The sequence below is a fragment of the Hippopotamus amphibius genome, chromosome 5 (assembly GCF_030028045.1).
Source record: "Hippopotamus amphibius kiboko isolate mHipAmp2 chromosome 5, mHipAmp2.hap2, whole genome shotgun sequence".
Taxonomy (NCBI): domain Eukaryota; kingdom Metazoa; phylum Chordata; class Mammalia; order Artiodactyla; family Hippopotamidae; genus Hippopotamus; species Hippopotamus amphibius.
Genome location: NC_080190.1, coordinates 105128798 through 105250693, shown reverse-complemented (window position 1 = coordinate 105250693; position 121896 = coordinate 105128798). Strand labels below are relative to the sequence as shown.

The window sequence follows — 121896 nt, the reverse complement described above, 5'->3', positions numbered from 1 at the left end:
TAAGTTCTAGATGTAATTGCTAGGTTGAAGGGTATGAATATGTTGAATAGTTCTGTTGTATGCAGTCAAATCAGCTGCAGAAATGTTATTTTTTTAAGATCTTTATTGGAATATAATTTCTTTACATTCTTGTACCAGCTTTTGAGGTACACCAAAGTGAATCAGCTGTATTTATACATATATCCCCATATCCCCTCCCTCACACCCTGCCTGTCCTGGCCCTTCAAAGCATCAACCATCATCGAGTTGATCTCCCTTTGTTATACAGCAACTTCCCACTAGCTATCTATTTTACACTTGGTAGTGTATATATGTCTATGCTACTCTCTCACTTCGTCCCAGCTTCCCCTTCGCCCCCTGCCCCCCCCAACCCTGTGTCCTCCAGTCCATTCTCTTCATCTGCATCCTTATTCTTGCCCTGTCACTGGGTTCATCAGTACCTTTTTTTAGATTCCGTATTTATGAGTTAGCATACAGTATTTGTTTTTCTCTTTCTGGCTTACTTCACTCTGTATGACAAACTCTAGGTCTATCCACCTCATTACATATAGTCCATTTCATTCCTTTTTTTTTCCAAGTTATAGAATAATTATTATTTGATTAATTTTTTTAACATACAATAAACTGCATATATTTAGAGCATACAATTTGGTATCCCAGTCTCCCAATTCATTCGATTTCATTCCTTTTTATGGCTGAGTAATATTCCATTGTATATATGTGCCACATCTTCTTTATCCATTCATCTGTTGATGGGCATTTAGGTTGCTTCCATGTCCTGACTATTGTAAATAGTGCTGCAATGAACATTATGGTACATGTTTCTTTTTGGATTTTGGTTTTCTCTGGGTATATGCCCAGGAATGGGATTACTGGGTCACATGGTAGTTCTATTTTTAGTTTTTTAAGGAACCTCCAAACTGTTTTCCATAGTGGCTGTACCAACTTACATTCCCACCAACAGTGCAAGAGGATACCCTTTTCTCCACACCCTCTCCAACATTTATTGTTTCTAGATTTTTTGATGATGGCCATTCTGACCGGTGTGAAGTGATACCTCATTGTGGCTTTGACTTGCATTTCTCTGATGATTAGTGATGTTGAGCATCTTTTCATGTGTTTGTTGGCCATCTGTATGACTTCTTTGGAGAAATGTCTATTTAGGTCTTCCGCCCATTTGTGGATTGGGTTATTTGCTTTTTTGGGATTAAGCGGCATGAGCTGCTTGTATATTTTGGAGATTAATCCTTTGTCCATTGCTTCGTTGGCAAGTATTTTCTCCCATTCTGAGGGTTGTCTTCTTGTCTTGTTTATGGTTTCTTTCACTGTGCAAAAGCTTTTAAGTTTCATTAGGTCCCATGTGTTTATTCTTGATTTTATTTCCATTATTCCAGGAGGTGGGTCCAAAAGGATCTTGCTTTGATGCAACAGCATGATAGAAAGATAATACACCATGATCAAGTGGGGTTTATCCCTGGAATGCAAGGATTCTTTAATATATGCAAATCAAACCATGTGCTACATCATATCAACAAATTGAAGGATAAAAACCATATGATAATCTCAATAGATGCAGAAAAAGCCTTTGACAAAATTCAACATCCATTTATAATAACTCTCCAGAAAATGGGCATAGAAGGAAATTACCTCAGCATAAAAGAAATACTATTCTTAAACCAATTCCCTCTTGCACTCAGCAATACACAGACTTCATTTCTTTTATTTCTCCAACTCTAGTAAAAATACCATTAAAAATACACAGACACACATATATATATAGCAACCATATTTGATTAGTGAGGTCAAGCTTTTTTTCATTTTATTGTATATTTGAATTCCTTCTTTTTCTTTACCTTTGCTTTAAATATGAAATATTAAAATTAGCCCCTAACAAGACAAAACTGTGATATTGTTCTATTATTGTATCTCCTCTGAAGGAATAAGAAAAACATGATCTTCTCTGATAACAAAGTAATTATGGAATGAAAAACAAATTAACTGGATGAGACACCTGGGCCCATCAGGTATATTTCCATGATGCTGTCACCATAGTACACATGGAGTCATGCATTTCTGGTCTTCATCTTAGTACTGCTAACATATGAGTCCTTGATAGGTTTTAGACCCATGTACGATGGGCAAGGGGTATGAAGAACAATTAATCCTAATTAACATGACGAGTTCTACAAGGCAGACCACTCCCCTGAATTTTCGGTGATTGTATGCAAATGCCTGCTGGAGAGCTCCACTTGGATAGCCTATAGTATTTCAAACCCAGCATGTCCCAAACTGAATCTACCTCCACCTCCCCAAACTGCCCCCTCCCTGCATCACTCTCTTCCTCATCTGGTAGTGCAACAATCCACAGAGAATCAATTTCCAGGGCTTAAATTTTCCTTTCAAATAACTCTATTTTCTCACTATTTTCCTAATTTAGATCTTTATAATCTTAATTATTCAATAAATATTTTTGAGCACCTACTATGTGCCATATCTTTCCAAGCTTGGTAGTGGTGGGTGCAGGCAAGGATTAGAGGAAAATAGACAATGCTTTGCCTTTGCGGGGAAGCTTTGGGGAGGGGGACAAGTGAAACAGACAATAAGAAAGTAAGAAATCTGAAACTGAAGTGACTGTTTTGAGGACTATTTTAGGTTGCCTAAAGAGGTAACATTTAACTTAAATTCTGGAGAAGAGCCAGACAGTTAGGATTCTGGATGCAGCATTCTAGGCAGAGGATATGGAAACGTTAGGTGGTAGAAGACCTTAACAGTCTCAAGGAACAGAAAGGTGGCCGTGTGGGCCGGCATTAGGGAGAGGAGCTGGCAGAGTAAAACCATGTTTGGAGGCCACATAAAGGAGTTTGAATGTTATAATACTAAGCATGATAGGAAATCGTTGAAAGTTTTTAAGTAGAGGAAAAAAACATGATGTGATTTACATCTTTCAAAAAGAACACTATGGCTATTATGGCAGACTGGGTTATAGTGCGGCAAAGGTGGAAGCAGGAAGATCAGTTGATAGACTCTCACAGCAATTCACTTGAGATATTTTTGTGGTTTGGACCAGGGTGATAGCAGTGGCAATGAAGAGAATTGGATAGATTCAAGGTATAAGGTAAGACATCGCCTCGCCACCCCCAAACTTGGATTACATACTTAAATTACTCACTGAAGTGTTCCATCTTCTTTATAGAATGTGCTCACTGACACCCATGGTATGCTGGGCGCTCATGGCTGGTTGGCTCCTTCTTAGAACACCTGCGCACTCCTGTTCCCTCCTATCAGGGCTGTGTGATTACCAAGCATTAGTTTTGTTTCCAAAATTGTATCAGCTGTACTTAAATTAACTTTAAATTAATTCATTAATAGTATAGAAAACAATGAAATATGAGATCAAATGATCAAATCTAGGAAAAACTAGGTCAGATGATACTTGGTAAAAGTATAGGCAAGATAGTACAGGATTGAAAAAAATAACAGTAAAAAAAATGCGCTTCCTGTCACAGATTCCTTCATACATGTCTCATGCCTTTATTCTACAGAAACCAAAGCTAAGATTCAGAAAATGCATTAGGGGTATGGCTTAGCGAGAGAGAGAACCAGAAACTCTTACTAGTGACACTATACCAAAGAAAAGCCTTGAACCTCTATTAGAACATTGGTAAATAAATATACACTGATGTGCATTAAGTTAAAATAATATATTTAAGATGTGTATCACAGTATGTGTCTCTGATCAGTCACATCAGGTAAGTGGACTCCTGCATTTTTTAGCCATAATTAATGCATGAATGAGGGAAAAAGAATTAGGGATAATAATGTGTGTCATTTGCATAGGCTGGAGCTGACTCTACTTCTGGGTGTGCCCTTCCATTCCACTTTAAGAAGCAGCTACAGCACTAGACTTCTACTGCTTGCCAGTCTTTGCCCCACTTTCCGGTCCTCTTACTCCCATAATTCATCACCAATCTATTACCACATTTACCTCAATGCCACACAATGTACAGATTCATAAAAAAATCATATCACTCTGTGCTCCTTGAAGGGATCATGTGTCTCTCAATAAATTTTATAACCCAAAGCAAACACACAGTAGATGCTCAGTGTTTGTTGAATGAATAAATGAAAGAATAGGCTATTTTTTTTTTAAGGCTATCTACTTTCATCTTTTGATTACAGTTAGCTGGGTTGCAAACATTGCACTAGGATATTTGAAATCTGTACCTAGTCTTCCCTGTATTTAAAGCACTACCTTTCATCTATTGAGTATACATTGGCTGTATTTTTTTTTATTGTTTTGTGTGGAGATAGTAACACTGTTCTACTTTTCTGTCAATGATAAATACAAGAACGTGGCAAGTAGGGTCTGCTCTAACTTGAGGCAACGGTTAAAACCATAATTTGAGTTTATCAATACTATGTTCTGCCCGAGAACCTACCAATAGCTTACCACTAGACAGCATTTCTAAATTTAAATTCATGTTCACTGATGTTACTTAAAGGCTTCTATTAAAGTGATTTATATAATTATTGGTATCACTTAATGGTGCAATAATTGTTTTAGTACAGGCTATGACAAGTTCTTACCTAATATAGTCTAAAATATCATTAAAATCTGAGACTTTACCAGAACAAAAATACATGTTCTAATTGAAGAACTTAAATACGGAAGAAAACTGGAGTTAAGAGAAAGTAAGAGAGAAAAATAGTCATATTTACTACACAAAAAGGTAACAAAGTTTTTTCTTTTTTTCTTTACTCATAAGGTTCTATACAGTAGCTACAGCTGAACCATAATTTGGCTTAGAGCTCTCCAGAAAACAAAACAAAAAAGAGAAAGTAATACAGTCTTTAAGATAAAAACAAATCAATTGTTTAGGAGAAGCACAGGTTTTACTGGAACTGAGACCTAAGAGAATTTCCCCCCATGAGTTCTCATTGTGTAAAGGATCCATAATGTGATAGCAAATACAACAGCTTTAAAAACACATGTAATGAAAAGACCAGTTTTGATGATTGTTTTTGCTAATAGAAGCCAACAGCACAGAAGCAAAGTGCAATGGAGTAAAGCTAATTCTATGAAGAATCAAAATGTGGATCAAATATGTAGCTTTTTGAAAATCTCCCAGAAGATAAAATTTAGATTCCTTTCTTTCTCTAGTTGGGAATACAAACTTATTTTAACATCACCTAAAACTTCCTCTATTCCTGTAAGTAATACCAATCCATTTCAAAACTAGACTAATTATTCTTAGACCTAAGGCCACTGTTCCCTTCTAATCTCAGAGACAGTTGAAGCAGACTACATGATTTATCTGAGGACCACGGTTTTCTAAATACATGTGCTTTAAATGGCTAATCTTAGTAGATAGAACACATTCTAAAACGCTGAATTTCATGGTTGAACTTCTTATACACGGACTTAATCTTCAAAAGTTTAAGGTAAAAGATTATCCAGAAAATGTTTCCTGTTTCAGTTATGTTCAAACTTTTTATTAATATTGGTTACATTTGAAGTGCACTGCACCTACTTACAAAGACTTAAAATGATCAATAATATAAAGTGTAAACTTAAAAAGAAAATCACAGATTCATTCCACATCTGTGAAGTGCAGCAGTTAACTATAATTAAATTTACAATAATCTTAAGGGATAGGAAGAAGAACACAGAAACTGGAGGGGGAAAAATGGTATTCAAGACCTGAACAACACAGCTACTGTTGTACTGAAAAAATAATTTATTAAATGAATATAATACCGGGAATAAAATGCATTATAAAAGTAAAAAAAAGGAAGTTCTAAATATAAACAATAGTGGTTTCCCTAATTAACAAAGAGTTTTTCTTCACCCAAAGTTTTAAATACAGTCTTCTGAAAGGCCAGATTTTGAAAGTGTATGATTCAGCTTAAAACAGACATGTATGCAGCACTAGAATATATGGAATTTATCATCTTGTTTTATTAGACTAAAAATGATACTGATTAATTTAAATGATTGTTCTTTTGAAATCTTTTTAAAGCCTAGAAGAATATTCTGAAATGAACAAGTAGACCATTTTATTATACTCCTTCTGTCTCCCAGGATAGCACACACATTTCTAATACAGTTTGTGGAAAATATTCTGAGATAGAGTATACTGTCCATTTTGATCAAGACTTTAAAAAATTTTTGGTACTTTGGTAAAAAGCATTCTCCTTTTTGATCAAAGGTTAACAACAGCCATTGTATCTATTAATCTATGTCAGTAGAATTTTAAACAACCACATTTTAATATGTACATCAAGAGCTTTTAGATAGTGAAGGAAAAAAATGGAGACTGTTATCCTATTTCTCCAATAAGTTTCCTTCAGTTTTTAGAAAGCACACACAGTTCAATATACCAACTGGGATTTCAAAATGCCAGCATGATTACAATGCTTATTAACAGCAATATGCAAAACAACAGAAAAATAAAATAAATGAGTAACTTCGCACTATAAAAATGAAACAAGGCACTTTGAACAACTATATGCAAAGCTGAAATAAACATTTTTCTCATAAAGCAGACTCAAAGACTCTAGGAGACTTATGTAAAAAGTGAAATAGTGAAGGCACTACATATTTTTTTTTCCTAACTCCACTTTCTAAAGAAATTCACCAATTAAACTTGGCACAAAAGAGTTTAATTATAATAAAGTGCATCACCTGGCTAAATATATTAAGAAGAAAATCAGCATCAATACATTATAGCAACATATTCACATATACAGAAATAAAAATGCAATGCCAGGAGTTGACATAGGAACTTTGCAGGATATATGGCTTTTTCTCTTTTATGTTTTTGTATAACCGCCCATCTGCTTAGAATCTATTTTTTCAAGAGTATGCCTTGATTAGCGAAAAGAGGTAGTGTTCTGAAAAAGGCAAACCCACTGATTCTATAGGTAGAGATATAAGATAAAGTTTATGTGGAAAATAAACAAGTATAACATATAATACACTGGCACATTTATTATAGTATTTTGATATTAATGACTGCTTTTAAAATCAAGGCTATTTTATCACTTTAGCTATGTTATCACAGCTCTTTCAAAGAGTTTTCCTTTGGTACTAGAAAGTTCTCTTCTTTTAAATAGTAACATTCCAAATAAGCAACTTTTATTTACAGATGATAAACATATCAATATTTAAAACTCATTTCACCATTAATGAAAATATATCATGTCTGAGACACATGGAAGTATATATCCAACAGATAGCAACATGCAATTTATGACCACTTAACTAATATAACTGGTGATTTGAACACACACACAAACACACACACACAGTGTGCACACCCATGTCAGTCTGGAGCAATATACTGGCAAAACACCAAAATAATTTATGCACAGTATTTAAGGATGTAGGCCTTGATGACAGAACTCTAACTAGATTTTTTTTAGTGTATTAAATACCAAGTTTGGCTAAAAGACAAAGCAACAGTGAATATATTTCCTACACCAATAACTTAAACTTTTATTTATGTAAACTTTATACATGTGCAATCTTGCTGTTTTCTGTAAATGCTTCAGTCTTTGTTTTTCTTTTTAAATATTTGCTACTCTATTCTAAGTCTGCAGGAACGTAAAAATGGAAGGAACCGCTTGAGATGCATTAGTCGTCTTCTGCATTATATGCCACTTCTGCTACTTCTATGTCTGATATGGAATTTTCAGGTTCACTAAAACTTGAGCATTGCTTATTATCAGCTCTGCAAAAAAAGAGAAACACAATGAAGAGACTGGATGCACGCTATTTCACTTCACTATTACCTTAAAATTTGTTTATGTCATTAAAGAATATTTAAATATTTAATGGAAACATATCTAATGAAAAAGAATATTTAAATATTCAAACAGAAATTTAATATTTCTATGTGCATTCAAATATACGATCTTTTCATCATTCCTATTAGGCAGACAGGTTGCTACAATAGTGCTACTATAGTGTCCCACTTTTTGCATGGAAAAGACTGACATTGAGAGGGATTAAAGTAATTTGTCAAGGTTACAAAATTAATGAATTAACTGCGTCATAGCCCAGTTAATTCAGACATATCTTCAAAATAAGTACTGAAATTTATAGCCTGGATGCCAAAGATTCACTTTTAGGGTCAGCCTAGAATATCTATAGTCTTCCTCTGTTCGCTCAACAAACTCATGATACAGTAACACTGAGTTCATAAAAACATACTCCATAGAGTGTTATGACTATTTCCCTCCAATTATTCAGGGTATAATAAGCCAAACATTATATACCCAGATTCTTCATCCAAGACATCTTGGTCAACCTCAAGTGCAGAAGACTCCACCTTTAAGATCTGTCCACCTTGTGTTCCTGATACAAGCAGCGATTCTTCAGGTTCTAATGTCCTAAAGGTAAAATACAGCAATAAGTTATTTTCTATGAATAAAATAGGTATATATTTATTGTTGTGAATGCATGTAGCTTTAGTAGCTTTCAGCTGCTCTAAGTATAGTCATATACCTAATAAACTGCTGATTGGGTATCAACAGTGAAATCAGTACTTATGACTAATTTAAAATGATTTTAACATCAATTCGACATATGCTGACAGGAAGGCAAACTAGAACTTTCATATGTGAAAAGTGGGCATAAATGCCTAGAAATAAAGATACCATTCAAATTGGTTAAAATAAAGAATGTTTGTCTTGGTGCACAGCTGGAGCTTTATTTTCCTTCCAATTTTCAGCCTTCTAAATAAATAATCAAACAACAGACAATTTTCTCACTCTACAAGGATGTACACCATATGTCTAAGACTTTTGGAGTCAGAAATTTCCTAAATTGTATTAACTAATGTACAAAGGCCATTTAGTCCAGATTACTGAGCTGCATTAGTCAGAGTGAAATTGCAAGCATCACCACACACCTGATTCTGTTCTCTAGAGTGTCTATAAGAAGCTGCTTCTCACTGAGCAGTTTCTTCAGTGATTCCAACTCTTTTTGTTTTTCAAGTAGTTCTTTTTGAAAACGGTAGTTTGTTTCTTCTAAAGTTTCACAGAAAGCCTTAAAAACAAACAGCAAATAAAAAACACATGCAGAAAGAGAATAACATAAATTACTTATGCAATACCTTTCTCAGGAGCATAACCAAAGAGTCAAAGAACATAGATAATCAAAATAACATGTATACAACCCAGATGACTTGTTCTCCATCCTCATCTTTTTAGGTCTCTGCTATCTTTGTCCCCTTCTGCTGGGGAACTTATAAATAAATACAAGTTCCTTTTCTTGGGAATTATTTAGTAGTAAGCCAGGATGCCCGAAGTGAATATGTGATAATTCTCCAGTGTATAACTGGGAAAAAATTACTAATAACCACTGTTTTAGTTTCTGTTCTTCTTAGTCTGTTTTTGCCCAGTCCTAGATGATTATATCAGTGTTGCTGATCAATTCTTTTAATTGTTCCTAGTTACCTATCATTCCCTGTCTCCTGTGTGACTACTTTAAACCTTCACCCCTGGCAAATCCCCTACAACATGTTACTACTGGTGATCCCAAGTCCAGGAGATGATCTTTATTCCTAAACCAGAAAAACCAAGTTACTCTTCCAGAATCCTAACTACATTGGCATCCCATTACTGTCCTCAAGAATATGTGTCTCTTCAAGTTAAGGCCTATCTCCTTTGGAAGCTTGCCTTATCCCATACATTCTCTCTTAAATTTTCAACCTTTCCCTCTCTTTTGACCCTTAAGTTTATTTAATCAACTTGACTGAAGTTGATTACACAAACCCTAAAAATTTCCCCACATAAAAACAAAGTCATGTCTACCACTCTCTTGATATGAGTCTTTCTCTCTAGCTACTAACTCATCTCGTTCTTCTCAAAATAAAAAAAAAATTCCATGGGAAAAAGTTTTTATCATTCAAATTTAGCATCCCTATTCATGACTAAAATCATTAAGAGTTTTACTCTCTTTTCTCTACTAATTATGCCCAGGCAAATGCTAACAATAACTTCTAATCATCAAATCCAAAGTACTGATTTTATCAACTTCATAACATGTCACTACTGACTTAAAAAGTAAAAAAAAAAAAAAAAAAAAGAAAAAGAAAAAGGAATCCTTTTCTATTGGCCTCTGTGAAACTTCCTGGTTCCCCTAACTTTACAGTTACTTCTTAGATTTCTACTTGTTCTTTGCATGTGGGCATTTATCAGAGTTTTGTCCTTGATTATACATTCTCTTGCTCTGTGTGTCATCCTTGGGCAATTACTGTTATCACTTCAACTATAACCTATACTATTTGCTATCGACTTCCAATTTGTTTTGTTTTTTTTCTTTTTTGTTAATCTCCAGCCCAGACTTTTCCTGAGTACATAGATATCATTCATATGCCTACTGGTCCCCTTCAATTGGATGTACCAATGGTAGGTTAAATGCCCTCCCAAGGGAATATCTGTTCTACCACTTAATCATCAAAGCCACTAGGCAAGCATCTCAGATCACTGCATTTTGCTACTTTCTATAACCCAGGTAACCCAGTCTCTTCCATTTTCCCCTTCTCCTCCTCTCCCACTGCTTCATCAACATCTCTAGTGTTTTTGTCATTTACTCTCTATACTCATTTCTACTGTGCAGTATTGGCATAAGGATAGGTAATGAGAGCAATGAAAGAGAAGAGTCCAAAAGCAAACTCTTCCTTTCACGTTCACTTGACTTTTGATAAAGGTGCCAATACAATCCAACACAGGGTACTGACACATTTAAATACCTATAGAAACTTAAGATCCTTACTTCACACCTTATACAAAATTAGCTCAGTATGGATGTGAGAATTAAAACTATAAAACTTCTAGAAAAAAAAATAGGAGAAAATCCTTGTGGCCCTGTCTTAGGCCAAGAGTTCTTATGATACAATACCAAAAGCATAAGCCAAAACAGAAAAGTGATAAAGTGAACTTCATTATTATTAAAAACATTATCAGCACTTCAAAAGATACCATTAAGAAAAGACACATACAGACTATGAGAAAATATCTGCAAATCATATATTTGATAAAGGACTTGTATCCAAAATAAAGAATTCTTACAACTCAATAAGACAAACAACCCAACTAAAAAAATAAGCAAAAGAAAATAGACAATTCATCAAAGAAAACATACAAATGGTAAAAAAGCACATGAAGAAGCGATTAACATAAAAATCATTATGGAAATACAAATTAAAACTATAATGAAATACCATATTTCACACCTACAAGAATGGCCATAATCCAAAAGACAGAGACTATCAAATATTTGTGAGGACATGGAGAAACTGGAACTCTCATACACTGGTGTGAATGTAAAATGGTGCAGCTACCTGAGGAAACTCTTTGTAAGTCTCTTAAAAAAGTTAAATATAATTTGCCATATAACCAAATATTCTACTCTTAGGTATCAACCCAAGAGAAATGAGTGTCCACAAAAAGCCTTCTATAAAATTGTTCACAGCAGCATTATTCCAGCATAAAACTGGAAACAATCCAAATATCCCTCAGGTAGTGACTGGATAAACAAAAAGTGGCATATGTATACAATGGAAAATCATTCAATAATAAAAGTAATGAAGACTATAACATAGATGACAGACTACAGCATGGATGATGCTCAAAACCATTATGTTAAGTGAACAAAACTAGATGCAAAGATTACATATACTGTATACTATCGCACATTGCATATATATATTGCACATACAATATGCATATTGTACACAGATTATATATATATAGGCACACATATATACTTATATGCACATACACACACACACACACACACACTGTGATTCTATTTATATGAAATATCCGGAAAAGACATATTTGCGGAGACTGAGAGCAGATCAGTAGTTGTCTGGGGCTGGGAGTGTGGAACGACTGCAAAATGGCTTGTAGAATTTTTCTGAGGTGATGGAAATTTCCAAAACTGTATTATGGTAATGGAGGCACAACTCTACAAATTTACTAAAAGTTATTAAATTGCATATTTGCAATGACATACAAATAGCAAATTTTATGGGTGAAAATTTTACTTCAATAAAGCTGTTTTAAAAAAAGCTATGGCATTCCCCTAATACAAAGAACTGACTCAGTTTAATTGAAAACATTACAAACCTACCAATTAAATCTGTTCCATTTAAACACCATTAAACATTTGGAAGAAAAACTTGCATAAAATCCTAGCTAATCTATTATTACCAAATCTGTTTGTAAATCTAGCCAATTGCTTCAAGAAATAGGCCACTTTAACACGTCAATTAGCGTAATTTGAGTAGCAACAAGCTTGAGCTGAATTGATAAGATAACTTCTACTTCTGAAGACTGCTTTTTTTAAATTTGATTTTAACTGTAGGTTCTTTGATACTTGGAAGAAAATTCAGCATACAAATGTTAATTTTAAATGTAAAATAAATTTCCAAACAATCTTTTTTTCCTGAAACGGTAAAATAAAGAGAATAAATGGAGAATTTAATTTTAGAGCTTCATTGACTATAAGACATGTACGAATTTTTATTTTTTCACTGAATTAGGTTCATGTATTTCAATGAAAGAAAGCTTTGACTCAAACATTAAAAGCTTTCTGTGCAAAACTACCATGGTCTGAAATTATAATTTTGCTATTTGCTCTTCCATTCAAGAAACAATGTAGTTATTGTACGGTATTATTTGTTCCTCTTTTCATGTGATATATAATACAGCACTTACCCTGCTTTCTTCTAGGCTATCAAACGGACCTGGTGGATCATCCAGACAAAGAAATTCTCTCACTGCAAGGCTTTCAAAGGAAAAAAAAAATTATCTGGGGTACAAATAAGTTTACAGAAGACAGCACAAAACAAAAGTTACTCTGAAGCTATAGTGTTTTAAACAAGTTGGTTCTGCTGATAAACGAAAAAAAGCAAGATGGCTTACGTGTTTTCATACAAGTAACAAAATACAGATATAAAATCTGTAGAAGATACAAAGATTTTAGGTTATTTCTAAGATCTTATGACTATAAATAGAGACTGTGAAATTATGCTACATAAATATTATGACATAAAACATAAATCAGAATAATGGTAAACAAAACCAACCTAAATGGTGAACAGACATAATATTACTTTAAAAGAAATATTAATTTGAACTAATCTAAAAAAAGTCATTATTTTGTTATGAAGAAATACAATTTCTAATTTATACTTGTTTCTTCTTCAGGAGATGATTCTAAAGAAACTGAAAAGTATTTTCTATGGAACAAGTTAAATTTCTTACAGTCAGGTTTAATAAAACATTAGTATAGTAACTAATTTACTTAAATATTTTCCCTAGAGAGTTCAAGAGAAGGAATTCTGATCAGCCCATTTCTGAATTACCATAAAATTCAAAATAATGAAATAATATGATATTGTTATATTTATACTTTTCAATTATCAGAAACAAGGTAAGAAGGTAGAAAACTGAACTTCCTTGTTACAAAATATTCCTCTTTCTGAAAAGTAATTTTGGATTGAGAGACAGCTCTACGTGTCTGTTAAAACAAAAATGTGGAGACAAAGGATGATGATGAAGGGGATGCTGATAAAGAGATAAATGGGATTTTTAGTAAAATCTCTCCAAAGGAAAAAACTGCATTAATATAGAGAAGTGCTGTTAAGAAAGTAATCCAGAAGATCCCAAAGAAAGAAAAAAGAGGAGCCAATTTCTGGAGTATAAAATCTTGGTAATATAGATAATAAAAAACATACACTCAAGGAAACAGAAAAAACTCGAGTATTCATAATCACAAAATAACAGAGATGGATGGGATCTTAAATGTGATCTAGTTGAATTATCCATAGGATGTTGTTTATATTATCCCTTTTACATGTTCACCCAAGAAAATATCTAAACATCTCTAGAAATAGGAACTACTCTGTCTCTTAACATAAACCATCTTATGTTTGAATAACACGGAAAATAAGAAAATTACTTCTTCACTGAGCTCGAACTTTTCTCCCTGAAGCTTCTATGCACGAATCTTAGTTCTGCTTTCTGGGGCCCTTCAAGGTAAATTTAAGCCCTCTTTCACATGACCACCCTAAAAATATATTAAAAATGTTATATTTACTCTAACTTTGTACCTCCAAGAAGCAACAGTAATACACTAACATTTTCTTTTTCATGTAACAAAATTTACTGAGTACTTAAAGCCTATATGGTCTTCTGCATTCATGGAGCCAACATTTTTTTCCAGTTTTACTGAAATACAATTGACAATTAAAAATTGTATATATTTAAGGTATATAACTTGACTTGATACACGTATACATTGTGAAATATGAAGTACAATCAAACTAATTAACATACCCATCACCTCACATGGTTACCATTTCTAACATTTTCAAAATACAATACACACACAGGGCTTTTACATATCCTACTTTACTCAGTTTCCACAACAATCATGTGGGGTGAGGACAGGCATTATATCTCCATTTTACAAATGATAATAAAGTTCAGGGAGGTAAAAGGACCCACCCAAGGTCATTAGTGCAAATGGTAGAGCTAGACCTTAAATCTGTCTCCTAAGTGTAAATATATGTCTTTTTCTACCTTTTTTTTTTTTTGGCACACGGGCTTAGTTGCTCCGCGGCATGTGGGATCTTCCTGGAGCTGGGATTGAACCCGTGACCTTTGCATTGGCAGGCGGATTCTTAACCACTGCGCCACCTAGGAAGCCCTTTTTCTACCTTTAAATTCTTTTCTCTTATGTTTTGGTTCATTGGATTCTTTCCCCTTGCTGATCATTTCTTTGTGACCACATTTAATTTCTCTGTATCTTTCTTTAATCAAAGTCTCTAGAATACTGCAGCTGGTCTAATAGTATAGAGAGGAGCAGGACCACCATATGTTCTTTGATTTAGATACTGTACTTTCTATCCACCCACTATTTATATTGGAAAACCAACTATTAGGCAGAAATGAGCCACAAGAAATAAACTGATCTTTGGACTGACAGGTTTGGATGAAACCGAGAGAACAGCCCTTAGACTGAAAAGGAAAGTGCTAAGAAGTTTATGAGTCTTTTTTTAAATACTTTCAGTGTATGACTACTTAATGTGTGACAGTATTTCTTATAGGTTTATACTCTGATTTCCTCATTCTTTAGTAACATTTTTATGTTCACAATTACTCTAATTATTAGAATGCTGTTGCTAGGAAAGAAAAAGTAGGTAAAGGAATATGTGTATTTCTTTTTATACCTTTGGTTTGTAGCAGAAATTTAGCCCAAGATCCACAGTGATGTCGACAATGTGCCCAGCTGTAGGAAACATTTTTTGGAGTAGTTATTCCATTTCATTATCCTTCCCTAAAAACCTTTACGATTTATGGTTCACTAGAGTTCTACTCAAATGAAATCCAATGGATGCTCTAAATTTTTTTTCACTGTAGTTCCAAGGTTATATTCTATGCCCTACATTGTTTAATCTGCAGCATAAGAATGAAATTTAAAACTGGCACTACAACTGTGATTTACAAAACACTTTGTTCAGGGGTTCAACACATTTCTTCTGTTTCAATAGGACTCGGTCGATGGAGGAAGAAAGTCAATACTCTCAAGCTCTTTTCCCATCCAAGGAAAGGGAAACACAAGAATGTCTGGCAGATGGTAGTGTTTGAGGAAACAATTTCTTTCTCAAAAATTCTGATATCTTTTTCCCCTCCTAAAAAAGGAAGCCCTTCCCTTCTTGAGAATCACTGACTAAAGAACTTTATTTAGATTTGATAAATATTTGACTGTCTATATGTACCATGGCTCTGCTCAGTGATTTCTTGTATGTTTTCAGTGTATGATTTATAAATAAATCAAGTAAATTCAAATAAAGTATAAGTACCAAAGAGCCTGTATTATTAAACGGTCTATGGATTAAATAGAAGTCAATTTAAAAAAACAAGTTTTACTCTTTATTTATTTATGTGTTCAATGATAGGTTCACTACAACCTCTCTTTTGTATTCAGTCTTTAATACCTTTGTTTCCATTCGACCATGAGTATAAGAAAAACATCAGAATAGGAGAGGAACCTATCTAAGGAAAATCCAACAATTTGGAACTGAAAGGTAAGAAAAGACTATCTTTCTGTTCTCTTTATTACCTAGAGTAACTTTTTAGTGTGGTTGGGAAATCTCTATTTTAAAACTGTCATCGTTGTTGACTTAATTTGTCTGAATATAAGGAAACCAGAGATGGTATCCTTCAGCATTGCTTTTATCAGAACAAATTCGCCCTATAACTTAAACTCTTCCTTTGAGTCTCGTGAAAAAGTTTCCTTTGAAAGAGTTTTACTGTAAGAATTTTAAACTTAAAAAACTATTTCATCCAGTGAATCTTCACCTTCTGTTTCACAATATATCTTCCTTTTTTTCTTTCATGGGTATGCATTTGTTTACATTCCACAATTTTTTTAAAAGACCAGTAATTTCATAGCTAAATGTGCTCTTTATTGCAAAATTCATATTAAAATTTATATTAAAAAAAAGCTAAAACTAATGCCTACAATTCATTAAAAGGTCAAGAAAGAACTAAATAAAAAAAGAACTAAAAACACTAGATACTAACTCTGTCAAACTGAATTAAGCATGAACAGTCATTGCATGAAAATATTAATGGAGGGATTTCAGATAGAAATGTTTTATCAGTTACTATTTCTCTTCAGTAAAAAGAAAATAAAAATTTGACATTAAATACAGCCCTGAGCATAGGGACTGAAGGGCTTACGTTTACCTCCCTGTGGTGGATGTGCAGGCCTGGCTCTAGGGCCTCGTTTATTCCTTATAATACAAAATACTTCAAAAACAAATGTTTTATGTCAAACCAAGTTTCAAACCCATCTACGCCTCCTCTAACAAGAGGGAACAAAGCCAAGGTCTTGGTGTTAGCATAAAGCACCTGCGTACATTCAAGTTTTAATTGCCCTTCTCACTTGACACTTCAGCAATAGTACATCCTCATGTCTACTTCGTAGTTTCACGCTTGCTACTAACATCCTGGCCCATCCTTCCCACCTTCCCCTGGCTAACTCAGACTTCCTCATGACTCGCTCATCTATTATCTCCTCACAGAATCTTCTGATTAAATCCCCTTCCTCTACACTCTACTAGGTTCAGTATTCCTACGTGCATTACCACACCACCTTGAAGAGATCCCTTTCATAGAACTTATTACACTGTATTATTAGTATTGTCTATTTACCAAGCAGTGTGCTTCACCAAAAAGTAGATGACAAGTTTCAGGACTGTACCGAATCTGAATCAATTAGCACAGCACAGAATAAGTATTCAAAAAATGTAAGAGCTATGCAATTAGAAAAAAAAATTAATGAAACTATTAAGAGCATCAGAAGAAATTTCCATCCCCTGTTGTATATTAATAATATAGCACAACTCTCAAATTTGAGATGTATTTTAGTTTTCAACAGATATGCCTACTTTCACAAGAAAGTAAGCTTAGGACAGCAACAGGTAAGACCAAGGTTAAAAGAGTTAAAAGAAGGTTAGAAGCTGGCTGTTAAAAGAAGGGTAGAAGCCGGCTGTTTCTGATGGTATGACTTCAAGATTTATAAAGAAGCACAACAAAAATAACAGTATATGAGAAGTTTAGAGCTGAAAGGGGATTTTTAGAGAACATCTGGTCCCATTACTTCATTTTCTAATTGGAGACACTGATTAAAATCAGTTAAGTAACTGCTTAAAATTATTTCACTACTAAGCCCAGAAAACTGAATTTTGCATAAGGTCTTTGAGGCTCAATTTAACTAGGTAAGAGTTTACATGTATCTGAATACCAAAATATTTAGATTTATTGCATTAAAAAAAAAACTGTCCATAATTGAATGTCTACCAGACTAGTATTTTGTGGTAAAAATCATCCAACCAACTTTAGCAATAATGTGTTCATTCTCATGAGCTGGCATTATATAAGTTATTGCATATATAACTGAATTCTTTCATTTTATAAGAATACTAAGACGTAACCCAACCTCTCTTGACAGTATCTTCATATATGAAAAGAACTTAGACACATTAATAAAATTTTCTGTGAGAAGATGTGAAAATGTATAAAAAATACTTTCTTTACATGTTCTTGCTAAAAAATTATAGCTCTATTGAATTTTACAACTGGAAGAGACCTAAGAAATCATCTAATTCAATATATCCCATGTAATAATTCCCTCTTTAATACCACTGATAGTTGTCTAGCTTTATCTCTTCAAATACTTAAGGTAAACTCACTTTCTCAAAAGGCAGAACATTTTTATACCAGACAGCTTGAAACGACATGGAACTCTTTTTTATCCGAGCTGATGGGGGCTTTCTCTAACTTCTCACTTATTCCCAGTTCTACATGTTAGTCTTGCTGTTCAAAATGAGGTCCTAGGCCAGCAGCGTCAGCAACACCTCGAAACCTGTTAGAAATGCAGAATCTCCACTCCAGACCTTGCTAACACAGGACCTGCATTTGAACAAGATGCATACTACAGCTGGAGAAGCACCGCTTTAAAGCTAAATATCATTTGATTAATTCTTTTCCCCACCACAATCTTTCCAATATGTGAAGATGGTTATCATGTCCTCCCAAGTACTTTTTCTTTTCAAACGGTAAATTCTCATTTATTTCAGCTGTTTCCTCATGTAAATGTTTGGATACTATATACTATATACATATATATATATATTTTTTTAAATCATAAACTGCTGTGAATCCAGATCCACCTGAACTTATTTTCTTTTAACAGATGTAGAATTTAAAACACTGAATTTTGGCACTGAACTACTTATAGATGAATGGTAATATAAGGAAAAATTATATTAAATTTGACCCTTGTATTTTAAACAATTAAGAAATATTTGGTAAATCAGGACTTATGTGTAGTAATTCTGAAAAGAGAATAGTAAAATATTTGCTGTGCTGATTAAATGATGTAATTATTTCAAAGTAGCACAAGTCAGAATAAAACAATAAATAGCTACATTTTAAATGTTATAGATTCTGCAACATGAGACCTTCCCCCTCCATCCATCTTTACACAGCCTTCACCTTGACAAGCTGAGTTACGTGCTATCTCATGTACAGGACTGTGCCTACTTGCTTCTGCATTTTGATATAATATTCCCTCTCACCTAGAAAATACTTTACTTCCTCTTTGTTGGTCCAAATAGCATTAATTCTTTAAAATCCAGCTCAAATATCACCCTCTAGGAATCCTCCTCTAATTCTTCCAGTCAAAAGTTCTCTCTCTTCCTCTTCTGAAAGAGTTCAAACTCTATTCATTAGTTTTTTTGGGTGTGTCTTCTTCCTATTCAGTTTTCTTGACTAAAGGATTAGCATCTAATGTACCTTTGTGTAGCTGTAATACCTTATACATATTAAGACCTAAATGAACATTTATGAAGCAAACAAAAACCAATAATAAATCCTTTATCATAAAAATGCTAACATTTTTATCTGTTTTCTTACTTTGTATTCTCTAAATGCATCTGAAAACAATATTCTCTTAAAACATTTAAACCAACAATTCTTAACATCCCTTCAGTTCTTATTTTCTTTCACTTCTGATTTATTATAGCTAGAGAAGCTGTAATATTAAGAGCTGCCACTTGCATGTTGGCGAGCTCTTAGACAACATGAAGGTTAAGAAATAACTGTGAAGTGCTGAGGAATCAAAAAGGAAAGTGAAAGAACTGTATAAAGAATTAATATCAGATAATTACTTGGCTATATAAAGAGTAATTTTCTATACTGCCATTCAAACTGTATCAGGATGCTAACAGGCGTAGCAACAGGTAATGTAAACTAATTGGTATTTTAAGTGGTGATTCATAAGTATGCAGTTTCACGTTTTTATAAAGAAGTATTGGGATTTTGTCTTTATCCTTTCCTCCCTTCAGAGAAATTCATAATTGGCTGTTTGGCAACCTCAGACTTTCTGGGTATTTTCTAATTATTTGTCTTCCTACCCAGAATCTTAATCTATTGTTCAAGGTTCTCAGGCCCCACTCCCTACCCCACTATTGCTTGATTCATTGCAAACAGGACTGATCTTCCCCTTCTCTGAATTCCTTTTACTTTTATAATCTGTATCATGCCAAGTAGGACTTCATAAACTCCCTTATTTTGTTCAAATGGAAGTCTAATTTCTTTAAATGAATTAAGATCAGTAAGTATATCCTCAGCTTCTTTTATACTCTTCTTAGTATGACAAAGGGCAAATGCTTAAGACACAGATGAATAACCCTCACCTCTGCCAAGTCATGTTTTAAACAGTAATTTATTAAGAAACTGCTTAAATTGTGAAATAAAAAATGCTATTCACCACTCACAAAAAACATAGTATCCTAGAATAAACAAGTTATGCAAATCTTGTTTAGAGTTCTATTTAAATTATCTTACTGTATTCCTTAAATGTTTGAGATATATGACAAAAATAAGTAGGCAAGTAAATGTGAGGCACGCTAGAGGTTTTCATGCAAGACTTCTTAGAATCCTTAATATTCTAGGAATGTCAAATGAAACCTTTCCCCAACTTATTTGACCAAGAAATCTTTCTTTCTCTGAAACACCCATCTATGACTTGAACAAGATCACTATCACTGTTCTAAGGACTGCAGTTTTAGAAGAAAAAGGATCTTGAATTTTACCATACAGAGATGTATTATTAATAATTTAAAAAAAAGATACATCTCAACTAAGATATACTTTTAATGTCTCAACTAAGTTATACTTTTAATGTTTAAAAAAATCAAGAAATCACAAGATGAGTTTATCAACGTGGTTCTTACTATTTAATATTTCATTAAATAAAGAGTATAGTCATTTATAGACTAAATTTGATTTTAATTTACCATATTTTCAATACAGAGACATAAAGGTTTACTGAATAAGGAATAAGAGAAAGGGGATATTATGTGTTGACTTCTTAGCTTGTAGAAGTCTTCTTTTATGGTATGGTGCAAAATATATTTTCTTCAAAGGCTTTCTCTTTGATTTTAGTTTGTTGGTTTTTATTCCTGCTTTGTGTATCTGAATTAACACTAACCTTTTTTTTTTTTTTCTTTGGAGAGATGTAAAAAAATATAGAAAAGTAGGGAGCATCCGTCTTCCTACCACCTAGACTAGAACACACAATGGCTAAGTTGTGTCATGTTTGTTTCAGTCTCTGTTTCTTATGAAGAGTACAACAGCAAGTATCAACAGTTCTGCCATTCATTCAACAAGTACTTGCTGAGCACGGAATCTGTGTTGCACTGTGCTAAGCGCTGCACACTGAACGGTGGGTAAAACAGCCACATGGCCTACTATCATGTATGTACCTTACAGCCTGGTGGGAGAACACAATTACATAATCACAGAAAAAGTTACAAACTGAAATGCTGTGAAAGTACCAACCAGCCTTTCTCAGCAGGGATTCCATGAGAGGATTAAATCCTAGTGACAATGATATGAGTGACTATTTTCTCAATTCTCTTAGAACTAGTATATAGCTAGTATCATCCTAGAAGTACTAGAGAGAAGTTAATTCATTACATACAATTGGTGTCTTAAGGCATTAGGAGTTGACTTTCAGAACCAGTTGAGAAGAATCTATGAGAAAGACCTGACCTCGTTTTTGGTGGTGGTGGTAGGTGAGGGGTTGGTCAGGATAGCCAGTTACCTAAAAGTCTGTGTTGAACCCTGAAGGAGTTATCTAGGCCGGGGCTGGGGGGGCAAGGGTAGTAATGTGAAATGTTGCCTTTCCGAGGAACAGCATATTTGAAGGTCCAAAGAGATCAAGGAGCAGGTGACTTGGAAAAATTACAAGACCAGTATGGCTGATGTACAGAGAATGGGGGCAGGGAGGAATAACAAAACATGAAGTTGGAAAGACATGCAGGTGGTCAGGGACCAGAAAGGATGATTTAAGCTGCATTACAAAAGATCGCTGGGACTCCAGTAGGTACAGAAATGAGTGGATAAGGAAGATGAGCGGTGGGAAAGGAGTAATTAAAGTGAGAGAGAACTGCTTAGATTAGGGTGGTGATGGCAGGAATGAACAAAAGTAGACAGATTCGACTAGTATTTAAAGTATAAAGGCAGGGATGTGTCCAGATGACTTGTGGGTTTTGGGTAGAGGATGATGCTGAACCTTGGGGAAAAGTTAGAGAGTAAGCTTTGAAGTCTGTTCTTGGTTTGTGGTCATGTGGAGGTGTCTGAAGGAGATGTCAAGGAGGTAACTGCAGATGTGAATCTGGAAATGAGACAAACGGTTTGGCTTGTAGTTCCTTTATTAGAGGAAAGTGAGGGGGGATGGGCAGAGATCTTAAGCAGTCATTGAGCTTAGACAGTGCACATTAAGAAGTAAAGTAGTATGTGTGCAATATAAGGTGATATACATAAAAGAAAGACTAAGAAAAAAGGGTGAAAAAAGTGAGGGCAGTTTTCTTATGTTTTCCATTCTTATGTGAAAAATTGCTAAAGACAGTTACAGACATAGCTATCTATACAGTATGCTACTGCTGCATTGTAAAGTGCTCTCTAATTTTTTTCAAAATGGTTCTAATTTATCTGATAATATAAGTTCCAAAATTAGATACCCAGATGATATTAAATCATATAGCAATTTTCTTGTAAATATATTCAGATACAAAAAACCCATACAGATCATTTTTTTTCCTTTTTTAATGATTTCTGGTATTTTCACTTTACCCTCTGTACTTCACAATTTTTATATTTTTGCATTACTTTGGAAAAATATAAATATTATCGTCAAAATTATATAGTGTCATATTAACCAAAAATCTACCAATATGTGAGCCACTCTGTTTAAATTATTACTAAAATACTAAAATCAAGTTTACAGCTGGGTGGCTTGAATATATGACACATTGAATTTTCAATGTTGCTGACTTTTTGGAAGTGTTAATATAAGTCAAATGCCAAATAAAGTCCTTACTGAAACAAGGTAAGAAAAGCACAGTTAGTGCTTTATTAGAGAGGATAAGTAATTATACTCCTACTTTTGTGCTTGAATAAATATGGTCCTTGATTTATTCTTTAGCTTAAACCAGTTATCGGAATGCATTTATAACCTCTATTCAATCTGTTACATACCAGTTAGCAATGTCCTTGTGAGCTACTAAATTTTGAAGAAATGCTTGTAATCCTAATTGTCTATCTTCTAAAAAGTCGGCATTGTAATTATCCTTAAACCAGCGTTTTGGTGGAAGTGCTAATCGAAAGCCTGGAAACATCTCTTTTAACTGAAAAAGAAGAAAGAAGACAATGTTCAACTCAATTATATGAATTCTAAAAATCTATCCTGTTGACTATGTGAAACTATTCATGAAACACGCTTACAATAAAATAATTAAATTCAGCTGTTTTTTATGGCTTGATTTTTTCTTGATTTCTACTAGTTGTGTATGCAGAGGAGTTACAGTTGCTCCCTGTCCCTGCTAACACTTGGCACTGTTTGTCTTTTTAATGTTAGCCATTCCAGTGGGCGTGCAGTAGTATTTCACTGTGGTCTTAATTTGCGTTTCTCTGTTGACAAATGGTGTTAAATATCTTCTCATGTGCTTGGATCTGCATATCTTCTTTGGTGAATTATCTATTCAAATCTTCTGAACCCTTTACTTCAAAAAAACTGGGTTAATTGTATTTTGGTTAAGTTTTCAGAATTCTTTATATGCTCTAGATACAAGGCCTCTGTCAGGTATGTATGTGACAAATATATTCTCCCAGACTGTGGCTTGACTTTTCATGTTAACAGTCTTAACAGAGCACATTTAAATTTTAATGTTACCTAATTCATCCATTTTTTTCTTTATGGTTTATGCTGTTTTAGATACTATCTAAGAAATCTGTGCTCACTCCCAGGTTGCAAAAATTTTCTTCCATGTTTTTTCCTAGATGTTTATAGTTTCAGCTTTTACATTTAGGCTTATAATCAATTTTGCAAATCTGGCTTAAATTTTACTTTCTTAGGGAAGACTTTTCCACCTTCTAAGCTAGGATAGATTTCCCTTTGTACACTCTGATCAAGTGACTATAACTGGATAACAAGTTACTTCAAAACTCAGTGGTATAAAATAACCATTTATTAGGCCACAGACTCTGTGGGCTGGTAATTCATACAGGGGATGGTGAGGATGGGTTATTTTTGTTTCACGATGAATTAGAACCTCAGCTGGAAACGAAGTTGGGAGCCGGAAGCATCTGAAGTTCATTCCCACATATTTATACTGGATCATGCTGCTTGTTGACTGAGACATTAGCTGGAGCTGTCAGTTACAAGCCTAACATGGCCCCTGCATGTATCTTGGACTTTCTCACAGTAGAGAGGCTGGGTTTCAAAGGGGAACATCCCAAGAGAGAAAGCCAGGATGTATGCTTCTTATGATCTAGTCTCACCATCACACAGCATCAGTTCCACTGTCCTCTATTTGTTAGATTAGCCACAAGCTCACCCACTTTCAAGGGAGAGAGGAAACAGATTCTACTTCTTGATAGTCAGTGGCAAGATTCTGGAAGAGCATATGGGACTCAGAATATTGCTGCAGACATTTTTAGAAAAGGCAATCTGCCACACATTCTCAAATCATTAAATTATTTTTTAATGACATTTATCATGATGTAAATTAAGTAACATTTATGTAATTTTGGACTGTCCTACCAGATCAGTCATTCTAAACCTTGGCTGCACACTAGAATTACCCAAGGAACTTTGAGTAAGAACTCATAATGTAGAGATGTTGTGAGGGCTCCATTGTAGAACAACTCCCTCTTTTCTGAGGATAACTAATGAGGATCTTATATTAATGACTGTGTCCTACCTCTGACATATTTGGATTTAATTAGTTGGGATATGGCCTGGGCACTGTAATTTTAAAAAGTTTTCCAGGGAAGTCCAAAGTACAGCTAAGACTGAGAATCACTTTACATTGCAATGACTCTGTCTTATTCATAGTTGTACCCCTGATGTCTAGCATAATGCCTGCTCCATTAAAAGCAGTCAACAGTATGTTCAATAAATCTGAATGAAATGAAACCATGTACATTCACATTTCTATACTTAAATATAAGACAAAATATCACAATGTAAGAAAAAAACTAGCAAAAGAGAAAAAGTCACAGGGCAAAATGTTAAATAAAAATATAAAACATAACATTCTGTCTATATTTCTATACTGAAAACCCTGATTTGATTTCAAGATGTAAATAGATAATTTAGACCTTGGAGTCTGGTTGTTTACTGTGTTTGCAATGAAAGGAATAACAGCCATAAGGAGGAAATAAAAATAGTCTTTTTATTAATTTCAACCTTTAAAATTTAAATGTCACATATGTCCACATGCGTGGTTAGATTTTTTTCCCCTTAAAAAAAAATCCTCAGAAGAGTGAGGTGTTCCACAATTGAGCTCTCACAAAGTGTTTATGAGTGCTAAATGACTCAAAGTGTAGAAAAATTTATACCAAGTTTATACTTACAGAGACATCAAATTGCTCATGAACTGGCAGCACAAGGCAGGAGATTGGAAAACACTTCTCTGGAGAGTCAGATCGACCCAACAGGAATGACCTTAAGATCCTGACATCAGAAGTTCTCTAATACAGCCCACCTTCCCCATTACACAGTGAATCTTAAAGTCCACATAAGCCTCACCCAAGTAGTAAGAGATTTCAATCAGCTTTTAGTATCCAGCTTTTAATCACGACCAGACAACCAAGAATTACTACACACCATTACTTAACATGGAAGACAAACAGAAAAAAGTAACTCAGTGAACACAGGCAACACAAGGAGAAAACAACAGAAAAGAATAAAAATACAAACAGTTACTAATACACTCAATGGATTAAGATATTACATTCAAGAAATAATAAGATGACCAAAAAAGGGGACATTCAGAGAATAAAAAGATGGTCCTAGGAAGAAATAAAGAAATCTTCAAAACAGCAATAAAGAAAAAAGTAGTAAAAAAGGAGAGGAAAAGATCTAGAAACAGCCAAAAGGTCTGTTTTACAAGAGAGGTTACAGAAAGAGAGAACTGAGAACCTAGAAGGGAGGAATTCATTAATAAAACAACTCAAAAACATTTCTCTGAACTGAAACACACGGGTTGCCCACAGAGTATCCAAGACAATAGAAGAAAAGAACCTGACAAAAAGTTGGTGTGAAATTTCAGATTAATTACACAAAGAAGATTCAACAGACCTCTAAAGAAGAAAAAAAACAGGTGACATATAAATGGTCAGGAGTAAAAATAGCTTTAGATTTCACAAGGGTAATACTCAACCCTAAAAGCAAGATGAAAATAGCTTAATGTCTTCAAAATTCCAAAAAAAAAAAATTTCCAACCTAGAATTCTATACCTAGTCCACATTTCAACCAAGTGTGAAAACTGAATGACAATATTTTTAGACATGTGGGGTCTGAAAGACATCACTTCCCATATAATCTTTCTCAAGAAGCCACTAGGGCAGGGGTCCCCAACCCCCAGTACATGTCCACAGCCTGTTACAAACCGGGCCGCACAGCAGGATGTGAGTGGCCGGTCAGCAAGTGAAGCTACCTTGCTGCTCCCCATCGCTCCCCACTGCTTGCGTTACTGCCTGAATCATCCCCCCAACCCTGGTCCGTGAAAAAATTGTCTTCCAGAAACCAGTCCCTGGTGCTAAAAAAGTTGGGGACCACTGTGCTAGGGTATTACTTCTATTAAAAGGAAAGAGTAATTCAAGAAAGAAGACATGAGATAAAGGAAATAAAATGCAACAAAGGGACAAAGTGAAAAAATCCCCAGAAAGACAGTAAAAGGCAATCTTAGGACGCTACTTATGCACTGCCTGATGTCAATCAGTTCAGGACAGTGTGACCCAAGAGACAGACATGTTGAGGATTACCACTGGATTTCTTTTTAATGAAAGGATCGAATGCTTGGTTGAGCTTAGCCCAGAGTTTCATATGAGTTTGGCTTGCTGCGACCATGAGCTGACAATGGTTCTGCTCCCTTCCTATACTCTGCTGTGTGGAACCAACTGAGAATAACCATTTCACCTCACAGAAATACTCAGCTTTCACCTACTCTGCAACCTGGAAGTATAAAACAGTGAGCTTTTAAGTAGAATATAGAGAAACCCTACTCTCATTGCCATATTTCTGCAAACTATTCATCACCAGTCTGCCCTACAACCCTGCTGGATGCCTCAACTCTGAAAGCTCTATATGTTCCAGATCTCGCTCATAACTTTGCCCTGTGACTTTCTCAGAAAAGGCTCTTAAAAACTCCTGGAGAAACTAAAGCCAGATTATAACCCAGGAAATTAGAGGAAGAAAAAAAAAGACCAGCATTCTATAGAAAATTTTTTCTTTCTAAACAGTGTTATTTTAACTATGTTAAATAATTTTCATATTGTCAATTGGCTAGTTTTTCCCTCCTACTATAGATAAATGGAAAACGTAAACCTTTCAAAGTTAGAATCAGGTCTATGTAGTTTCTATACAGTACCAAGTGCCTAGCACAGTGCTTAACTCAAACTACTCATTTCACAAACACTTCATGATTGGTTTTATAAAATGAAAGATCCTAAGATTTTATTTATTTTTAACAATTATAAAATAATAACTCCCATTTAAACTGTGTGGCTGCTGGTGTTCTGACACACATTTTTGAGTCTTGCCAGTAAAATCAGGTGATGGGTGGAGCTCTTTCTGGTACCTAGAAGACTGACATAGACACTTACTAATTTTAAGTGCCCAACTTAGAGTATCAAGGAGATATTTACTAGATTTAAATTAAACTTCTACTAATCTTTCTTCAAAAGCTTAAGAGCTATCTAAATCTTAGCTTGCCTAAGATAAGAAATATTTTGGCAATAAAGATGAATCTAGAGAGATAAAGGGAAGTAAACACTAAATAACAGTTGAGTCCTGAAAAGAAAAATAAGAAATCATAAAGGATGAAATAGCGCAAAGTTGAAATTGTTGGAAATTAGTCTGTATGAACAAAAATTATAACAATTTCATAAAGAAAGCTAAGAATTCTACTTCAGTATGTGGTAACTTCATGATTACTTTGGTCTTCTTGTTTGTTTAATCATTAAAGAAAATAAACAGAAGTAAAGAATTATAGGTTTTAAATCATCAACATTATAAGAACTCAGAAACAGAAAATAAAATTTATATATAATGGTAGAAATGTTAGAAATAATACTTTTAAGTATTTTGACATGTTACAAAAAGTCATCTTAACAATACCTTAATTAAGGATAAAACAGTTTAGCATTTTGTATTTTACCTTTCCATTCAAACTGAGATTTGCAGAGTGGTAGAAACTTTTTGGCATCCAGGCAGTGGCAAAGTCACATAAATGGAGTTTCCCATCACCAAACATTTTAAGAATATACCAACTTGAGAAGTTCAAAGTGTCCAGAAAGAAGGTGGGAGGAACGTTGGCAGATGGGAAAGATACGACCAGTAAAGTTTCCTCTTCTAAACATATGTCAAAATAAGGGAATAATTTGTGGTCCAAGGTTAGCTTACTCGGCCTCTCAGAAGTATCATAAACCACTTGCTTCTTTGGGAAAAATGCTCTCTTAGTTTCTTTCTTTTTGTTTTTAATAAGTTTACTTATTTATTGGCTGAGTTGGGTCTTCGTTGTTGTACACGGGGTTTCTCTAGTTGTGACGAGTGGGGGGCCACTCTTCATACAGTGTGCAGGCTTCTCATTGCAGTGGCTTCTATTGTTGTGGAGCGTGGTGCATAGGCTTAATTGCTCTACGGGCATATGGGATCTTCCTGGCAGGGCTCAAACCCGTGTCCCCTGCATTGGCAGGAGGATTCTTAACTACTGCACCACCAGGGAACTCCCTCTCTTGCTTTCTTAAGTACCAATTACTCCCACCTGCCCCAGTGATTTCCCTCCAACTCTATGAACACCTCAGCTGCTGTTTTTCTATTGAATTCTTACTGCAATTTACTCAATTAATTCCCTAGTGTTGGAAATTTAGGTTGGTTCTAATTTTTAACTATTAAAAACAAAACAAAACATGAACAATGAAAACAACGATACACAAAGCATCATGGTAAGTATCCTTAGGGCTAAATCTTGTCCATACCCATAATCTGTTATACAGGATAAATCCCAGAAATGTGATTATTGTGTCAAAATTATGCACAGCTTTAGGGTGTCCTCTAGGAAGACTCATGTTTCCAACAATGGATAATACCATTTAAAGCCTGTCAACTTGACAGGTGAAAAATAGTTTCTTAATTCTCTTTTCTTGGAGTGCTTGTGATAGTAAATGATTTCCAAATTTATTGGTCATTTATATTTCCTCTGTATTACCCCATTCATATCATTTGCTGAATTTTCTATTTTTTGGGTTTTTTTTTGGTTACTTATTTTTAGGGGTACTTAAAGTACTGAGGTTTATTGTTATCCTCTATCTGTTTCACACATGCAGTGGGCAGAATTCTAGATGGCCCCATGACCTTTGCCCCTGGTGCTGCCTCCGTGTTTTGTTATTACACTGCAAAAGAGATTCTGTAGATGCAATTAGGGTTACTAACCAGTTGCTCTTAAGATAGGAAAATTATCTAGGTGAGCCTAATCTTATCACATGAGCTCTACAAAGGTAAAGCTTTCTTCCTGGCTGGTGACAGAAGAGAAAGTCAGAGAAAGTCAAAGTACAAGAAGGACTTGACCAGCTCTTCCTGACTTTGAAGATGGAAGGACCATGTACAAGGGCTTAAGAGTGGTCTTTACAAGCCAAGAACAACTTCTGGCCGACAACCAGCACGGAAACAGCGACTTTGGTCTCACAACCACAAGAAACCAAACTCTGCCAACAACCTGAATAACTGGAAGCTGATTCTTTCCCAAAGCCTCCAGATAAGAGGCCAGTCAACCCAACAGCTTGGTTTTGACCTTGTGTGATCCTAAGCAGCAAGCCCAGCTAAGCACTCCAAATCTCTAGATAATGAACAGGTGTGTTTTCAGCCAGAGTTTGTGATAATTTGTTACACAGCAATAGAAAACTAACACAATGTGCTAAATTTTTCTTTCTTGTTCATTCTTTTGTAGTCAAATGACTTAGAGGGTCTTATTATACATATACATCTTTTCAAATTCACAAGATTATATAAACAATCACTTATATTTCTGTTGCCAATTTTAAGGTTTTCACATTTTTAACTTGTTTCCAATAAAAGGAAGTTATGTGTAGAGATGGCACTTCAAACTATTAAAGTTAAATGAAACAGTTAATTTTGTTAGGAAATAGCAAAGACTTGACTTCACTCAAGTAATTAACAAGGGAGAAAAACACAAATATGACAGCAGAACTCCAGGAACAGATAGTAACTCAAAACTGAAAAGTCAGTTTTAGATTTATTAAAGTACTTACTTTATCATTAAGCCTAGAGAAGTCAGTGTATCTTCTAAAAACTACCCAGCTTTCTTCTGGGTTCTTCTTTACTAGTATTTTATACACCTATGCAAAGAGAGAGCAAGAAACAGAGAGGGAGTTTTTAAAATATATTTATGTAAAAATATGTAAAAATTCAAGCCAAATAACTTAAAAACTTTTGACAACCCACGTCATAACAAATATTATGTAAAAAATATCAGAAATTACTTAGACCATCAAATGTTCAAATAATCAAATGTAGATACCAAAAGCAAGATTTTTTTTCTTAAGAAACAGGACTGACAGATTTGAGGCAAAATGCTTTTTTGGTGCACACTAATAGTAAATAAACTCACCAGCCTCAAAAATATATTTTATGCTAATACATTCCAAAATTAATAAAAGAATCAATCATGCTTGAAAAAACTATGAAAAATAGCCACTCTTGTCTTATACAGGCAATTTAATTTTTAAACTCAGTAACTGCCAAGCAAAGTTTTCAAATAAATTAGATGATGTTTTAATTTTCAAGGCTGAAATACAAGGTAAAAAATACCCATTAGATAAAAGTTTAATTTTATATAATTAGGTACAATTATCTAGGCTACGTGAATAGAAAAACTTGCTTCAAGCAAGCCAATATTTTAAAAAGCATATAAGAAAAAGCTAGATTCTATTTTTCCTAAGTATAATTTTGGAAGTACTATTTATGATGGAATCTCAGAGAAACATCTGGTAGTTTCTGGTACAGTGTTTTGAACTAAGCTATATACATGACACATAAAAAGTACTCAATAACTATCTATTGAATAAGTGAAACTTAAAAAAGAGTAAGTTTTTTTTTAAAGTCTGCTGTGCAGTAACTTTCAACTGCAGTTCTAGAGCTGCACTCTAACTACAAGTGGCTATAGAACACTCAAAATATGACCACTCCAAACCTCCAAAATATACAAGCAGCTCATGCAGCTTAATACCAAAAAAGCAAATAACCCAATCCACAAATGGGCGGAAGACCTAAATAGACATTTTTCCAAAGAAGACATGCAGATGGCTAACAAACACATGAAAAGATACTCAACATCACTAATCATTAGAGAAATGCAAGTCAAAGCCACAATGAGGTATCATCTCACACCGGTCAGAACGGCCATCATCAAAAAATCTAAAAACAATAAATGCTGGAGAGGGTATGGAGAAAACAGAACCCTCCTGCACTGTTGGTGGGAATGTAAATTGGTACAGCCACTACGCAAAACAGCATGGAGTTTCCTTAGAAAACTAAAAATAGAACTACCATATGACCCAGTAATCCCACTCCAGGGCATATACCCTGAGAAAACCATAACCCAAAAAGAAACATGTACCACAATGTTCATTGCAGCACTATTTACAATAGTCAGGACACGGAAGCAACCTAAATGCCCATTAACAGATGAATGGATAAAGAAGATGTGGTCCATATATGCAATGGAATATTACACAGCCATAAAAAGGAATGAAATTGAGTTATTTGTAGTGAGGTGGATGGACATAGAGGCTGTCATACAGAGCAAAGTAAGCCAGAAAAACAAATACCGTATGCTAACTCATATATATGGAATCTAAAAAAATGGTACTGATGAACCCAGTGACAGGGCAAGAATAAAGATGCAGATGTAGAGAACAGACTTGAGAACATAGGGTGGGGGGCAAAGGGGAAGCCGGGATGAAGTGAAAGAGTAGCAATTGACATATATACACTACCAAATGTAAAATACATAGTGGGAAGCTGCTGCATAACACAGGGAGATCAAGTTGATGATGGGTGATGACTTAGAGGGCTGAGATAGGGAGGGTGGAAAGGAGTCACGGGAGGGAGGGGATATGGAGATATATGTATAAATATAGCTGATTCACTTTGTTGTACAGCAAAAACTGGCACAAGAGTGTAAAGCAATTATATTCCAATAAAGAGCTAAAAAAAATGTGACTAGTCCAAACTGACATGTGCTGTGAGTATAATACCAGATTTCAAAGACTTGGTATGAAAAAAGATGTAAAAATACCGCATTAAAATTATTACATATGGGTTACATGTTGAAATTATATTTTAAATAATATTAGGTAAAACAAAAGACATCACTAAATATAATTTCAACAGTTTCTTTTCACTTTTTTTTAAACCATGGCTACTAGGAAATTTTAAACTACAAATATGACTCATATTATAATCCTACCGGATGATCTAGAGACAATTCACTATTTAGGGCCTTCTGATCATCCTTACCATTTGATTTTCCTCCCTTACAGACTTCTTTTTCAGCCTTGAAGGGAGAGAGTCAGCAAGGGTTAGGAGGAATCCTTTAGTTTTGAAGTAAGACATAAGTAATTTATCTTTGTAACATATAAAGGTGAGGAAGAAAATTATTTGGATACCTGTAAAGTCTCCAGAGAGTCCTGATGTAAAATAGTCACGAAGGGGATACAAAGAAAACATTCTTTTTAGGAATCACTAATTCAAACAAAAGGGATAAACTGACTTCAAAACTTTTGACTGTGAATAACTGATGCATGATAAAAGTCAACTTCATATGATAATTAGGTTTATTTATACATGATATGTATTAACTTTATTTTCCTGTTTTAAAAAATGAGGCCTTTTCTAACTAAGCTATTCTTCACAGTGGTCCCTAAACACTCCTGTTTCTCCAGGAAAAAAAAAGAACAGATTTTTGTTTTATCTTTTCTAGAAAGCTCTCCTACTTTTCCACTTGTTTAAGTAGTGCTTTCAATGAAAACCTTAAGGACAGTACTGACCATTGCCTTCTCTATGTTCTAATAGCAGTTATTGTCTCTACTCTTTATTTGAAACAGTATATACTACTTCGTACTGTCTATCTTTTTACCTACTCCCTGTTTTAAGTAAACAACAACAAATGTAGATGCATACACTAAATCATAAGATACATACAGAAAAGCGCAAAATACACTAAATCATAAGATACATACAGAAAAGCGCAAAAATCTTAAGTATACAACAATGAATTTTCGCAGAGTAAACACACTGTAACTAGTTACCAAGAGCAAGAAACAAAACATGACCAAAGAAGCCCACCTCATGACTCTTTCCTGATCCTACTCATCACCCCTCCTAGTCACTTTCTGTTTTTAAACACTTTTCAAAGGCTTGACACTCTCTATATAAGATCTTGCCAGTCTGTCCTAATACTTCAGTTAAGAGATCAATTCAAAGAAATATAACAAGGTAAAATTATTTTACCAACCTAAGACTCCCAAGCTTGTAACTCCCGCTTAGACCTCTCCCCTAAACTCAACACTGAATATATACACATACAGAGAGAGAGAGATATAAAATGCATATACATGCAAATACACACACCTGACATCTCCATTTTGATGTCTGACAAACATCTCAAACTTAGCATTCCAAAAACAAATCCTGATCTCCCCCTCAAAATCTGCCCTCTAATTAAATGGCAACTCTATTCTTCACATTGTTTAGATCAATAGCTTTGGGATCACCTTTGATTTTTCCATCTCCCACTTCCTAAGGGTCTACCTTCACAATATATCCAGAATCTGATCACTTCTTAGGACCTCTTCCACTGCCTGGTCCATGACACCATCACGTCTCCCATGGATTACTGCAAGAACCTAACTGCCTCCTGCCTCCATTCTTCCCCTACAAAGTCTAATCTCAATTCAGCAGCCAGAATAAGCCTTTAAAAAAACTGTCTGATCATGAAACTTTTCCTTTTAAAATCTTTTCAAGATTCCCATCTCATGCAGGGTAAAATCTAAAGGTCTTTTAAAGGCTCATGTGCTCTACTTGATCGGTGTGTTACACTCCCTTGCCTTTACCTGTTACCTCAGTTCCTACATCTCTCCCCGCTGCTTACTCTACTGTCAGCCACAAGGGTCTTGGCAGTTACACGACCTGTCTGGGAAGCTTCCCCCCAGATATTCTCATTGTTCATTCTCTCTTAGTGCTGACATCTTTTCTGTGAGGCCATGACTGATAAAGCTATTTAAATTGTAACTCCAATTTCAAGAAACTCTCTTAAACTGCCCCTCAAAAAAAGCAAAACTCTCTACTTCCTTCCTCTCTTTTATTCCTCTCTATAGCACTTATCACCATGTGACATACTAACATTAAAAAAAAAAATTTACTATCTCTCATTCATTCAGTCAAGCTGCTGCACCAATATTACCTGGAAGAGGGCCTGGCACATAATAGGTACTCCAAAAATGTTAAATTAATAAATAAATATGACAGATTTCATACTTGTCACTTATCTCTTCCTCTGTATTATCTTGACAGACACCACTGCCTTAAATTTGCCTACAAACTTTTCACATGCGTCACCTCTATGAATGCTCATTCCTTCATATGGAAGGTAGGTCAGTGTAAGGAAATGAGCCACCAATTTATTATAATTTCCAAAAATCACTCGCAAGAAGTCAGGTCCATGCAGATTTCCCATCATATCATCAGTCTTACAATATTTTAACTCTAAAGACTGCCTCTTCATAAATTATTTCAATATTTTTTTCTTAGAGGTCCTTCCATACTATCATAAATTTATAGCATGAAATGAAGTACATATGAAATTATTATTTCAAGAAAATCCAAGAGAAAGAACTTATAGTTTGAAAGAACAAGCTTATAAATGCATTTAGCAAGGTCACTGAATACATAAATATAACATATGACACCAAAATATATAAACCAGCAACAAACAAATAGAAAACATTAAAAGATATCAAGAACATCAAACAACATCCATACCCAGGAATAAATCTTACCAAAAGATGTAAGACCTCTGCCCTGAAAACTACAAAATATTATTAAAAGAAGTTAAAGACTTGCGTAAGTGGGTTAGGTTCATAGATTTAAAGTCTCAGTACTGTAAATATGTCAGTTTTCCCTAGATAGATTCAATACAATCTCAATGCAAAGGGCCAAGACAATCCTGAAGAGGAACAGCAAAGCTAGAGTACTTGAGCTACCGGATGTCAAGACTATCACCAGGCTTTAGTAATTAAGACAGTATGGAATTGGTAAAGGAGGGAAAAAAAGGGACATAAAATCAGACCCATACATTTCTGGTCCCCTGATTTATAACACAGGCAACAGAGTAAACACGGAGGAGAAAGAATTGTCTTTTCAATAAAAACCAGACTTTAGGGAGAAAAAAAATGTGTCTTGACCCTTACCTCACACCACGGACAAAAATCAATTTCAGATGGTTTACAGATCTAACTGTGAAAGGTCCGACAATAAAGCTTTTAGAAGAAAACATAGGACAACATATTTGTAACCTAGGAGGAGGCAGATTTAAAAAGTGCTAACTGTAAAAGAAAAATCTAATATACTGGACTATATTAAAACTTAGAACTCTGGATTAGCAAATGCACCATTAATGAAGGCAAACCACAGGGTGAGAGATGAGAGTCACAATACATATTCTGAAAAAGGACTCACACCCCAAACCCATAGAAAACTACAAATCAAAGTGGAAAAGACTTCCCAAAAGGAAAATGAACAAAGGTCTTGAATAGACACTTCAGAAGAGAATATCCAAATGGACAAAAAAAAAAAAAATCTTAAATGCAAATTAAAACCACAATGTGGTATCATTCTACATACTAGAATAAGTAAAAGGAAAATGATAGAAAAATATCACATGCTCGGAAGGTGGGGAGTAACTGGAACTCTCACACACTGCTTAAAGGAGTGTAACTTAGTACAACCACTCCAGTACACTGTTTATCAGTATCTTCTAAAGCTGGGCAGATGATCCAGCAATTTTACTCCTAGGCAGCTATCAAACAGAAATGAGTAGATGTGTTTACTGAGTGACGAGTACTAAAAGGTTCACAGCAGCAGTATTTGTAAGAGCCCCAAACTGGAAATTACCTAAAAGTTCCTTAATAGTCGAATGGATAAACTGTACTATATTCACATAAAGGAACAGCATCAGTAATAAAAATGAGCTGCCTACAATTACATACAAAAATCAAGGATGAATCTTACAAACATAATGCTCAAGAGACCAAACCCAAGAGCTCATACTCTGTAATTCCACGTACATAAGGTATAGAAATAGGCAAAATTAACCTAGGCTATCAGGAGTGTGGGTATTAACTGACAGAGAGCATGGCAGGGTGGGGGGGCTTTTAGGATGTTGTCTGATTTGTGACAATTCATTCAAGTGAAACAAAAGTTCGCTACAGCATGACAACTTAAGGGGTATAAGCCATTTGAATTTTATGTTGAAGAAATGACAAGTATAGGCTAATATAATTTAACACAAGTTTGGAACACGGGTTAATCAACCTTTCATCTTCTATTGACGTACAGCAGCAATCAATACTCACAGTAAATTTAGCTCGCTCTTCCATCACCTCATAACCCAGGATAACAGGTGTAGAGGGTCTATCTTCCAAATTCACTGTTTCAGGATTCTCTTCTTCACCTTCTCTTGGTCTAGTAGAATACTCAATGGAAGAATCTGTACCTGTAAATTTAGTTCTAATGAGGGGACTGCTACAGACAGATGAAGTGCTTTCCATTGAATCAGGTACACTTGTGTGTTTAAAATTACCCATACTTGAGTCTTCTAACTGGCCTTTGGAAGAGTTTGAGCTTGTTGAGATACTCCCAAAAGAAGACCTTCTTTGGTTTCTGTTGGTTGCAAAACTGGAAGCAGAGTTCCCTATGGGCATAGGAACTGGGACATAAGGTGTTGCCATCTTCTTTTGGTTTTTGCAACAAACCCGCACACTTCTGAGTTCAAACAATTAGAGAATGAGTAATGTGCAATCCATTATTTTCTTCTTAGAAATTCATGACCTGAAAATGAAAAGAACATATTGAAAGATTAGTCTTTAATCGGGAACATTATCCAAAAGAAAACAAAATGCTCATATCCATTTCTTTTGTTTGTGACACTGTATTAAATACTTCATTCGAAATGAAAACATGCCCCAAACCTCATCCTTTAATCCGAAAATATCATCTCTAAGAACTCCCGTTTGTAAGGTAAGGAGAGCAGAACTATTCCACACTCTTTTTCTTGACCCTCATATTACTTCTTATCCCTTTTTTCCCCACTTTATTTCTTCGTGATGGATTTCTATAATGTTCACTATAACTTGATCGCATCTATTGATGTAAAAGAGCTGGAAAGGAGGCAAAGTGATAAAGACTATCCTGAAACTATTCTCTGCTTATGATCCCGACACTGCTACACACAGTACAGGGAAGGAAGGGTAAAGAGAAGGAAAGAAAGGGAGAAAAATTATTCATATTTCCTTCTGATTTAATTAGTGACACTAACCAGTTACCCAGAGTAATCACAGTGAACCAGAAGCTTAGAACCTTGTAAGATAAATAATAACAGTTCTTAAAGCAAACCCAGAATCAAATGGATTTGAAAAAAAAACTTGGTCAATTTAATAAAATAAACCCCAGTGAACATTAAACTTACATCCAACAAGATTAAATGATTAAAAGTTTAAATATTCTTCACGGTTTCCAGATCATCACTAAATTCTGCTACACCATAAACTGCAGGTACTAAATCTTCAAAAACTCATACTCGGCAAGCTCTGTTGTCAAAAGGACAAGTTTACCTTGTCTCAGAATAATTTCACAATGAACCAAAGAGAAAAGGTTTACCACTCCGTTGTTAACTAACAAACTGAGAAATGGCAGTAACTACAGACCAGGGAAATGGCACATAACAAGGGGTCTGCCTATCTAACTACATCTACGCAACGCTACTGGTGAAAAAGGTAGGAAACAAGCTGCTCAGACTTTGAAAGATGCTGAAATAAAATTCTCAGCCCAGCACGTGGCTCTGGGCCACCTTCCCCATGATCAAAGATTCAGGAAACTTGAGCTGCTGATTCACTGCTCCTCGGTTCTGCCTGATGGCCTCCCCCCCAAAAAGAAGTAAATTAAAGTCTGCAATCTCAACCTCCTCACCCCCTGTAGGGTCGCCCCGCCTTTAGCCACTCGAATACCCAGGGGATCGGGGGAGGACTCAGACCAATACAGCCACTGACCTTGCAGAAACGTGAGCGCGACTCAAACAAAACAAAACAACGCACTGGGCTCATTAAGAGTGAGTCCACTTCTGCCCTGGCATCAACATGCTCTGAGGACGCAGATCTCAGCCCCATTCTGGAAGACCAAGGGCAGGTGAAGTGGCCCGAGCCCGAGCCACACGGTGGGCGAGAAAAGTCGGTGGCGAGAGGAAAGTGCAGAAGCCCGGGCTCAGCTCGACCCCAGGGGTGTCTGCCCGGGGTCTGATCAGCCCAAGGGTCTTCGGCTCGGAGGACGGCAGGACTCGCCGCTCCCGGAGCTCCCCGGGGCCCCACGCTCCCGCCTCTGCCGCCCGGTGCGCAGCCAGCGGCTCCCAGACGCCCGGCGGACTTGGCGGCGGCCTGGAGCTGGCCGGGAGCTCCCGCCGCGGCCCCCCACCCGCCCACCGCGGCGGCGCAGGTGTCACCGCGCGAGCGCCCAGAACAGCGCCCACCGCGCGGCCCCTACCTCAGCCCGCTCCGCGATCCAGCTCCGGCGCGCTCCCCCGGGGCGGTTGAACCCGACCTTCCTGAACCGCAGCTTCGCGGCTCCACCCACCGCCCCGAGAGGCCTCACGTGACCGCCCCCACCCTTCCCGAAAACAGCAGCTCCCCGGCTCTGCCTGCCGCTGCCCCGGCCGCGGGGCCCAGGATCCCCTCGAGGTGGAGGGCGGGGCGGGGCGGGGCCGCCGCTCCAGGAAGTGACGTCACGCCAAGGGAGCCCGCCCCCCCAGCGGCGCAGGCAGGAGTTTTGGGGCTAGGACTCTTTTCCACCTAGGTTGTGACCTAGTTTTGTGGTAAGACTTTTACCTTCTTTTTCCTAGCTTTATTTTTATAAGTTAACTTTTGAGAAATGGAGGATACGATACCGCGTTGGCCCAACAGGTGATGAGAAGACTACAATTCCCCGGAGGAACTACGGCCAACGTTGGCCCGGGCTTCTGCCCTGCCTCATGGGACTTGTAGTCATCACAAGCTTGGGCTGGTTCTGCTAGGTTACAGGTTCTTTTCCAGCATTAGCAGCGCTTTAAATGACTACAGTTGATTCTAAGAGTGGGAAGATAGAATGCTCCACCACAGCTTTTTCGTCCTGCATAGTTCAGAACTCCTCATTGGCAGAGAACTGAAATTCTTCAGTGTGGTGGTGGTGGCGGTGGTTTGTTTGCTTTTTTTAACTGTCTCGGGAGCAATTTTATCTCAAATAATATAGTATTAGGCTTGTTAGACGTGCACATCTAAAGACTTGAAGATTTCAGGAAAGTCGTTCTTTGATAGTCAAATAATAAAATTCAGACCAGTCTGAAGGTCTGTTTATCATTAGAATTGAGAAATTTGTTATAAAAATCATTCCATGGTTTCTAAGGCTTTGGACTATTCCCAAGACTCAAGACTTGGAAAACTTGATAATTGTAATTTCAAAATGAACACAGGAAGATAATTTGCCTTGTGTCATAATAATGGTTTTGGGTTGATAATATTGCTCTTCCAGTGTGAATGAGACATAAAGAGAATTCTATAGAAACAGTAGACTAAAACATGAGATAGTTTTCGGGATATACTTGACAGTCTTGGCCGGGAGGTGGCAGTTGTATCTATGAGTTCTGTAAGTTAATAAAGGTATAGAAAGAAAAGTAAAAGGAGCTTTGGAATATTTCCCTCACTTGAGGTCAGAACTTAAGGTGGTAGCAAAAGATACTTTTGATGTGGGAAATCTGATAATCTAATATCAAGGAAGCCAAGGACTATTAATCTTTTAAGAAGTAAAGGTAGTCATATCAACAAATTGAAGGAGAAAAACCACATGATCATCTCAATAGATGCGGAAAAAGCTTTTGACAAAATTCAACATCCATTTATGATAAAAACTCTCCAGAAAATGGGCATAGAAGCAAATTACCTCAACATAATAAAAGCCATATATGACAAACCAAAAGCCAGCATCTTTCTAAATGGTGAAAAACTGAAAGAATTCCCTCTAAGAACAGGAACAAGACAAGGGTGCCCACTCTCACCATTATCATTCAACATAGTATTGGAAGTTTTACTCACAGCAATCAGAGAAGAAAATGAAATAAAAGGAATCCCAGTTGGAAAAGAAGAAGTAAAATTGTCACTCTTTGCAGATGACATGATATTATACATAGAAAACCCTAAAGACTCTACCAGAAAACGGCTAGCACTAATTGATGAATTTAGTAAAGTAGCAGGATACAAAATAAAATGTGCAGAAATCTCTTGCATTCCTATACACTAGCAATGAAAGAGCAGAAAGAGAAATTAAGGAAACTCTCCCATTTACCTTGCAACAAAAAGAATAAAATACCTAGGAATAAACCTGCCTAAGGAGGCAAAAGACCTGTATGCAGAAAACTATAAGACACTGATGAAAGAAGTCAAAGATGATACAAATAGATGGAGGGATATACCATGTTCTTGGATTGGAAGAATTAACATTGTGAAAATGACTATCCTACCCAAAACAATTTACAGATTCAATGCAATCCCTATCAAATTACCAATGGCATTTTTCACAGAACTAGAGCAAGAAATCTTACGATTTGTATGGAAACGCAAAAGACCCCGAATAGCCAAAGCAATCTTGAGAAGGAGAGATGAAGTTGGTGGAATTAGGCTTCCTGACTTCAATCTATACTACAAGGCCACAGTGATCAAGACAGTATGGTACTGGTACACAAATAGAAAGGAAAATCAATGGAACAGAATAGAGAACTCAGAGGTAAACCCACGCACATATGGGCATCTTATCTTTGACAAAGGAGGCAAGAATACACGATGGAAAAAAGACTGCCTCTTCAATAAATGGTGCTTGGAAAATTGGACAGCAACATGTAAAAGAATGAAATTAGAACACTTCCTAACACCATACACAAAAATAAACTCCAAATGGATTAAAGACCTAAATGTAAGATCAGCCACTATAAAACTCCTTGAGGAAAACATAGGCAGAATACTCTATGCCATACATCAAAGCAAGATCCTTTTTGACCCACCTTCTAGAATAATGGAAATAAAATCAAGAATAAACAAATGGGACCTAATGAAACTTAAAAGCATTTGCACAGCAAAAGAAACCATAAACAAGAAGACAGCCCTCAGAATGGGAGAAAATACTTGCCAATGAAGTAACAGACAAAGGATTAATCTCCAAAATGTACAAGCAGCCCATGCAGCTTAATACCAAAAAAGCAAATAATCCAATCCACAAATGGGCAGAAGACCTAAATAGACATTTCTCCAAAGAAGACATACAAATTGCCAACAAACACATGAAAACATGCTGAACATCACTAATCGTTAGAGAAATGCTAGTCAAAGCCATGATGAGGTATCACCTCACACCAGTCAGAATGGCCATCATCAAAACATCTAGAAACAATAAATGTTGGAGAGGGTGTGGAGGAAAGGGAACTCTCCTGCACTGTTGGTGAGAATGTAAGTTGGTACAGCCACTATGGAAAACAGTGTGGAGGTTCCTTAAAAAACTAAAAATAGAACTACCATATGACCTAGTAATCCCACTCCAGGGCATATACCCAGAGAAGACCATAATCCAAAAAGAAACATGTACCACAATGTTCATTGCAGCACTATTTATAATAGCCAGGACATGGAAGCAACCTAAACGCCCATCAGCAAATGAATGGATAATGAAGATGTGGCATATATATACAATGGAATATTACTGAGCCATAAAAAGGAATGAAATGGAGCCATATGTAATGAGGTGGATAGACCTAGAGTCTGTCATACAGAGTGAAGTAAGCCAGAAAGGGAAAAACAAATACTGTGTGCTAACTCATATATATGGACTCTAGAAAAAAAAAAAAAAAGGTACTGATGAGCCCAGTGACAGGTCAAGAATAAGGATGCAGATGCAGAGAATTGACTGGAGGACAAGGGATTGGGGGGGCGTGCACGAAGGGGAAGCTGGGATGAAGTGAGAAAGTAGCATAGAGATATATACACTACCACCTGTAAAATAGATAGCTAGTGGGAAGTTGCTGTATAGCAAAGGGAGAGCAACTTGATAATGGGTGATGCATTAGAGGGCCAGGACAGGGATAGTGGGAGGGAGCCGCGGGAGGGAGGGGATATGGAGATATATGTATAAATACAGCTGATTCACTTTGGTCTACCTCAAAAGCTGGTAAAAGAATGTAAAGCAATTATTTTCCAATAAAGAGTTTGAAAAAAAAAAAAAAAAGAAGTAAAGGTATACAGATATCCCAGTGAGGAGGAGAAAAAAGATCTAGAAAAGATCATTGGAATTGTCCAGGAAGAACTTCCTTCACAAATTATTGAAAGGAGCATATAGGATATACATACTATATGTATCCTTTATCTTCCAGAATATCTGATATAGATGAACGTCTAGGTTTTACTTTTAGAAAATGAGCTGAACGTTTCTTAAAAATATTTTAAAGAAATGTAATTGACATTATATTAGTTTCAAGTGTACAACATGATTCAATATTTGTATATGATCACCACCATTACAAGTCTAGTTAACATCTGTCACCATACAGTTACAACTTTTTTCTCATGTGATGAAGGCTTTTAAGACTTACTCTCTTAGCAACTTTAAATATGTGATATAGTTTTATTAACTATAGTTACCATGCTGTACGTTACATCCCCATGGCTTATTTATTTTATAACTGGCAGTTTATACCTTGTGACCGCCTTCACTCATTTCACCTACACCTCCCACCTCTGGCAACCCCAATCTGTTCTCTGTATTGATGAGCTTGGTGTTTTGTTATGTTTTTAATTCTACATATAAGTGAGATTGCATGTTATTTTTTTTTTTCTGTCTGAGTTATTTCACTTAGCATAATGCCTTCAAGGTCAATCCATATTGTCCCAAATGGGAAATTTTCATTTTTTATGGCTGCATAGTATTCCTGTGTGTGTGTGTGTGTGTGTGTGTGTGTGTGTGTGTATGTATCACATCTTTATCCATTCATCCATAGATGGACACTTAGATTGTTCCCATATATTAGCTGTTGTAAATAGTGCTGCAGTGAACTTGGGGGTGCCTGTATCTTTCTGAATTAGTATTTTTTTTTCCTTTGGATAAATACCCAGAAATGGAATTGCTGGATAATATGATAGTTCTATTTTTAATTTTTTAAGAAACCTCCATACTGTTTTCCATAGTGGTTGCACCAACTTACATTTCCACCACCAGTGCACAAGTGTTCCCTTTTCTCCACATCCTTACCAGCACTTGTTATTTCTTGTCTTTTTGATAATAGTCATCCTATTATCTCATTGTGGTTTTGATTTGCATTTCCCTGGTGATTAGTGATATTGAACATCTTTTCATGTGCCTGTTGGCCATCTGTATGTCTCCTTTGGAAAAATGTCCATTTAGATCCTCTATCCATTCTTAATTGGGTTGTTTGCTTTTTTGCTATTGAGTTGTATGAGTTCTTCATATATTTTGGATATTAACCCCTTATCAGATATATTATTTGCAAATATTTTCTCCCATTCACTTTCTTGATGGTTTCTTTTGCTGTGTAGAAGCTTTTTAGGTTGATGTAGTTCTCACTAGTTTATTTTTGCTTTTATTACCTTTGCTTTTGGAGTCAGATCTAAAAAATCATCGCCAAGAGTAACGTCAAGGAGCTTACTGCCCATGTGTTCTTCTGGGAGTTTTATGGTTTCAGGTCTTACAGTCAAGTCTTTAATCCATTTTGAGTTAATTTTGTGTATGGTATAGTAGTTTAGTTTCATTCTTTTGAATATGGCTATACAGTTGTCTCAACACCATTTATTGAAGAGACTGTCTTTTCCCCATTGTTTAATATATTCTTGGCCCCTTTTTTGTAAATTAATTGACCACATATGCATGGGTTTATTTCTGGGCTCTGGAACCTCCTTGATAATCAAGAAACATTATCCTGTGGTTGTCAGAGTAAAAGATATATTATCACAGACAACATTTAATGGCTAGTCTCTCTGTATGGAATATTTTATTGATAGTTAAGCTTGGATGCTTCTATACCATGCACACAATCAAATTGAATTGCATACATTTTAATTTGTAAAGTAACAGAAGACCATTTTTCTGTCCTTTCATTATTTTAATTTTATATAGAAGATATATACCTAGCAGGATGTATTGAGCCTACTCAAGGCTTTATTTTATACAATGATATATAGATACTGGTACTTGGGGGTAGAGGGTTTAAGGGGTGGAGAAGAGGAAAGGTAGAAAAAAACACAACAGAAAAAAAAGTTTGTGCAATAGGCAGGCATCTCTTGAGGTAGCTTCCTAGATCCTAACATTTCCCCCTTCTCTGCAGCTCGTCCCTTTTCTACAAGGCTGGGGCCCTCGTGGCCATGTTCATAATATGTTACTCTTATAACAAAAATTTTCTGTCATAGTTGATTGTGTGCGAAGAGGATATTTGACCCAAGTTGTGTCCAAATGATTCTCTCTTCTAGGAATTGTTTGGGGGGGTGGTGGGGGTGGTGTGGATACAGGCTGGAAGTCACGGGAGCTAAAGTCAGACTAAGGGACATCTGTAGTGCGAAGGTCCATGAAGTCCCACGGCTGAGATCCCTGAAGTTGACCTGGTTCTTCCCCATTCTCTATTGTTCCCTTGGATTTCATGAGTACCTTAGTGTTCTTCCAATAGGTTTGCTTTTTACTTAAATCTAGTCAGAGTTGGTTATTTTGCTTATAACCAAGAGTACAGCTAATACAGCAAGTTGGAGTGAGGCAAACTGAATGTACAACTAAGTAAAAGCTGCTAAAATGCAAATGATTTCTTCTCAATGATTTTTAATAACTAGAATAACATAAAATGACTTTTTCAATTATTACTTTGATATATTGATGGATTCCCTAATTTATGTATGTTGTTCTCCATAGGCAGTGCTCCCGTAATCTTAATATTCAGGATCTGTACTCAACCCGCCCTCTGTTTTCTCCCTGCCATGAAATTGTAAGAATTCAGAAAAAGAACCACAAGTGATCTGTTCTTAGAGTAACAAGAAGTGACCAAAGTTGTAACAGGGCAACATGATAGCCAACTTTATTACAATGAATTTGTGACCTACACAATTTCCCAAATCCAGGGTAGGAATTACATTGCTTTTATAATGGCACAAAGAGTCTTCAATACTGCTACTATCGATTAGTGATTTTCCATTCATCATATTACATAAGGAAGATTTTGAAAGCATGTGTGGACATCCTACTGGAAATATAACAAAGAGACCAAATTCCTTCACAAAATCACAGTTACAGTCTTGGACCTGAAAGGGACCATACTGATCCTGAAGGTGAGCCTTCATTTTAGAGCTAAGGCTCCTGAGGAAACAGAAGCTCAAAGATTGGCCTGTGATCTGTCCCAGAGCCAGTGAACTCTTGACTCCCGAACTGGTAAACTTCTCACCATGCATAGTAGGAAGCCCTTTCATGAGCACTTTTGCACTCGTTGCGTCCTAAATGTCTTTCACCCCTCTAAGAGTGTCTTGCCCCTGGCACGTTCTCAGTTAACATTTGATACCTGGGAAGTCTTCATGGATTTTATTCATGAGGAAGGCCTACATTGGGCCTTTAAGGGTTGCTAGGAATTGGATAAGTAAAGGAGGGAGGCAGGGCACACCAGGCAAAGTCAAAAACTTGAGCAAGGACATAACAGTGTGGGACACTGATGAGACCAGCTAATTGGATTGAAGGGTCTTTGGATGTAGCTGGAAATAGAGATGTGAGCTCCTACTCATCCCTCAAGTCCATCTCAAATATAATCTCATAAGTAGAACCTTCCTGATTTCCTCAGATGCAATTAAGTGCTGCCTCTATGAGCCCACTGTATTTGGTACACGAATGGAGACAAATCATCACATTATTTTTGAGTACTTATTTATGTGTGCCTCGTAAGTGCAAGGATTATATGTTGGACATCCATGTGCTGACAGCACCTTATATAATACCTAAATAAGGCAGGTACTTCGTGTATAGTCTCCAAAATAACTATTTTTTTTAATACTTGGCCTATCTTACTTATTCACATTTCCTATAATATCCCTCTAGACTTTTGTATTTTCAGTTCCTAGTTTGGAGAATAAAATCCAATTTTTTTGAGTAGGCCCATGATCCCCTTCATATAATGACCTTTATCTCCTTTATGGTCTATTTCCTCCAGATTAATTAATGAGTTAATTAATAAACCAGCTATTTATTGAGTACCTATCACATGCAATAAACCTCAAAGCCCAGCTCTATCAATTATTTCCCATTCTAAGTTTTTCATTTTTTTTCTCTTGCTAGTATTTCTTGTAGCTTTTGCCTGGAATTTTACTTCTCTCGTTCCATTTCTGAGGCTCAGCTCTAGGTGACCTGCTCTCCAAAGGCTTGTCTGAATCCCTCTTTACCATATTCTCACAGTCCTCTCTACAAGCTTCTGCTGTGGACCCCGCTGGATGTGGTTATCCCTATATGACTGCCTTCCTGACTATATGACATGTGCAACTTAAGGCAGAGGTCAGGTCTTTTTTTTCTCCACTGGCTCACAGAACCTCTAGCATATGTTGGGGCTAGATTGAATAAATGATTGAAAATGGGTGACTATAGTTTTCTTATTGGATCAATTTGGTGGTTTAAGAGAAACAAACACACAAACATTCTCAGTGGAGTTTGGTTTCAAAGAAACGTTAAAAGGAAACTTGCTCTATGAAACAAACTGAAACAACTCTGCTTAAAAAGAAAAGATTCCTTCATTTGCTCAGAGTAATTTGTAAATCAGTGGCCTGGAGAGATGATTTCTAAGGTCCACTTCAGATCTAATGCTTTATGAGTTTGTGTATATCATTTGAAACCTTAAGGAGATAACCAAACAAGTATCACAGCCTGGTTAAGAATTAAAAAGGCATTACACAGAGCAAAAATAAAATGAAAACCAAAAAAAGCTAAACTACTGAAATTAAACAGACCAATGAATCAGGTTTTATTGTACATTTAAATCTTTGTCTTAATTAAATTTGAGATATGCTGCAACTCCTGGAATAAGCATAGAGAAGGAGTTCTGGTTTCTGAGGTCCCAGTGCCAGGTTTCAACATCCCAGAGTGCAAGAGATCCTTCCAAAAAGAAAAGAAAAGTTTTTAGGGGCAAAGTATAGCCTTGGAAGAAGTAGCAAGTCTCTGATGCATCAATACCAGGATTCCTTCTCATCTCCTGGGTGGGGTATCACGACCCTTAAATCATCTGGGTTACCTGTGGTCTTTTGTTTGGATTATTTCCAACTTTTTTCATCTGTAGTATGTGACAATAATAGTCCTTCCTCATAGGGTTGTTGTCAAAAATAAAAAATGATCTTGTTTGGTAGGTGCTTAGTATAATGCCTGGCAAAATGAACAATAGCTATTATCATCTTGAGTCAGCTTGGTAGCTCAACTACTTTAAGAAGATAGACAATATTAATAGTAATGTATGTAGATATTTGCTGAATGAATGAGTGAATGGTAGTCACCTATGAGTGGAGAACTGCACTATTGATTTTACATATGTTAACTTATTTAACCCTCAAAATAATCCCATGAGTCAGGTACTATTATTATAATTGATCTTTTACAAATTGAATTTCTGAAAGGCCAAATAGCTTGTCCTTTATATTTGAAAATTTATTCTCTGAGAAGTTATCTTGTTTGGAAAGGTTAGGACTCGAGTCCAGTTCTGTCTGTCTCTGAAGCGCCTGCTCAGATTTCTCCCCCACCATACTTTCTGTCATTGAAGTGGGTAGAGCCTAGACCCTCAGAGGGCCATACTCGGCAAGACACAGATTGAAAACAAAATCTTTGGACTGAATTCCAGGAACTCCTGGGTTCCTCACTTCATTTAACACTGTGGTAGCTGGCCCAAATGACTTCATTTCTTTTATCTTTCTCTTTGACTCTTACCTAGCTCTAGTATAATTCATGCATCCTAGGTTTGGCTCCAAAAATAATTTGTCTTGATAAACTGATGTTTTCCTGTGCCTCTCTGGTCCTCAGATGCTTTATTGTTATTCCGATTTGCTCTTTGATGTTGGTTCTGAGGTCTCACTTCTCTCATCTTCCTTGTTGAAAGACTGGATGGACCAGGAGGACTGGGAAGGAATTAACCCGGTGAAGTGTGTGTCTGGATGGGAAGCGAGGGATATAGCTGGGAAGAGGAGTATCCTAGGCAGAAAGTATAGAGGATTTTATATAGAGTTGGCTTAATAATGAGAGACAAAATTGTTTAAATTGAAATAAAGACTTACAGACACACAGTTTTAATTTTTATGTGGTATCAAATAACCTCAACTCTGCGAAGAGCCAGATCTTCCTCTTCATTTAACAAATATTTGTTGCCTGTCTGCCATCTGTTCCATTTACTGTTCTAAGCCTCCAGGAATTTATCAGCAACAACACATGCAAAGCCACTCTTCTCATGGAGTTCACATTTGGTAAATGTTTACATGGGGACAGACAATAAACGTAACAAGAAATAAATTTTAAGAATGTATCTAGATTTCTATGCTTCAAAGACAATAAAATAGAGTAATATGATCAGAGTGGCTGGAGCAGGGGGACGTTCAGCAATTATCCATTGGGGCATCAAATCAGACCTCTCTGAGAAGGTGTCTTAATTGCTGAGATTTGAATGTCTAGAAGAAAACAGCTTTGCAGATACAGCGGGGCAGAGCATTCTAGGAAAGCTGCTTCACATGTTCTGTAAGAGGAAAAAGGAAATCAGTTAGCAGAAGCACTCTCTTTTCCTTTTCCTAAGAACCCTGATTCCAGGAAGCAAGATGCCAGATGTTTTTTCCAATCGCATATGTGATCCATATGTCTCTGACATATTGGATTTTAACATTAATACCCAAATCTTGCTAGTTTCAAGCTCCCACTTCATTTTAAGGAATTCTAGTCTCTTGTAAATTTTTCTTTTTCTACATACCCTTAAACTCCCCAAGAGATATCGTATGCGCTCCAGGGAGTCTGTTTTGCTCATTGCTCCCTGTCACCATTGCTGGATGAGCTGCTGTCACTGCTTTTGTCACTAGTGGAGTCATGATTGCACTGACAGTGCCACAGTAGCCTTTCCACTAACAGAGGTGAGACATTCAGTGTCACTTGAGTCAAACTCTTACACCACGGAAGCAAGCTGGAGATCTTCCAGTAATGCTACCTGCCCCTGCTGAACTGGACACCCACAGGACAGTAGTCTGTTGCCAATTGAAATGGAGAACTTTCTTTCATTTTTGCTTGAATACTGAAGTGTTACAGAGTTTGGCAAGCAAGCCCTTTGAGTTTTGTTCACTTAGTTCTCTTTTCCCCAGGGAGCACCATACCACATGGGTGGCTGAGTTGGCAGAAGCTCCTGTAATAGTTTTGCAGCGGACTTTATTGGATGCCAACTCTCTGAGTGTTTTTCTGTGTCTAGGGAATTCCTACCCTCTGAATCTTGATGAGAAGTCAGAGCCCACTTCCCACTATAAAATTCTAAATTGCTGTGTATTTGCTTTCTCAGCCTCCGTTGCAGCTAGGGTACAGAACATGCCCTTGGCGTTACCAATCAGATGAATCCTTTCCCATGCCTGCTGTGTTGGTCATCTGACTTACAGGGTCTAATGCTCTGTGGCAGCAGTATCCTCAGAAGACTTGTTTTATGGTTTGGTTTTAGGCTTCATTCCTAACTGCATTGTCCCCAAGCTTTCCAGAGGTTTTGGGAGCTAGTCAATATCTTTAAAAATTTTCTTTTTTCTTAAATTGGACACAGCCACTTTTGGGCTGTTTGCTACATAGGCAAGTAAAGAGAAGGGTCAAGAGAAAGGCCAAGAAAAGGGAAGAATTTAATTTCTGTTCTTGGGGGGAAATATTCTCTTCATCTCTGTAATTGGCTATGAACAAGGAAGCACAGAGTCCTGACTGCCATTGGCCCTCATCTTGCAACTGCAAGGGAACCACTTTGGGATGGAGCCGGTATGAGGATGGCAGAGTGAAGCGGGGTAAGCATCTTAATGACATCATGGTGCCTTTGATTTTACTGTGCCTAGAGTCTGCTCTGCTTCTGGTCTTGAAATTATCTGAGATGATAAATTTCCTAATTGATAAGCAAGCTTAATTTGGTATTTTCTGTTGTGACTGCCTTTACTACAGTAAATATAAATATTTATTTGTATTTGTATTTATTTTTACGGAGTAAATGCAAAATGAAAATGTAAAATTCTCAGTAAAATTCTCTTTACTGAGAATGCAAAATGTTGCAGGCGTTTTTCATTCATTCAACAAATACTCACTGAGCACCAACATATATTAACTCCTTTAATTGTTATAACCACCCTAATGTTACGATAATGTACTCTTATGTATGCAGTTAAGCATGTATACATGCACATAAGCATGTATATAAATATAGTTTTAGGTATGCGTGTAGATATAGATATACATAAAGACATGTAACTAGCTGATACATGAGATTAATCACCTATGGCAGCTAAGTCCCAAAGATGAGGGTTTAAGTTGCTGAGTACTCCATGTTCTAAGGATGCAGTACACAGGTAGGTGGAGCCAGCAAACTTCTCCAAAATTCTTTTTTTTAAAAATTAATTAATTAATTAATTGGCTGCGTTGGGTCTTCATCACTGCACACGGGCTTTCTCTAGTTGCGGCAAGCAGGGGCTGCTCTTATTGTGGTGCACGGGCTCCTTATTTTGGTGGCTTCTGTATTTGCGGAGCACAGGCTCCAGGCACACTGGGCTTCAGTAGTTGTGGCACACAGGCTCAATAGTTGTGGTGCATGGGCTTAGTTGCTCCACAGCATGTGGGATCTTCCTGGAGCAGGGATCGAACCTGTGTCCCCTGCATTGGAAGGCGGATTCTTAACCACTGTGCCACCTAGGAAGTCCCTCCAAAATTCTAATTGAAGCCTGCTAGTTCAGAGAATTATTGAGATGTGCCACCAACATCACCCAGGTAATGTTTGAGAAGTCCCAAGGAGAGAGGATGAGGTGCTCTGGAGAATTGAGTGTTTGTGAGTACAGTGTTTCTTTCCCATCACAACAGCTAACAGTTTAACCAACAGTTTTTCATCCTCACTATCAGGATGGCCAGTTCCTCAGCCTGGGATGTGCCCTGGACCATGCTGCTCTCATTCAGCTCATTTCATGTTTTAATACCAGGTTCTAAGTTGGTTAGTATGACTTGAGGGTATAAGTAATAAAAAATATGGCTCACACTTGCTGAAACATTAATAATCAAATATATTGACACAATTACCTGAAAATCCAGAAGTAGGATGGATTTTAAGTTGGGTGATCTGATAATAACGGTTCTGTTCTGTCTTCAATGACATTAGGCTAAAAAGCCTCACGATGTAGGATGCCTGCCACCAGTAAAGGAGTATATATGTTTCCTAGTTAATTCCTGTGGGAATTAACTTCCATCTGAATATTCCAAGCAAATTCCTGAGATTTATCCTATTTGGACTGTTTATGTCAGACGCCCAACAATGCAGCAGTGACTGTGGCCAGGAGAATAGAACATGTTTGTTGGCTTAAAGCAACCAAGGTCTACCCCTGAAGTAGGTGACTTTGAATCAGCTTTATGCAAAGTACATGGGTTGCATGGGGGAGGGTGTGTATGTCTGAATAGCAATCTGGATGCTGTTAGGAGGGGAGGATGGAACATGGATGCTGAAAAACAATCATCAGTATTGTTCTCTATGAGGGGAGTTATAATGAGAGGTGATCAATGACAGGGATATATATAGATCCTAAATAAAGAGGCAGAAGAACTTGGATGGTGTCCCAATTAACTGGTAAAGATGTACAGCTTCAGAGAAAGATTGGAATGGTTTTCAAGAATTCTTTCTCAATAAAGATCAGCTTACACTACCACTGGGATCCGTATTGATTTACGGAAAGTCAGGTTAGGTGTTGTCTAGTACAGAGTGAGGTTCTGTATGTCCCCCTTTAGCAATCCACAAGGAGAAGCACCCACTAAATTGTGGCTGCTGAATAATGAGAAATGTTTGCCTGTCGGCAACAGTCCAGCTGGAAAAATGGTCAGGCTGGCCCCCATCCCCAGTTTTTCCTTTTCTAGAGTGAAGAGAACAGAAGAGGAAGGAGCATTCCCGCTTAGTCCCAAAAGCTGGGATTTCTACTTGAATGTCCCATCAGTACTTTAAAGTCATTATTTCTTCATTGCTTCCCTCCTCTCTACCTTGATGTTCTCCTCCCCTCTCTACTTTGGTTAGTAACAATATTCCTTACCTACTAGATCACCTGAAGCAGAAAACTTAAGAATTGTCCCAGATTTTCATTTCTTCATTTCTTATGCCCGTTCAGAAGCAGTCCCAATCTTATTTTAAAGTATGTTTCAAAACTGTTTTCTCTTCATTTATCACTACAGATACCTTCCTTTGGTCATCCATATATATTGCTGTGGACCGATACAGTTGACTCCACATTGGTATCCTTGACATGAGAGTTCATTCTCCACTTTTGCTACTAGAGTGAGAATTCTGAAACATAGATTTACATGCATCGTAGTTCACCTGTTTAAAATCTTTTATTATTACTCATCACTTATGAGATAAAATGCAAAACTCTTTAGCCTGGCAGCTGGCACCGAGGACTTTATGATCTGGCCCCTGCCTACCACTCTAATCTCTTCATTCCTGATGTTCTTTTTCTCTCTTTTTAGTCCCTATGTTGGGTAAAACACTTGTTATAAGTGTGAAATGCCTCCTCTCCTTGGTCCATGTTGTTTCTTCTGTCTATTTTGGAAGATTCCATTCATAAAGCTCACATTTTAAATCCTTCATGTGTTTTTTCATGATTCCCAAGCTTAGTTGGCATATCTTCCTCTGTGCACCTGTTTGTCCTTCATGTAAATTTCGGTCTTTATCACACTGTATTGAAGTTGTTTTCATATTTGTCTCCCCCTTCATTCAGTCAGCCCACATTTCCTGAGTGCCTTGTGTGCATGAAGCATAATTCCAAATGCTGGCCATTTAAAAATAAACACTTTATACTTACCGACTTCAGTTAGCAGTAAAGTAGAGATAGGCACTTAAATAAATAAACGTGAACATGTTCTAGATGGTAGGATGGATCTCTCAACGGGGTACCTGATCAGCATAAAGAAGAGAGAGGCAGTTTTACTTGGGTTTGGGGATTGTCTCAGGTTAGGTGGTAGTCACTCTACATGTGTTATCCCATTTATTCTTTTCACCAACCAATATTTATTGAGCACTTATGCTTGCCATACTCCGAACCAAGAGATACAGTGGTAATGAAGTCAGAATTAGTTATTGCTCTCATGGTGTTTACAGTATAGTTCGAAGGCGACAGACCAAACAGACGATTACAATGCAGAGCAACAAGCATCATAACTGGGTAAAGTAGACAGTGTTCATACAAAGAAAGTGGGCCAACCCAGGCTTCCGGGTGGGTAATCAGCAATGACTTCCTGGAGGAAATGACATCTAAGTTCAGACCCAAAGGATTATTAAAAGTTAGGCAGGTGAAAGGAATGGGGATTGGAAGTGGGGGGATGGGAGCATTCCAGGCAGGATAGTATTTCCTAAGGTCTGGTGGTGAAAAACAGCATGGTAGAGTCAAGTGTATTAGGGACAAAACATTATGCGTATATAAATATGTACAATTTTCCATGCACCCCAGACCTTAAAGAAGAGGATTCAATCTTGCTTTTTGGGTCTTTCTCATAAGATAGCAACCAAGAGGGTAGCTGAGACTGCCTTTCCCAGGAAGTTCCATGTGTGCTTCCTTTCTGAGGACATGGGAAGAGTCTAAGCATCTGACTGCTGGGTTCTCTGGCTGTCCTAGACCACCCTAGGATGGGTTACCTTAGCTATTGGGCTTGGTGGAAGATTGGGGACTAGGAGCGGTACACAATGGGGGTGGGATAGAATGGAGGGTGGAGCTACCTGACTATAAGAGAGCCATGTGAGGAAAAGATTTTTGCTAGCCACTCAGAATGGAAAACCTTCAGGGGAAGGACAGGTGCATAAAGGTAATGCTTAGGTAGCTTTCTGTGCAATTCTGCATGAAACTCCTCTGTCACCTCTTTAAGAACTTCATAGTTAAGATATACCCTGTCCTTCAGGCTTTCAGATATAAGGCTCATGTTTCTGTGGCTGGAACACTACATAGAGACTGGACTGGGAATTCTTTGGATTTTAGAAGGAAATGCAAGAAGAGAAGTAGAGGAAGTTCACAGAGCAAATATCTCAAAGCATAGAATTGGGGAAGGCTCAAGATAAGGCTTAAGAGGTGGGAGACCTGGTCACAGAGGACCTTGAAAGCAAGATTGAGGAGCATGGACATTTCCTCTTGGGAATGGTCAATGGGAAGACAAAGAAGAGAACCCAGGATCAGATTTGCATTTCAGACAGATTACTCTGTCTCTGGTGTCCAGGAGAAATAGGCAAGTCTCAAGGCAGGGACATGATTTGCTCGGGTATATAGCAATACTTGAGGGCAAGTATTATTACTTTGATTTTTCCAGATGCAGAAGCAGAGCTCAGAGAGGTGTTTGGCAGTAAACAGAAGCATTGGGACTCTGGGTTATCTGGCTCCAAAGTCCAAAAGTTTTCTTAGTAGATCATATTGTCCCTACGTACTCGACTGTACCATTCTTTGAAGGAAGAAGCTGGGTCTTCTTATTTAAGGGTTCAGTGCCTGTCCTGGTTATCTATTAATGAGTGACTAAACATGGAAAAACTTAGTGGTTTAAAGCAATTACATTTATTTTGCTCATGCCTCTGCAATGGGAGCATGGCTTGGAAGAGACAACTTAGCTCTGCTCCACTCAGTAACACCTGGGGTGGCTTGCAGGCTGGGACTGGAATACCCTGTGGGCTCATTCATCGTCTGCCAGCCGATGCTCACTGTTGCCTGGAAACTTAGTTGGGGCTATTGGCTAGAACACCTCCACCTGGACTTACTTTGTGTCCTGTTCCTGATTTCCTCACAGCATGGCATCTGGATTCCAAGGGTGAGCATCCCAAGACAGGGTGGACCATGCTGAGGTTGTATTGCTTTTTTAAACTAGCCTTGGAAGTCACTACCTTCTGCTTGTTAGGAATGCATCACTAAGGGTAGCTCATACCTAAAGAAGAGAACATTAGACTTTTGATGGGAGAAGTGTCAAGGAAGTTGCTGATGTGACTTAAATCAACTACAGTGCCTAATAATCATCACTAACACTTAAACATAGCAAGCACTGCTATACTTTTTCCTTATATTAAGTATTTGATCCTCATGACAATCTTGTATTATTGGACCCATTTCACACGTGAGTAAATATAGGTACATTCAGTTGAGTATTTCACCTAAGAGGACACAGATAGTAAGGGGTGGGGGAACTGCTATTGGAATGTAGACAACTTGGCTCCAGGGTCTGGTTTCTTAACCACTCTGTTATGTTGTCTGTTGCAGAGTCTGGAATATAGTCAGGACCGATATACATTTGCTGAATGAATGAATGTTTTATATTTTGGGCTTCCCTCATATGCTAGTAAATTATTTCATATCTGACATTTTATATCCTGTATCTGACATTGAATGGGAGATATTCTTTTGCACAAGAGAAAATGGTTAAATGATACATTCCAACAGCATCTCTCTCTCTCTCTTTCACACACACACACACACACACACACACACACACACACACACACAAATCATTGAAAGAGCATGTAGCTGTATGTATGACATTTTCTCCTTTCTCAAACTGGCTTTATCTCCATACTATTCACTTAAAAAGAACATATAAGAGATAATATATTCTCTATGGAAATTGTTTTTTTCAGTGCTACTTGCATGATACAGTTAATTTAGAATCTAGGAAGAGCCACCTTGTGGTAAAATTGAGCATTTCACAGTTATACATGTTAAAGAAAAAAGTGTAAGCAGCTTTAAAAGGAATCTACTGGACAGCAAAACAAAAGGTATTGATATTATATGCAAGTCACTTAATATGGTTTGTGATATATAGTTTGCTTTTAACATTAGCAAATATTTATTGAGAATTCTAAAAGCCTAGATTAGAGTAATTCATTACTGTATTGCATATAACACTAATGGATTTATATTTAAGATGCTCATTTCAGTTGTTTCCTAGTATGCTTAGTTTCAGCACTGATTTAGACCTTAAAAAGGAAACTTAAAAAGTATATTTAATTAAATTTTTCTTAATATTTAATTATAATACAGCTTAAATTTCATTATGTATTTCAATGTATTTATGTAACATTAGTTGTAATCATGTATCAATAATTAAGAATACTAATTTTCCTTTTTGGTTCAATTATTATTTTGACACCTTTGCAGTTTTTCATAAATTTCTTTCTTACGTTCCAGCAATTCATTGAATTCTCCTTCTTTCAATTGATTCTCACATGTTCATGTCTTCCATAAAACCTTCCCCCTTTAGTTGAATGTGGTAGTAAAGAGTTTGCAACTCTCAGTGAATATTCATAATGTGTAATGAAGTATGAATTGCCGCACCATTGAAGAGCTTCCTCTCTTTTTCTCCTTCTCTACTGGCACTTTGAATATTTGCTGTAAGCTAAGAGGTTAATTCAGCATCTTACTATCTGCCCTTCCATTCTCCTGCCACTTCTCATTTCTTTTATTCCTGTTCCCCAGATTTCATCTGACAATCTGGTCCTGTCTGGTAGTGATGGAGTCAAGGTAGGTGGTGATGGTCTAGTATTGCCATGGAAATGTATCAGGGAGATCTGCAATCTAAAATATCGTTGTCTAGAGGGAAGAGGAGTAGGTGAGTTGGACTGAAAAAAGAGTGGGAAAAGGAAAACATTGGGACATGCTGCTTCTCCTTAGTAATAAAACCCTCTCTGGCTCCTGCTCCCTTTCTTATTTCCAAGTATATTTATCCCTCTCAAACCTCCAAGGATGTATGGCTTTTGTTTGGGCTCTTTTTGCTTATGTCTGTTGACGTTTCTGGGTTGCCAGTTCCTCAACTTCAAATCTGCAATATATAAGGTTAAAAGAAAACACAGGTGACTCACTACCCTGTGGTTCCTTGGGTCTCCATGTCCCTCAGTGGCTTGCCTTCTCTCCTCTGTCCAGAAGTCGCCTTTTGTTTGTTTTATATACAGTTTCCTGGGTTTTCAGTTGTACTTAGTGGGAGAAATAGGGGAAAGAAGATCTAATTTTCCTTCTTGAAGCAGAAGTTTCAAATTACTTTTTTTGTTTTCAAATTTCCTTTTTATAAATTACTTTTGTTACTATGTGGAGAACAGATTCAGAAGGGAAGGAATAGGTTCCAGTTCAAGATGGCAGTTTAGGAAGACCCTGAATTCACCTCCTCCCATGGACACATTGAATCTACACCTACTTATTAGAGCAGTTCCTCCTGAAGAAGAACTAAGGGCTGATTGAACAGCTTCTGCATGATAAATGATAGAAGGACAACATACAGACAGGTAGGAGAGATGGAGACATAGTACCAGTGGGAATCCCACCCCTGTTGTGGTGACCTCCAGTAGGGAGGGGTATCAGTGAGGGGTCTGCATTCAGACTTGCCTGTCCTGGGGTATGGGGAAAGAAGAGTGGATTAAAGGGCACCTAGACTATACATGAAGGAAATCTATTTACTAACCCTAGAGCATCTTCCATATAGGAGGGAACCTGCTGGAATTCTCTTGGGGCCCAGAGGCACTGGAGAGCACCATTTTTTTGTGTTTCCATGCAATTTGATGGCATAGACAGGAACATGGTTCAGGTGCTCTAGCTGGCCCACCGGGGCCATTCCAGTGTGTCCCAGGCCCCTGGCCCAAACCAGCTCCAGCTATCCCCCAAAGATGACCCTGGCATGGCATGCTCTGAGGCTTCCCCTTAGTGTGTGCCCACTCCAGCCATCCTGCTAAGGTGGCCCTAATGTGGTACTCTCTGGGACACCCTGGTCTGCACCTACTCCAGCTCCAGCCAGCCTGCCAAAGCCACCCAACACATGCAGTCTACGTAGGGGACTCTCCTACACATAGCCACACCCTCAAGACTGGGAGTGGTGACTGTTTTGCTTAATTCATAGAAACAAACAGAGAAAAAAATGAGGAGACAGACTATATGTTCCAAATGGAAGAACAAGATAAACCCTAGAAAGAAATCCTAATGAAATGGAGATAAATAATTTACCTGTTAAAGAATTCAAAGTAATAGTCATAAACATGCTCCCTGAACTTTGGAGGAGAATGGAGAAGCATAGTAAGAACTTCAACATAGATTTAGAAAATAAAAGAACCAATCAGAGCTGAAAAATATAATAATTGAAACAAAAAATACACCACAAGGAATCAACAGCATATTAGAGGATAAGGAAAGAATAGGTCAGTGATCTGGAAGATAGAATAGTGAAAGGCACCCAATGAAAACAGCAAAAACAGAAAAGAACTTTAAAAAATGAGAACAGTTTAAATGCCCTCAGAGATATCAAGCGTACTAACATTTGCATTATAGGGGTCCCAAAAATAGAAGAGAGGAAAAGGGGCAGAAAAGTTATTTGGTGAAATAATGGCTGATAACTTTCCTAACCTGGGGAAGGAAACAGATACCCAGGTTGAGGAAGCACAGAAAGTCCCAAATAAGATAAACCCAAAGAAATTCACACCAAGACTTGCCATAATTAAAATGGCATAAGTTAAAGATAAAGTGAAAAATTTTAAAGCAGCAAAAGGAAAACTAGTCACATACAAGAGAATCCCCATAAGGCTATCAGTTAATTTTTTAGCAGAAACCTTGCATGCTAGAAGGGAGTGTCATGATGTAATTAAAGTGCTAAGAGGAAAAAAAAGAAAAACACAACCGAGAGTATTCTACCTGTCAAAGTTACCATTCAGAATTGAAGGAGAGAGAAAGAATTTCCCAGACAAGCAAAAACTTTAGGAGTTAATCACCACTAAACTGGCCTTACAAGAAAATTTAAAGGGTATTCTTTAAGCAGGAAAGAAAAGGCCATAACTAGGAAAAAGAAAATATGTGAAAGAAAAAGAACTCACTGGTAAAGGCAAATATATAGTGAAGGCAGTGGTTCAGTCACTTGAAAAGCTAGTATGAAAGTTAATAGACAAAAGTTATAAAATCAACTATAACTACAATAGATACATAAAAGATACAGAATAAAATGATATAAAGTATAATGTAAAAAATGTGGGAAAGGGAACTAAAAATGTAGTGCTTTTAGAATGCATTTGAACTTAAGCAACTATCAGCTTAAAGTAAACTATATAGGTTGATATATGAGCTTCATGGTAACTGCAAACCAAAATCTGCAATAGTACCCACATGAGAAATAGAAAGGAACCCAAACATAACATTAAAGAAAATTATTCAGTCACAAGGGAAAAGATCAGGAAAAAGAAGAGTGGAACAGATAAGAACTGCAAAAAAACCCAGAAAACAAATAACAAAATGGCAATAAGTACATACCTGTCAATAATCACTTTAAATGTAAATGGACTAAACTCTCCAGTCAAAAGATATAGAGTGGCTGAATGGATATGCTACCTACAATAGACTCACTTCAGATCTAGAGGCACACAAAGACTGAAAGTGAAGGGATGGAAAAAGATATTCTGTGCAAATGGAAATGAAAAGAAAGCTGGGATAGCAATGTTCATATCAGACAAAATAGACTTGAAAACGAAGACTGTAATGAAAATCAAAGAAGAGCATTACATAATGATAATGGGCTCAATCCAAGAAGAGGATATAACATTTGTAAATATTTATGCACCCAGCCTGGAAGCATGTAAATATAAAAAGTGAATAAATATATAAAGTGAACAGATGTAAAGGGAGAAATTGACAGTAATACAATAGTAGTAGGGGACTTTAATACCCCACTTATATCAGTGGATAGATCATCCAGACAGAAAATCAATCAGGAAACGTTGGCCTTAAACAACACATTAGATCAGAGTCCACTTTATATATATCTATAGGACATTCCATTCAAAACCTTCAGAATACTATCAAGTGTACATGGAACAATCTCCAGAATAGATCATGTTTGGCCTCAAAACAAGTCTCAATAATTTTTTTGAATTGTAGTATAATTGGTATTATATTAGTTTCAGGTGTACAGTATACTGAGTCAATATTTTTATAGATTATACTCCATTTAAAGTTATTACAAAACAATGAGTATATTTCCCTATGCTATACATTATATCCTTGTTGCTTATCTATTTTATACATAGTAGTTTCTGTCTCTTAATCCCATACCACTATCTTGCCACTCCCCCTTCCATGTCCCAACTTTGTTCTCTGTCTATATATCTGTGTCTGTTTCTGTATAATGTAAAACAAATATACATTCGTTTTATTTTTTAGGTTATGCATATAATTGATAACAGAGTATTTGTCTTTTTCTTTCTAACTTATTTAACTAAGCATAATACTCTCTAGGTCCATCCACATTTTTGCAAATGGCAGAATTTCATTCTTTTTTATGGCTAAGACTCCATTGAGCGTGTGTGCATGTGTGTGTATCACATCATCTTTATCCATTCATCTGTTGATTGACACTTAGGTTGCTTCCATATCTTGGCTATTGTAAAGAAATAATGCTGCTGTGAACATTGGGGTTCATGAATCTTTTCAAATTACAGTTTTCATTTTCTTTGGATGTATGTGCAGCAGTGGAATTGCTGGATCTTATGTAGTTCTGTTTTTACTTTTTTGTGGAACCACATTACTATTTTCAATAGTGGCTGCACCAATTTACATTCCCATAAGTAGTGTACAAGTATTCCCTTTTCTCCACATCCTTGTCAACACTTGTTATTTGTAGACTTTTTGATGATAGCCATTCTGACAGGAGTGAGGTGATATCTCATTAATAGCTTTTGAACAGCACAGGAAACCACTGACAAAATGAGAAGACTACCTACTGAATGGGAGAAAATATTTGCAAATGACATGACTGAAAAGGAGTTAATAGACAATATATGTAAATAGGTTATACAACTCAATAATAATAAAAAAAACAATTAAAAAATGAGAAGACCTGAATAGACAGCTTTCCAAAGAAGACATGCAAATGGCCAATAAACACATAAAAAGATGTTCATTATCACTAATCATCGAAACCATAGTAAGCTATTACCTCACATATATATATATTATGCACACACAATGGAATATTATTCAGCCACAAAAAGAATGAAATATTGCCTTTCCAACAACATGGGTGAACCTAGAGGGTATTATGCTAAGTGAAATAAGCCAGAGAGATAAAGACGACTACCATATGATTTCACTTATGTGTGGACTCTCAAAAACAAAACAAATGAATAAATACAAGAAAACAGAAACAGATTCGTAGATGCAGAGACCAAACAGGTGATTGCTGGCAGGGAGGGGTGTAGGGTGATGTGCCGCATAGCTGAAGAGGATTAAGAAGTACAAACTTCTAGTTTTAAATAAGCCATGGGGAAGTAATATACAACACAGGGAATGTATTCATTAATATTGCAATAACTTTGTGAGGTGACAGATGGTAATGAGACTTACTGTGCTGATAGTTTGTAATACATGCAAATATTGAATCACTATGTTATACACCTGAAACTAATATAATATTTTTAGTTAATTATGCATCAATAAAAAAGAGAAAAGATACAAAACTAAGTGGAAGGGAAGGAAGTAGTGAAGCAGCAGAAGTTGGGAGAGCAGTTAAAAGTTGTTTGAATCAGTTAAGAGATGATGTTGATCTGCATGATGTAGCAGTAGTGGAATTGGAGCAAAGTATATGTTTCTGCTTATATAATAATACATTCTTGTTAGCTATTTGTATATTTCATTTTTTTTAATCCAGCATGTATTAATTGAGCAGGTACTGCGTGCTAGTGCCTGATTTAGGCTTTTGGTGTAGACTGGTAAGCAATATGAGTATTATCCCTGACTTTTGTGGACCTTATTGTCTAATTTGGAAAGATAAATTAAACAAGTAAATAAATAAGCAAAAATTTACTAAATAAGTAAAGAAAAAAAACTAACTTTTAATTACAACTTGTGACAGTGCTGTGAATGAAGTCAACAGTGCTATAATAGAACATAACAGAAGACTTACTTAATGGTGTAATCAGAGAAGGTCTCTGAGAAGATGGTAATTGATGTGAGACATGAACAATGAGAGGAAACCAGGTTTCCTGGTTTCCAGATTTTCCAGGAAAATCTGAGATTTAGGAGGAAGAGAATGGAGGAGAATTGGATGAGGGTGTAGAAAGCAGTTTGATTATGAGATAAAGGGTGACTTGGAGTTTTGGACTTTTGGTGAAGTAGGAATGTATAGCAAAATGGAGTTGGTCTTGATAGGCTCTGCCAAGGGGAGGATGATAGGGGATGATGTATACATTTAGCACTTGGGCTGTGAATACTGAATACTTTACTAAGCAGTGAGGAGTTTTCAGTGCAGCTGCTTTGTAGCTATGTAGTTGATAGGGCTGTTGCTCATTCAAGTCCACTTAGAGGGATTTGATCTTGATGGGCAACATGACTCCCTCAGGCAGCTGTTGTGGAACTTGTGCAAAGCTTGTCTGATTCTCTTTATTTCCACTAAGTATGTTTTTACCAGGATCCCACTTTCATTGCCTTGTTTAGCAAGTATTTATTATGTTCATAATCACAGCAATACGTGCACTGTAATATTTGTACCCATATGGCAATACCATGATCATTTAGCTTTGTTTAGTAACTGAAGAGAAGACAAAACAGATATACTTGAAATATTTTATTGGTTCATATGTGTGCCAGTGATGAAGATGATGATAAGAAAAGATAATGTAAAGAATATCAACATAAATTGAAGATGTGTTAATATACAACTTATTTGTTTTAAATTTTGACCACTTTAACTAAAACAAATTTTTAGTGTAAACAGAATATTAAAGATTTTTGGGGAGAAGAAAGAACCCCTCAAAAAACAAATAGAACTTTTACGTGTTCCAACTTTAGACTGTAAATCTTTAAGTGTAGAGACCATGTAGGATGTATCATTGGAGTACTAGTACCTATATAGCACCTGGCATGTGCAAGGTGCTAAGTAAAGGTCTATACAATGAATGAACTGAAAAATGAAATGTTTAAGCTGTTGCTCCAAATATCAACCAGCATAATTTCTGATCACACAAGTGCTCATTTCAAATAGTGGATTTGTGTGTGTGTGTGTGTGTGTGTGATATTACACAAGTACCTACTACCCTAAGTGACAACAGAAAATAATTAGACAGTAGGTTCATCACCAAGGAGTTTTTGTCTGCTTTGTCTGTTCTTGGCTATTCCATCCACTCCATCTCTGTTAATTCCTACCTTCAGAGTTAAAATTTCCTGCAAGGGATTAGGGATGTACAAATTGCCTGCTAGAAGCCACCTAGCTCCTCTAAACAAAAGGAATATCTGTCAGGGTGTAGTTTCAGAATGGGGATTGACTTTTCTACCAGGGAGGTGAAGAGAGGAGGTGAAATAATGTGGCATGTAGCAGAGAGGACAGTCTTGGAAAGGGATTAACACGGTTACGGTAATTTCCATTTATTATCTGCAGTGTGCCTGGTACTTTATTAAATGCTTTATATTGGCTCTATTAACCCTCAAAACAACCCTCTAAATACTGTTCTTATCCTGTTTTTCCAGATGAGGAAATTGAGTGTTCCAGTTACTCTATCTTTGTTACAAATTACATCATAATAACCATTTATTATGCTCATGGATTTGTGGACCAGGAATTCAGATAAGGATGGCTTGTCTCTCTACTCCACAGTGTCTGAGGCCTCAGCTGGGAGACTTGAAGATGGGGTCTGTGATCATCTGAAGGCCCATCCACTCACAGGTTGAGTGGTCGATGCTGATGGATGCTGAGGAACAGCATGTGATATTTTCATGTGGACTAGTTTGCACTTCCTAAGAGCATGGTGGATGGATTTCAAAGGTGAGTATTTAGAGTGGCGGGGGGGAGAGGGGAAGAGAGAGAGAGAGAATGAGAGAGAGATCATTTTTATGAGTAGCCTTGGAAGTCATGGTAGCAGTAACTTCTGTCACATTTTCTTCATTGGGTGACTATGTGACTATGAGGAATGCCCAATTTCAAGAGGAGGAGACTGACTTTTCCTCTTGATGGAGAAGCGATAAGGTTCTGAAGAGAAACGTTGATGTGGTCACTTTTAGAAAATACAGTTTACCACTCAGAGAGGTTAAATAGCTCCCCCAAACAGCTAGTAAGTGGAGCAGCCCCAGCAGGTCTGGGTTTCTTATCTCTGACTTTGTGTGCTTGCCTGTTGGTCACATTGCACAGTAGAGTGTTGTAGGATCAATATAATTGTGAAAGAACTACTGCGAATAAATAAGCAAAGAAAGTCACATGAACAACTTGAATTCAGAGTTTTGACTGTTACGAAAGAATCCCAGGCTTCATGATTTGCAGATCATTGAGACAAGAGTTTGTACCTTTTTTGGTATCTTTTTGATGTCACCTATTCACATTTTACCTTAAAGTATGTTCTTTGTGCATATATCTTATAACGCACAACCTCTTCCAACACATATACTCTGGTTGCTCATTTTATTCAGTGTAGGATCTTTGTCTAATTTTTTTAAATTAATTAATTAATTAATTAATTTATTTTATTGGCCGTGTTGGGTCTTTTTTGCTGTGCGCGGACTTTCTTTAGTTGCAGTTGGTGGGGGCTACTCTTCATCGTGGTGCGTGGGCTCCTCATTGCCGTGGCTTCTCTTCTTGCGGAGCACAGGTTCTAGATACGTGGGCTTCAGTAGTTGCAGCACATGGGCTCAATAGTTGTGTCTCACGGACTCTAAAGCGCAGGCTCAATAGTTGTGGCACACGGGCTTAGTTGCTCCGCAGCATGTGGGATCTTCCTGGAGCAGGGATTGAACCCATGTCCCCTGCATTGGCAGGTGGATTCTTAACCATGCACCACCTAGAAAGCCCGGAACTTTGTCTAATTTGATTCATCTTTCTAATATTACAAGAAGCAGGCTCACAGTAAACCCTTAATAAATGCTAGTTAAATGAATAAATATGAGTTTATTCTAGCATAAAATGGCAGAATAGTATAACTTGGTTTTTGTTGAACTGCTCTGGAATACTTTGATTATAGGTATTGTGAGGACCAGATTAGGTAATTTGAGTGAAAGTGTTTTAAAGTGGTAAATGTCAAATATGTTTTATGGTGAATATGGTAATTGTGGATTCCGTCCTGGAGCTCCAATAGATCTGTGAGGGAGACATTTTAATTCTTGGTGTTTGACATCTAGCGTGGGTTGTTTTCTAGGAATAAAGGTAAATCATGGCCACAAGATCATTGGATGGTAGGAAGGTCTCCTTCTCAATATGGTTTTCTTTCTTTCTATCTCTCAATGTATCTATCTATAATTTAACATAACTCATAAATAAGATCATGTTACTTGTAATATTCTATTTTGCTCTCACTGTTAAAAATATATCTTAGAGATCTTTTTATGTAAGTACGTGTAAATTTACCATAGTCTTATAGTGCTATGTACAATTTTGTGGTGTGGGCACACTATATTATATTGAAATAATTTCCTATTTCTGGGCATTAGGTTGATCGTACTTTTTTTGTTGTTGTTGAAATTATAGATAATGTTGCAATGGCATACTTATGCATAGCAAGAATTTCTAAAGAATGAATTCCTGAAAGTGAATTACTGGATAAAAAGACACGCTTTTTATGTTTAAAATTTTGATAGCTACTAGAAATTACTCTGTTAAATAGCTATGTGGATATACTTCTACCAATATTTTCCTGCATCCTTTCAATGCTAACTTTGTTGTGCTTTATCTAGGGAAATTGTAGTATAGTACATTAAAGAATCTTCCTGTCAATAAAGGAAGGATTTTGAATTGATGTCTATTTGAAATTCTTACTCTGCCACTAACTAGTTGTATGATCTTGGGTAAAGCACTCCTTTATTTCAGCATCAGTTTCTTCATCCATACAACACAGGCAATGGTAACAACCTTCCTGAATTGTTGAAAAGAATTAATAGGATAACTACATATGTAAAGTGCTTGGTGAAATTCTTGGAGCTAAGAATTATGGTTAAATTATTTTTCCTTTCCTTCATCAAATTTTTATTTAAATACAAGGATGAGTCAAAAATTATCCTCACTCTGGCTATATTAAAACTTCTATAAATTCTACAGACAGAGTGTGGATAATTTTTGACTCACCCTCGTATATTACCTGAAAATGTAAGCCCCATTTTGGCCCTTATATATCTTATTACAAAGTCCTGCTTGATTACTAAATTTTCAGGAAAATAGCATTTTTTTTCCTGAATTTATAGCTTAAACACACACACACACACACACACACACACACACACACACACACAAAGAATGCATTTTGATTTTCCTGACTTTAAAAATCACACACCTGGGATTGTAGTTTTTTTTAAACCTTCCTCTTAATTACTCTCTTTGACCATATAGCAATCATTGTTTCCTGAAAACATTTGTGTCTTACAAAGTATATTTTAACAGTGCTATATCATACTAATCTTGGAGAAAAGCTATAGTTTTCCTATATATTGTTTTCACTGCAGATGTACTACCTTAGGGAAATATTTTAAAAGCTGGAGTTTCTACCCGTTAATGTAAAATGTTCCCAAGAAAAAGATAAAGGACAAAATTAAAAATTCTCATTTATACTGTAACCCTTGATTGTGTTTCCAGAAGTTGCCTGGTCTGAATGAAATTATTTGGTTTATAATGAGTTTTAGAAGAAATGAAGAGAATGCAGGTATTAGAAAATGAAATATGTCTCTTAATTGAAAAGAGACTGTGATTGTTTCTTTCCAATCTAAATCGAATTATTGTGACAATGGTTTCAAGCAATTGGAAAGAGGAATTATTCTCTGGAAATAATGACTTCATTATATAACCTATAAAATATAAGTTTAAAAAAAACCTTAGTTGTCTTTCTGCTGAAATAAATGATTTAAAAATGAAAATATTTTTATTCTTGTTCCTCTGCAGAATTCCTTTTTTGCAAAATAATACATAAGCATTAGAAGACAGGTGTCTGGTTCTGTACTGGAATTTTCATTTGCGCCACGAGGAGATATAAACTACCTAAGCAAAGGAAGTGAAACTATATATATTAGTGTAGATAAAATATTTATGGTCTTAATTGATTTGCTTTCATTGAAGTCTCAAGCAGTTAATTTTTAAATTTACTACTTAAGATGAATATAATTTAAATTTTTAGGAATATAATTTGCATTTTTATATTATATACACAAACACATACAATCCCAGTACATGCAGAAACACTACATTGGTTGCAGTAGGGTGCCCCAAATGTTGATGCTTATAAAAGAAGCATGATGAATTCATTTTCCTCACATGTTGAGAGAAAGAATACTTTTAACTATTTTTTTTACCTTTTAGGGAAAATGATCTCCCCAAACTCCAATACTCACTAGATTTTTAATAATGTGAAATACTACCCAATTTTCAATATCAAGAACAAATACTAATTGTCCAAATCCAGATGTTAGAAATAGTTACTAAAGCCTTCAGTCATTTTCCTTTTCCCATTTACTGGTACATGGACCATGCAAATCGTTATTCAGACATAGCCCTTTAACTCTTGGAGTCTCGATTGGGTTCCCACATTTTGGAAACTGGGAAATTTGGTAAAACAATGTAATAATACTTCTCTGACTGTTTGCATGTCTATTTATTTATCTAGTTAATATCTATCTACTCTACCAATCTATCTGTCCATCTCTCACCAGCTTACCTATGGTACATATACTATGTGTATTACTCTGTCTTCTACTAAACATGTACTATCTTCTTCTGTATATATACTGTCAGTTACATTGCTTTTCTTTTCCATTTTTTTGTATACATTCAATAGATTAACTTTTAGAAAATAGGTGTTTGGGAACAAATACTCATAGAATCAGACTTGGAGTGTTGTAATTGTTTGAAAATTCCTTCTTATTTTTAACTGAAACTTCTGTCCATTGGGCTCACTTTTACTTATGAGCACATGCCCAATCCTTCCTGAAACACTGATCTCATTTCATAGTCCTACTGGTCCTTTCTCGTTTCATCTTTAACTTAATCCTCTCCTACAGTGTTTCACACGCAGCTTTGGGGCTTTGTCTTAGACACATACCTCTAAACAAGAAATATTTATATGTTCAGATATCTGTATGTACCCCGCTTCCTGGTAACTTTATTTTTCTGTGTTCTGATTGTTAATCTTATTCTCCACAAATCTCAGTTACAGACATTTTTCAAAAATGTCACCTATGTTCATACCAGTGTTCACAGTAAGGGTAACAAACATAATAAATCTGAGATTATAAACTAGTGTGATTAAAACAGCCTCATAAGTCTAATTCTTATTCCTTCTGTATGCTGCTCTCAAAGATAAATCTTCTGAAAATAAGACTTTCTCAAATTAATATCTCAAAACTCTTCACTAATTCTATATTGTGTAGAGAATGCAGTACGAATGCTGTATAGAGGCACCGCAGGCCCTTTGAATGCATCTTGCCAACTTTATCTATAACTATTCACTCATCAGAAACTTTAGCAAAATAAATCTGCTCATTATTCTCTGGTAGGCAGTGTATTTAGAGAGGCCAGGTTGTCTGTGTTTAATTCCTGCTCTGCTACCTTCTCACTGTATAACTTGGATAAATTAATTAAGCTCTCTGTGCCTCACTAAAAAAGAACTAATAATAGTATCTACTTCCTAGGGTTATTATGAGAAGTAAAATGTTCTTATATAAAAATCACAGAAAACCATATGTGACACATGGAAAGAATTCAATATATGTCAGCAAAAAAATGGCAGATTAGAGTTTATTTTCACATACCATTTCTTTTTCCTATAAAATCATTACTTTTTTCTCTATTTATTTAAGCCGTCCTTCAAGACACATTTCAGATCTAATCTCCATTCTTTTTTTTTTTTTAGAATAGAGGACGACGTTCATTTTCTAAATATGTCTCTGTTGTACTTTAATTTTTTTAACTTTTTTAAGCTCTTTATTGGAATATAATTGCTTCACACTCTTGTACCAGCTTTTGAGGTACACCAAAGTGAATCAGCTGTATTTATACATATATCCCCATATCCCCTCCCTCCCGTGAGTCCCTCCCACCTTCCCTGTCCTTGGCCCTCTAAGGCATCACCCATCATCTAGTTGATCTCCCTTTGTTATACAGCAACTTCCCGCTAGCTATCTGTTTTACAGTTGGTTATGTATATATGTCTATGCTACTCTCTCACTTCGTCCCAGCTTCCCCTTCGCACCCCGCACCCCCCCACCCAACCCCGTGTCCTCCAGTCCATTCTCTGCATCTGCATCCTTATTCTTGACCTGTCACTGGGTTCATCAGTACCATTTTTTTAGATTCCGTATATGTGAGTTAGCATACAATATTTGTTTTTCTCTTTCTGGCTTCCTTCGCTCTGTATGACAGTCTCTAGGTCTATCCACCTCATTACATATAGCTCCATTTCATTCCTTTTTATGGCTGAGTAATATTCCATTGTATATATATGCCACATCTTCTTTATTCATTCATCTGTTGATGGGCATTTTCGTTGCTTCCATGTTCTGGCTATTGTAAATAGTGCTACAATGAACATTGTGGTACATGTTTCTTTTTGGATTATGGTTTTCTCAGGGTATATGCCCTGGAGTGGGATTACTGGGTCACATGGTAGTTCTAGTTTTAGTTTTTTAAGGAACCTCCATACTGTTTTCCATAGTGGCTGTACCAACTTACATTCCCACGAAGATTGCAGGAGAGTTCCCTTTTCTGCACCCCCTCTCCAACATTTATTGTTTCTAGATTTTTTGATGATGGCCATTCTGACCGGTGTGAGGTGATACCTCATTGTGGCTTTGACTTGCATTTCTCTGATGATTAGTGATGTTGAGCATCTCTTCATGTGTTTGTTAGCCACCTGCATGTCTTCTTTGGAGAAATATCTATTTAGGTCTTCCACCCATTTGTGGATTGGGTTATTTGCTTTTTTGGTATTAAGCTGCATGAGCTGCTTGTATATTTTGGAGATTAATCCTTTGTCCATTGCTTCGTTGGCAAGTATTTTCTCCCACTCTGAGGGTTGCCTTTTAGTCTTGTTTATGATTTCTTTCGCTGTGCAAAAGCTTTTAAGTGTCATTAGGTCCTATTGGTTTATTCTTGATTTTATTTCCATTATTCCAGGAGGTGGATCTAAAAGGATCTTGCTTTGATGTATGTCATAGAGTGTTCTGCCTGTGTTTTCCTCTAGGAGTGTTATAGTGTCTGGCCTTACATTTAATCTCCATTCTTCAGTGATGTCTACCCTTCTGAAGTTGCATGTTTCTTTTCTTTGCCATTGATGCTGTGCTTAGTTAGACGAACCATATCTTTTATTATTCAAGCTGGGACCCTTTCAGTAGTGAAAATGAGTACCATTGATAATCACCCTGGGACAACAGGCATAAATTGGGACTGACCTGGGCAAAGAGCCACATGGTAACTTTATGAATAGTGCAGTCTTAAGTTATCAAATCTGTTATTATCAAATCAAATCAAACTTTATTTATATGCACATTGTTACAGCAAATCTCCCACCAATTTATGTGTCTCAGCTATTTCTGGCCATTCCCAGAGTACTGCTTCTCACCTGTTCAGACACGAACCTCTCTGTTTCTTCTGTTCAGTCTTCTTCATTTGGTCCTCATGTTTCTTCTGCCTTCCTGACCACTGATCCTCACTAGGTAGGCATTCCACCTGGTGCTCCTACATTGCCCACCCCACTGATTCCTGACATTCCCCCTCCCAGCCCTCATACTCACAGCCTTCTCCAGGCTCTGGAGAGGAGGAACTGCTCCCACTTGTATCATCCCTTCCCACAATACATGCATGAGGCCTTTCTTAATGATCCACAACACAACTGAGACCATGATAATTTTTTTAAAAATTTATTTATTTATTGGCCGCTTTGGGTCTTTGATGCTGTGTACGGGCTTTCTCTAGTTGTGGCGAGTTGGGGCTGCTCTTCATTGTGGTGCAGGTTTCTCATTGTGGCAGCTTCTCTTGTTGCAGAGCATGGGTTCTAGGCATGCAGGCTTCAGTAGTTGTGACACAAGGGCTCAATAGTTGTGGTGCATGTGCTCAATTGCTTCGCTGCATGTGGGGTCTTCCTGGACCAGGGATCGAACCTGTGTCCCCTGCATTGGCAGGCGGATTCTTACACACTGTGCCACAAGGGAAGTCCCGACCATGATAATTCTTGATTAGGCTTTACTGATGCATCATGGATAAAAGAAAGGAGTAGAGAGGTTTAAGTTAGAGAATTCATAACAATCACTGCTTAAACCTATGTTCACGTTTATGGTTACTTATAGGCTCATTCTTTGCCTTGCTTTTAGCCTGTCTCCTCTGACCAGGGACAGCTCAAACCTCACCATTACAACCACTCCAGAATTCTCAGTCATCTTCATGCATCAGATGCCCCTGCCCAGAAAGAGACAAGTATCCTTTATACCCAAGTTCCCTGCCATCCTATATTCCAAGTTCGCTTTTCCATCCCAGCTCTCTGGTTTAACCTCTTTTTGAATGATTGACAACTGGAAAACTCCTCCTTTCTGAGGAAACTACCCCAGTACTCAAGGATGTGGTCTGTTTCTATTCTCTTGTGAAAATAATACTAATAGCCTGATATTTAGCTTTATGCACTATTACCTGTTGTATAATATCTGCTACTTTATTACGTTATTTGCCTTTTCATAAATATGTTTTGCATCCTCAACTTGATTGTTTGTTCCTTGAGAGCAGGTATTTCCTTTGCCTAGCCAAGTTCCTGACACAGAGATGGTATTCAATGGAAGTTTGTGGTTGATGAGTGTGGGGTGACACAGTAATACGAAACACTCCTAATTTATGTAATACCCATTCCTCCTTCAAATATTGTTTTCTCCTCATAAGACATAGTTTGTGTGTAAAGCAACTTCCATGAATCTGTGGGTTCTCTTGGCAGAGCCAGGTTTCTTCCTGGTCTACTCAAAGCATTTTCCTTCTGGTCTGCGCTGCTTATGTTGTGGCATACTTTCCCTTCTGGCATAAGTTAGTCTTTTATTCTTGGTATCAAGCACAGGCCGGCCCAAACCTTGGTGAAAGAAAGGTTTGTTTAGGACGTGTAATCCACAAGAGTTATGTGTCACAAAATCACCAGTTCTAACACTGGGCTCATGGGGATTTGTGTTCGGAAATTTCCCCACCAGCTTTATCTTTTTCTGAACTGATTTGTCAATAGAACTTCAGAGGCCTGCTCTGACAGTTCTTCAGTTTGTTTAACACAGAAATATTCCTCTCAAGTGTAAATTTTCCTCTTTTCAACTCTAATAGTTTTCACATAATAATATATCTTTGTCAACCAACACTTTCTGTGTGTGCTCCACTGGATATGAAACATGACACTAAACAAGGAAGGTCTTACTCTTTTAACAGTGCAATGTTTTTCTCTATCATTCGAGCTGACCTGGTGTCAGCAGCTATTTCACCAGACACCATCATCAGTACCCACAGTTAACCACAGAGGTGTATACTCAGATTTTGACCTTTGTTCTACACACTGAGGGCAAAGAAGAAGAAACAAAACTGATAGTTTATCTGAATAGAAAATGATGGAAGAGTCAGGAAAGGTTAGCACTAAATGAAAAATTCTACCATTTGCTATAATTCAGATTTAAGAATAACATACTCATTTTAGCTAATTAAATTGAAATCTTCCAAACAATGGCAGATATATTATTTTTATTATTTTATTGATTGTTACATAATGTAATGCTTTGCATCTTTGCTAGGCATTATAGTTTCTACCTGGCTTGTGAAACAAATAATGAAATCACTTAGTCTTTGGTGGTAGGTTAATGATGTTAATTATCTTATACTCTATGCAGTGTGCAGTAAACTCAAGGAAATTATATTGGCAAATATGGAATTTGGTCTGAGAAGCTTTTAACTTCATATTTGTTGGGGATCACTGAGAGGGACGAATAAATACTACCTTTCTTCCCCAAGGAGCAAGGCTGATGGAAGTCCAAATATTATCTCTATTCCACATAAAGCTAATATTTCAGAATGCGGCCTGTTTGTATACAATTGTGTTTCTTAACACTGAATTCTGGTATTAGACCAATTTTCTCACCAGGTCAAAACTGTCTGGATTAAGGCAGCCCTCTGCGCATACACTGCAAACCAAAGGGCCGGAATCTGTGGCTGGAGCTGAACAGACTGCCCACTCACAGTGGCCAGGGCCTTCCTAAAAGAATGCATAGCCGAGGGGAAAGGGTTTTCATACCCACTTTCTCCAGACTCACCAGTCATGTAAAGTCATTTAGGGGATTGCAAATGAGGGGATGGAGAGAGGCCAGGAGTGTTTTACTAATGAGGTTCCGTCTACATCAAAGGAAATATTGGGATGGCCAATAAGTGTCTCTCACCACTAAAATTTCCTAGGTTTTTGTACCTTAATCAATTGGATTTAACTATTAAGTCTTTGGCCAACCAAAGTTACGACCATGCCACTGGGAAAGGGGAGTAGGGGTGTCTCAAGATGACCCTTCGGCTGAGGGTGCTCTGCAAATACTAGTCATTGTTCCATTGAGTACTTACTAGGACCACTAGTAGGCAGTAGAGATTTTACACCCAAAAGGCTCTAAGATAGCTCATAACAGTAACCAATTAAATTAACTCCTCAGAGGCCACTCTGCATTCAAGGCTGAAGTTAACTTATATGTTATTTCACCTCCCACATGTATACAACCACATATCCAGAAAGGCTTATCAGAGGTTCTTCAAAGAAAGCAAATGACATGTCATAAAACACACTCCTCTTATTATCAAATTCCCAGGGAGAAAGGAAACTTGTAAATTCCCCTTCCAAGCTGTATCCATTAATTTCTAGTGGGAAGCAGATGGCATGCTCAAACTGGGCAATAGTGAAGAGTTTGATAAAAGAACTGTTTACACCAGTGCAGACGGGGTGTAGGGAAACCAAGAAGGATGCACAATATAGAGGGAGTACTTGACCCAACCCTGGCCCTGAAGGGGCCCGAGGAGGGAGAGAGCCTCAGATTCTGGAGAAAGTAATTGTATGGATAGGGCTGCCTTAAATAGAGGGAGGAAAGTAACTCGTGGTGACCTGGGAAGGAACAAAGGGAATAAACACCCTGACCTAATTTTCCTCTTATCCTACTGGTGCTTTCCAATGGTTGAGCTCAGTGGGGAGTCAGAGGGCCAGGTGCCTGCACAGCCTCTGGGGCACGCAGTGTACAGAGTGATCTAGTGGAGCAAGCAGAAAAGAACCAGCTCATAAATTCAAGTTTAAGAAAAAGCGTGAAGGAAATAAAGTCCAAAATCAAATTCTGTCGCCCCTGTGTAGTAAAATGCCAAGGAAATTTAAGTGTGAAATCCATTCCCTTTAACTTAATATTCTGCTCAGTCTCAGCTAGAGTCATTTCTCAGTGCTTGGCAGCATTGGGTTTCTTTTAAAAGCTGCAGGCTGGGCTGTCTCCTTCTGCAGTGGGTGTAGATCCTTCAGGGCCCCAGAAGTTGTATTCGCTTAATGCCAGATGTTTGTCTGGTGAGCTACGCTTTTAAAGAGACCAAATGATAACTAGGCATATCAGACGGTATCAGCTCTAGGCACACACAGAGCAAATTTTGAAATGAACCAATCCCCCAGCCCCTAGAACAGTTATACAAGACAAAATAATATTTCCAGAATCCAGAACCCAGGATCTAGTCTACCCAAATATTATTTGTTGAAGACCACAGTATTGACTCAAAGATATCGAAGTGATTACAGAGAAAATATTCCTTTTTTCCATTTTTGTTAATGTATTTATTTTAAACTTTATTCTTTGGAAAATCTCTGAACATCAAAATATCTAAATTTTGAAGCCTTCCCAGGAGACAAAACTGGATCTAATGTTGGGAGCATGAAAAAGAAAGATTTTGACTTAAGAAAAAAAAGCTAGAGATATTTATCAGTTAGAAAATAAGAGATGACCTAAGAAGAATTCCACATTGGTAGATGTTCCAAATGATAATTCTAAGATTTCTTCCAATAAGAACATTTTCTGATGTTATGATTCTTTCCTGCTTTCTTTGATCACTATTTTCTCTGAACTCCTGCAGATTTTATCTACCCTAAACATAAATTAGCCATATATTTCTTAACTGCCTATCAGAGAAAATATTCTTGATCTAGCTTTGCTGTAATGCTAATCTATGCCAGTTGGTCCAGAATTCATAAACTCAAATAGGAGAAATTAGTAAAAGCTTAATTTTTCCTTCATGCATCCTGGGCAAATATCCACCTCTATGTGCCATGTCTTCTTCCAGACCTTGCATTTGAGACCTGGGTGCTTTTTTTCAAAGTTTAGAAAGTTTTAATGGTAGAAGCTTCAGACAGAAAGTCTTATTTGAGGAGCCCCTCTTTTCCATTCCATAGTCAAAGCCTCTATTTTTGCATTTCTTCTTTGTACTGTTTATCTGTGCCTGACATTGAAAATCTAAACCTAGAAACTTACTGTGTAGTGTAGCACAGGCAAAACTCAAAATAGCATGAGCTAAATCCTTTCAGCATAATAGAAGCAAATGTTCTGTCTCCTGTCCAATTTTAGGGCCTCTGTATAAAAAGACTGCTTCCTGTAGTTGAATTTTGTCTCAGCCACCCCTGCCTAGGAAGCAACACCTGTGTGGTCCAAAAGTCCTGCTGTAGGATCCCGCCTCCTGAGCCTGCTGAGTCAGCTGTAGATCAATCCTTAGATGAAGCCCACAACCCCGCATTCCTTATGGCTGTTATCCTGGTGCATGTTAGTCCTGGTGCGTGTAGCACTGCCCCCCAAAAAAGAGCCTCTGTTAGCTGTGATCACCAGCAAGTGAAAAAAATAGCATGGGGCTTAAGACTTACAGTCTTTCAGCCCAGAGCAGGGAAAAACAAAAAACAATGATTGCATAATTGTAAATTTAAAGATAGTCTGATAATGTTTCTACACATGGTCAAAGTAAAAAAAAAACTGAAGCCATGGATCATAGCTACCCCAGAAACTTCAGTCACTCCTGGTGTATGTTAGCCCCCAAATATTAATTCTCCTTTCTGTTACAAAGACCCTGGCTCCATGTACCGGATATTTCCTCCCTTCAATATAAACACAGGCCTCCTTACCCAACATAAGGTAAATCTTATGTCCTGACCTGGAACCATAAAGAGTATAATCTTTTGTGGGGAGTTTGGTTCCCAAGAAAAGGAGAGAGGAAAGTGCCAGATAACACATGCTGTTTCTCCTTCTTCGGCAAGCAGGAAAATGCAGTGCTTACATCTTCTGCAGCAGGAAGCATAATTGACTGACTGCCCCAATTTCTGCCCTTTCTGGAGCCAACTCTGCAAACAATTGCTCTGAAGCAGCTGGGGCTGCTCCCACGCAGTGACTGAGCACAGCTCAGGGACTGGTGCCAACCATTTCTCAGACTTTTTTAATGGGCAGCCTAGGTGTGAGGGCCTCATTGACCTTGCCAAACCTCTCAGAGGGGCACCACAGTCTGAGACTTTTACCAATTCTCCTTAGCAGGTGTCAGACCTGCATTGCGTTATGAAGGCTCTTTCCTGCCTTCCCTGGCCCCGTTCCCTTCATCCTTCATGGGCATTTTCCCCTAGTAACCTTTTGCGTGTCCAGTCCCATCTTGGCATCAGCTTCACGGAGGACTTGAACTAACACACCTTCCAAACTCATCGACTTGTTAGGTAATTCTGCCCATCTCCCCTCGACTGAATGAGGGGGAGGAGAGAGAGAAGAGTGTGAAGCTAAAAAAATATCCTTCCACATGGATTATGACATCAGCATTGGGAAGTAAGCTGTATGCCCTATGGTTTCCTTACAAGAAGTTGGGGAAGCTAAAGCATATCCCATCTTTTGTCTGTTTAAAGTGTATCTACATCAAAATATGTCTTAATGGAGTTGCCAGGAGCACAGTATTAAATAGGCCCTTTATATGGCCTCATGTGGCTTTTCATTGTGATGAGAAAATACAGCTGATTGATTTAACTAGTCGAATAAAAGTTAAATGTCAATTAGTTTTTTTTTTTTTTTTATTTTTTATTATTTTTTTATTTTTTTTAAAATTTTATTTATTTATTTATTATTTTGGGGGGGTACACCAAGTTCAATCATCTGTTTTTTTTTTTGTCAATTAGTTTTTAAATTTCAAATTTCAAATTTCAAGTAATTGCCGTTGTGTCTTACAAATGCTGTGACCTCTAGAGATTCCTCCTCTTTAGTGCATTTTCAGTTTGGTTAAAATTGTCAACATCCATTCAGTTGCTCAGCCTAGAAATTTTGATTCAGCTCTTTCTTTATGGTCCATAGTTAATCCATCATCAAGGGCTTTAGAATGTACTCTTCAAAGATATCCAGAACCCATTTCCTCCTTTCTATCCTTTCTAATAATGTTCTTGTCATCAAATTTGACCCGTTTAAATAACCTTGTTATTATCTCTCTTCAGTCTCTTCATTATTCCAACTGATTCTTTTTTCTAATCTGTAAACCAAGTTATATTACTTTCCTGCTTTAAAATTACTTTCTATTACCTGTAAGATGAGGTTAAAACTTCTTATCATGATGCAAAAAAGTTCTTGATAATCTGACCCCAGCTTCTCTTTTGAGAATTATGCCAGTGAAACTTCTCTTATTCACGTCCCCTCTTCTAGCCACAGAAAATCATTGGATGCTGCTTACATCTATTTGTTAGCTGGTTCACTTTTTTGTGTGTGTAACTGTGAATGTTTTTCTTTAGGCCTTGAGTGTTATTTCTTCTTCCTCCACATTCCTTGAAACCTGGCTTAAAATCACCTCTTCTAAAAAAACTTCGAAAGTTTCCCAGGCAGAATTAATCATCTCTAATATTTGCTCTTAAAATGTTGTATATGTAGATCTACTATGTCACTTTTCAATTATATTTTAATTTTTTTCCCCGTGTGTCTTTGTCTTTTTTTATTGTAAACTCCAATGAGGCTAGGCAATTCTGGTTGGCACATAATAAATATTCCTGAATTTAGTAAAAATTTCAAGCTATCATAGAAGAGAGGCCTAGGAATAATCAACATTAGAATGTATTTCTCCTCTAATATATTTATTTATGTTCAATAAATAGTAAAAAGTCTAATATATAATAAATAATATGAAGTAGCAGAGCCTTACTACAACTTTCTTTTCAATATCATGAAAATTTTAAGATTTTGGTGTTCACCAAAAGGACCATATGTAATATTCAGAATTACTTAAATTATATTATTGCACCTAAGTGTCTCTTACCTCTTTTAGCTCCAAAGAAATGTTTTAGCTTAGGATATAGTGAAGTCATACGTACAAAACTGATTGAATATTTTATTTACATTATTTCTTCTTGTCTTTTTTGTTTTCTTGTCAACAATCAGCAGTAAAACTAACCATGACTTACTTAGCAAAAAGAACCTAAATGTAGTTGAGTGTACTTGTCAATGTTAGACCAAATTACTAGGGCAAATACAAAAATGTGTATGGAGCTGATAAATCATAGACATATATAATATAAGCAATATTCATGAAACATTCATACTGAGCACAGATTCATTTTAGCAACCTCTTAGTTGTTCTTACTGAATGAAGGGAGAAGACATATGACCTCTTTGAGTTTCAATTTCCTTAGTTGTAAAACAAAGGGGTTGATCTAGACTCATTCATGTATTCAGAATGTTTATCTGTCAGATGCTGGTGTTGGAAATATTAATACAAAGGTGAGCTCCTGTCTTCTACTGATTTAAAAGACTTAGGTGAATTTAAATTTCTTTTTTCTTTATAGAGTTTCATATACATGGCATGATGGTATAAATGAATAGAGATGGATAATGAAATATTATTCATATTTTCTTTTTTATTCAGAAGCATATTTTACTGATGTTTATATGATTAAAGATTCTCATTGTGAGACAAGTTCTTTTTAATTAATTACTTTATTTATTTATTGGCTGCGTTGGGTCTTCATTTCTGCACATGGGCTTTTCTCTAGTTGTGGCAAGCAGGGGCTAATCTTGGTTGCGGTGCATGGGCTTCTCATTGCGGTGGCTTCTTTTGTTGTGGAGCATAAGTTTTAATGGTTAAATTATGATAAACATATTGTCACTATTTTGTGTAGTAATTGGCCCTTGACTTTTTTTTTTTGGTCCTTGACTTTAAACAGCAGAAAATTGGTTAAGGTATTGACCACACATAGACCAGAGTTTAGTCAGGCATATGCATTTTAATTTCTAGAGTCCCTTATAGAGAGTTCACTTTGCACACCAACTTTTATTCATTTCTAGATTGGCATTATTGTCGGTGGCCTTGCACATGACTTGGTAATGGGGACAGGACATTTTTTTCAATTGCTTTAAATGTTGTACAGAGGGGACAGCTGACTCAAAAATATGGATTATTTAGCCCACTTTAAAAATGGACAATGGACGATGTAATAAGGAGGACAAAAAATAAGCAAATATTCACTGTTTTAGTAAATATGCCCCGTGGCAGTTTTAGGAATTACCCAGAATGACATAAAGACACTAAGAGGAAGATGATGATTTTTGAATCCATATTCTAAATGATTTTAATTTCAATTGCTAATTATGTATTAATACCATGAGAGAAGGTTTCACTATCACACTCCGATCACATCCAAAGGACTAGTCTTTAGAATCAAAAAACCTGCCACCATACTTTAAAACATATGATCCCAATATGTTGCAGCCATATTATATTTCTCCTGAGTGAAACAACTCAATGGTAAAGCTAGTAACTTTCGGCTTACTTTCCCATTTAAAAATTAGAAAACAATAATATTCCTTAGTGCAACAGGAATGATGTTAAACCAAAATGGATTTTTTCCTGGTAGTTTTATGGCTCTCATATGAAATTTGGCCCTATTAAATATGGCGGGGTGGAAGCACAAGTAGGGTGAAGGGAGGTGGCTAGTGGATGACAGAAGCATCATTCTTGGCTTCTCAGGTATGCACAGAGTGTGAGGGGGTTAAGACATTTCCGTATCCTCTGGTGAGGCAATGTGGAGGGATTGATAGTGTCAGTGGTCCGTCAGAGGCCCAAAGCTGAGACAAAGAGATCTCTGTGTGAGGGACCTCATGACCAGAATCCCAGATCTAAGACCACAAACTCTCATGGTGGATGTCATCACGATGCTTCGATAGAAACATCACACAGTAGTGGGCACCAATTCAATAATTAGATAAGACCAGTCACATCACAACAGAAACTAAAAAGGATCCAGAGGACACTGCAGAGATGCAAGGGCACTTTTGCCATAATGCCAAGAAGGTCCTTTATTCGCACACACTATATATAGGGATGGATTCAGGAGAGAGACAATATTCCAATGACGACTGGTACATAATAAACCAAACAATAGTGTAAAACAATTTTTTATTATGCTTGTGGATTTTGTAATCGGGAATGTGGACAAGGCATAGGGATGATAATTTTTTTCTGCCATATGATGTGTGAAGTCTTATTTAGGAACATAAATAAGACTTCACATATCACCGGCTGAGAGTGCCTCGGTGCCTGGGGCTGGAATCACAGGAGGTGTTTTCACTCACATGTTTGGAGGCTGATGTTGGCTGTTGGTTAAGACCTTGCTGGGGCTGCCAACTGGAGCACTTCCACATGGTCGCTACATATGGGCTGGTTTTCAAAATATGGAAGCCTCAGAGTAATGGGGCTCCTTACCTGGTAGCTTAGGGTTCTAAAAGTGTCCCAGTGGACAAGATGGAAGCTACATCACTTTTTTTTTCTTTTTTCTTTTTTTAAGAACTTTTATTGAGATACAGTTAACATACAATAAACTGCATATATTTAGAGTGTACAATTTGGTATCCCAATCTCCCAATTCATTTCCCTCCAACCCTCCCTGCCTTCCCCACTTGGTGTCCATATGTTTGTTCTCTACATCTGTGTCTCTATTTCTGCCTTGCAAACCAGTTGATTTGTGCCATTTTTCTATATTCCGCATATATGTGTTAATATACGATATTTGTTTTTCTCTTTCTGACTCAATTCACTCTGTATGACAGTCTCTAGGTCCATCCATGTCTCTACAAATGTCCCAATTTTGTTCCTTTTTACAGCTGAGTAATATTCCATTGTATATATGTACCACATCTTCTTTATCCATTCATCTGTTGATGGACATTTAGGTTGCTTCCATGGCCTGGCTATTGTAAATAGTGCTGCAATGAACATTGGAGTGCATGTGCCTTTTTGAATTATGGTGTTCTCTGAGTATAAGCCCAGCAGTGGGATTGCTTGGTCATGTGATAAGTCTATTTTTAGTTTTCCAAGGACCCTCCATACTGTTCTCCATAGTGGCTGTATCAGTTTACATTCCCACCAACAGTGCAAGAATGTTCCCTTTTCTCCACACCCTCTCCAGCATTTACTGTTTGTGGATTTTCTGATGATGCCCATTCTAACCAGTGTGAGGTGATACCTCGTAGTTTTGATTTGCATTTCTCTAATAATTGAAGCGACATCACTTTTAATGAACTAGTTTTGGATGTCACATAGCATCATTTTCACCATACTCCCTTGTCTGGAGCATTCATAAGCTTACTTAGATTTTAAGGGAAGGAATTTTGACCCCATTTCTTCTTTCTTTTTTTTTCGCTTTTAAAATCATGTTTTAATTTTATGTATATGGCTTGTTACATTTAATTGGGAAATATTGGAATTATACAAAATATATTTAATGTATATATAAGGTAAATTACATATTTTTCACTTAAATATGTGAAGTAACTTAAAGTTACAATCGGTATGTATAATAATAGTATAAACACTGTGAGTACACTATCTGACTTTAAGGTTTTTTTCTCAGGTCTTGTTCTTTTGTTTAGAACATGTTCCTCTGTTTCCTCAGTTTGCTTGACTCTCTTGTGTTGGCTTCTATGCATTCGATAAAACAGCTTCCTCTTCCAGTCTTGAATGTGTGGCCTTGAATAGGAGATGAACCTTATTGTTTAACCCTGCCGTAGCTCTCTGTTGTCTCTCAAACCTCTGTGATTGTTCAAGCAGCCTATTTTATTTTTCATGGCTCCCAGTAGTTGAGGGTGTGCTAAGACTTCTCAGTATTGCAAAGGGGAGGATCTCAGTCAGCACCAAGATTCAGGTTGATTGGGAGCCACATACTCAGGCAGCAGCTTTTAAAGTATGAAAATATATACAGTCCTGTGGGACTGCAAGCATAAGCCCCACTGGACACCAGTGCCAGGCAGTGTAGAAGTGTCCCCTGGTGGCAGCCACAAAAACTGGGGTACCAGACACGTGTGAAAGCTCCTCTCTGGGAGACACTGGTACTCTGGAGCATGGAAGGAGGGTGAGAGAGCACAAAAATGGCACCCACCAGTCTCTGTTCCCAGAGCGTGCCTCAAATGTGTGTCAGATCAGATACCTGCCCCTCAGGCTGACACCCCAAGGCAAGCAGATGAGCCTCTTCCTCACAAAGGCTGGGCACACCTTGATCTGCCACTTATTCACGGGGCCTTGGGGTGGGTGAGCCCAAGCATGGGAGCCATTTAAGAGCCACTTCTCAGATTGCTATACTTTTGTGGGTCTCATGGATATGAGCAGCCATCATTTACAAAGCTAGATGCTTTGGAAGCTTGTTTCTCTTGTTTCTTTGAGGGACTTCATAGTGCCTTTAAGCTGTGTGGGGGGTGGGGATCACGGTGGATTGTGTTCCAGCTTCTCCTACCCACTCTGATGGGGGTCTTGTCTCTGTCAACCAGTGCCATCTCTCACTCAGCCATTTTCTACGTTTTTCAGAAGAAGCTCTTCCATGTGTAGTTGTGGATTGGGTGTGTTCAGGGGACTAGGGGAGTTCAGGATCCTCTTACGTTGCCATTTGAACTGAAACTTTAGACCCTTTTTCTTCTTCCCTCCCTCCCTCCTTCTATCTTTCCTTCCTTCCTTCCTTCCTTCCTTCCTTCTTTCCTTCCTTCCTTCCTTCCGTCTTTCCTCCCTCCCTCTCTTCCTTCCTTCCTCCTTTCCTTCCTCTCTCTTTAATGTTTTTTTAAAAATTGAAACATAGTTGATTTACAGTGTTGTATTAGTTTCTGCTGTATAGCAAAATGACTCAGCTATACATATATATGTATATATATATACACACACAGCATCTATATTCTTTTTCATATTCTTTCCATTATGGCTTATTACACAATATTGAATATAGTTCCCTGTGCTATACAGTAGGTCCTTATTGTTTATCTATTTTATATGTAGTAGCATGTATCTATTAATCCCAATTTATCCCTAATTTATCCCTCCCCTCATTTCTTCTTTGTTAACCAAAAGTTTGTTTTCTGTATCTGTGAGTTTATTTTTGTTTTGTAAATAAGTTCATTTGTGTCATATTTAGATTCCACAAATAAGTGCTATCATGTGGTATTTGTCTTTCTCTTTCTGACTTACTTCATTTAGTATGATAATCTCTAGGTCCATCCATGTTGCTGCAAATGGCATTATTTCATTCTTTTTTTACGGCTGAGTAGTATTCCACTGTGTGTGTGTGTTTGTGTGTGTGTGTTTACTGCATCTTCTTTATCCATTCACCTGTCAGTGGACATTTAGGTTGCTTCCATGTCTTGGCTATTGTAAATAGGGCAGCTGTGAACATTGGGGTGCATGTATCTTTTCAAATTATAGTTTTTTCTGGATATATGCCCAGGAATGGGATTGCAGGATCATATGGCAACTCGAATTTTGTTTTTCTGAGGAACTGTTTTCCATAGTGGCTGCACCAATTTACATTCCACCAACAGTATAGGAGGGTTCCTTTTTCTCTACACCCTCTCCAGCACTTATTATTTGTAGACTTTTTGATGATGGCCATTCTGACTGGTGTGAGGTGATACCTCATTGTAGTTTTGATTTGCATTTCTCTAATAATTAGCAATGTTGAACATCTTTTCCTGTGCCTATTGGCCATCTGTATGTCTTCTTTGGAGAAATTAGACCCCATTTCTTTACGGAAGGTGGCAAGGTGACACTGTAGAAGAGAAAGTGAGATGGGTGATATTGTTCTGGTAGTCTTTGGAAAGTACAAGGAGAATCCCTGAACCATATTTACTTGAAAGGGAGTGTTGTACACTAAAAGGAGACAAACTCAAAATGACTGACATAGTGTTAATTGGAGTGTATAAATTTCTCTGTTACCCAGTGGAATGTGGTTCATTGAAAAGATTAGATTTGTTTCCTTTTTCACATATTGTAGTCATAGATATTTATTTTGTAATGTTAGCCTAATTGATTTGGGTTTAATTTTGAAACCACTGTGTTCTCTGTCTATGACATTTTAATAGCTAGCCTGTATCTCCAGTGCCTAATCTCCATTTCAACTGTCCATGAAAAGCATTTCTCTCTTGATCTATAGTTAGTCTTTTGAGTACCTCTAAATGATGATTGCCTACTTTTTGGGGTGTTCAAAAGTTCTTCATCTTAAATAACTGTCTATGTTGTGTTTGAGAATTGTCTTTATGAACTGCCAGTCCTTTCCAACTGTCAACAAGTTCTTCTGATTAAACAGCCTTTTATTCACAAATGATTTTCCCTCCCGTCCCCTTTGCCCCCAGTCCCAGGAGAGTTTTGCATATGCTATCTCGTCTATTTACTAAATTAGACTTTCTAATTGTCCCCCAATTTGTTGAAAAAAATATATCCAGTCATGGCAACAGAAACACACAGGAGCATACACTATTTATTAAGTTTGGGAAAATATATAGCTATTACAGAGTGACTAAAATAGGGCATTCTGCAAAGAAATTTTCCTTTTTAAGAGTTTGGGATGGAGTAGGGAGTCAAGTACTCAAATGAGAATGCACCCATGATGCAGGTAGATGCAGTTCTCTGAAAGTCAGAGATGATTCCCGTAACTGAAACCGTAGGAATGATGAGAGTGCCAGACTGCCAGTGCCTGAGGAAAGAGCTAGTGTCTCCTCGGGCCAGAGTGGAAGGGAAGCCAAGCAGCTGTCTGCCCCTCTGGTCATTTTGTCTGAGTTGAGAGACATTGCAAACATGGGCAATTTTAAATAGCTAAGCAATTGGCTTAGTATCTGCATGTCATTTTCTGACATAATGCTTGCTATTTTAAATTTTAATGTTAATGACTATTCCTATAATCTTGTGGTAAATAAATTTAAATAAAATATGTCCTGTGTGTTTTGGTTATTATTACAATTTCTAGAGGAGGGTAGGAATTCACGGAAGGCTATCTTGACATGCAGCTACAATTCTCTATTATGTTTATTGTATGCTATCACATATAATATTCTGTTCTATGATGATGTAGTTGAAAGGGCTTTCGACAGAAGACTGTGTTTCGGTCATAATTTTGCTGTTAAATAAAAACGTGTTTCTCTTTTTTGGGCTGTTACATTCCTCATGTTAAATAGTAAAACACTGTGTTAGATAAAATAATTTCAAAGTTTCTATCCAGTTGGTGTCAATCTATTTTTCTCTTATTTTAAGATGGTGAAGAGTAAAAAAGAATCTATAGTTTGATTTTGCACTAAATGATTCCCACAAGTCGCATATGTTGGTCACACACTGACATTTATGCAGGAATTGTGTTAAAGAGATTTTGACTATTTCTTATCTGTATACATTTAAATGGATTTTGTAGACTCTTGATGAAATTACTGAGGTATTTTCATTGTAAAGGTGGAAACATTTTTTCTGTACAATAACATAGCACTTCAAATAAATTTAGAAATACCACAAATGAATAAATGTGAAATTAAATTATCCTTGAACTTCAGGTATATGGCATCATTTAATTTTGTTGTATGATAGAAATGCCTCATTTCTATTCATGTAGGAGAATAGAAAATAAACTAGTGGAGACAGTAGAATACTTTGGAGAGAAAATAGTCAATGTAAGTGCAAATAACGGAGAAAGATCATTGATAGGTTTGAAAAAGAAAAGAAAAATTTACCTCATTTTGATGATTATTGTGAAAGGTGATATATTTATTTTAGGAAAAAGTATCTGAATATTTAGCTTTTTTCAGATTGAATGTGTATTATCTTAAATTGTGACTTAAATGTTTTGCGATATGTGATTACATTTGAGATTTTACTTAATATGAAATTACATAAACCAATAGCTGAGCATAATTGAAGCACATTATGTTGGAAACCATTAAAATATAATAATTGTTTTTACAGGGTGAAGACTAGAAATAGATTTGCAATATTTTCCTTTGGCAGAACAGAATTCCATTAGAGGTAGTTTATATACTTTTTAACTAGAAATTATTTTTCCCCAAATAATATTGTATATAAAACTATAATTTATGATAGATTTAAAAATTGATTAGAATGATTCTTGTGGGCCCAACTGCCTTGGCCATTTAGTTCTCTTCCTTTTTTCACCCAGGTAGACTCTTTATACACCCCAGAACCCTGGGCTTCAGGAGAGCAGTTTGAAAATCAATACCTTATTGTATAAAGTAATTCTATATAAGTACATAAATGACATTAACTTGTTACAACATGACCAATATTTAAGAATGATAGACATTTTTAATGAAATTTCTTCTTTTATATATATAAAATTCAGATGATTGTTGCCTTATTAACAGATATTAAATCTTTATGTCTCGAAGAGATTGGCATGTGAAAGAACAGTTGTCAACTTTGAAATGGTGTTCTAGATCACCTAGGAATAATTAAATGAACTAGGGAATTTATATGTAAGAAATCAATGGGTATCTTCAAACAAATGAAATAAAGTATTGCTTGTAAGTTTGTTCAAATTGCTACATTAAATTCCTGGCTGGAGTCAGATGTTTGTGAAAAACATAGTACTATTGATTTATCAAAGAGCAGGAAACATACTTTGTTTTGGGTTATTTTTACTGAATCTTTTCACTTTTGAAATATTTAAAATGACTGGAGTGTCAGATCTGGTTGGTTCTCTGGATGTTAATGAACTGTTCAAATTTCCTCAGATGTGGTTAGCTTTGGCTGGAAATCTCTCCAGCACATTTTATGGCATTTATATAGTAACGTGTTTGTCTTTGTAGAATGTTTGCCACTGAGCATCTTCCTGAGAAGCAGTTCGATAAATATTTGACTGACAGGACACAGAACTACTAGGCTAACAAATGTTTTGTTGGCAGTCTCAATATAGCAAAAAGCAGACTTACTTGTCATTGTTTACGGGCTCTCCTATCTTGCTCAATTTTCTGCCACCCTAAGTCATAAACACTGTACCATCTTCTCTGAATATGTAATCTCAGATTCACCTCATCTTTTTCTCATCTCATATCCCAGTCGTCAGCAAATCAAGAAAAGTTATTATTTCCCTACTCCACAAAACCATAGCCATATTTTTCAACCAAAAGCCTGCATGCCTTGAATCTGAACCAGATATCCATGTGGGAAACTGGGCAAAAGCCTGTTGGTTTTCAGATTAGCTTTTGTTTTTCTAGAAAGGGAAAAGCAACAGCACCAGCTAACTGTAACGATAATCTTGCCCTTGCTAGTGACATCACACTGGACATCACTAATCCTTGAAAACCTTCAAGGGAGTTTCATGTGATAGAAATTACCCAAGCCTCTGAGAAGTCCTCATGTAGACACTTCGATTTGTGAGCCAATGGTATAGTCACATTGTGCTAGGAACTGCTAGAGAAAAATTAAGCATAGTCTCTCACTTTAGGGATTTATAGATAGTTGGGGAGGCAGTGCTGTGTTGTGGTTAAGAAAGTAGATTCTAGAGTGAGACTGCTTGACTTCAAATCTCTCTTCTGTCACTGTGCAACTTTGGGCAAGTTACTTAACTTTTCTACCCCTCAATTTCCATAAGTCTTAAAAGAGGATTATGAAAATCATAACCTCATGGAGTTGTGAGAATTAAATGAGCTAATATAGGTAAAGGACTTTGCCTATAGTAAGTGCTCTGGTATATAGTAAGTGCTCTGTGCTTGCTGTTGTTATTAGTTGGCAGGATACATCTTTGTCTCCTCATTTCTCACTTCTTCATTTTGGACTTAATGAGTTGATCTCAAAAATAATAATGCAGAAAATGCCTCTCCCAGTATTTATTTGCACCAATTGATAAGCTCGTGTGTGTGTGTGTGTGTGTGTGTGTTGCATATGAAAGAAAAGGAGCTGAGAATGAAGCCAGCATTTGGTATCTGTTTCCAATCAGGCAGATGAACTGGGTTTGAATGGCCATGTTTAAAGACTGATAGAACTACTGCTCTAAGAAAGATTCAGGAAGATGCCAGGCAAGAGGCATCAGGTGCTGACAGTTGGTGGTCAGGAGCTGAGAGAACTCTTAAGCAGGACTTTGTGAACAGCAAAGAGAGTTACTTTGGAGTGTTTCAGAAAAGCTTCTGAAGGCTGGACTTTATTGATTTACCATCACTTATTCGACTTCACTCTAGTTCACTTGCCTAGTTCAAGTAAATCAATACCCTTTTAACACTGGGCACTTAGACAAAAAAAGAAATCCATTTAGTAGGTGCAGGCCCCAAATAGGAAAATCTGAGAAGGAGTAGTTTTCCCCATTCTCCCACTGCTGCCTCCAGAGCTGATCTCAGAAATAAGATATTCTGTCCCTGGGCAGAGATTAGCAGGGGTAGCTCCAGTGTGGATGGCTCCCCCTGGACCATGGTTGAGGGGCCTGGATCCCCATCTTCCTAGTCCTAGGAGAGTTGGAGAAGGGTCCATTCTGATGTATGGGTAATATCTCCTGTAGCAACCCAATTGGTGAACAGAGTTCAGACCTTTTGGAGCTTTTTTCCCTATTGCCTTCCCAAGAACTTCTGTCAGAGCAGAATCAGAATCTCACTAGTTCCTCTTTCCCAAGCCTGTCACAATGAGCTGATGTTTCATTGGTTTTATTTCCCCCTAGTACCAGGCAGAGAAGATGGGCCTCAGCCACTTTAATCAGAATACAGTAGATTCTTATTATTCGTTGTGTTATCTAGGCATTTTCAGGAACACTGAATTAGGGGATAGGAATCATTGCCCCAGGGGAAATACAGGGTTAGGTGCACAGTTTCATTAACCAATCAATACGTAACCTTCTTTTATGTGTGCTTCTGTTTGAAACAAACCTTACTCAATAGATATTGTTGATTCATTAACGGTGAACTTGCAGCCAGCAGCACTGTAACTCCTGCCTAAAGGAAGCTTATCTAGCACGTGTGTTTTCTTCGCAAGGCATATCACAGCCTTCCTGTGTTTAGTTAGGATCACTAGACAGCTCTACAGCACTGTGCTCGGGGCCATTTTATTTATTTATTTTATTTATTTTTTGGCTGTGTGGGGTCCTTGTTACTGTGCGCAGGCTTTCTAGTTGCGGAGAGCGGGGACTACTCTTAGTTGCCCTGCACGGGCTTCTCATTGTGGTGGCTTCTCTTGTCGCGGAGCACTGGCTCTAAGTGCACGGGCTTCAGTAGCTGTGGTATGTGGGCTCAGTAGCAGTGGCTCATGGGCTCTAGAGCGCAGGCTCAGTAGTTGTGGCGCGTGGGCGTAGTTGCTCCCCCGCCTGTAGAATCTTCCTGGAGCAGGGCTTGAACCCGTGTCCCCTGCGTTGGGAGGCAGATTCTTAACTGCTGCACCACTAGGGAAGTCCCTCAGGGCCATTTTAAACAGCAAAATCACCAACAGAAAGCACAACAATGTGAAAAATGTGGCACTAAACATTCTTAAAAAGGACACTTGTTTAAAAAGTATACTGTTTACACTGAGAATTAAAACGAGAAGACAGAGTATCTCTCTGACTTCCTCAGGGAATGTGCACAGATGACAAATTTTTCACCACTCTGAGCATCTCCATGTTGGAGGATTACTTTGAAAGCCCCATATGTATTGATTTTGGACTACAAATAGTGAATAGGTAAATTCAAAAATACAGAATCTCCAAAAAATGAGGATTTACTGTATTCTTCGGGCTGGGTCATATTGATGGGTACAAAGTAATTTTGATTCAAGAAACTTTTTGACTCTAAACATGCCTACTGCTTGAATCTTCAGCATTTAGAATGGCTTTGGCTCCTATTTTTATCAAGGGCAGAAGAACTACCTGCAGAAATTCCCATACACAGACTGAAACCTGCCTCATTTAAAAAACATTAAATCCCAACTCCCAAACTTAAATTATCCCCCCTCCCCCCCACCACAAATAACTTTAACAAGTCTGTCTATAGTCTGACATATAATTATGAAAGAGGCTTTTCCCTTTTGCCCTGCAGTGCTTTAGCCTGGTTGCCTCTTCACTCAGCAACCTTCACTCAGACCCCATTGGTCAGGAGAGGTGGTGGGACTGGTCTGGGAAGTTTCTCCAGGTGCATCACAGGTAGGAACCATGGATACATAAGGGCCAGAACAGGAAACTGAGGAGCAGATATATGGAGTATATCTAGTTTCTGGATCATTGTAAGGACTCTTTGGAATGCCCCAAAATAACTGAAGACATTTTTAAGGGGTGCCATTTTTTGGTTAATAAAGCTGGTGGAGAGTTGTGTCATGATAATTTAAACTTCAAAAGGATATGTGGCCTTGTTTTGTAGGCCTGCGAATTTATGGGCACTCAGATTACAGAATTCTGATTAAAATACTGTGGAAATCTGTGTAATAAAATAACCATCATTTTTTAAATACCTACTGTATGCTGTGCACAGTACAAGATGTTTACGTGCATTATTTTATATAATAATGGAATTACTACTTCCATCTTATAGATGAGAAAATGTAGGCTAGAGAAATTAATAAATATGCCTAAGCTAGAAAGTTAGAAAACAAGAGTTCAAAGTGAAGTCTATCTAGCTTTAAATCCCACACTCTTTCCAGTTTACATTTTCTCGAACATCATGTCAGAGGGTGATCAAGTGGAAGTTTGTAGTGGGAAGATTTTTCAAAAGTTGGTTTAGATATGGAAGAAATGTAGATGTAGAATGATAATCCTTTACAATTCTCTATCCTAAGGAAAAGATTCTTTCTAGCGCCACATGACGGTCATTAATATACATCAGCCTTTAACAGTAGTACACATAGGAGATTGACTGTCATGAAAATGATAGTACTGATCTTTAGAGAAAACTGGAGCACCTTTTAATAAAGACTGACATATGAAAAAGGACTCACATTTTATAAACTTACTGAATTTATTTTGAGCTTTATTGAGCTCTAGAAAAATAATTTGAATTTTCATCAATCCAAAATATGTAGGGTTAAAAATCACACAGTTTAAACGTTTATGACAAAGTACAGCAATTTTCTGCCTCACTCCTCTCTACTCCAGATCCTGCCGCTTCGAGGGGAACTGCACGCTCCTCTTTCTATTTTCTATAATTTCCTTCATGTGTCTAAAGAAGCTGCTTCTAATGCTAGCTATTAATTTATTGATTTTAGATATCTACTGGCTCTTGTTACTATAAAAGATTGACCTTACTTACATAAGACTTCTCCTTCCCACTGTTTCTCTATATAATTTTATCACTATTTTTGGTTTTCACTATCCTATCAATATTTACAATATTTTGACTGCTGAATTGTATCATGCATTGTGCTGTGATTATGTTTCATATCTTTTACAATATCTTTTTGACATTTCTCCTTTGCTGTCTCTACCATCCTGTTCTCTTTGTTCTTGTGGAATTGTATTTTTTCATTTTTTACTGCCAATTTTGAGGGGCTTGGGAGTGGATATAAAATCATGTTAAAGTGAAATTCCCATTTCATTATTCCTTTATGGCAGTTGTTGGATTGGAAACGTGACTTACAGACCTTTACCTGCTGGTGTGAGTAAAAGGTGTAAGTAAAAGTTGGAGCTCATTTCTGTCCGTGAGAAATGACTGAGGAAACATATGGCTTCCCTCTTTAAGACAGTCCATGAAGCACCAGTGTACTTTTTAGATTCTGGGATTTGGCATTTTCTTGGTATTTCATTGACTATTTAAAATTTTAAAACTTTTTTCCTAAATCATTTTGAGTTAATTTGTTTGTTTCATATTTAAAAAAAAAAAAGAACAACATTACTGTGTTGTTTATAATAGAAGAATTCAGACCATTTACATTTAGGACAGCTATACTATATTTTGTTTCCTCCATGTTATTTAAGATAACTATTTCTTTAATTGTATTGTTCCCTTTTTCTCTTAACTTTTTTGTGCAGACTTGTTGAAGTTATTTTTTACTCCCTCTTTTCCTCTTGTTAATAATTCTTCTGTGTGTTTTCATATCATATTAATTTCCATACCACATTTCTAATGAGGTATGTCTTTACTATTACGTGAAAACAAAATACTAATGATCTTCTCCCCCATGCTTTATTTCACCCTGCTTTCCCTCCAATACAATGATATATTTAAAATGCTTTTACCTTTTCTCTCTATATAATACCTACATTTTGCTGAAAAGGTTTATGACTTTTAAGGCAGCTATTAAGTTTTTGTTTTTAAATGTCTTATTTATATTACACATTTACTTTATCCACTTAGATTTAATGATAATATATTGAAAAGCTCATATCTTTCTATTCTTTCCTTCCTCCTTAACTTTCTCCATCTGTTTTGGTTCATTTGTAGCTTACTTTCTCTAGCCTTTTCTTCAGATATGGCATGTGGGTTATATGTTGTCTGAATCCTCAAATATATGAGATACCTTTCTTTCACTCTGACAGGTAATTAACATCTTGGCTAACTTAAGATACTTGGCTTACTCTTTTAACATCACTTGTCTGTAGATATTTTTCTACTGTTTTCAAGCTTCTAGAATTGTAGGGGAGGAGTCTGATTCTTTTGCTTTTTTTTTCCCCTTTCGCCTTTTGAAGTAAATTGTTCTTACTCCATGAGATCTTATAAAAGTTCCTCTTTATTAGTTTCCTGTGATTGCTGGAAACAGCTTACCTAGAACTGGGTGGCTTAAACAACAGAAACTTATTCTTCATAGTTCTGGAGGTCAGAAATTTGAGATAAGTATCACAGGACTGAAATCAAGGTACCAGCAAGGCCCACACTCTGGAAGTTCTAGTGGACTTTATTCCTTACCTGTTGCAGTTTCTGAATGTGTTACAAACATTTGCTCTAAATGTTTAGCAAATTTTCAGAATAGGTAAGCAAGAGAGAGCATCAAGATACATCTTGTTTCCCAGTTTCTGGTGGCTGCCAACATTCCTTGTTTTGTAGCTACATCACTTCAGTCCCTGCCTCTGTGGTCCCATTGTTTTGCTCTGTTTTTTTTTTTTTTTTTAATTAATTAATTAATTTATTGGCTGCGTCAGGTCTTCATTGTTGTGCGAGGGCTTTCTCTAGTTGTGGCGAGCGGGGGCTACTCTTCATTGCAGTGTGCAGGCTTCTCATTGTAGTGGCCTCTCGTTGTGGAGCATGGGCTTCTAGGTACGTGGGCTTCAGTAGTTGTGGCTTGTGGGCTCAGTCGTTGTGGCTCTTGGGCTCTAGAGTGCAGGCTCAGTAGTTGTGGAGGATTGGCTTATTTGCTCCACAGCATGTGGGATCCTCCCAGACCAGGGCTTGAACCCGTGTCCCCTGCATTGGCAGGCAGATTCTTAACCACTGTGCCACCAGGGAAGTCTCTGTCTTGTTCTCTTCTGTCTGTACATAATATATGTCTGCCTCTTTCTTATAAGGATACTTATGATGGCATTTAGGGCCTACCCAAATAATTCAAAATAATTTCATCTTCTCTAGATTCTTAATTTCATCACATCTGCAGACTTTACCACAAAAAGCAATATTCACAGGTTCTAGACATTAGGACCTGATACCTTTGTGGGGGCATTATTCAGCCTATTTGACCTTAAAATTCCAACATTATTGCCAGGTATACCCTAGTGTGTGTCTTTTAAAATCTCCCTGAATCTCAGTAAGGACTTTAAATTGGTAGATTCAAATCTTTCTCAAAACCAGACAAATTTTCCTTTATAATGTACATAATTTTTCCTTTGTTATTTTTTTCTTCTGAAATTTCATGATTTATTTATTTGATATCCTAGATCATCATCCATTTTTCTTTTCTTTTCCCTCATGATTACCTTTTCTTTGTATTTTTTCTCTCTTTTGAGGTATTTCTTCCTGTGGCTCTTTTAAGACACTAATTTGCTTCTCAACAGTAACCATTCTTTACTTCAATTAAATTACTTTAATTTTCAATAAAAATGCAGCTTTTTAATTTCCAGAAATATTTTTCTTAATGTAGTTAAGTCATAAATGCTTTAATTGTTTTGCATGCTGTCTGCTCTAGTAGTTTTAGTGTTCTATTTGTTCTCTCTTTCTTCTTTTTGTATTTATTGTTATTTACTTAATTATTTATTTACTTGCCTTGCCGTAGGTGTATTGTTCTTTTATTATTTTTATTTTCCTTTAGGGCTTAGGTTAAACTGCCAGCATATCTCAGAGAGGCCAAACTCTGTCAGTAGGGTTGGGAAGTAGTCACTGCTGCTATGGTCTTCTTTTTTCATATCTATTAATTTTTGATTGTGTACTAGGCATTATAAGATATATTTTCAAATGTTTGAATGAATTTTTGACTTTTTTCTTCTTTCTTCAGAAGTATTGGGTTTTGAGCTGGCAGGCAGGTAATTTGCTACTGGATCATCTTTACTCTTTGGCACTTGTTTTTAGCTAAAGTAGCCCTACTCCTGTTATATGGCCTTTCTATGAGGTGTCAGCTGAGTCCCTGGGTTGTTTAGTAAGGCTTCTTCACTCTGGCTGCTCAGAATTTCTATTTTGAAAGCAATTTGCAACCAACAGGATATCCATTTTATTTTATAAATCCCTAACAGTTCTCTGTCAGACCTTCCCGAGCCTCCCTATGTGCATGCACAGCTTTAGGATTTAGCCAAAGTATTAGATGATCCTTATGTAGATTTGTGAGATCTTTTTCTCTGCAGCTTCCTGGTCTACGATATCCAGTTCTACAAACTTTAGCCTCTTTAGCAACTCCAAACTTTGATCTCTACTTTCTCAGTAGAGAAAGTGATATTACTGTGCTCTTCTTGACTCCTTCTCCCTGCATTGTAATCTGGAAAATTTTCCCTGGGACAGAAATTCAGGGAAATTATGGGACTTACCTTGTGTATTTCCTTTCTTAGGGATCAGAGTTCAGTACTGCCTTTTTTCCAAGATCTGAAAATACTGTTTTATATATTTTGTCTAGTTTTACAGTCATTTACTGTGGGAACAGTGGTCTGGTACTGGTTACTTTATTATATTTAAAATCAGAAATTCTCCCACTGTAAACTTGATATCTTCATTTGAATATTCTAGGAGAGGGAAAGGGGAAGAGGCAAGATAGGGCAGGGGATTACAAGGTACAAACTACTATATATAAAATAAATAAGCTGCAAGGACATATTGTACAGCACAGGATATGTAACCAATATTTTAGAATAATTTTAAATGAAATATAATCTACAAAAATATTGAATGAGTATGTTGTACACCTGAAACTAAAATAATATTGTAAATCAACCACACTTCAATTAAAAAAAGTGGAAAAAACAAACTCAAAAAAGGCATTTTAAATGCAGTATATCCTCCCCTCCCCCCATTCATGGTTTTCCCTCCCTAAATCTGGTCTAGTTATACAAATCAAAAATTTAGAGATTATCTCTGATGTCTCTTCTTCCTCATCTCCAGTGGATCATCAAGATCCCTGAATATCTCTTGAATTTATACTCCTTTCCATCTCTACTAATCACCTGGTAGACCATGATATCATGTTGAAATAGTCTCCTAACTGATTTACTTAACCCTTGCCTCCTTCTCTCCCTATCTATCTTCTCATTGTAGGCCTACTAATCTGGTGTAAAGTCAAACTTGATCATGTTTGTTCCCTCCTCACCTCCTGATATAATCCAATGGATTTTATTTGGCTCTGTGGTGCAGGTAAAACTCCTTAACATGGCCTTATATCACAGTGTGATCTGTGCTCTACCTACCATTCCAACTTTGTTGATGATCTCATTTACCTTATTCTCTTTATTTCATTCCATGAGACTTTGCTTATGCTGTTCCCTGTCTAGGAATGGTCTTCCATTTATTCATTCACTTAACTTCCTTTCACCTTTAAGCATCAGTCCAATTCTCTCTTCTCTAGGGAAAATTTCTGAATCTCTTTGACTAGACCACATTCTTCAATTAATATGCTCAAATAAATTTATATGTCAGTTGAAGTTTCACATTTGTGTGATTTTTCTTTTGAGTAGTGTCTATCCTTTACTAGAGTAAATGTTGTGAAAGTCATTTTGTTAATATTATTACCCATACTTAGCAAGAGAGGTGAATAAAATAAAAAAAAAAAGGTGAAATGGAGGTGATCAAGGAATGTTGGTTGACTGAATAAGCAAATCTGCTCAAAATGAATAATGTAGTTTCCATAGATACATTGCTGCCCAAAACTGTTATCACTATGAGAATTGTAGGCAGAATTTTCATCAGGAATACAAGGCTCTTATTTATATCAATTACATAAATATCACAAAACCAATCTCCACATTGAATGAAAACCCCTTTTCTGTGAATCCTGTTTATATCAAATTATAATGAATATATAGAATTTTATTGCTGTTTCTAGAATCTAAAGTCTCAAAAGTATGTGTAAAAAGTGTTTCTAAGACCATGCAAGTCTTAATATACACATAAAATTAATAATACCTAGAGTTTTATTCAACATTTATATAGTATGATTCTATGTACTTACATTAACTTAGCCTAGGTTCCTTTATGCCAGGCACTGTTTTAAGTGCTTTACCAGCATTAACTTATTTAATTTTCAGAACAATATTATGAGGTAGGCATTATTGTCATCCCTATTTTATAGATGAAGAAACAGAGGTTTCTAATGTTCAACAATAGAATCAGGATTCAAACTCAGGCTCTTTGGCATTAGAAAGTTTAATATTTGCTAAGATTCTCTTTGTGTGGCCTCCAACATCTAGCCAGTTACTTGAAAGCTATAAGAACTTGAGGGTAAAAGTTTGATGTTTCTATACGACAAAGTATATTTTTTTATATCTAGTCCACTCTGAGTTTTAAAAATCTACATCTCCTTTTTCATCTCAGCAAAGAAGCAAGTGATAAAAGTGAGTACTTATATGAAGACTGGGATAGGTACCATTTTAACACTCTCAAAGAGGTATTTCTCTCACCTCATACTTTCTCTGTAGAAAAGTAGTGTTAATTGTAAATTATTTGTGGAAGTTGTGGAATCACCTGAATTTGAGGATTTCAGTGTGATTTGTTAGATTGAATGAGAGAAGCCAGAAAATTATTTAAAGATACTCAATTTGGTAAATGATCTGTCATAGGATTTGATTTAAAAAATCTTTTTAAGCAGAGTGTAGATTTTTGTAGGTTTGGCAAGGTGTCAAAACTTATGAAATATTTGGAGGTCTCAATTCATCAGTGGCCTCAAAATAGATTCTCTTTAATGAAAGTTAAACACTAAAAGGCAGAATTGAAATATAGCCTGCCTTAATGGTTCACAAAATTGCCAGATTGCCAGATGATACTTAATTGGAAGCTCAGAAAATAATGATGAGCAACCTAATCAGGAAAAATCTATTTGGTCTAAATCTCTAGAGAAGGAGGTTGCACAGAGAGTAAACAGTAAACTGGAGACATTTAAAAATTAGTCAGATGGTGAAAAACAAAGCAAAACAAAACCAGCCTCTTCCCAACAGAATCAGGCATAAAAACAACAACAAAAAATAGAAAACATCTGTTTAACTTAATATGTCTCCTCATTATTTTTGAGAAAGGGAGTTAGACTTTATCCAGCTAAGAAGTGTGGAATGAAAAAGTACCTCAGAGTGTTTCTATATGATAGGGTCGCTCTGAAATTAGCAGTGGCTGCTAAAAGTCTTTAATTAATATCTATGATACATTTGCTCTATTTAAGAATTAGAGCTTGGAATGCCATGAATCTAATTTTGTCAGAACTTGAGGGAGAGAAAAAGTTGTCAGTGAACTAGAAATCTTGTTCTGGAAATTCAGAGTTGCATTGATTTCTTAACAACCATCTTAATCCCTGGGTATATTTTGTTAGAAGCACAGAGAAATTCCAGGGGTCCTTTAGCACAGTACTAATGGATATTTAAAGTCAAATTTGGATTAGCTTTTCTAACCCTTCATAAATTGCTGTAAATCATGCCACATTGTAACTTGCTTCATATTTGAGCCATGAGTTTTTCATAAAGTGTATTTTTGTGTTGTTTCTCATGGCGTTCTTTATGAGGAATTTCTTCTTGGAGCCCACTGACTTCCTCCTCTAACTTGGACCAGTTATTTCCTAGACTTGCTGCATAGTCGTCTTGGCACTTCATTCTATTGGAATCCCGGGAGAGCGCACTGTTTTTCATATCCTAAGCTTCTTTCTTATTTTCCACTCTTATTTAAGTGTACGTTTTTAAGTGAATTTTCTGGAAAGAATAGTGAATTAATGTTTTAAGTTCTTGAATATCTGAAAGTATCTCTGATTTGGATTCACATTTGATTTGTAATTTGTCATGGTATAGAAATGAGGGTATATTATAACTTCACGTAGAAATTGGAAACTTTGTTCCACCATCATTTAGCATCTTGATGACAAGAAATCTGAGTCTAGATGATTTTTGGTTGATGTATTTGAAATTTAATTAATGTAACTAAGTAATTTCATTTTCAGCATGATTTATTCAGTAATAATTTTGTTTTATTGTTAAAGTCTAATTTATATATAAATTATAAATTTATAAATTAAATTTATATTATATACTTCAGGGTATAGATATAGCATTTAACAACAATTTAAAAATAATTTGGTTAAAAATAATTTGGATGGTACTGAATTCATTCCTATGGCAAGTATTAAGACATATAAAACCTGCTTCCTGACCCACAGAAGTTATTATGATTATGGTTATTTTATATTATGTTCATACTACTTAAAATTTGTTTGTATTGTCAGACTTTTTAGAGTACAAATTATTATCTCTTTTTTTTAAATTTAAAAGAAAAATTCAACTAATTTTTCAAAATATATAATTTTGACATCTAGAATGTTGGGGTGATAAGAAAACAGAGCATAATATTTAGATATAGCTTTTTACAAGCATCAACAAAGGTAAAATATATCTACTAATATAGCATCATGTTATATCATTTAAAAGGCATGGCCTTAGAACTAAGTAGACAGTGGGTTGAAATAACAACTCTTTTCTGTACTGTCTGTGTAAACCTTAAAAGTTAGTTATTATTTTTAAGCTCCTGTTTTCTCACCTATTAAGCAAATTATCCCTGCCCATGGAGTTATAAGGCTGTATGAGATATGTAAGACCTGGCTATTGTTGGCATCAGTGTAACTTAAGCATTTTATGTGTATACTCTGTATATACATTACTCTTTTTCAACAGCTTCTTGCAGTGTATATTATCAGGTAGTCCAAATTGTGGGCATTCATTTATTTAAAATACTTCCTTATTGTCCTTTTAATGTCTTTTAGATCTGTAGTGACCACATGTCTTTCAAAACTGATAATAGTGATTTGCATCGCTCCTTCTTTTTATGCATCAGTATAGCCAGGGGTTGATAGATTTCAATGATGTTTTCACAATTTTTGGCATTTTAAGTTTTCTCAATTGTCAGCCTCCTGTTTCTTTGATTTCTACCCTTACTTTTGTTTTTTTATTCCTTCTATTTATTTTTTAAGAACTTTTATTGAGATATAATTGACATACAATAAACTGCATGTATTTAAAGTGTACAATTTGATATTTTTTTTCTTATTAGTAATGTACATTTAGCAATCCCAATCTCCCAATTTATCCCCTCCCCCTTTCCCCACTTGGAGTCCATATGTTTGTTCTCTATATCTGTGTCTCTATTTCTGCCTTGAAAACTGGTTGATCTGTATCAGTTTTCTGTATTCCACAAATATGCATTATTATATGATATTTGTTTTTCTCTTTCTGACTCACTTCACTCTGTATGATAGTCTCTAAGTCCATCCATGTCTCTACAAATGTCCCAGTTTCATTGCTTTTTATGGCTGAGTGATATTCCATTGTATATATTCCATGTACCACATGTTCTTTATCCATTCATTTGTTGATGGACATTTAGGTTGCTTCCATGACCTGGCTATTGTAAATAGTGTTGCAATGAACATTGGGGTGCATGTGTCTTTTTGAGTTATGCTGGTCTCTGGGTATATGCCCAGCAGTAGGATTGCTGGGTCATATGGTAGTTCTATTTTTAGTTTTTGAAGGAACCTCCATACTGTTTTCCATAGTGGCTGTATCGCTTTACATTCCTACCAACAGGGCAAGAAGGTTCCCTTTTCTCCTCACCCTCTCCAGAATTTATTGTTTGTAGATTTTCTGATGATGCTTATTCTAACTGATGTGAGGTGATACCTCATTGTAGTTTTGATTTGCATTTCTCTAATAATTAGTGGTGTTGAGCAGCTTTTCATGTGCCTCTTGGCCATCCGTATGTCTTCTTTGGAGAAATGCCTACTTAGGTCTTCTGCCCATTTTTTGACTGGGTTTTTTGTTTTTTTGATATTGAGCTGGCTGAACTGTTTATATATTTTGGAGATTAATCCTTTGTCTGTTGATTTGTTTGCAAATATTTTCTCCCATTCTGAGGGTTGTCTTTTTGTCTTGCTTATCATTTCCTTTGATGTGCAGAAGCTTTGAAGTTTCATTAAGTCCCACTTATTTACTTTTGTTTTTATTTCCGTTACTCTAGGGGGTGGATCAAAAAAGATCCTGCTGTGATTTATGTCAAAGAGTGTTTTTCCTATGTTTTCCTCTAGGAGTTTTATAGTGTCTGGCCTTACATTTAGGTCTTTAATCCATTTTGAGTTTATTTTTGTGTATGGTGTTAAAGAGTGTTCTAATTTCATTCTTTTACATGTAGCTGACCAATTTTCCCAGCATCACTTATTGAAGAGGCTGCCTTTTCTCCATTGTATATCCTTGCCTCCTTTGTCATAGATTAGTTGACCATAGTTTATTTCTGGGCTTTCTATCCTGTTCCATTGATCTATATTTCTGTGTTTGTGCCAGTACCATATTCTCTTGATTACTGTAGCTTTGTAGTGTAGTCTGAAGTCTGGGAATCTGATTCCTCAAGCTTCGTTTTTTTCCCTCAAGATTGCGTTGGCTATTCAGGCTCTTTTTGTGTCTCCATGCAAATTTTAGGATTTTTTGTTAGTTTTGTAAAAAATGCCATTGGTAATTTTATAGGCATTGCATGGAATCTGTAGATTGCTTTAGGTAGTATAGTCATTTTCACAATGGTGATTCTTCCAATCCAAGAACATTGTATATCTCTCCATCTGTTTGTGTCTTCTTTGATTTCTTTCATTAGTGTCTTACAGTTTTCTGAGTACAGGTCTTTTACCTCCTTGGTTAGGTTTATTCCTAGGTATTTTATTCTTTTTGTTGCAATGGTGAATGGTATTGTATCCTTAATTTCTCTTTCTGATCTTTCATTGTTGGTATATAGAAATGCAAGAGATTTCTGTGTGTTAATTTTGTATCCTGCAACTTTACCAAATTCACTGATTAGCTCAAGTAGTTTTCTGGTGGCATCTTTAGCATTTTCTATGTATAGTATCATGTCATCTGCAAACAGTGACAATTTTCCTTCTTCTTTTGCAATTTGGATTCCTTTTATTTCATTTTCTTCTCTGACTGCTATGGCAAGGACTTCCAAAACTATTGAATAGTAGTGGTGAGAGTGGACATCGTTGTCTTCTTCTGGATCTTAGAGGGAATGCTTTCAGTTTTTCACCATTGAGAATGATGTTTGCTGTGGGTTTGTCATATATGGCCTTTATTATGTTGAGGTAGATTCCCTCTATGCCCACCTTCTGGAGAGTTTTTATAATAAATGGGTGTTTAATTTTGTCAGAAGCTTTTTCTGCATCTGTTGAGATGATCATGTGGTTTTTATCCTTCAATTTGTTAATATGATGTATCATATTGATTGATTTGCAGATGTTGAAGACTCCTTGCATTCCAGGGATAAACCCCACTTGATCATGGTGTATGATCCTTTTAATGTGTTGTTGGATTCTGTTTGTTAGTATGTTGTTGAGGATTTTTGCATCTAAATTCATCAGTGATATTGGTCTGTAATTTTCTTTTCTTGTAGTATCTTTGGTTTTGGTATCAGGATGATGGCGGCCTTGTAGAATAAGTTTGGGAGTGTTCCTTCCTCTGCAATCTTTTGGAAGAATTTGAGAAGGATGGGTGTTAGCTCTTCTCTAAATGTTTGATAGAATTCTCCTGTGAACCCATCTGGTCCTGGACCTTTGTTTGTTGGAAGATTTTTAATCACACTTTCAATTTCATTACTTGTGATTGGTCTGTTCATATTTTCTTTTTGTTCTTGATTCAGTCTTGAAAGGTTTTACCTTTCTAAGAATTTGTCCATTTCTTCCAGGTTGTCCATTTTATTGGCATGTAGTTGCTTGTCCTAGTCTCTTATGATGCTATGCATTTCTGCATTGTCTGTTGTAACTTCTGTTTCATTTCCAATTTTATTGATTTTAGTCTTCTCCCTTTTTTTCTTGATGGTTCTTGCTAGTGGTTTATCAACTTTGTTTATCTTCTAAAAGAACTAGCTTTTAGTTTTATTGATTTTTTGCTATTGTTTTCTTTGTTTGTATTTCATTTATTTCTGCTTTGATCTTTATAATTTCTCTCCTTCTACTAACTTTGGGTTTTGTTTGTTCTTCTTTCTCTAGTTTCCTTAGCTGTAAGGTTAGATTGCTTATTTGGATTTTTCTTGTTTCTTGAGGTAGAATTGTATTGTTATAAACTTCCCTCTTAGAACTGCTTTTGCTGCATCCCATAGGTTTTGGATTGTTGTGTTTTCATTGTCACTTGTCTCTAGGTATTTTTTGATTTCCTCTTTGATTTCTTCAGTGATCTCTTGGTTATTTAGTAGTGTATTGTTTAGCTTCCATGTGCTTGTGTTTTTTACAGTTTTTTTCCTGTAATTGATTTCTAATCTCATAGCCCTGTGGTCAGGAAAGATGCTTGATATGGTTTCAATTTTCTAAAATTTACCAAGGCTTGATTTGTGACCCAAAATGTGATCTATCCTGGAGAATATTCCATGTGCACTTGAGAAGAATGTGTAATCTGCTGTTTTTGGATGGAATGTCCTATAAATATCAATTAAATCTGTCTGGTCTATTGTGTCATTTAAAGCTTGTGTTTCCTTATTAATTTTCTGTGTGGATGATCTGTCCATTAGTGTAAGTGAAGTGTTAAAGTCCCCCACTATTATTGTGTTAGTGTCAATTTCCTCTTTTATACTTCTTAGCATTTGCCTTATGTATTGAGGTGCTCCTATATTGGGTGCATGTATATTTATAATTGTTATCTCCTCTTCTTGGATTGATCCCTTGATCATTATATAGTGCCCTTTCTTGTCTCTTGTACCATTTTTTATTTTAAAGTCTTTTATCTGATATGAGTTTTGCTACTCCAGCTTTCTTTTGATTTCCATTTGCATGGAATATATTTTTCCATCCCCTCACTTTGTCTGTATGTGTCCCTAGGTCTGAAGTGGGTCTCTTGGAGACAGTATATATATGGGTCTTGTTTTGGTATCCATTCAGCCAGTCTCTGTCTTTTGATTGGAGCTTTTAGTCCATTTACATTCAAGGTCATTATCGATATGTATGTTCCTATTACCATTTTCTTGATTGTTTTGAGTTTGTTTTGTAGGTCCTTTTCTTGTCTTGTGTTTCCCACTTAGAGAAGATTCTTTAGCATTTATTGTAAGGCTGGTTTGGTGGTGCTGAATTTTCTTAGCTTTTGCTTGTCTGTAAAGCTTTTGATTTCTCCCACGAATCTGAATAAGATCCTTGCTGGGTAGAGTATTCTTGGTTGTAGGTTTTTCCCTTTCATCACTTTAAGTATATCATGCCACTTCCTTGTGGCTTGCAGAGTTTCTGCTGAGAAATCAGCTGTTAACCTTATGGGAGTTCCCTTGTATGTTATTTGTCATTTTTTCCTTGTTGCCTTTAATAACTTTTCTCGGTCTTTAATTTTTTCTCGGTCTTTAATTTTTGTCAGTTTGACTACTATATGTGTTGACGTGTTTCTCCTTGGCTTATCCTGCCTGGGACTCTCTGCACTTCCTGGACTTGGGTGGCTATTTCCTTTCCCATGTTAGGGAAGTTTTCAACTATAATCTCTTCCAATATTTTCTAATGTCCTTTCTCTCTCTCTTCTCCTTCTGGGACCCCTATAATGCGAATGTTGATGTGTTTAATGTTGTCCCAGAGGTCTCTTAGGCTATCTTCATTTCTTTTCATTCTTTTTTCTTTATTCTTTTCTGCATCAGTGATTTTCACCACTCGGTTTTCCAGGTCACTGTATATGTTTTTCTGCCTCAGTTATTCTCCTATTGGTTCCTTCTAGTGTATTTTTCGTTTCAGTTATTGTATTGCTTATCTGCATTTGTTTGTTCTTTAATTCATCTAGGTCTTTGTTAAACATTTCTTGCATCTTTTTGATCTTTGCATCCAGTCTTTTTTTTAAAGTCCTGGATCATCTTCAGTATCATTATCCTGAATTCTTTTTGTGAAAGGTTGCCTATCTCCACTTCATTTAGTTGTTTTTTTTGGTTTTTATCTTGTTCCTTCAGCTGGTACAAAGTCCTCGCCTTTTCATATTCTCTGTCTTTCTGTGTCTGTGGTTTTCAATTCCACAGAATGAATTACTGCTGATACTGCTTGATACTGCTGTCTGTCCTCTTGTAGAGGAGGCTATCTAAGACGCTTGTGGGTGCTTCCTAATGGGAGGGCTGGTGGTGGGTAGGTCTGGGTGTTGCTTTGGTGGGCAGAGCTCAGTAAAACTTTAATCTGCTTGTCTGCCAATGGGTGGGGCTGTGTTTCCATACTGTTGGTTGTTTGGCCTGAGGCAACCCAGCACTGGAGCTTACAGGCTCTTTGGAGGGGACCATGGAGGACTCTGGGAGGGCTTATGCCAATGAGCACTTCCCAGATTTACTGCTGCCAGTGTCCCCGTCCCTGCAGTGAGCCACAGCCACCCCCCATCTCTGCAGGTGACCCTCCAACACAAGCAGGTAGGTCTGGTTCACTCTCCTGTGGGATCACTGCTCCTTCCCCGGGGTCCTGTTGCGCATATTACTTTTTGTGTGCCCTCAAAGAGTGCAGCATGTTTCCCCCAGTCCTGTGGAAGTCTTGCAATCAAATACCACTGGCCTTCGAAGTCAGATTCTCTGGGGATTCCTCCTCTAATTGTCGGACCCTCATGTTGGAAAGCCTGACGTGGGAATCAGAACTCTGACTCCAGTGGGTGGACTTCTCTGAAATAACTCTTTTCCAGTTTGCGAATTGCCCACCCAGCATTTATGGGATTTGATTTATCATGATTGCACCCCTCCTACCATCTCATTGCAGCTTCTCGTTTGTCTCTGGATGTGTGGTGTCTTTTTTGGTAAGTTCTAGTGTCTTCCTGTTGATGATTGTTCAGTAGTTCTGGTGATTCTGGTACTCTTTCAGCAGATTCTGGTGCTCTTTCAAGAGGGAGTGAGTGCACATCTTTCTATTCCGCCATCTTGAACCATCTTCCCTTCTATTTATTCTTGATTTACTATTCTTTTTCTAGCTTCTTCTGATGGAAGTTTAAGCCATTAGATTCAGATCTTTTCCATTTTCTAATACATGCTTTTAAAGTTAAACATTTCCCTATATGCATGAATTCATTTGCATCCCACATATTTTATATATTGTATTTTCACTATCACTCAGGTCATAGACAGGATACACTTTGTCTTGAAATATATTTTCTGATGTTAACCTAACATTACTTCAGGCTTTTCATTCTCACTGTTAGCATGGTATTATGTTTCCCATCTATTTACTTTCAGTCCATCTGTTTTTTGTTTTTAAAGTTCATGTATGCAAGAGCCAGCATGTAGTTGGGCTTTGCTTTTTTAAAAAAATCCAATTTGACAATTTACTTCTATTAATTGGCACATGTTGTCCATTAACATTTAATATAATTATTGGTTTTGTTGTATTTATCCTGTCAATTTATCATTGTTTTTCTCTTTGCCACCTGTGTTTTGGTTCCTCTGCTCCTCCTCTCTTGCCATTTTTGATTAATCAAATATTTTTTAAAATTCCATTTTTAATTTAGTTATTGGCATTTTGGCCATACCTTTCTTCCTTACTTCTTAAGTGTTTGCTCTAGAAATTACAATATATATTCTTAACTTTTCACACTGTACTTAAAATTAATATTTTACTTTTTTTATATGAAATGTAAAATTAAGGCGGATCCTCAAACAGAAAAACATGCTTTGGGAATCTTAAGAGCATGCCATGCAAGTCATTGCCTTTAAACAATAAGACTTTTAAGGGCGTGTTGGTCCTACAACAGCTTCAGAGGCAGCTGAAGGTAGAGAAGGGATCATTCTGGCTAGATTTGTGGATGTGGCTTTTGTCTGATAGAGTGAACCACACAATGTTTTTAAGGTAATTGTATTGTTAGAAACATGAACAACTTGGACCATCAGGAATGGAGTTAGTTAAAAATAAAATAAAACAATGAAAAGAGGCCCTTGAGCCTCTGAATATATTGGGTAGAAAGCGGGCTGAGATACATGCTATCTGCTCCATAATTTTGTCTAGTTTAATCGTGGATAGAGCAATTAATTAAGATTAATTCTGAGAATGTCTTATATTTCACTTGATGAACTTTACAATATTAAGGCACATTATAAACCCTAGTAATTTTACAATTTAAAATAGACCACACAGAATAAGACATTGATTAATTCATTTGTGGAGAAACTATTTCAATTTCCTTAAGTGTTTCTACTAGATCTTTACTAACAACATCTATAAATAAATAATGATGGACATGCTAGCTGTGATTATGAACATCAGAGCATGCATTTTAAAAGTTTGAAAATTGTCTATTAACATTTAGTAATTGCAGTTGTTTAGAATCCTACTTTTTCAGAGGCTACTAATGAGACACTTAATGAACAACAAAGCTGTCATCTATCTTCTTGTGAAGATTAGAAATACCCATTAATGCACTAAAATTAAAAAGGAAATAGTTACATATGGAATACTAATTATAAAACAGATTCTTTATTTCAGTGAAAATGTTCACAGCCTCTTTGGGATACATCTGAAACATTTGCTGAAATCATTTTTTTTTCTCCTGATGGTGACAGCCAGACTGTTGAAGTTCATGACGTGTAATTTTCCACTCTTTAAAAAGAGTGCTCAATAATATCATTTGGACATGGATCAAGGCATGCGTGGATGCTGACACCCTACTCAAAGCTGCATAACAAATAAGATATCTCACGAAAGTGTTCTTTGCCAATTCATATTGTTGAAAGATGGTCCATTATCTATATGAAATGATAAGTGTAAGCCATAGTATAATGGAAAAAATTATATCTATGTGCTGTCTCTTCATGTGCAGAACAAACTAAAGAACTTTAGGCAATCTGTATGGGTAATTCAGACTAAACAATATTTTTTTTTTTTTTTTTATTATTATTTTATTTTATTTTTTTGGGGGGTACACCAGGTTCAATCAACTGTTTTCATACACATATCCCCATATTCCCTCCCTTCCTTGACGCCCCCCCCTCGATTCCCCCCCACCCTCCCTGCCCCAGTCCTCTAAGGCATCTTCCATCCTCGAGTTGGACTCCCTTTGTTATACAACAACTTCCCACTGACTATTTTACAGTTGGTAGTATATATATGTCTGTACTACTCTCCCGCTTCTTCTCAGTTTCCCCTTCACCCCCCGCCCCCTCCCATACCTCGAGTTCTCCAGTCCATTCCCTGTATCTGCTTCCCTGTTCTTGTCACTGAGTTCATCAGTACCATTTTTAGATTCCGTATATGTGAGTTAGCATACAATATTTGTCTTTCTCTTTCTGACTTACTTCACTCTGTATGACAGATTCTAGGTCAATCCACCTCATTACATATAGCTCCATCTCATCCCTTTTTATAGCTGAGTAATATTCCATTGTATATATATGCCACATCTTCTGTATCCATTCATTTGTTGATGGGCATTTAGGTTGCTTCCATGTCCTGGCTATTGTAAAGAGTGCTGCAATAAACATGATGGTACAAGTTTCTTTTGGGATTATGGTTTTCTTTGGGTATATGCCCAGTAGTGGGATTACTGGATCATATGGTAGTTCTATTTGTAGTTTTTTAAGGAACCTCCAAATTGTTTTCCATAGTGGCTGTACCAACTTACAGTCCCACCAACAGTGCAGGAGAGTTCCCTTTGCTCCACACCCTCTCCAACATTTGTGGTTTCCAGACTTTGTGATGATGGCCGTTCTGACTGGTGTGAGGTGATACCTCATTGTGGCTTTGACTTGCATTTCTCTGATGATGAGTGATGTTGAGCATCTTTTCATGTGTTTGTTGGCCATCTGTATGTCTTCTTTGGAGAAATGTCTATTTAGGTCTTCTGCCCATTTGTGGATTGGGTTATTTGCTTTTTTGGTATGAAGCTGCATGAGCTGCTTGTATATTTTGGAGGTTAATCCTTTGTCCGTTGTTTCATAGGCAATTATTTTTTCCCATTCTGAGGGTTGCCTTCTAGTCTTGTTTATGGTTTCTTTTGCTGTGCAAAAGCTTTTAAGTTTCATGAGGTCCCATTCGTTTATTCTTGATTTTATTTCCATGATTCTAGGAGGTGGGTCAAAAAGGATGTTGCTTTGATGTATGTCAAAGAGTGTTCTGCCTATGTTTTCCTCGAGGAGTTTGATAGTGTCTGGCCTTATATGTAGGTCTTTAATCCATTTGGAGTTTATTTTTGTGTATGGTGTTAGGAAGTGTTCTAATTTCATTCTTTTACATGTTGCTGTCCAATTTTCCCAGCACCACTTATTGAAGAGGCTGTCCTTTTTCCATTGTATACTCGTGCCTCCTTTGTCAAAGATAAGGTGCCCATATGTGTTTGGGCTTACTTGTGAGTTCTCTATTCTGTTCCATTGATCTTCCTTTCTATTTTTGTGCCAGTACCATACTGTCTTGATCACTATGGCCTTGTAGTATAGTTTGAAGTCAGGAAGCCTGATTCCACCAACTCCATTTTTCCTTCTCAAGATTGCTTTGGCTATTCAGGGTCTTTTGCGTTTCCATACAAATCGTAAGATTTCTTGCTCTAGTTCTGTGAAAAATGCCATTGGTAATCTGATCGGGATTGCATTAAATCTGTAAATTGCTTTGGGTAGTACAGTCATTTTCACGATGTTGATTCTTCCAATCCAGGAACATGGTATGTCCCTCCATCTGTTTGTGTCGTCTTTGATTTCTTTCATCAATGTCTTAAAGTTTTCTGCATACAGATCTTTTGCCTCCTTAGGCAGGTTTATTCCTAGGTATTTGATTCTTTTGGTTGCAATGGTGAATGGGAGAGTTTCCTTAATTTCTCTTTCTGCTCTTCCGTTGTTAGTGTATAGGAATGCAAGAGATTTCTGTGCATTAATTTTGTATCCTGCTACTTTACTAAACTCATCAATGAGTGCTAGCAGTTTTCTGGTAGAGTCTTTAGGGTTTTCTATATATAGTATCATGTCATCTGCAAAGAGTGATAATTTTACTTCTTCTTTTCCAATTTGGATTCCTTTAATTTCTTTTTCTTCTCTGATTGCTGTGGCTAATACTTCCAAAACTATGTTGAATAACAGTGGTGAGAGTGGACACCCTTGTCTTGTTCCTGTTCTTAGAGGGAATTCTTCCAGTTTTTCTCCATTGAGAACAATGTTGGCTTTTGGTTTGTCATATATGGCTTTTATGATGTTGAGGTAATTTCCTTCTATGCCCATTTTCTGGAGAGCTTTTATCATAAATGGATGTTGAACTTTGTCAAAAGCTTTTTCTGCATCTATTGAAATGATCATATGGTTTTTATCCTTCAATTTGTTGATATGATGTATCACGTTGATTGATTTGCGTATATTGAAGAATCCTTGCATCCCAGGGATAAACCCCACTTGATCGTGGTGTATGATTTTTTTTAATGTGCTGTTGCAGTCTGTTAGCTAGTATTTTGTTGAGGATTTTTGCATCTATATTCATCAGTGATATTGGTCTGTAGTTTTCTTTTTTTGTGACATCTTTGCCTGGTTTTGGTATCAGGGTGATGGTAGCCTCATAGAATGAGTTTGGGAGTGCTCCGCCTTCTGCAATATTTTGGAAGAGTTTGAGAAGGATAGGTGTTAACTCTTCTCGAAATGTTTGATAGAATTCGCCTGTGAATCCATCTGGTCCTGGGCTTTTGTGTGTTGGGAGATTTTTAATCACTGCCTCAATTTCTGTACTTGTGATTGGTCTGTTCATGGTTTCTATTTCTTCCTGGTTCAGTCTTGGAAGATTATATTTTTCTAAGAATGTATCCATTTCTTCCAGGTTATCCAATTGATTGGCATATAGTTGCTTGTAGTAGTCTCTCATGATGTTTTGTATTTCTGAGGTGTCCGTTGTGACTTCTCCTTTTTCATTTCTAATTCTGTTGATTTGCATCTTCTCCCTTTTTTTCTTGATGAGTCTGGCTAATGGTTTATCAATTTTGTTAATCTTCTCAAAGAACCAGCTTTTAGTTTTATTTATTTTTCTTATGGTTTCTTTCCTTTCTTTTTCATTTATTTCTGCTCTGATCTTTACGATTTCTTTCCTTCTGCTCACTTTGGGGTTTCTTTGTTCTTCTTTCTCTAGTTGTTTGAGGTGTAAGGTTAGGTTGTTTATTCGATCATTTTCTTGTTTCTTAAGGTAGGACTGTATTGCTATAAACTTCCCTCTTAGAACTGCTTTAGCTGCGTCCCATAGGTTTTGGGTTGTTGTGTTTTCGTTGTCATTTGTTTCTAGATACTTTTTGATTTCCTCTTTGATTTCTGTAGTGATTCCTTGGTTGTTTAAGAGTGAATTGTTTAGCCTCCATGTGTTTGTATTTTTTGCAGTTTTTGTCCTGTAATTGATATCTAGTCTCATGGCGTTGTGGTCTGAGAAGATGCTTGATATGATTTCAATTTTCTTGAATTTGCTGAGGTTTGATTTGTGACCCAAGATGTGATCTATCCTGGAAAATGTTCCGTGTGCACTTGAGAAGAAAGTGTAGTCTGTCGTTTTTGGATGGAATGTCCTATAAATATCAATTAAGTCGAGATGGTCTAATGTGTCATTTAAAGCTTGTGTGTCTTTATTTATTTTCTGTTTGGATGATCTGTCCATTGATGTAAGTGGGGTGTTCAAGTCTCCCACTATAATTGTGTTACTGTCGATGTCCCCTTTTATAGCTGTTAGCATTTGCCTTATGTATTGAGGTGCTCCTATATTGGGGGCATAGATATTTACCATTGTGATATGTTCTTCTTGGATGGATCCCTTGATCATTATGTAGTGCCCTTCCTTGTCTCTTTTAATAGTCTTTACTTTCAAGTCTAATTTGTCTGATATGAGTATTGCTACTCCAGCTTTCTTTTGACTTCCATTTGCATGGAATATCTTTTTCCATCCCTTCACTTTCAGTCTATATGTATCCCTTGGTCTGAAGTGGGTTTCTTGTAGGCAGCATATAGAAGGGTCTTGTTTTTGTATCCATTCAGCCAGTCTGTGTCTTTTGGTTGGAGCATTTAATCCATTGACATTTAAAGTGATTATTGACATGTGTGTTCCAATTACCATTTTCTGAATTGTTTTGGGTTTGTATTTGTAGGTGTTTTCCTTTTCTTGTGTTTCCTACTTAGAGAAGTTCCTTTAGCACTTGTTGTAAGGCTGGTTTGATGGTGCTGAATTCTCTTCACTTTTGCTTGTCTGGAAAGCTTTTGATTTCTCCCTCAAATCTGAATGAGATTCTTGCTGGGTAAAGTATTCTAGGCTGTAGGTTTCTCTCTTTCAGGACTTTCAGTATATCCTGCCATTCCCTTCTGGCCTGCAGAGTTTCTGTAGAAAGGTCAGCTGTTATCCTGATGGGTTTTCCCTTATATGTTGTTTGTTGCTTTTCTCTTGCTGCTTTTAATATTTTTTCTTTGTGTTGAATTGTCGTTAGTTTGATTAATATGTGTCTTGGTGTATTTCTCCTTGGGTTTATTCTGTATGGGACTCTCTGTGCTTCTTGGACTTGGTTCATTATTTCCTTTCCCATGTTGGGGAAGTTTTCCACTAGAACCTCTTCAAATATTTTCACAGACCCTTTCTTGTTTTCTTCTTCTTCTGGGATGCCTATAATTCGAATGTTGGTACGTTTAAGGTTATCACTGAGGTCTCTGAGGCTGTCTTCTAGTCTTTTTATTTTTTTATCTTTTTCCTGCTCTGTGGCGTTTATTTCTTCCATTCTATCTTCCAACTCACTTATTCGTTCTTCTGCCTCAGTCATTCTGCTGGTTAGAGCATCTAGAGTATTTTTAATTTCAGTTATTTTGTTATCCATTGCTGTTTGTTTTTCTGAGTTCTTATGAACTGTTTCTTGTACTTTCTCTAATTTGTTATCGAGATTTTGTATCATTTTTACTATCATTACTCTAAATTCTTTTTCAGGCATTTTTCCTATTTCCTCCTCATTTATTTGGTCTTGTGGGTTTTTTTCCTGCTCCTTTGCCTGCATGGTGTTTCTTTGTTTCCTCATGGTTGTCCAAGCTTTTGGGGTTGCTTGTCCTGGTGATAGAGGTGTTTATAGAAGACTGTCCAAGCCTCAGACTAATGTCCAATATTGGATTAGATGAATATTCAGCCTAGGAAACACATACATGTATAAGACACACAGTTATTGAATCCGTTAGGACATAAGGCTCTAGAAAGACCTGACAGAACCCCAGTGTGCTATCAGATATTCAGAGAGAAACCCAGCAGAAATTGACAACTGAAACAGAACAAATCAGAGACAAAAGCAAAAGCAAACAAACAACAAATAACACCCTACACATACAAACATCAATCCAGGGAGATTTTGTAAGCTAGGATCAAATATAGAAATGAGCTGGAGTACCACCAGAGAGAATGGAGATTCTCAGAATGTAATTAGACATCTGTACTAAGAACTAAGATAAAGACAAAAGCCTAATATTAATACCAAGGCAGTGTATCATCTGGAGAATAGAGCAAGGAGTCTGAGCAGACCGATAGTGTTGCTTATAAGTATGTTAAGATAAAATACACTTAAAATGGCTGGAAGAAAGGGGAACAGAAGAGCGTAATGTGGTTGGAAATATGCAAAGAAAAAGAAAGGAATAGAAGTGTATAAAAGAAAGGGATGAAAGGAAAGTATGAAAGATATTTTGTCCGTACTACCAAAAACTTAGCTAGATATAGAAGTATTTTAAAAGGCAAAAAAAAAAAAAAAAAAAAAAAAAAAGAGTAAAAAATATCCTTATAAAATTATGTTGTAAAACTTGTAGATCCCTTAGGGCTAAGATCGTATTTAATAAATCAAAAAAAAAAAAAAAAAAAAAAGAGAGAAAGGAAAAAAAAAAAAAAAAATCCAGAACTGATCCCCGAATGGACCAGTTCAATAGGTATTGATACTACTATTTCTGTTTCCTTAGCGTCTCAGCTGTAAGTGTCCTTTTCCTTGCCTTGGGTTTTTTTTTTTTGCGTTATTCTGTGACCAGCAGAGGTTCCTTTATTGTTCGTCTGTAAGCCTCGGTGTGTGGGGAGGGAGAGGGTGCAATAGTGGCTCCTTCTCCTGGGAGGGAGTGAGCAGTGGCGCACTGTTGCTTCAGTCAGGCTTGGAGGTGCCTGTTGCAGAGGGCGCTGGTGGCTCAGGCGTACACAGAAAGTCTTAGAGTTGGGCCTCTCTCGGGGTTTTTTCTTTTTGATGCTGGTTTTTTTTTTTTTTTTTTCTCTCGGCAGCCTCCCTGCTGCTGGCGTTGCAAGGAGTTTTAATCTAGCCCCGCCCGAGCGCCTGAGGGTGCTTGTTATCCCTGAGCGCCTTATGTGGCCCCGCAGGGCGTCTCTCCGCAGGGCGTCTCTCCGCTGCCTGTTGCAGAGGCGCAGAAAGAGAGGGAGAGGCTATGCGCGCGGCTCCTCCCCCCCCGCCCGGGAGCCTGCAGCCTCCAGCCGCCATCATGGCCGGGCAGCTCTCAGGGATCGGCACTCCTCTCCACGGACCTCCTCCCTCCTGTCCTCTCGGTCCGTCACCCTACCGGCAACAATGTTTCTCCCCCTGAACCAGCTCTCCGGTTCCCACGCTCCCGCTCCTGGACCCTCCGTTCAGCCGCGGATCGATGTCTCGGTCCGGGAACGCTGAGCTGCGCTGCGGACCCTCCGTATGTTTCTCACTCCCTCCCGTCTGCCACAGCTCCGCCGCTTCACCCTCTTTGAGCCCTCGTAGATGCCTCCCTACCGGCTATGTCAGGTTCTCCGCAGCCCTTTCCGGTGTCCGAGGCCGTCTGCTGGTGTTCAGCTGGTTCTCTGTGGGAATGACTGTGTCCTTCCGTGCATTCCCAATGCATCTGTGGAGAGGGATGCACTCCACGTCTCTCTACTTCGCCGCCATCTTTTTCTCAGACTAAACAATATTTTTGATTTGAAAAAAATATATAGCCAGAAAGCTTGAATTATGGAGAACGCCTCAAGGTTTCTCATTATGTAGAACGTGTGTATTAAAGTGTGTAGGATGTACTTGCTTGTGTGTCTGTGTATGCATTACGTGGTCCAGATCCAGAAGACACTTTGTAATGAGTGTCACTTACCTCGAATTTGGCCTCACCATTAGAATCTTGACTCTAATTGTCAACAGATCCAATCTAAGAGTCTACATCAGGGTCTTTCAACTTTGGACCAATTGACATATGGGGCTTTCTTGTTCTGGGCTACCTTGCACATTCTAGGATGTTTTACAGCATCCTTGACCTCTACTCCCCAGAAATCTTGGTGGTGACAACCAAATTCAAAGTTCCCAGATATTGCCAAATGTTCCATGTGAGGGGTGGGAAAGTGTTAAAATCTCCCCTGGTTGAGAACCACTGGTCTATATATAACCTTGCTCTTATGATCTGCACTTTCTGGAATGGTGTATAAGGACAGTTAACCACTAAAAAGAACCACTGTATTTTAATTTGTAGCTAATAAAAATGTTAATTGGAATCTAGAAGATGATGTAAAATCAGTCCTTCAAGTCTATACCTTCAAGTTCTATTTCCATCAAGTTCTCTTTCAGTTTATATACAATCAGCCTCAATGTATAGCTGAAAAATTATTCTATAATTCTTTGTAGTCAAAGCTTAGAACCCTTTCTTGGTTCCATGCTAAAAAAAATATGTTGGATTCTTACTTTCTTCAGATTGGAGAACCTATAAAACAAATATAACTTGGCCTTTTTAATATCAATTGCCCATGCTTCTACTGCTTATATGTAATTTTGTGCTGAATGAACCATTTTTATCAGGGATGAAGATAGGTAAGCTTGAAGAGAATGAAGGGGTTACTAAATCCTATCATTCCACATATGAATAATAGTTAATAGAAGCCTTTAGTTTTACAGGCTAGGTCAGGATTCAGCAAAATTTTTCTGTAAAGAGCCAGATAGTAAATATTTAAGGATTTTCAGGCCATATAGTCTCTTTTTGCAGCTTCTAAACTCTGCTGCTGTAGTACACAGGCATCCACTGACAATATGTAAACAGATGGACATGGCTGTGTACCAATAAATCTTTATTTTATCAACAGGTTGCAGTGGCATTTGGCCTGTGGGCCTAAGTTTGCCAACCCCTGTCATAGAACACCAGCAATAGCTTTCATCTTTCTTTGTGTTCTTCCTTTATCTTACATTTCCGCCCCCCATGGTAATCACTATTCAGGTTTCTGTTTCTACTTTCTATTTGGTTATAAATAAATGTATATCTTTCATTTGCTTTTTAAAAATAGTTTTATGACCACTGTATATATGGCAGGTAATAGATTGTTTATTTTCCGTTGGTTTTGAGCTTTGTAAAGTTGTATTATACTCTTATATGGGTTACTGTGAAAACATGGTAAATTATGAAAGCATTTTTAAGAGTTGTTATTGTTGAAGATACAAATTATTTAGTAGTGATTGCCGTCCTACATCTTTGCATTTGTCTTCTTTTTGTTGTTCGCTTCAGCTTAATTTTACTCCATTAAGAAAGACTGAATAGTTTTTAAATAAGTATATTGGCAGAAACAATAATCAGAATGTAACGGGATGGATTTATTTTTTGCATAAGCTAATAAACTTATCTCAGAATTCCATCAATTATACAAAAAGTTCATCTATATTTAGACAGGTATACAGTTACATTTTGATTCTTCTCATGCTGCCATTTTTTCCTAGGCATAAGTTAGGTCTTCTTTAACCATTTCAATTCAGTGTAATGAAGCATAAATCCAAAGAATGATATGTTACTACAGTAAATTGAAAGAACTAAGAGTGAATTCATAGCTGATTATTTTACAGGAATTCAATTCACTCATAAGATACTCCAATATCAAAACAGCAAAAGAAAGGAAAAACCCAAAGTATCCAATCCTGGCTCTTTTTTTTGTCTCTAGAGTTAGTCAGCTTTTCCTCTTTCACCCATGATCCCATGTCCCGTAGCAGAAATTGCCTCTGTTTAGCACTGAATCGAGCTCATGAGTAGCAGCTGAGGCCACTGAAGTTGATTTTTGGGAAACTGAATATTCAGAACAGTGTAACACTGAACATAAGAACATAAATCTACCCTATGCATTTATTGTCAAAATACAGCATGTAACTTCTATTCAGTTATAATCTACTGCAAAAAGCCATACTACCAATGGCCAAATGCTAGGCATTACAAAAGCAAAAACTCATAAATCAAATGTAATGGATGTGGAAAATATGGGACCACAATGGAGTGCTAACACTCTCTGAATGACAACTTTAAATAACTTCTCTAAATTGGCCTGTTGCCAAAGGGTTAATAACAGCTCCATAACTATGGATGGGTAATTTTACAGCCTTTTCACATTCTGTTGGCAGCATTTAATGTGATTTTTGTTTTAGGGCTCTGATCTCCTGGCTGTGAATAAGTAATGTGAATGCATAAATAGATTTCAGCGAAAGTATAAAATAGCATGTGGCAAATTGGCAGATTCATTGGGGAAGGGTTGGGGGGTCATTCAGATTGTTAACAAATCTAAAAACAGTTCTCATTCAGCTAATTCACTCCTTGACTTACTTGTTTTCCAAAAGAGCACAATGTATAATCATTTCTTGAGTTGTTTTTTTTTAAATATTAGTCTCAGAAGAAGAAAGACAGATAATTTGTCTCCTTGGATCTAATTCTGAAATATTTCCAGGCTAACTCAGAGACAAAGAGAAATTTTGCTAGTGGTCTTTAAGAAAAGAGAAATCTGCTTTTTTGCTTTCTCTTTTCTTCTTTCAGCAAGAGTGGAGTCAAGTATATAGCTATCTGTAATATGACTTGAGGACATATGAAAAGCACTCTTTGGTCATAAAAATTCCTTCTTTATCAGTTGACTAATCTTTGACATCCTATAGTTAGGAGTTATTTGCTTTAGTTTTTGACATCTAGTGTCTTGGAACTGAAAACATTAAGTACTCTTTTATAAAAATGAGCAATTAGCTTATATTATGTGAGTAAGCTTTTAGAGCAGTAATCATGGCTAATTTGTATTGAGTACTGTATCATATTCCAGGAATTCATGTCTTATCTCATTTGGTCCTCACTTTAATATTATGAATGTGTTAATTATATCATTCCCATTTTTGCAGGTAGGGAAAACTGAGGCTCAAAGAAGTTAATTGTGTTGTTCAAGCTCAGAGAACTAAGAGGCAAAACTGAGGCTCTAATGCAGGTCTCTGACTCCAGTGTTTGTGCTCTTAAATGCTACACTGTGATGTTAGGGAATGAGGGAAAGAAAAGATAAAAACAGTAGGCAGTGGTGGAAGCATTTCAGTTGGTGAAGGTGAGGAAGGGACAGATGAGGATGCTAGAAGGTGATCCTGGCCTCTTCATTGTTGTTTGTTTCTGTTTTTCCTCTTTTTTTTGGAAAGGCTGATCCAAGAGCAGGCATGAAATGATGGCTCAGCTATTGTAGGTAGAACAGCGTTTTGTAAACTATAAAGTGTAACTTAATAGGTCATGAAGTCAATTTAGTAGATTATAAGCAGCATTTTGGGGTAGGAGCTGCCACAATCTGAGGAGATTTTATTAAAATATGTCATAACCCATATTATGGGAGTTAAATAATGTTAAAGATCAAGGCTCAGAAAATGAGAATTTCCCAAAGTGAAATCACATACTCATAAGTATGTGATAATATATGGATGATAGAGGATATTGGTGAGGTCTTCCCAACATCTATCTCACTCCTCCCCCATTATGTAGCAGTGTGCACTTTGGGGAATTAATCATAGCTCCAGGGGAAGAAACTGATTAATTTGAGCAATTCATTGTAACTCTCCCCAGCATTCCCATCATAATTGTTTCAGGCTTCCAGGTCTATGCCAAGAAGCCCAAAAAAAAAAAAAAAAAAAAAAAAGGAAGATTCCCTAGAGGAAGAGTTATGTGGCCAGCATGTTAATAAAATCAAATAGAAAAGAATAGACAATACTAGAATGCATTACAGGAATTCTTAGCAAGAACAGGATACATTAGAATTTATGCTGTGGCCACTTGTGAATTGTTGTAAGACAGAAATTAGTGGAAAGGATGTTATAAATGCAACAAATCAGCTAGAAAGAGCTTTGATATTTTGCTTTTTGGTGCCTTATCTGAATTTGTGGCATATAATAATAATAACTGCTTAATGCCAATAAGGCCCTTACTGTATGCCAGGGACTGGCAATAACACACTTACCTTGAAACAAATGGTTTTTATTATTAGAAGAAAGAGGATGATGAAGTGAAAAATACAGAGACATGTTCTTGTTCAGCTGTTGGGCATGGAAATGTAAATAGTCAACGTTGAGAAAATGTTGACTGTTGTCAAGGTTTGGTCAGAAAACTACAACCAGTATGAGTGATATAAAATAAAGGATTTATTATTATTTATTATAATTGTTTATTATATAATTGTGAGATCTAATGGATATGCCTATGCAAGGACTCTTGAGTCTGGTGTTGGATCTGACGTTGCTGTGCGTCAGCCAGGCTGGCTGTTGGGAAGGAGATTGGACATGAAATGGATAAGAGCAAGCACATACTGTAACCTAGTCTTTCTCTCATTGTCTCCAACCCAGTGAGATGATGTGGGTGACTTTCAGAAGATTTTTCCTTTCCCGTAGATTCTTACTTCTTGTTATAACCTTTTCTTTTCCACCTAGGGTAGGTGTAGTATTGATGAACTCTTTTAGTTTTGGCTTGTCTGAGAAGTTCTTTATCTCTCTTTCAATTCTAAATGACAAACTTACTGGGTAAGGTATCCCAGGTTGCAGGTTTTCCTTCCAGCACTTTAAGTGTGTCATGCCATTCCCATCTGGCCTGCAAAGTTTGTGCAGAAAAATCAGCTGACAGCCTTATGGGGTGTTCCTTTGTATATGTTTCTTTGTTTCCTCTTGCTGCCTTTAGAATTCTCTCTTTAACTTTTGGCATTTTAATTATATGTCTTGGTGTGGTTCTTGTTTGGGACCCTCTGTTCTTCCTATACTTGGAGATCTATTTCCTTCTTCAGATGTGGGAAATTTCAAGCCATAATTTCATAGAATACATTTTTGACCCCTTTCTCTTCTCCTTCTGGGGCCCAGATAATGCAAATATTGGTATGCTTGATGTTGTCCCAGAGATTCCTTAAACTTTTCTCATTAAAATTTTTTTTTTTCCTGTTCAAATTGGGTGATTTCCATTATTCTATCTTCCAGATCACCTGTGTGTTCTTCTGTATCACCTAGTCTGTTGTTAATTCTTTCTAGTGTGTTTTTAATTTCAGTTGCCATATTCTTCAGTTCTGTTTCTTTTCTATATTTCTAATTCCTTGCTAAAATCGTTGCTGTGTTCCTCTATTCTTTTCTCTAAGTCAGTTAGCATTCTTATTACTAATGTTTTGAACTCTTTGGTAAATTGGTAAATTATTTATTATTCATTAGTTGTTTTTTCAGGGATTTTTCTCTTGCTCTTTCAATTGAAACAAATTCCTCTGTCTTCCTATTTTGCTTATCTATGTCTCATGAAATTAGGAGAAACACTTACCTATTATGGTCTTTTTTTTTTTTCCAGCTTCTCCTTTTATTGAGGTGTAATTGACATACAATAAACTGCATATATTTAAAGTGTACAATTTGATATATTTTTTTCTTATTAGTAATGTATATATGGCAATCTGCATGTGTCTTTTTGAATTATGGTTTTCTCTGGGTATATGCCCAGTAGTGGGATTGCTGGGTCATGTGGTAATTCTATTTTTAGTTTTTGAAGGAACCTCCATACTGTTCTCCATAGTGGCTGTATCAGTTTACATTCCCATCAACAGTGCAAGAGCATTCCCTTTTCTCCACTTCTCCTCTCCAGCATTTATTGTTTGTAGATTTTCTAATGATGCCTATTCTAAGCGGTGTGAGGTAATACCTCATTGTAGTTTTGATTTGCATTTCTCTAATAATTAGTGATGTTGAGCAGCTTTTCACATGCCTCTTGGCACGTATGTCTTCTTTGGAGAAATGCTTATTTAGGTCTTCTGCCCATATTTTGATTGGGTTGTTTGTTTTTTTTGATATTGAGCTGGATGAACTGTTTATATATTTTCGAGATTAATCCTTTGTCTGTTGATTCATTTGCAAATATTTTCTCCCATTCTCAGGGTTGTCTTTTGGTCTTGTTTATAGTTTCCTTTGCTGTGCAAAAGCCCTATTGTGGTCCTGAAGGAGGTCCTTGTATATGAGCATCCCTATACAGTTTGTGTGTGCCCAGTGGCTATGGTGGGAGAACTGGATCTGATGTGAACAGAGTTCACATTTTCCCTCAGAGTGTGCTGGCAGCTATCGCCTTGGTAGGAGGTGGAGCTGGAGGTGGAGGGGCTAAAGCCAGGGCCAGATAAGGGCTTTTCCTCTCCTCAGTAGCCGTCACTACTCTATTAGCAGGGGGGTTGGGCCCCAAGTTGCTGGAGCAGAAGTTCAGAGGATTGGAGCTGAGCTGGCTCCATTCCCTTTAAGTGTGTGCTCTCCCTTCTCCCAGCACCTGCACCCTACCCCAGAGGGGAATAGTGCTGAA

General features: G+C 36.7%; 1 protein-coding gene and 1 long non-coding RNA gene across 5 annotated transcripts; one reads left to right on the top strand and one right to left on the bottom strand.

Annotated features, from left to right (window-relative positions):
• Window positions 1–221: 221 nt before the first annotated feature.
• On the bottom strand, window positions 222–39150 carry SNX16 (sorting nexin 16). Of its 4 annotated transcripts, XM_057736122.1 has the most exons (9): window positions 38996–39150; window positions 37050–37291; window positions 36817–36956; window positions 30433–30519; window positions 23137–23285; window positions 12733–12802; window positions 8916–9052; window positions 8281–8394; window positions 222–7733 (listed from the first exon to the last, which is right to left on the bottom strand). In XM_057736122.1, exons 2-9 carry the CDS (start codon window positions 37189–37191, stop codon window positions 7637–7639), a joined length of 936 nt encoding a protein of 311 aa, XP_057592105.1. In that variant the 5' UTR covers window positions 37192–37291; window positions 38996–39150; the 3' UTR covers window positions 222–7636. The 4 variants fall into 4 exon arrangements, with proteins under 4 accessions (XP_057592105.1, XP_057592102.1, XP_057592103.1 ...); XM_057736119.1 differs by having other exon boundaries at window positions 36817–37291; XM_057736120.1 differs by lacking the exon at window positions 38996–39150 and adding an exon at window positions 38509–38628 and having other exon boundaries at window positions 36817–37291.
• Window positions 39151–39249: 99 nt separating this feature from the next.
• Window positions 39250–87167, top strand: LOC130854599 (uncharacterized). The gene is made up of 3 exons (XR_009054060.1): window positions 39250–39323; window positions 64343–64510; window positions 87117–87167. It is a non-coding gene; the product is annotated as an uncharacterized LOC130854599 (long non-coding RNA).
• Window positions 87168–121896: the final 34729 nt, after the last annotated feature.

Bases quoted from the DNA above. Each gene is read 5' to 3' on its own strand.
- SNX16 (XM_057736119.1), bottom strand. From the start codon at position 37,191: ATGGCAACACCTTATGTCCCAGTTCCTATGCCCATAGGGAACTCTGCT. The intron at 8,395-8,915 runs GTGTGTGGTGAT...TTTTACCTTTAG, and splicing joins ACTCTAGAGAACAGAATCAG to GACATTAGAACCTGAAGAAT. The intron at 7,734-8,280 runs GTATATAATGTT...CTTTTTTTGCAG, and splicing joins GTCTTGGATGAAGAATCTGG to AGCTGATAATAAGCAATGCT.